Below are 132,556 nucleotides of genomic sequence, written 5' to 3' on the forward strand. Positions count from 1 at the left end.
TCCCCTGGAGCCAAAGTTAAATGTAGCTGTGAGGCAATTGGTGTAGTTTCTTGTGAATGGAACTTAGTTCCTCTTCAACAGATTCATGTATTGTTAGTCACTGAGCCATTCTCTTGGCCCCCTGATCAAGTTTTGACACAAAACATGAAAGTCTAGTACCTAATACATAGCTTGTTTAATGATTTCTAAATGTTAAGACATTTTAGCCTTGATGTAACGAAAAGAATCTCAGAAGTCATTTATTACCCCCCCCCTTTTTTTTAATAAGAAAAGCAGAAATTATCAAAAGTTGAAGTCTGTGGCTTTTCCTAGGCTCAACAGAGAACTGAGACTATGTTATACAGAAAATCTTATGCCTGTAATCTCAGCAGGAGAAACACTACAAATCCCAAGATGGTGTGGTTCCATAGTGAGTTTCAGTAGTTTGAGCTACCTAAGGAGATTCTGTCTCTGAAAAAAATAAATACAAACAAAACCATAAGAATGTAATTCTAGTGGCATTACATAACACAGATGAACAGAGAATCAAGAAATAATTACACCCTATATCTGCCAAACTGGTGCAGAAATGATAGGAATATAAGCTGGTAATAACAATTTAATGATGAATGTGATTAACTGCTAGAGTTTGAAGGTCTACTATTATGAGTACCCTGGTGGGTACAGCATTAGGAGAACCCACATTTCATGAGTCTTACCTATAAAAGACCCTAGAAAGTACTGTAATTAAAAGACAATGAAGAGTCCCTTAAAATCCTAACAATGAAAGGAAAAAGAAATAAATGTGAAATATACCAAGAACTTTCCTCTACCTATACCCACTCCCCAGAAGCACTTTATCAAAGACATGTGATCTGAGGATAGTTCTCTACTCCAGTAAGTGCTAACTTTTCTGATCAAAAGGATGCAAAAGGTATTCAGGAAGTAGAGGCAGAATGATCATTAATTTGAGAACAGTTTTGAAATATTGCAAGTTTCAGCCAAGTCTTGACTATGAGATAGTCTCAAGAAAAAATAAGTTAATATTATGATTAAAATATTAAAAATTCTAGTGGAAATAATAGCACGTAAGAACTCATAGGTACTCTAAGCAGAGAGCTGGAAACTAAGAAAAAGAAATACTGTACTTTTGTTTTTATTCTTCCCAGGTGTTCAAGATACCAGAGTGAGGGCATGGTAGTTTCTCTGGTGTGAAATTCTATTTTTCCCTGGGTTTTCCAGACTCCAAAATCTGTATATCATCTTTATGAAGGAATCAAAGAATGGCCGAACAGAATTCCTGCTATTGGTATGGGTATAATGCTGATGGTCACAGTCAAGAAAGGCAACTGAATTCATACCAAAGAAAAGACAGGTTGTTACTGTATCTTGAAGATAATTTAGGGCCACAGAAAACTTCAGATGAGATAAAACTTCCATCATCACAAATCCAGTTGCAAACAAGTGTGTAGACTTATAGCTCAGGATTATATCCAATGTTGCCTCCCAGCATATTGTTAAGTATAACACCTACTTCAAAGCTTTTGTTTCAAAGAGACATGCTATAAATTGTAATCAGTAAATTGATTTGAAGAGATGATTGATGGGAGATGTCATTTTGTAAATATGTTTCTCTTATTGGTTAATGAATAAAGCACTGTTGGCAAATAGGAAGTCAAGATAGGTGGGACTAGGAGACAAGGAGGATTCAGGGAGATGTAGTTGTTGAGGATTCAAATTGTAGAGACTTGAGAGAGAAGAGGTCTGGACCCTCTCTCCGGTAAGATAAGACCCATGTGGAAACACTTAGATTAATAGAAATGGGTTAATATTTAAGACAGAGCTATCCAATAAGAAATGCTAGTAACTGGCCAACAGCTTTATATCTAATACAGTGTCTCTGTGTGTTATTTGTGGCTGACACAGCTGTGGGACCAGGCTGGTGGGAAAACTGCTCATAACAGATGTTAGTAGAAACTTTCCTGCCTCAAATGCAAAGAGAAGAATGAAAAAGTAAGAATATTTAAATACTGTGGGGACAATTTCTAAAGATGGAACATATACCTACTAGGAATACTAGAGAAGAGGAAACAAAAGAAATAATTGATGTAATAGTAGCCAGGAATGCTCCAAAATTAATGACAAATGCCAAAACTGAAGATCCAGAAAGCTCAGACAACACTGGCAAGATAATCTACACTTAATCATATCATAATCAAGAACAGAAGAATCAAAGCTGATAATTAAAAACTATACAAAGGGAGAAAGTGGAATCAAATATTCAGATATCAACACTGTGGTAAGTGCTGAAAGAAAATTACATTATCTATAGCTAAAGAGTTAGCAAGCAGGGGAAGATGAAGAGCCAAATTTAGAAAGTAAAAACTCCTCCTACTTCCTAAGGTAGAGCTCTTTGTAGCTCATATGATTTCAAATCACTTTCTAAGCACATAAGCACTCTGGTAAAATTTTAAGCATATATTTAGTGTGCATGATAGTTGTTTTTTTTTAATAAAATTGAATCATGTGGATAGTCTCTTAACCTTTTTGTGTATATGGGTGTTTTACCTGCACATATGTCTTATCCACTGTCCGCATGCAGTGCTTGTGGAGGCCAGAAGATGGTGTCCGATCTCTTGGGATTGGAGCTACAGCAGGTTATAAGTCACCATGTGTATCATGGGAATTGAACCCAAGATCCTCTGGAGAAGCAACCAGTGCTCTTAACTGGTAAGCCATCTCTACAGCCCCTTAACGTTTTTTGTTTTGTTTGTTTGTTTGTTTTCATTCAACAGTATCACTGTCTTTAATGATTATGAAAGTAGGTGATTGTAGCCTTCTCTCTTTTCAGTGACTTAATTACATCATTCTAGTGAAGGAAGTACAGAGTATTCATAATACTATAAATGTGTTGTCTGGATAGTTGTCATTTGTAAGCATGTCCAAGATTTTTGCAAGATACTTTCCTGGAGATGGATCTGATAGATAAAAGGAGATGCCCATATAAAGCTTCCAGGCAAAAATGCTATATTATTTCACAGTCTTGTCAACAACCTGCTTGTGTGGTTTTATATTCTCTAGCTCTATATATAATGCAGACTTTCCTGGAAGCAAAAAATGCCTTTTCATTAATATTTTATTTTCAAGTTCTTGATACTATGGAGGAATAAACACTTTTTTTCAGGTGGTGATTTACTCAATATCCTTTGTAAATTATTCTCTGCTGGCCTGCCTGAAAGCATTGCCACTATAAGTGACAATATTGATATTTTTTTGGATACAAGTAGTATACATTTTGTCCCATCAAAAGCATTTTTGAGAATGGCACAGCTTGCTCAACCATTCCTATTCTTGACATTTTATTTCAAAATCCCACAATGTGGAAGGCTCCAGTCACTTCTTAGCAGCTTTCTCCTGAGATGCCAAATCTGCCTCTTCTTGAGTAGCCAGAGACCTCTTGTTTCTTTTGGTAAGCTTTCAGCTCTTCTACATTGTCTGCATTGAGATTCTTCACTATATAAACATCCAGGTAATGGCCAAAGCCAATGATAGAATAGCTGACACACTGCAGGGAAAAAGAATCATCTTTACTTAGATTTGACATAAGAAATCTCATATATGTACTTCAATGCGACCAGGCCTACATCTTTCATAGTTTCCAGGTCCCCTTCTAAATCCCAGCAGCTGTCTTTAAGAAGTAGAAAACAGTAAGTTTAATCTTAGCTCAATTGTCCTTCCAGGCTTCACAAAAACATTTATAGGTAGAGGAATTCCTTCTTGATGCCTTTTGTCTTCTCATGATCTATACAAAATTGACAAATATTTATAAAATTGTCAAAATTGGTTATAGAGACACCTTGATGACCTAAGGTGAGGCTTAGTGGGGAGAAATGCTTGGGCTATCCTGCCCTGCCTGTATAATGGTCCAGATTGGGCTTCCTGAAGGCTACATTTATGCAGTTTAGCTTAAACAGTGGTAACTAACAGTCTTAGTTCATATTCCCCATCATATGTCTTTTACCCTTGCATGTGATATATTTTACTTCATTAGAACAACTCCTATGGAATTTAACCTTTAATGTTTTCCAAAAGCAAATCCAGAGTCTTCATTCTACACATGTTCAAACCAATTTATATCAAGTCACTTGCCCAGTTTATATTCCTACCTTGTATTCTAACATCTGTTAGAATGTGGAAACATCTGTTTCCACATAATTCTCTTGAACAACAACAAAATAACAAAAATGATAAATGCAATTGATAAATTTGATATCATAGAAACACAAATGTTGTATCCATTTTCATGTCATTAAAAAAAATTAATCTGGGCAGTGGTGCATGCCTGTTGTCCCAGCACTTGAGAGGCAGAGGCAAGCAGATCTCTGTGAGTTCAAGGACAGCCTGGATCACAGAATGAGTTCCAAAATGGCCAGGACAACATGCACAGCAAAATCCCATCTCAAAAAAAAAAAAAAAAAAAAAAAAAAAAACTCCAAAATGGAGTATGGCATCCAAGGAAAAATCAAAGGGCTAACCTGTCTGGGGAGTCACCACAGGAGAGAATCTCAGCTGGGCCTTGATATATAGTTAGTATACCCGCTCCTGGGAGAAGTACAGCACAAAGCTAGAGTGGCAGAAATATTCTTGGGATAATAAGACAGCCAATCTGACTGCTCACGAAACTTGCTTTGGAAATAGAACCATTTAGAAAGTCATCTACAGAGTTATTATTGGGGCCTTGAAAGCAGTAGATTTTCTGAACAGAAATCAAGGAAATTGAGTAGTTCTGTAAAAGGTTGTCTCTTCACTTCTCTTAATCAATGAGATGGCCAGATACAAGCTAGCACTATTATGTAGGGAATACTGAAGAGTAATATAAACAAATATACTCTTTTTCTTGGTAGATATTTGGAAAATAAAATGAAGAGAAGGAAGCATGATGAAAGCAGGCAACCTAAGATCCACCAATAAAAAGTATGAAATCCTGGAGTTGAGAGTGTTGCATGGTGGTAGTTTACTGTTCTTGTTTCTATATTTATTTATGTTTTTGGTTTATCGAAACAGGGTTTCTCTGTGTAGCTTTGTAGACTAGGCTGACCTTGAGCTCACTTTTTATTAGCATATAAAAAAAGTTTGAGATTTATTGCTGCTCAGAACATCATGGACTGAGTGTCATATTTCATTATTTGTGAGGAATAAGAAAAGGAAGTGAATATTGGAATTATATAATGAGCATAAAGTAGACGGGAAACAGTAACAAAACCGAAAGGTGCCGCAAAGATAGTAGCAGCAATGACAGCAGTAAAGTCTAAGAAAGGAGCACTGGATGCAATCTATCAGATTGTAAAACAGGGGTGTAGCAATAGTGTTTGATATTTTTAGCCTCTCACCACCTTATTTTGTGAGCTGTTCTCTATTTTTCCCATCTCAAACACATAAATGTCTTTAATCCAATAGTTCTAAAACCCCAGCAAGTTAGTACTTGCACCAAGCTCAATCTTTTATTCTTTATAGGATTAGACTGCCTATAAAGAGTTGCTGGCCTTGTTTATTGCCATGTAGAGGGTAGCGATCTGTGAGGGAAGAAATGACACCAGTCATGCAGACAACAAAGAATGAGTGTCCTAGTGAGATGTGAATTACTAATTCCATTTGTCCCTGACACTCAGTTGTATGTATGTTTAACCTTTTCTTGTCTATGAGACTATTCCCAGTAGCATCTAAATGAATCCTTCTTTTCACATAAAGTACTTGAAGTTAGTTTGCTGACACAAAAACAAGTTTTGAATACCACAGAGGTTTAAATGTAAATTAGTAACATGAATTTTTACATGAGGCTGAATTTGTTTCTACTTAAAACTTATATAGACGAGTAAGAGAGATTCCTTTATGGAGATTCTTGGAGTTTTAGATCCATATTTTTCATCTCTTGAGTATCTTTCAAATCTGTCCTCTATCCCCATGGCTCAAACTTTAATTTAGGCCGAGAGAGAGACAGTGAGAAAGAGAGAACTAAATGTTATTGAAGCCCTATTTTATCTGATAACTTTGTCCCTAAAGCATCCTTTGAGTCTATATGTGTTACTCGATAAGTCAGATAAAGACCTATCAAAAAAGTCCAACTTTCACAGTTACATTTGATCATTTGATAATGAGATCTCTTGAACAAACTAACCCTAGCTAGCTATTTCATGAATTTCCATTCTGCAAACTTCTTTTGCTTTATCTCAAATGCACATCCTTTAAGAGCAGACAATACTTACTCTAAATTTAAATGAGTGGAATATATCTCCATTGGAAAACTGGACCAAGTTCATGTTATTCGAACAGACAATGATAAAATTCTACCTCAGGACATACCAAAACTTTAGACTGACAGAATGTTACATGATTTTATATGTAAACTTTTAGCGTCTATGTGGCAAACAGCAAGGAAATAGAAAGATAGCATGCCAATGCCATGGAAGTACCTTCACCATGTGGGCTAAGCACTGTGAGACTGAGAATAGAGTGTTAGCATACAGGCACTTGCACTGGCCTGCCCTTGAGGACCTAGCAGGATATACACATGTGACTGCCAGTACTCAGGCAGTACTCTGGCCTGCTCAGGGTCCTAACTATTTGGTCTCTGTGCACTTGCTCTATGCCCTTCTTTAAGAGACAAGCTCCACTCACCTCCTGCCTCTAGAGGCTGGTCCCTTCCCCTTCCCCTCTCCATTTTCTCATTCTCTTCCCCTATAAAAATCCCTCCACATGAGCCCTGTGGCATGATGGTGGCTCTCTCTCTCCCCCCTATATTTTAAATTATAACAGAGAGTAACCAGCTATAGGGGGCCCACTCCCCATAGGACTGGTTAGAGAATGAATAATCAAGCCAACTAGGAAGTATGCTGCTGGTATACTGGTTAACTGGCTCTTCAAAACACAAGCAAAGCAAACAAAAATGACACAACGTGTAGGTTTTCAATATTCTGTGACAGGAATACTTCCATGAGAATGATTTCAGGATATTAGATGATATCCCTAGTTTGGTGTAGAAGAAATACTAGCTTGGTCTGAACCAACAAATGTCATTTTGAGCCAGTCTGGGCATATAGGAGCCAGTGTGAGTTTGAAGCAAAGATTCAAAAAGAAGCAAGTAAGTTGAGTCCTTTGCTTTTCTCATTGCTGTGACAAAATGCTTGATGTAAAGAACCAAAGGGAAGCAGGATTTCTTCTGCTCATGGTTTCAAAGACTTCAATTGCTTACAGTGGGAAAGGCATACCAGAGGAGTATATATCACAAAGAGGAAGCTGATCACAGAGAGGAAGCAAAGAGGAATGTTCGCTTAGTTAGCTTTCTCTTTCTTCTCCATTCATTCTGTCTAAGCTCCTACCCTATGGAATGCTATGTCCTACATTCAAGTTCAATCATCTCCTTTAAAGTAGTCCTCCCTAGAAATAAAGACATACCCATATAGTGTAACTCACCAATACCCTTGTAATTAGTCTTTCTCTTTCCCACCATCCAGCTCCCAAGTGAAGACACAGAGACTTATGAACAATGAAAGCTTAGCCTATAGCTAAGGTTGTTTCCAACTAGTTCTTACAACTTAAAATTAACTAATTTATATTAATCTACACTCTATCATGTGGCATTACCTCTCTTCCATCTTGCACCTCCTGTTTCCTTTCCATGTCTCCTGGCATTTCCCTTTTCTTGTTCCTAGAGTCCTCTCTGTCCTAAGAAGTCCTACCTAACCTCTCCCTACCTAGCTATTTGTCATTCAGCTCTTTATCAAATCAGAAGGTGCCTTGGCAAAGACACATCTTCACAGTATAAACAAATATTCTGCAACATCCCCTCAATTATTTTAAGTCTGGACAAATTGACAATGAATATTAACTATCACAAGTCCATCACTTGCCAACCTGACACATAAATACATTAAACCATGATTTCCTACCACTGTCTCCACAAAAGGCTAATTTGTATTTCTACACAAACTTGACTAGCCCAGCCCAAAAGTCCCCATAGTTCCATCAAAAGCCCCAAGTTCAAAGTCCATACTAAAATTCAAGGCATTCTCTTACCTGTAAATCCTTGTAAAATAAAAATGGCCCATATTTCTCATATACAATGACACAAAATAAATACTCCTATTCTTAGAAAATAATTTTTAATATTTTAAACTTTATGTGTATGGATATTTTGGCTGCGTGTCTGTCTGTATGCCATATGTATGCATCATGTACAGAGGTCAGAAGAAGGCATCAGATTCCCTGTAACTGGAGTTACAGACTGTTGTGACTACCCTGTGGGTTCTGGGAATTAAACTCAGATTCTCTGAAAAAGCAATCAGTGCTCTTAATTGCTGAGTCATCTCTCCAGCCCTAATATTCCTATTCTTAAGAGAAGAATTGGGACATAGAAAGGAGGGATGAGACCAAAGCAAGATCAAATCTAGTAGGGAAAGTATTAAATCCCATAACTTTGTATCATACAGCTGGAACCCATGGTGACCTGATGTGAGCTCTACCAAGTGTGAGCAGTCCCATCCCTATGGCTTTATTGTAGGCCCATATGGCTTCTCTTATGCTGGGTTCCCTTGTTGCCTACAGCTTTTCTTGGCAGATGTTCCACATTCCTACACATCCTAGAGTCTCTATTACAGCTTAAGCTTCAACCTCAGAGCTTCATGCACTGACCTCTTCTGGGATCTTTGAATAGAAAACTGACACACTGTCTTATTTCTAGACCTACTTTAAAAAACTAGGGATGCCTCCATGACTCTCTAATTTGTATCCTACATGCCTGCAAGAGCAGTATCACATGGATTGATGCAATGGCTGGACACCCTTGGACCATGGTTGCCATGACCTTTAAGTGTATGGGTGGTTAAACCTAGGAAAATTCTTCCACTCTGCTGTTGTCTGATATTCTCATAATCTTTATTATTCACATTTCTGCCTTCATTCTAATATTCTGGCTCCCACAAGAATCATGAACTAAGCTATGCTTAGTGGCCTCTCTAGCTTAAACTTCTAAAATTCACTTTTCTTATGTGGCTTTTTTGTAACAACCTCCTAACTGGATGTTCAGCATCAAGCATTAATATTCCTGAATTCTTTGTCTATACTGATGCTAATATGATTATCCAAAATATAAATCTAGTCTTGTTCTTTGTGGATAAAATACCAACTACTTAATGTTTAGAAAATTTCTTCATAATCTGGATCCTACCAAACTTTCCAATTCTATCTCCATTGATTCTTAATTTGTATTTATATGCTCCAGTCACATGATACAATGTCACTCTTGGAATATTGTACATTTCTATTTTTGTTACTATAGCAAGGTATCAAAGTTGCACACTTATTAAGAAAATTGATTTAACTAACAATTATAGAAGATAAAGTCTAAGATCAAGTGGTCCCATCTGTTTGGCCACTGGTGAAGGCTCCCTTAGCTGTACCACAACATAGTAGGGAAATTATTATATGAAATAAAAGGTCAATAGTGAAGCGTAGCCTACTTTAATAACAATGCATTCTTATAAGAAGTGATTAATGAGGGTCCCAAGAAAACTGCATTAACCCCATTCAATGGCAATGTCCTAAATGGTCTATCAATGGTCCATATTCCATATTCCCCCTTTTTTTGGTGCTGGAAATTGAACTTGAGGCCTTGTGCATGCTAAACAAGCACTCTACCACTGAACTGCATCCCCAGTCACTGTTCCTCTTAAAAAGGACTAATTTTCAGCATATGATGCTTTGGAACACAAATTCAAATTATATACGCATCATAGCAGTAGGCACTAAGTGAACACTAATTTAAATTACTGGACATGGTGATATATGCCTATACTCCTACTCCCAGCTCCCAGAAGACTGAGACAGGATCATAAGGTCAAGACAAGCCTTGGCTATATAATAAGGTGTACGCCAGCCTTTTTGAGTCTGTCTCAGAGAAATATACAAACCATTCATTCATTCATTCATTCATTCACACATAAACACATATACATACATACATACATACATACTCTATAAATGCTCCTAGAATATTCTTCTGTTTGGAATATCATTACTTATTTTATGCCTGAAGATCCATATTTTCACAAGTAGTACTTTATTCCACATTTTGGAGATAGAGTGTCATATGACAAGTGAAGAAGTGTCATGAGATTACAGTAGAATGACAGCACTGGAGGAAATAAATCTTTCTAATATCTAGATTTATAAATAAATATATTAACATCATTCCTCAGCTATCACCACTTACGTATTGGAAATATGTCTTTTTGTTGTTCTTATAAGGTAGTGAAATGAAAAAAAAATCACATTGTGGAATGTTACTTTAAGATGTGTCACATTCATTTATGCTGAGAAATATTTGTTTAAAGATGTGTTGCATTCTTTTATGCTGCATTTGTTAACTTTGTGAAGCTGTTACTTTGCATGTCTAAAACACCTCGGTCAAATAAAGAGCTGAATGGCCAATTGATAGGCAGGAGAAATGATAGGTGGGATTGGCAGGCAGAGAGAATAAATAGAAGGAGAAATCTGGGGAGGGAAGGGAAGGAGAAAGAAAAGAAGTGCCAGCCACTCAGCCACACAGCCAGACATGGAATAAGAAGGAAAGAAAAAACATACAGAAATATGAAAAGGTAAAAGCCCAAAGGCAAAAAGGTAGATGAGACAATTTAAGAAAAGTTGGCTAGAAAGAAGTCAAGCAAAGGCTGGGCATTCATAAGAAAAAATAAGACTCCATGTAATTTATTTGGAAGGTGGATGGCGCCCCCCCCCACTTGCTAATGAGTGAAAGGGTAAAAAACAACAAACTGCAGAATAAAGTAAACATCATAGGGGGGACTTCTGTGACAGACAAATTTTTCCCTCCCTCCCTCTTTCCCTCTCCCCCCCCCCAACATGCACCCCCGACCACCCTCTCCTCACATCCCGCCCCCACTCCACATGTAGGGCAATGCCATCCAGGAAGTGTCATCTAAATCTGTCAAGTCTTTTGAAGTAGGGACTAGGACTTCTCTCCTGTATGACAGACAATTTAACCCATTTTATTTGTCACATTTTTACAGTTAAGAACAGTAAGATTCAAAAGGTTTAAGTAATATTTGCCACCAAATTTTACAGTTTGGTGGAGTAGGATTCAACCGAAGTCAATGTAATTCTAAAACATAAGACAGAGCTAGCCGATAAGAAACTAATAATGGCCAACAGCATAATATCAAATACAGAGTCTTTGTGTGTTATTTGGGGCTGGCGCGGCGGCGGGATCAGACAGGTGGAGGGTGAAAAAACAGTACTCGTTACAATTACTTGTTAATAGTATGCTGTTCTTAAAATGAGAATAAAAATAAAAACAGCATTCTAAGCTGAATTTTTTAGTTTGAATACTTATATATTGATAACCCTGGGCATTATTTCGGGGAACTGGTGATTCATACTTTATATATTCTTTGGTTAGTTTTCTTTTAAAATGAGTTACAATATTTTTAAAAAGCAGAACAATACTGGATATACTAAGATACTTATCTAATACTAAAGCTGGAAAGATGGCTCAGTGGCTCAGGCAATTGCCATCAAGCCTCATCAATCCCCAGGACCCACATGACAGAAAAAAAAAAAAACTTGTTTCCAACAAGGTGTCCTCTGACACACACCACAGACACACACACATGATCACACACATGCACAAAGACACACATGTACATACATGCAAGCACATATTATGGTATATGCATGCACAAACACATATAAATGTAAACACAAAATAAATGTAATTTTAAAATTTGGCTATTAGCTAGTATTGGTGAGGGACATAAGGAGAAAGTTTATGCACACTTACATGTAAACTGATGGTCTTTTTGAAAGGCAATTTGGAAACTGGTATCAAATGTGAAATGAACTCAACCTTTGATTAAACTTCTAGATATAGACCTTCCAAAATTTTCTGTACACAAGGATCTATAATGTATGTCACCTATAGCACTGTTTATAATAGAAAAGAAAAAAGGAGAGATGGGAACTGAGGGAAGTAGGAAGGAACAAAGGGAGGGAAGGAGGGAGGAAGAGGAAAGAAAAAGAAAAGAATGAATTTAAACTCACTGGAGAATGGTTAAGCAACTTATATGAACTCATACTATAGAACAGAATGTGATCATTAAAAAGATGATGGATATCTACACTGTCACAAATTTTATCAAGGAACATATGTGTGTAACTACTAATGTGCCAATAAATAGAAAGTATAGTTGAGTAAAGCAAATCAGAGTATATTTAATGATACTATTACATAAAAAGATAAGTATGTACTAGACACATAGAAATTACTACAGAGTATTACTATATATACACATGTATGTTTGTATATTTATGCACACACATGTAGAACACACTATACCATACCTGTATACATAATTGTATAAAGGAATACCTGGAAAAGTACATTAAAAATCTTAATAGTAATTAGTTCAAGAGAAAGGTATGGGATTGTGTGTATGCAAAGATGATTTTTCATTTTACTAGCAAGAGTTGGTCAATAGTATTTATAAACAGACTAGCAAATAAAAAGTTTAGGATTGTGAGCCATGTAGTCTTATTTATAGATGCCTTGTTGTCATATCATGAGCACAAATGAGTGTAACTGTGTTCAATAAACCTTTATTTATGAGTACTTAGATCTGAACTTTATAGGGTTTTCACATGAGATAAATTAATATTATTTGATTTAATTGCTGAGTATATTGGTGTACACTTGTAGTCCTAGCACAGAGGAGGCTGAAGCAGAATTGCCACAGTTTGAGGCTAGTCCATGCTTGTGGGTACCAGTTCAGTTAAGACTACTTAGCAAGAAACTTTTCGTTCCTAGGATATACAGAAAGAGATACTAAGACAAAACTGGGGCACAAATTTCATATCTATGTGAATTTCTGTAAAAACACATATTTATAATGACAAGGAACATACGCTTAAGATGTGGACACAGGAACTTTGAATAAAATACTATAGAATCACTGTCACTCAATACAATAACCATGAGTGACATATCAGAGCTCTTGAAGTATGGTTAGACCAAGTCAGGAGTGCAGTAAGCATAAAACTTCTGAAGTCTAGCACACAGGCTGTAAACAAAACAAAACAAAACCTCTTTAATTATTTCATATACAGTGGCTGCAGAAATGGCTCAGTTTTAAGAACACTGGCTGCTTTTCCAGAGAACGAGGAGTCAGTTCAACCACCCAAATGGTGGCCCACAATTGTCTGTAACTCCAGGTCCAGGGGATGCAACTCCATCTTCTTGCTCCCATAGGCACTGTACACACATACTGCACTTACATGCTTGTAAAACACTCACAAACATAAAAATAAACAAAATTTAAAAAATAAACTTCATGTTTAAAATAATTTGTCAGATATGGGTTAAATACAATCCACCTACTCGAGCATTTCCAATTACATATTGCCTTATATTTCTATTGACAGCAGTGGTATATATACTTTTATTACCTGAATTGATTTGAAACAAGCTTCTCTTTGTTATTTTTAATCTTAACAATGCTGAGTTGATATTAATAATCAATAACAATGGTCTATAAATTTGTAATTAACTGTAACATGAGAAATTATACTGTTAAGTTTTATAAGGGAATTATGTTTGTAGGATCTGTAAGAAAGAAACACCTTTGATCCACCAACCATTTACAGGCACTTGAAACTCATACTCTTCTATTGTTCTCATAATATAAACATGTGTATATGTGCATATACATACCCATCTGGATCCATACATATTCATATGGATACAAATATCCAGATAAATATTAACTTATAAAACTTTGAGTAGCCATCAAAGTCATCAGGCAATTGTCTCTCACAGCTGACACTCAAAGATAGAATAAATTCTGATCTATCACACTTGCAGAGTTATAAGAAAGTGACACACAATTTTCTGAGATCTCCTTCCCTTACCTACTGAGAATATTTAATTTTATGACAATGTCAGTCACACTTTTAAGTTCTATGTATCAGTAAATTAGGTAAACACATAAAACTCGTGACAACCCTGAGTATGTTACAAAACAATAAGTGTTAAAGACTTTTTGAATTTTTAACCTACCTTCCAAGTAGGACATGTCCTAAGAAGCTGCAGACTTAGGAGGCTTTACATACAGTCTGTATAGTTTTTCTTCCCATTCTTTTAATAAAATTCTTGCTTGTGAGGTATTGATAAACTGCATTTTATTTTTACAAGTCAGAGGAAAAATTAAAATGCATTTCTTTGCCACATACAATTCCTCCCGGGTGTCAAAATATCTATGTGAGAGATACAACTAGCTTGAACAGATAAAAATGATGCAATCTAAATAAGGAAAGCTAAGTACAGTTTGTGGTTAGCTTTCCTTTTCTTAAAGACAAGATCTCACTACCAAGTGTAGGCTAACTTTGAACCCACCATCTTCCTTTAATCAGCCTCTCTACTGCTGGCATTAAAGGTGTGTGCCACCATGCCTACCTTTGTAATTAGACTTTCGTGGTCATGAAAAATGTTTGACTTTTCATGACTGCTTACCCATCTTCAGTTATTATCTATAAAGATAAATTCAATCACAGGGAATACATTGAATATACACAACATCCTCCATTTCATTTTTGGTATGGGTATAGAACAGATACCCTAATTTGTTCATTAAAGAACCATGCTCAAATAATCTCTTTTTGACATTTTTTTTCATGGCAGGGCACTTAATATGACACTTGTCTCTGCTAAACCTGGTTTTATGCGAAGAGGATTTCAGAGGGCACTGGAGGCCCCGGGTTTCCCTTCCATCCTCCAGTGTCTTTAGAAAGCAATTTCTAAACCACTATTTCCACTTCCTTTTTAATCTCTGCAAATTGTTGGTAAAAGCTATGTTAAGGCAGTCTGCCAACAGCAGCTCAATCATATATGCACTATCACTGATTATTCTAAAGAAATATTGTATTTAAGAGAATCCACTCTAGAGTGTATATCTATCAGACTATAAAGACAAAGCATTAGACCTTTCAACATATATCTTCACACACTACAGTGATGAGCATATAAAACATAAAAATGCATTATACTGCCTCATAAATTATTTTATTATTCAAACCCTAGGCACACACACTCAAACTCAAACACACACACACACACACACACACACACACACCTTGTATTTCAATGTTTGTTTATATTATCTAAAAGTTAACTGTATAAAAGTATCGATTCAATTGTTAAAATTTTCATCCTTACTACATAATTTGTCTTTACCCATTGAGATTCACCATTTTATTATTGAATTAGTGTTGTGTTTAAAACTGATTCTACATATATAGGCTTTTCATTATGGAAAAGATAACCGGCTGCTTTAGCCTTTACTTGAGGTTATTATACATTCTTCATGGCATGTTGCATATCAACAATAAATTGCTTTAATTTAAACGGGTACAGAGTTATCGAGCAATTTTTATTTCTATGGAGTTACATTTTAGACTGAACTAAAATGACCTAAGCTTTGTGACACTTTCAAGTTTTGTGAAATTCCTTATATTTTCAAAAGGAAAACAGGCAAACAAGAAAAATGGTTTTAATCACCTTTCCCGTATCATTGCTATATAATTTCCTATAGGGTAAATTCATATTTACTAGTTCATTTTTTAAAATCTTAAAATAAACATTAGATTTGTTAAAGGGCCAGATCCCATCTGGCTAGGTATTTTATGGCAATAATTTTCAAGTCTATTTGACAAATGTGCTGTAGTTTGAGCCTCTTTTTTCCTGAGAGTATAGTTTATAGCACTTGGCCTTGAGGTTTATCCTCAGCACTGCAGAACTAAAACATTAAAAACTCTGCTATTTATTTGCTTATTTATTGACAGAGTCTCCTCCTGTAACCCAAGTTGGTTTCCACTCTCACTATGACACACAGACTAGTCTTGAACCCACAATTCTCGTGCCTCAAGGAGACTTGAGATTACAAATGTGTCACTGTATTCAACTTGATTTTATTTATTTTTGAGATCATATGATACAACTTTATCAATCAGGTTTTCCTGGTGGTATTCCCAATGAATAGAGTAATTATATCAGGCTTTTTAATGCAAACTATTGAGCTAATAATTAAACTGCTTGAAATTTATACAAACTGTTTTATGAGGTATATATTAGCTTATTGCTTATATGCACAATTCTCAGCCTAAAATTTAGACTGGTACACATAAACAGCTGCTAAATAACATCTCAACATTAGCAATACACAAAACCTAGAAAAATTATTCCCTAATTGTAATATTGCTCGTTATTCCTTCCAAAATGTACATGCACTTTAATAACAATGAAATAACCTAATAATCAACTTGTCAAATATCAAAATTTGGAGCTCTCCTATAAGTAAGTGATGGCAACAAATAATCCAACTACCCAGCAGATATAAAAAGGACACATTCTTTGATCAAGCAAGCTAATTTGTAAAGCTAAGGTGAGACCATGTTAACATAATTTGCATTAAAATCACTTGACTACATAGACTGGAGAAATTGACTGCATATGAAAAAAATTTATAAAGGTATTTTTTAAAAAGCTATGTGTGTGAGACATTCCTATTAATAATGCATAAAGTCAAAACATTTAAAATTTGCTCTCTGTACAAAATAATTACTTTCTCTTAAATTCAAAGTATTCTTTTTTCTATCAGACATTTAATGACATTCTAAAATATGTGAAAGAAACAATTCAAGGAAAATAACATTTTAAAGTTTCTATAGTTAGCAAGATATACAAGTAAACTTGTTTTCAGAAGTGAAAATTGTATTTCAATATTGTCATTTTTCCTATAGCAGATATAAAATAAAATCATTATTTTTAAAACTACAGAAAAATGTAGTATCTAGTTCAAGTTTATATTCCAAAGGTAAGAGAATTGCAATATAGAAGGTGTACTTTTACTTATTACATATACCATTGTATTTTCTGCTGTGAGTTAAGTTAGGAGAAGTGCACTGTCTGGTTTTGGGTTGTTTTGTATTACATGTTTGTGAAGGGGTTTTTGATTTGTTTTTGTTTTGGGGGAATCATATTTTAAATTTACTATCATGATTTAGCCAAAGATAATATTTCTGATATTTACCATTTGTTCTCATGCTGTACTAATAGTTGTACTATTAATTATTGTACAAATTTAAAACAAACTTATTGGTTAGACTTACCATTGGTCAGAAAGCAGAAAACTATTTCCAATCTAAAAATATATGAATAGAGAAAATCATCAGTCAAGAGGTCTTTTTGACAGTAGCTAAATTAGAAGGATTTTCTATTTTGTAAAAATATGAAAGGAGTACTATGTAAACATAGAAAGTCATAAATACAGGAATAAAAATAGCAAAATAAATGTAAAATAATTTAAATAATCATTTAAAACCAGAAGAATTTAGGAAGACTAAAAACAAAAATGGGACTGAGATGTCAGAAATTGATTAAAATTAGCAAAAATTTAAAATAAATTTCATTTTGTCTTCTTAGCATTTTGTTTATACTTTTACTGCACAAAACATGCTATTGACATGATTCTTTATTCCTTTCCAAGTAAAAAGATTATAATTGTAATATTACAGCTACTTCTCCAACATGAGAATTTCACTAATCAAATTAGTTTACAACTATTTAAACTAACCACAAATGCAGCAACTGTCTTCATTTCTAAAGTAGCACTTGTGTTCTTGATTAGCCAGCAGAGAGAAAGAGTAATATTTTCAAGAATGGTTCAACTTGATGTAGAAATTCAGGAGCCATTGACAATCTATGTGCCTCCATAGAAAGACAAAATCTCCCTCTTGATTCTGGCTGGAACTCTACATCAAAGGGGGTTTGTCACAAGGTTTCTCCCCTTTTCCCCAGGCCCCTCTGGCTGAGCTTCATGACAACAGTAAATCCCAATTGCAAGGAAAGCTCTTTCTTGATTTTATTTTAGTGCTTTTTGTTTGTTTGTTTCTTTTGTTTGTTGCCAAGGTTTTTTGTTTCTAAGGTTAATGAACATATCAGAGATTTTCAATAAAAAGCCATTGTTTTTTAAAAGTCCGGAGAACCTACTGAATCTTTTTGTCTTGCAAATTTTTCTTTATCTGCTATAAGCTATCTTAGCAAATGTTCTGTGTTGTATGATGTGTGAAACTACAAAAATATGAACTCTGGAAAAAAGTGGAGGTACCAAAAACCAAATACAAACTGTCCCCTGGTTGTAAAGCAGCATTGTGCTTCAATATGTGGAGCCAATCCCAGCAGCAGAATAACAATGTCAAGTGTTGTGAGGAGAGGAAATGGAAAATGAGAATAGAGAGTAGAAGAGGGGGAATCATCTCTTTTCACTATTGTATTCCCTTTGAGAGTATTTATCTCTCTTCCTTCCTTCTATTTTTCCTTTCTCTCTGTCCCTGCCTTCCTTTTTCCCTTCCTTCTTTCCTTTCTCTGTTTGTCTCTTCCTTTCTTCTTTCTTTTCTTCCTTCGTTTCTTTCATTTCATTCTTTCTGCTGAGTATCAACATGAGGTCAGGGAACAACAAGAAAACATTCCTTAGAAACACATTTTCTGTGACAATCCCCCTGTCAATAATATTTCACAATCTACTAGCTATAAATCTCCACTCACAAATTGTGCAGAAAATAATTGGAAGAAAACAGTTTGATGGAAATCTTCAACAGAATACCAAACTATTTTGTATTTAAATATACATGTATATACATTCTCCAGATTCTATTATCAAACTCATCTGCACACACACAAATAGCACTTACATTTCAAAGGTATGAAATGTCTAGGGTAAGACACAAAAACTGATACAAGAAAATGTTGAAGATTAAAATATTTTTTCATAACCTTTCATGTCCAGGAAAAGAATTCTACTTCACTTAATGATGTTCCTAAGCAGTCAGAAAGTGAATTTTGGCAGAGACTCTGTTTTGTTTTGTTTTTAATTTAAATATGGGAAACTTCCACATGTAAGTACACTGATAAACTAAGCAACAAAATACAGTATAGAAACTTATAAAATTGCCACACTGAAGTTCTACAAATAAAAGGTCATGAGATTAAAATGTATAATTTGGAAACAGAGTAGCATTCACCTGAAAAAACATAACCATTTTTTCCAGCTTGGACAACTCATCAACATGAAGTTTATAACAATGCTTTCATTTTTTAAATGTGTCTAAACTAGCAAAATATAATTGTTTGTAAGAGACCTTAATATGCAGATATTATTACAACTATACTTACCTCATCTTTGATTAAAGTTTAAGATTACTTTCTGTTGTTTTTAAGGTAATAAGTACTAAGCAATACATATTGTAAAAGAATCCTACCATTCTCTCTCTCTTTCCCACCCACCCCCAGCTCTTTGTATATCATTAGTTTAAGAAATAAAAGTAGGCAGTTCTGGTGCAAGCTCAAGTGTTTCAAGTTCAGCAAAGACCTATAAAAGTAGCATCATGTCAGACTGTAGCAATACCAATCTTGTTAAGACAACAATAACTGATGTAAACAGCTGGTAGAACCTGGCATTTTTTCCCACACTATGTGTTTTAAAATATTAGCCACTCTTCTGGTTATCACTTTCTTACCATGAATGATTATATGGTCTTTTTCTCCCTACAAAGGGCAGATTCTTTACAAAAGTATACTTAAATGAACATATTGTTAAAATAATAAGACAAAATTCCTAGAACATTCAAACCACAGGACTGAAACCAAGAAAAAAGATAATGCTGAACTGTTCAGATCTTCAAGACATGGACATGTGCTGCCAGGTTAAACTTTGGTGGTTACCCTTTTGTTTTTAGACATAATAAAATCTTGCTTAAGAAACATGTTTCTTCCTTCTATTCCAGCTTCCAGGAAAACTTTAAAAATGTGTCTTTGTTTCTTTCTCATCCTCATGTTTTCAAATTTTACCCATGCTTACACACTTCTTTGTCTTTTCTCTTGTTCAGCATTTGGTGTAAGTTCATAAGGTGCTAAGTTCTTTGTCATGCAGGAACATTTGTAAACCAAGAGATGACAATTAAAAAAAAAAAAACAGCTTACAGGTTTGCATTTTTCAAGAGCTGCCATTTTCACCTGCTTTCTGCATCCATGTCCATTTTCTTATTTCTTAAACAGGTTATTTTTTTCCACAACCAACCAAAAAGATCCATTACAAACAAGTACAAATACTTGAAATTTCTGAGTCTCTCTCTCTCTCTCTCTCTCTCTCTCTCTCTCTCTCTCTCTCTCTCTCTCTCTCTCTCTCTCTCTCTCTCCAGGGTAGTGACAGAAGAAGAAATCCTAAGTCAGCTCCTGGGGATGGGAACAAAGGAAAAACAGCAGCAATGGAGGTGCAAATAAATATGAAACATTTTTAGCAAATACACTTTCTCTTGTTCCATTTCCATCCTGAGAGTAAGAACAGCATACTTACAAGCCAGCATCTCTGTTAGCCAGTATCTCTCTGTGTGTTGGCTCTCTTCTTTGGATTTGGATACTTTGAGCTAATTTGGAAGTGTCCGTTAGGTTGCCTACAAAATGATGCTTTAAAGGATCTAACGATGCATAAATTAGGGAGCCCTACAATGGCAGAGGACGGTCATTGTACCTCTTCTCTTTATGCGCTCTTATGGTGGGACCCAAGAGCCTTTTTTTTTTTTTTTTTTAACACTTTAGATGATGGATTCAGTGAGGGGCTTGTAGCTAGAAAGGAGGTGAGCCCTATAAACCATCCCCCCTCCCAAACTTAACAGCTGGTTGCCCCCGCCACACACTCCCTCGACGTTATACTGAACTTTGCTACAAAGTCACTTTAGGAAAACTCCCAGCCCGGATGAAACAGGAGTGGGGTCTTTCACTGGCCTCCGAGTTTCCATTTCTCGAGGGCGAAGGTAGCCCAGGCAGAAGTGCGAAGGATGAAGATCGCAAAGGGGAGTGATCTTTTCAAGAAACATCCAACGGGTCCTTTACCTTTTTTGCCTCCGTTACATGGGGAAGGGGGGTGAGAGAAAAAGATGTCAATGACCATTGTTTGCTCGTTGGGGATGTTGCTCCGCCCCCCGAGTCTGTCGTAAACCTGGCGCTGGACTAAAATAAACCCGAGATTCCGCAGCTCCGGGGGGCTCGCCGCGCCGCCGACAGCTCTCCACTGGCACTGGCGCTGCCGCCGGGCCGAGGTGGCGGCTGCGACGAGCGGCCGCCGCGTCCCGCCCGCCCGCCCGCGCCCGCCCCGGGCCCCCCTACCTGGCCGCCCGCCGAGCCATGTCGTTGAGCCCCAAGCACACGACGCCCTTCTCCGTGTCTGACATCCTGAGCCCCATCGAGGAGACCTACAAGAAGTTCGGCGGCGTCATGGACGGCGCGCCGCCCGGCCTGGGGACGCCCCTGGGGGCCGCCGCCTACCGCGCGCCGCCGCCCGGCCCCTCCTCGCAGGCGGCGGCCGTGGCGGGCATGCAGCCGGCCCACGCCATGGCGGGACACAACGCGGCGGCGGCGGCGGCGGCGGCGGCTGCGGCGGCGGCGGCGGCCGCTACCTACCACATGCCGCCCGGCGTCTCGCAGTTCCCGCACAGCGCCATGGGCAGCTACTGCAACGGCGGCCTGGGCAACATGGGTGAGCTGCCCGCCTACACGGACGGCATGCGGGGCGGCGCGGCCGCCGCGGCCACCGGCTGGTACGGCGCCAACACGGACCCGCGCTACTCGTCAAGTGAGCGGGGCCAGAGGCGCGGGGCTGCGGGCGAGCGGGCGGCGCGGGCTTTTCCCGCCACGGCTGGGGCGCGAGGGCGCTGGCGTTCCCGTCAGCGGCGCCCGAGGGCCGGCGCGCGCGGGGGGTCCTGGGACGCGGCCTAGGGCTCGTGAGGGGTTGTGGGGCGCGGCTGGAGACGCGCGGGGTTTCTTGGGAGCCCCGCGGGGCGCGCGGGGGTGGCGGGGCCCGTGGGCGCGCGAAGGGAGCCGGCCGCGGGTCGCGGCGCTCGTGGGGTCCCGCGAGCCAGCCGGGGGCCCCGCGCCGTCCCGTAAAGCGAGGGGGGCGACGGCGGCCGGAAGGGGTCTCGCTGGCCCGCGGCTCACCGGCCGTCCTTCTTGGGCCCCCTCCCCAGTCTCCAGGTTCATGGGGCCGTCGGCGGGCGTGAACGTGGCCGGCATGGGTTCGCTGAGCGGCATCGCGGACGCCGCCAAGTCGCTGGCGCCGCTGCACGCGGCCGCGCCGCGAAGGAAGCGCCGGGTGCTCTTCTCGCAAGCGCAGGTCTACGAGCTGGAGCGGCGCTTCAAGCAGCAGAAGTACCTGTCGGCGCCCGAGCGCGAGCACCTGGCCAGCATGATCCACCTGACGCCCACGCAGGTCAAGATCTGGTTCCAGAACCATCGCTACAAGATGAAGCGACAGGCCAAGGACAAGGCGGCGCAGCAGCTGCAACAGGAGGGTGGCCTCGGCCCCCCGCCGCCGCCGCCGCCGCCGCCGTCGCCTCGCCGCGTGGCAGTACCCGTGCTAGTGAAGGACGGCAAGCCCTGCCAGAACGGCGCGGGCACCCCGACGCCTGGCCAGGGAGGCCAGCAGCCGCAGGCCCCGACTCCCGCGCCGGAGCTGGAGGAGCTGTCGCCCAGCCCGCCCGCGCTGCACGGTCCCGGGGGCGGCTTAGCGGCCCTGGACGCTGCCACCGGGGACTACGGCGGAGGCGTGCTCGGCGCCAACCTGCTCTATGGCAGGACGTGGTGATGAGCCCCGGGGGGTCAGCCTGCGACCCGCAGGATCTGCCAAGAAACTGCAAGAACGAATGGGGGAACTGTACAGAAGCTGAGCCTTTAGTGCATGGAGATAAGAACGAATGAGTCGCGGAGAGGGTCGGGCTGCTTTGAACCTCTTTGCTGGGGGTGGGAGAAGGCCCAGGACCGAATAATGTGGCACCACGCTTGGAGGTGGTGATTTCCCTTTTTTCAGAAGTTCCTAAGTTATGCGAAGAACTGGCGGAATCCACATTCACCACTTTCCTAACCAAAGCTCTCAGAGTTTTAGAAGTTGGAAACTTTGTTGGTGTTTGTATCTCTCTCTATAAATCAACCAGCTTTCACGATGAATCCTTGGAGTGGAATTTATTTTGGGAGATTAATTTGCAAAGCCCCTCCCCTAAGTGCAATTTCGTTAATGCTTGATTGAAAGTAAATTGAATTGTAGCGCAAAGTGGATCATATACACAGCAACATGATTGCCGAGGAATTACTGCCATTTGGGTAAAATAGAGCAATGGAATAAAAAGAAATGGAATCCTAATTATATGGATCGTTGCTGTTTTTACATTTAAATGCTGATTTAAAATATCTTGTTCATTATTAGGCAACCAAGTAATTGTATATTATCCTAGATGAGCACAACCCCCACCCCAAGATTAAGTTCATCATAAGAAAGAAGGGTTGTAAAATACTTTTTGTATAGAATCTGGCCTTTCCAAATTAGCGGATAAACATACCATTTCCTTCTAGAAACATGGTATTTATTCTCTTTAAAATATTTTTGCCTGAATTTGAATTCCTCGACAAAGTACTAAAACAAGCAAGTAAAATTGCCTATATTACAATCAATCTATTTTAAAACATGTCAAAGACAAGGTGATTATTGAGTTATAATCAAGATATGCAGAAATTAAGATAATTATACTTTTCCATCATGTTTAGAATTTAGGAGTTGCACCAATTTCTATTGTATAAGTAAATGTATTTACTCTTTAATATGCTGATTTATATTTCGAATATTTCAAATGAATATTTAAATATAACTTTTAAAAACCTTAAGTACTTTTTTCTAAAAGTTAAGAGGTCATTTCTTTTTCTTAAGTGTTGTAGTGATTTTATATTTTTCCTTTTGACAGAGTATAGCAACACTCATAATTAAGATAGTCATTTTGAAGAAAAATAAAGCCGAGTGAATAGTGTGAACTTACAGAATTAATGGAAGTTAAAGAAAAATGGGCAAAATGTACTTTCAAATAATCAAAACAGATGGTCACCAGAGTTCCCAACCCTCTTCTGAATTTGAGTTTTTAGAAGAACAAACTTGGGACTGAAACATTCAATTTCCTTTCATGGTTTGAACATTTTCCTGGAAAGTTCAAAGTAACTGTATAGAAGACACATAGAAGTCAAACTGGAACTTTCTCCAAAATGTACTTTATAAAGTAAATCCTCAAAAACCAAACAACAACAACAAAAAACCTCTAGTTCCTTTCACTGCAAGAAAAGGGAGGGGGCTATGGAGCAAAGAGATGGTCTTTTATCAAACCACCAATGTGCATTTTTGGAGGGTGAGATTTAATTTTAGAGCATCTCAATAGACAAACTAGTTTTTAAAAAAAAAAATGGTGTGGTAAACATACAAAAAAAAACCTCCCAGCTTGAGTTTTTGCATTATGAGTAGTAGATTGACTTCAAAAATCAGTGTTAATCTTGCTGGTAAAGCTATTTTACTGACGTGTTTCAATTCAAAGTGCTTTGTTTTCATCAGTTTAACTATTATCTCTAGAAAACATGTTTTAAAAATCTACACAGTTTGTAATATTTTCTTTTTAATTTTACAGACCAACACTTACAAAAACAATAGCTTTATGGTCTGTGGGCATCCAGAGACCCTTAAGGAAAATAATCCTATAACAGTTTTCCCCCCCTAGATAATTTATTCCTAGAACAAAGAATCCCTTAAATTAAATGAACTCTACTGAAAATAATCTTTTTTCATTCACCATTTTCTGAAAGTATATTTACTGTAGCCATACCTTTTTCCATTTAGCATTCCCTTAAGTAGTAAAAACCCCAAGCTTGAGGTAATTGCTGCAGAGGGCTTAACATTCTACACCCAGAGACTAACTGAGCACATCCTGACATTAGAAAAAGGTTTGATTCCTGAAGCATTAAAAGAAATGTTTTTACTATAGAATTCCACTTTCTGATTAATGCAAAGCAAGAGCCTTTTTCTTCTTTTGCAGTTGGTGCTTCACAGATCTTTTATAAAATACAAACGGCTAGACTAGGTGAAACTCATTAACTGAAGAGGAGGATAAGTGTCTCCACAACCAAGAGGGAGAACTGGAGCAGGGGCTGGGTGGAACAAAGCCCTCTCTAAGTTGAGCAGAGGCCATAGCAAAACCGGGTTTCAGAAATGCTAACTCTGCAGATGTGAATTTCACAGTACATTTTGAGGTCTAACATCTTTCTCACTAGAGGCATGGAAACCAAAATGCAGAATGAAAGTTACAGGGAGTAACAGCAGGGATTGCAGGTACTTCTGTGTAATCTTCATTAGGATGTAAATTGAAGTATGAGAGTGTGTGCAATTTTGAAGGGCACAAGAAGGATGTTTTGTATATGCAAGTGTGAGAGTGCAACCCCCTTGTCCTATTTAAGGCTTTGCTTAGGACCACAAACTAAAGGTCAGAACAAGTAGTTAATCAGCACAGATGTGTTCAACCTCCATTCGGCTAGTAGCTGTTTACTTTCAATTTAAAGCAAATCAGGACGCAATCCTGTTCCTGAATGCACACACCTTCCACAGGCTTGCTTTGTTAACCACACTGAACATATGATTCTAATAAGGAATTTGTGAACCATAATTATATAACGATATAGCTGATTTTGATATATCAATTTGTGCATATAAAAAAGTAATACACACATTATGTGGTGGCGATATAAATCCCAGTTCAGATATAATCAAAGTACAGATAATATTCTCCTGCCACTTAATGCCACAGTATCGTGGTGGACCCCTGTATGTCAATTATTTGAACTTAGTTCTTTTGAAATGCTGTTATTTGCTATTCATAAGCCCAATGAGACAGAACTAAGATATATTGATGAAACATAAGATTCCTTTTTTACTGTTACTGAGAATTCTTGAGTATCTGGGGAAATTTCAGAGATGCCAGATTGGGAAGCCACATCCACATAACCTAGAGCTCTTCCCTCCAGTGAGTATGGAGACTGCTCTGTGATCTCCAGGTTACTTTTTCCAAGTTTAATGGTGATTAAAGTTTCTTCCAGAGGGTTTTTGCTTTAGAATGTTTATCTGAAGTGGAATGAAATGGTGTTGGAAAGTCTCTGTAACTTCAGTAATTGTTTAGGTAACTTCTAATAAAACATTAACCATTAATTCTGTATATGCTTAAAGTGCACAATTTTGCAGTAGTGAATAGCTTTAGTGCCATTTCATACAATTAAAGCATGATGTGTTTTTACCCCAATTCCATAAGTAGAATATGGAAAAACAGCCACAAGAGCATCTGTTGGAATTAATGCTGAATGAAGGAAGCATTTTTTATTTATTTATTTAATTTTTTTGTTCTTTGACCTTTTTCCTGGTGAGAAATAGAGGACTCAGTCAGTCACTAGAACAGTTGATAGCACCTTGATTTTCTGAAGTCTTGAGAATAAAGGCAGGGTTGTAAAGCCACTCTGTAGGCTTTGATTGGCAACTGACAAATTAACTCTAGGGAATGTCTAGATTTTATATTTCTCGGCACAGCTAAATTTTGTTACAGCCAGGACTTTGAATTTTAAAAAGAAATCTGGCGTGGGTGGGGGTTTGTTTCTGGTTTTACAGGTTCAGCATGTGCACTTGCCTGGAGAAAGGATGAAACTGCAGGTTGAGACTGTGGTGATTGGTGCTACATCCAGGGAGTGGAGAGCTGATGCTACAATGCCTCCCAAGGTGCAAGGTCTGAGATTCCCCACACCCACCTTACTCAACACTGCCAGTTTGCCTGCTCCTGGGCAGGATTTGGGGTTCTTGAGACTATGGGGGCATTCAGAATCCTGGGGCCAATGACTGCAGTTTCCTGACTCCACAGGGAAGGCTAATCATGCCAGACACAATACAACCTTGACCATGAGGGTGAGGTAACTCTCCTTGGCCCTGCCAGTCTGCTACTCCCAGGCATTGCCAGCAGCTCAAGCTCAACTGTGAAGTCCTTGTGTGTCATAAACCTTCATTTTAGCCAAACCTCTAAGCATTTGACCTCCATCTAGAGATGGGATGATTCCCTATGCCCACCCAGCCATTATGTCTTAGGCTATTACAAGAAAATTAGCCTACTGGTCATTTACCCGATTTGCCTTTGAAAAGCTAAATGGCAATCGAATACCCATTCACAGATGGCTTTGTACTTTTACATCACCTCCTTGGCACTCTACAGCTAAGGAAGTTGCTTGCTCCTTACTAGGTTCCTTTAGCAGATGTTTCCAGGCACTGACAACACAATTTAATGAGAGGAAAAAAAGGTGCTCTAAAGGTAGCATAATGGAATGGAAGTAACAAAACCAGCCTGTTGCCTGCAACACTAAGACTTGAAAGCTTTAAACAGCACTTTCCCTGAAATGATATTTTTCTATTCTAATATGGTTCAAGTCAGTCAGAGATTGAGGAGAAGGATCCAAGGATTCAGGAGCTGGACTGATTTTCTCAGGACACACCCGTTTCACAAGAGGAAACCCAATGTCAACTAACTTCACTAGGGCTTCTGCTTAGACTTCTTCAGAACCCATCAGCCAAAAACAGAGTTCAAAAACTAAACCAAAACCAAGGAATTGGGGAAATAAAAAGCATTAGTGTGGGTTTGGGGAACCCATTGAAACTATATACAATAAGACACATGCTCCAATTGGAATATGCAGTGCTTTATTTAGAGGGCTAGACAGATTTAATACTTGGAAAAAGAGAGAAATTAGTAGTAGGATTCATTACTATAATATGGTGTGAGGGTAACATACAAAGGTTCCTAATGAAGACTCTTTGTTTCAACAACAAAAGGCTCCTGCTGTTTTCACAGCATCAGCAATGAACTCAACAGCTTCAGAATGCCTTCCTATTCAAAGGTAAGGTGGATTTTTTTCAACATAAGCAAAGATTAACAACTGTGCTTTAAACTATGTGTTAAAGCACAAATGTCCTAAATTAGAAGGTCAAAGAACTCTTACCTTACAATTTTAGGCTGGGGTGGAAAAACCGAGACAAAGTCTCAATCTTTGCAGGAAAGTGTCCCCTCTACATTTGTTTTGGTAATTAAATGAAAACGCAATGTGTGGCCTCCAAACACACATTTAGGGACTTAGCGTGCTCAACTGAAAGGAAGAGCCCAATTTGAATCTATTGCAAAGTATCATCTGAGATAGACTGAGTATAGATTCCTTAGGTATAAATTAAAAATTTCAACTTTAATGTTTTTAGATGGTCCCTAAACTTAAAGAGATTTAGAAGTCCTTATATCCAGAAAACAAATATGGGATTCGTGAAAGTGTAAATATTCATAAAGATGTATTATTAACATGCTAACAGAATAAATGCTTCTGTTGAAGTACTGACCATAGCCTCTTCAAATCTACTGACACTGACTTGCTTTTGACATCCAATTGTAGCAACTTTTCTGTAAAAGTTGACTTAGAAAAAAAAAAGGCATCCTTAGTCAAGACTTTCAACAGAAATAAAGAACACACGACACCAGAGCTTTTAAAGTTTAGCTTTATTTTTATTTTATTTTTTTACTAAAGTCCACAAATTTCTGTAAGACAAATACTTTAATGAAATGTTTCCGAAGAAATGCTGAGCAACATATGCTCTAATCTGCTGAATGTGCAGTTCAAATGTCCATACCTAATTATTCATGTGCATCAAAATCAGCATAGAGCTGGTTTGAATTTTAACCATAATGAAAAACCAGGACTCCTAATTTCATCAAATGTGTATACAAGCAATAATAAATTCAGACCCACTGTATTATGCACTACACATTTCTGGAAAGCAACATAAAACAGTGAGATCAGATCAGCAAAAATATATACACAGTTAAAAGAAATACACAAAGTACTGTAGTTTTATTAAAACCTACTACTTGAGAAAGAAATCTCCTTTCCACAAATAGCATAAAAGTATATAATGGTGAAAGGATTTGGGAAAGCTTTACAAAAGCCTAATTCCAACTGTATCTTCCCGAGGGTGGTGGCAAAGGGTATTTCCTTCCTTCTCTGGGATATCCCTGAAAGTAAACAAAGGAAGAGTTTATCTTCTGGATTAATATGCCTAATAAATTAACTCTATCTCTGTGGAAAAGCACATCATAAAGAAGTGGACTGTTTACAGTATTATCACAGCTCTAACACAGCTTCTTACAATGCTGAATACGCACACAAAGGCTGAATTACTGAACACTAACACAACAAGCATTAATAACCACATCTAAGAAATTCCCTAAATTACAAATGAGCAATGAAATGTTTCTTATAAATATATATGGAGGGTTTTTAAAAACAGTTTTATTAGTTCTTTGACAATTTTAGACAATGTATATTATCATATTGATCCCCTTCCCCTACTCTCCTCAAACCACTCAACTTTGCGTGTTCATTCATTCATTCTAACCCATCAAGTATAGTTTGTGCTGCCCATATACTCTTGGCTATGTGGCCTTCTCTGGAGAGTGGTCAATCCACCAGGATCAACGCCCTTAAAACAAACAGCAACAACAAAACTCACCACAACTTTCCTACTCTCCCAGGGGCTACCAGCTGCCAATTGCTCCTACATAAGTAAGGGTGGGACTTTTTGTGCACCCCTTTCCATGCTGGGATTTTGTCTGGTCTGAACCTGCATGCTATAGACACAGTGCTCTAAAAATTTCCCACCATTCTGAGCCCTTGGTAGGAAAGTCACCTTATTTAACCAGAGGAAGAAACTTACTGAGGTCTAATGACCAATTAATTAGGAATGTAATTTTTGTTTAATGAAAAACCAAAACATTAAATAATAAAGTTATTATAGAATTACACTTGCAAAAATATTTCTATGCATAATTCATAAGGCTGGAGATGTATCTCATGGTAAATGCATTTGCTGAGTGAATATGGTACTGGATTTGATTACAAAAGAAAAAATATTTGTATTTAGGACCATAGGATCCCATTTTGTCACTTAAGTTTACACTATATAGTATGAAAGATCCCCAAGACTGCAATGTGGGTTAAGGATTTAGACATATCAATAATAGTTGTTATTTAAGAAAAACTAAATGGAAATAAGACTGAAAAGAATGTGTGTATTTTCTTTAAAAAAAAAAAAAAAAAAAAAAGTCTTCCAACTTTTTATGTATCTTCTCAGTGAAGAACCCACCTCTTGAGGAAAAGCAGAGTCCCTCAAAACGGAAAATTCCTTGGCCTCTTACAGAGGCCAGAAGTTGAACTGGGGGGTTCAGTGTCCCCAGCTTTGCCTCCAAATAATGAGGTTACAGGATTTCAGTTCCTACCCTGCAAAATGAAGTGGTTGGACATGGCGTTCTCCAAGGTTTCTTCAGTTTTAAATGTTTTCATTTTAAAAAAATGTTATTTAATTGCCTAGTGCCATCTAAACCACAGTAGCACAGAGCAGCAATTTCCTGATGTGACTTTTCGGAGGTGTTGAATGGAAAAATTAAAACTAAAATTGTATGAAATGATTTTATGAATTATAACGAATTTTTCTCAAAAGGTATTAACTATAAGCAATTAAGGTGACTACTTTCTTATAAGGTTGAAACAGACAGGTTTTCCTTAGATGTCAGAGTTGTTAAAGGGGAGTACAAAGTAAGAACAAATTAGAAAGCCAATGTACAAAGCACTGTAAAAGGCCTGAAAGCAACACCTGGTAAACAATTTAAAACCCCTTCATATCACTGCAGGTACCAAACTCCAGGACTGAGTTGCATCATTCCAATCCTGTTCACTACCAAGTATTAGATTTAAAGTGCATATAAATTCTGTCCAGCGTGTCAAATTGCTATGAGAAATTATGTTAAATAGAACCCAGCCTTAAATGTTAAGACTGGATGGAATTAAAAAACAGAATGTATATCATCTCAATTTATCTATGAATTATAGTGATCAGTAGAATCACATGGCACTTTCCATTTAGTAGAAAAACATGTGGAAAAGTCTTCAAAAAGAAAAAATCTGCTTCTACAGAGGACTCAGTGATGAATCAGGTAAGAATTCTAGGATGAATAAAGACAACTAGTGAACAGCTAGGGTGTTTTTTTTTTTTTTTTTTTTTTTTGTTTTTTTTGTTTTTTTTTGTTTTGTTTTGTTTTTACTTTCAGCTTCCAGTCAGTCTTAATTTGTTAATGATGGATGTAGTTGAATATATTAGAGAATGATATTCTCCAAGGTAAAAAGAAGTGTTTGGTGACTGTGATTAATGTTAGTCACTACTGACTGCTATGACAAAGGGAGCTTCTAGGCTGCGATTCTTGAGGATTGTTCATGTATAAACTATTTAGGTGAAATACTTCCCTTAGGTACAATTTTAACAAAAATAAAAGTTGAGCTAAGCTACTCTATTAGTATTCCCTCCAGAAATACTGGCAAAAAAATATTAAGTCCTAAGAAGCAAGCTTAACAGTGAGCAATATGCTGCTTTTCCTCTGCAGCCCACATTGTATTTATTACCTGTCTCCCTCCGCGATCATCACGTCTGGGTGGATATCCTCCAGGCCCAGCTAGCATCTGGTACTGGTTTGGCTGAAAGGCTGCATTTTGGGTTTGGAGCATCCGGTTCCACGGCAGTAGAGGTTCAGCTCCAACTCCTCTGTAGAAAGACATATTTGTATCAGAAGTGAAGTCTGCTTTACAGCACAAACCTAAAATAAGCAGGTGTCTTCTCCAAATTTTAGAATAATCCAATTTGCCTAGATTTGTTTTATAGGCTATATACTATGTTGGCCTTTATGTCTCTTGTAACCAGTGCAGTGTACTGCATTTCATAAAGCACCACCACTTATTAAGGGATGTTTAGAGCAATAGGGATGGTTCAGATGGTCCAAGTACCTGCCTTACATGTCTCATGACCCATGTTCAATCACCAGGACCCAAATTGGAACCTCCACATGTACACTATGACACACATAAACACTCCACATTAGTGTGCACATACACAATATAATTTTTTAAAATGAGGATGCTTAAAGTAAGCTGATTAACTTTTACAAAATAATTTGTACAGTTGTAAATGTGAAGTTTCATTTTATCATCTGAAGCTCTAGATCTACAATCAGCAAGCTGGCTGGCTACATTTATGATTCTGTCCAGAAGAGTAAATATGTACTAGTAGGAGAAAGAGGCTTTATTTTAAAAAATGTCCAGACTCGTTCTTAGATTCTATTCTTCCCAGTTAATTGCAGGTTGTAAGTGAATTCTTACTGCTGAGTATTTTGAATCCAGGGTAGGGGACTTGGCTGTTTTTTCCCATCCATTATTCTGCTCAATATGTCAGAAGGTCTGATCGTGAAGAAACCTTTTCAAGTTCTATTGATGCAGCTTTCAATTGACCATGGTGACCTAGCAACATGAGCACTAATTGGCATGGGCTGACTGGCATTTGGTGTACAGTTTACATGGGAACGCAGATTCAACAGCTATTATAACCCAGTTTGCTGTCCCAGATTACTAGTTGAAAGACATGTTTTAATTGTCTTCAAGTGCCTATTTTAACTTTAGATACACAACAACAGGTAGAAGGCATTAAATCATAACTTAATTAAAACCTATCACATAAACAATGTAGCAAAGATATTTCTAAAGGCAATAATCACCAATTGAAATGGAACTTTCTCAGTATTCACTTTCAACTTTTATTTTATAGTCAGGAGAAGAAATAAACAAAAGCAAAATGTTCCTGTGTACTTTAATATTAGAAACCCTATGGGCCACATACGATGCTAGGAAGAATTCAGTAAAATTTTACATTCACTAGCCAGCACTCACTATAACAATATCAGCATATGAATTTCACTTCTTCGTGGGAGAGAAAATCTTAGAGATAAAAGCCTGAAGTTGGGCTCATTGGGTGATGGACTCATTCTTACGGCTAGCTATTCATTTGAATCCATCCTCTCTACTCTCTTCACTTACAACAAGCTTTCTTAAAAACAAAACAACAAAAATGCAAAGTAATTATTCTTGTGCAACAGTTCCAAACAAACTAGAAAGGCCAAAGCTTCTCTTTACATATAGTAGGTGAAAACATAGTTCTAATACAGCACACTGCATGTGATTCAGAGTGAGGTGCTAGTTATTATCAGTACAAACAAATTCTGGCAAGAACACCCCATAAGATTCACAAACTCCCTATCTAAATCACAAGAATAGTTCTAGGAACACATAAGAATAGTCTCTTTTGGCCTCTGCAAAAGGAGATAAGTGATTTGGTAATAGGCTATGACTAAGTTTCATCAATGTTGCGATGTATGTGCAAAGCCCACAAGTCAAAATTGCAATTCATATACTGTACTGTGATTAATTTTTCTTTTTAGTCTTATAACATAGGTTGGAAGACAAAGCCACAGTGTAAAACATATACTTTTTCTTTTGTTCAAAATAAGCAATAAAAAATAATTTCTATGATAAAAATCATCAGTAATGAAATTTAAAGAGAAAGAACACGTTAACAGTGGTATGTACTATCACTTCTGTTTGATGGCAGAAACACCTGTATTTACTACAAAGCAATTAGTTTTATGTTAATTATATTAATTTGCAAATATAAGCAAACTGAACCTTATTTGATAAAATGTTTGTCAAATGTGAGATGTAAACCTAAAGTTGGTCTACCCTAACTTTTAGTTTTATGACAGGTATGGTGGTGCACACCTTTAGTCCCAACACTCTGGGAGCAGAGGCAAGCAGATCTCTATGAATTTGAGACCTACCAGGTATACTTAGCAAGCTCTGGGATAGACAAGGCTACATAATGGGACCCTGTCTTAAAAAAGCAAAATAAATAAAAAAATAACAGTGGCTATGGCCAGGCAGTGGTAGCACACACCTTTAATACCAGTACTCAAGAAGCAAGTGGATCTCTGTGAGTTCAAAGTCAGATGGGTCTACAGAATGAATTCCAGGACAGTCAGGGCTACTCAACAAAGTTAAATTCGTCTCAGAAAAAACAAAAACAAAACCTAGTTGGTGATTATAAATTGAGGTAACTCATAAGCCAAGGCACTTCTTAGTATGTACCACAGTGGCAACAATATTCTTGTTTCCAAATTACTGCCCTGAGTTGGTAACTAAGGCCCACCAATTTAGGTAGTTTAAGTTCATACTATGGTTAATAAGTTTTTAAAGACTTCCCATCATTGAGCAAACACCCACAAATAAAATAACTAAAGTAAAAGGTGGCTCTGTATAGGTTGAAAAGAAATGAAAATTCTGGCTAATTTGGCACTATTAACATGAAGTTATTTTGTTTGGGGGAGGTAAAGGGTAGCATATTTGTTTTTGAGACAGTCTAAATAGCCCTTATAGGCCTCTAACTCAAATCCTTCTGCTTCACCCTCCTCAGTAGTAAGATTACAGATGTATGCCACCATGTTTGTCTCTCTTTTTTTTTCTTAAAAATATGACATTTATTTATTTTTGTGTATTCACAGTTGCATGTGTGTGAGAGGTCAGAAGACAACTTGCAGGAATCAGTGTTCTCCTTCCATCATGTGAGTTATGGAGATATAGATCAGGTTGTCAGGCTTGGTGACTAGGGCCTTTACCACTGAGCCCTCTCATTAGTCCTCTCATTGTGTTTTTAGGTCAAAGGAATATATAGATTTAAGTACTATCCCAAAGGGAAAAAAATAATTCAAACAACATGTCATAGTTTAGGAAACAAGACACATTCAAAAGTCTTTTGTTTTTCCTAATAGATTCTCAAAGGCACTCAGAAATAGTGCACTGGAAATGCTCTGAACTAGGGATTACAAAACCTTGGCTCTCGTAAACCTACTGCCATCTACTACCCAGAACTTCTTGGTGAAGTAAATATGGTTCCTCCTCTCTGCCACATAAGGTTTGAATAGCTGGAATGACAAATGCTATGGAAATTAATAATGGACTATACCCACTCGTTAGATATAGCTTAGGAGAAAATTCGAACTTACTTTTTATTTATGAATAAAATGGTTTAGTTCACTAGTACTCAGCAGGCTGAGCCACGAGTACAAGTTGCAGACCAATGTGACCATACAGAGAGACCCTACCTCCAAAATATTTCCTAAATAACTATGAGTTAAGGATTCTATAAATGATTACCTTTAATTTTTTTTCTTTCAGGGATGATTTTAAAATACAACAACTTGCTCCTAGCTCCTAGGTTCACAAAGTCAGTCACAGTAATAACAGTACTTGAGAAGGGAAGAATAAGAACAAGAAAATGATGAACAGAGCAATGAAGGGGACAAAGACTGTAGTCTTGGGGAAACTTTACATGTGTACAGAGAAAAGGAACACTTCTGCAACTGCAGAAAAAGCCGCAGAAGTGCAAGCCGACCCTTCATTTCCTTTGATATGCTGTCGCTGTAGATTATGCCTAGAATAAATAGTCTGGTGAGTTCTGGTCTACTAAAAAGTCTCTTGGTACACAGTAGCATAAAGAGTGACGTTGGATAAGCTACTGCACTATGTGTTTCACTTTTAGTAAAAATAATAATTAACAGTATCTACGTTAGAAGGCTACTAGGAGAAATAGTCACATTTATGAAAAGATGTTGTTAACACAGTGCTAATAATTCTTAAGCTAGAGATAGTCATTAGAAATTGTTATTAACATAGCAAAGAAGTAAGCAACAATATGAAGAAACCAAGTATAATAATTTAGAATAATTTGTCAATTTATTTCTTTTTTAAAATGATATTAAGTTGGTTGGGTTGCAAACCTGTAATCTGTATTCTCAGATTTGGGGGACTAAGGCAGAAGGATTGGAAGTTCAAGGCCAGCCTGGGCTACTTTGACGATAATTAAATAGTACATGCTGTATGCTTTGAGCACATACACTGGAAACGTCAACATATACTTACCAGTCGTATTAAATTTAAAATATGACTTGCATGAGGTAGCTGACACCATCAGTAAGCAGCTGAATTATACAAATCTTTGTAGTACTCTTGAACAGAACAACAGAAAGAATTCTGGAGGGGCTAAAGAACTACCGAGTATTTGTCCAAGAAAAGCACGATTTCTAACCCCATTTGTTAATGCACTCCATTCATTATAGATGTGAACAGACCAAAATGGCTAGCTCAGTAAAGTAAAAACAGATCATAAATATAAAGGTGACAAAGGAAGATTTACTGTGATGGGACTCCATTTGGTTTTACATTTATTGATGGTGGCAAAATAAGATCCAGCCTGGATTTAAAAGCTCCATTAAAAATATTATTCTGAGGATGTTAATATAATTATTCATAACATGCCCAGCTGACTTCCCATGGATAGTCCATCTGACTTAGGAACACAGAATTTATGAATGAAGGAACACATGTCAAACATCCCTTGTTATTAAACCATGTCACATTCTTCCTAGTCCATGGTACTTATTAGACGGCAGATCCCATAATCCTCTTCTGAGTCCCTTTTGCATTTAATTCAGTTCAGTCTTAAGTAGTTAAAGAAACTGTTTTCAGTGGCAACTAATAACTACTGACCTACAGTGACACTGCCCTACAATAGGCCTGTCAGCCCTGAAAAAGTTGTACCAAAGAAGCTGATTAGGACTTGAAGAGGTCTGTAGTAAGAATCAATAGCTGGTCTGTATTAATGCTGTGCTGCTGGCAGACATGATAAAAGTGGAACACCATTAGTTATGCCTCATTAAACTGCACAACCCTACTAAAAAGAAATTTGTTTAGCCTGAGAAAAACCTAATACAATTTTAAACTCTCTGTGTTGCATTTTTAAGAGTATCTCAAAGCTTTAATAAAGTCCAAAAGAACCAAGAAACGTAAAAAACTATATAATCACAAGCATTTTAAATTCAAAGTATTCATTTCATATTTCCTAAAAACAGGTGCAGGAAAAATTACTTGGGGTTGGGGAAAAGTGTTACTTCAAACCAGGTAGGTTTTAGTTTATAAGTAGCCAACACACCCAGATGCCGATGCAAGAAGCATTTAACGTATGTCTGCTTTACCATTACCTGTCAAATCTCTGCTGCTGGAAAAGAGGAGGAGGACCTCGCCAGGAATCTTGGGGACGCATATCTGGAAAATAAATGGGAGACGGTCACAGAAGGCTTGCTAAAGTATTCTCTATCACCTGCCCATATAGTTTATAATCCAAAGTCCTAAAAAAGAACTACTCATGAAAGACAAGCAGGCTAGAATCAGAATTAACCATGAATGTAAAAATAACCACAGAATCACTAAAGACTTTCGCTGATTATGTACTTGTTGCTAATAAGGTAGTTTTGGTAACCTTGGCCATACCTCACACTTCTTTATCACTTGTTGTATTGTGTGGTTATGTAACACATACACATACTTTTTACATGTATACTTTAAATGCGATACAAAAAAGAGAAGATCTAGGCCCTTTTCATGACTAGTACACTGAACTAGTAGTAATAAATGTCATCAACCTCTGATCTCATTGCAAATCTGAACTGGCAACTTTATATACTTAGAAGAAACCAAATAGCTGCTGCTCTACTTTGTAAACTGTACATTACAGTTAAGGAAAAACCCATCAATGTCTGGCCAGGTATGGTATTCAGATTCAAAGAACTCAGAGGCAGTATCCCCTGAGTTCCTGGCTTCAGCCTTGTTGTTATCTGCCTTTAGCAGGGTCTGCTGTAATCTAATTAAAACAGCTGGATCCAGCAATTGTGTAATGAGTTCACTGTGTGAGGACAGTACCCACTTCCAGACCCCCAAAAGCAAGAACAGCACAGCTTACCCCATGTATTCAGGCTCATATTTTAATGGAAACACAAGCCAAAATCATGTTTTTCAAAATTACTTTCTTAAAGGAAAAAAATGAAAACTTACCCCTAGTTTAGAACCAAAAAATATACCCCCGAGAGAGAGAGAGAGAGAGAGAGAGAGAGAGAGAGAGAGAGAGAGAGAGAGAGAGAGAGAGATTGTGCTTTTAAAAATTTCATAATAGGCAAAGTAAAGTACATGGCAACTAATGACTACAGCAAGGCACTGCTGGCCTCCTCTGCTCCAGGCTTTCTTCCATCTCCACAGGACTGACAAGGCCAGTCTGAGGCAATTCTCTAGATGTCAACACACTACCTAAATATTCACACCAACCTGCATGGTTCCCAACAGCCAACTCCTTTTTCAGAAGAAAGGAAAGGAAGCTCATCACCAGAAAACCAAATAGCCTCTCTAGCTGAATTGCATCCTGTTTACTGCTTAAGAATAAAATTACTAGCAGCCAAGCTGAGTCACAACACTGGGAAGGTTTCTTAATCAACTACCACAAGACTATAAATTGACCCCCCCCAAAAAAAATCTGTATTTTATCTTATTGTTTTGAGACAGGGTCTCATGTTATCTTACATTAGCTTTAAATTCCCTGTAGCCAAGGATAACCTTGAACTTCTGCTCCTGGTGCCTCTACTTTTTGAGTGCTGGGGATTAGAGGTGAACACCACTATCATGCCTGGTATACAAGGTGCTGGGAGACAGAACCCATGGCTTTGTGCTAAATAAGCACCCCAACAACTGAGCTAAACCCTAGGCCCAAAGAAAACAAGATAAAGCCTAGAAATTCCTACAAGAACAGCAATTATTTCATTTGTGTGACTTCCTTAGATGGATAACTAAACACAGTTAATTTTCAAAGAGTTGTAATTTATGAGAAAGAATTCTATTGAAAGTAAAAATCAGCATTTGTACTTTTTCTGATTACTTCTATAAACTTGAAGACCAATGACCAATTAAGACGGTATATAAAAATGAGCAAGAATCCATTAAAATGTTTAAAAACTATCATATTTTAATGCCTTTATGTATGCAGGTAACAGTCTGACAAAAGTAAATCAAACCAAACCAGCAGATTGAATCTGATTCAGACCCTGTTTAGCACTACTTTGCATGCCTCTGCACTTCACCTCTGATTATCATTAAGACTTAAGTACATATGGTTCCATGGTGTCCCCTAATAACCACAGAATACTATATCACACTTACAAAAGTTTACACACAAAATCTGATTTATTATAGATCAAATGAAGACAATGAAAAAGATACATGTACATTAAAACAAACTTTCCAGAATACTTTATTCTGAACATGAAGAGGAAAAATTGTTTATTTTCTCCTAGAAAGTACACAGTTGAAAATTAACGCCATCACCATCCATACGCACACGTTCAATTCACACCGGCTGCACATTAAGTAAGAAAACATTTTCAGGAACTGGAATTTACTACACACAAGCATCAAGGGTGAGCACTTCCTAACAGTCTACCTTAGAAAATGAGTGTTTAGAACAAACACTCATTCCTGTGTCACCATTTCCAGTATATCAAGTGCTTCTGTTTTTAATCCTCACTTTCAGGACAGCCCCCTTTTTCACATAATCTCAGCATTAGCACATATAAATATACTGTGTTTTGCTAAAACTTGGGCAAATGTAAAATTGTAAATGTTGTTGCATAATTACTAAGCATTATTTGTTTTTAATCCAAAAAGTGGGAAAAAAATAAAAAAAAAAATGTTTTCAAAGCTACCTTTACACAGTCCCCCCCCCCACATAGCTCTGAGTAATACACATAGCCCTTAAGTATTCATAAAGCAGAAATATTTCCTGGCTGATAAGTAATGAAATAGACAGTAAAACAAACTTATTACCATTCATTTGTATGGCTCTAACAGAAGATCTTTTTGAGTGGGAGGAAAAAAAAAAAAAAAAAACCTATGAGACGATGAATTACACTTCAGAAGGAACAAACCCAAGGGGGAATAAAAATACAGCTAATTTTTATCTTTGGTCTTTAAAAACATATCCCTTTCCTAGAGCTCTAAGGCCACATCAACCAAGTTTTGCCATTAGCTTCTCAAGCGACAATTTATTTAATCATCATGGCAATCACAGAAAAGATTCCATGTTTACTGACTGCAGTTATCACCAATCACTTTCCAAACGCAGCTATTGACAAATTTATTGACCAAAATGAAGAGAAGTCATACATCAGGTTCTTTGGAATGCAGAAACTGAATGCTTATTCATACTGAGTACTCAGGACTATACTTGACTCTAACAAGTTATCAATAAACAAACAATTAGAGCCCCAAACTGTCCAACAATAAGAAACACCAATGGCCAACAGTTGGTAGAAGTGGCAGTCTGAACAAATGGTTCATCTTCAGTGTATTTTATACCATATTACAGAAAATAATTATGGCATTAAAGCAGTTTTTGTAAGTGGTTTACTTTTTCAATTTTACAAAAATAAAAGTTTCTGATCAAATCTTCAAATTTAAAGTGATTTTCTTCTATAGGTTTTGTCAAGTTAAGTCAAGTAACAAAGCCAAGCAAGTACCACTGACCTAGGGCAGCATTTCCCAAAGAGGAATGTTGTCTTAGTTAGGCTTTCTATTGCTGTGAAGAGACACCATGATCATGGCAATTCTTACAAAGGAAATATTTAATTGGGGCTGGCTTACATTTTCAGAGGTTTAGTCCATCATCATCATAGTGCTACCTGGTACTAGAGCTGAGATTTCCCACAACCTGCTAAACAGGCAATAGGAACTGATCTGAGGCACTGGGCATGGCTTGAGCATATATGAGTCATCAAAGATGGCCTCCACAGTGATGCACTTCTTCTAACAATACCATTCCTACTCCAACAAAGCCACACCTCCTTATAGTGCCATTCTTTTTGAGGGCCATTTTCTTTCAAACCACCACAGATGTGTTGGATTGTGTTGTTTGGGGGAGTTCGGTGTTTTGAGACAGGGTCTCTCTCTCTGTGTCCCAGTTTGGACTCAAATTTGTGGAATCTTCCCTCCTACCTTAGCCTCCCAAATGCTGTTGGGATCAGAAATATGTGCTACTATACCCAGTGCAAATATTTTGGTAGACTTTATTTTGGCTGAGTGTGTGTATGTTTTTAAAGATTTATTTATTTTTATTTATCTGTAATAGATGTTTCCTTGCACATGTCAGCCTACCATGTGCATGTAGTGCCCTTGAAGGCCAGAAGAGACTGTCATATCCCCTGGAACTGGGATTACTGATGGCTGTGAGCTACCACTGGGGTGTGGGGACTTGAACCAGGGTCCTCTGGAAGAACAACCACTTTCTTAATCACTGAGTCAAATTTCTAGACTCTGATGTACATTTTTTTAAAAAAAAAAAATGCATCCAACCCATGTTATAATAGTGATATAACTTATGAATTTAAAATAAATTGAGAAAAAAAAGATTTAAAGGTAAGTATCTACCAGACAACCAAATAGAGTACAATGATAGTAGGCTGTTACTGGAACTTAAGAACATAATGTTTGAGTTAGTCATGGCTTAAATGTCCCTTAAGGATCATGTGTTGAAATATGAGTCTCACTGTTGAGGTATTAAGGGGGTGGAGCCCCACACTACGTGCTGAATATGATCGCTTCCACCCAAAAGTTCAAGGGAATCCTGTACAACACATTAAGATCTTGTTTGAAAAAACAAAAAGTAAAGGAGAGGCCATGAGGGAATAAAAAGGAGTGGTTAGGGTGTCATCAGGACAGATCCCTCATGACTAAATCCTGATTAGTTTACTAAACCACCAAGAAAGTATTCCTGTCTTTTGCCATGTGCTGTCCTATACTGCTCTTTCAGAATGAAGAGCCTAAATAAAATTCCTTTATTGGATCAGGCAGTGGTGGTGCAAGCCTTTAATCCCAGCTCTTGGGAGACAGAGGCAGGCAGATCTCTGTGAGATCACAGCCAGTCTAGTCTACAGAGCAGTTCTACAACAGTCAGGGCTGCATAGATAAACCTTGCCTCCAAAAAGGAAAAAAGAAAAAAAAAGAAAAAAAAAAAAAAAAAAAAGGGGGGGGACACAAAAAAATCTTTCCTTTTTAAGTTATCCTTCCTTAGGCATTTTATTAACAAGGGATGGAAGGAGCTGATTAACAGTGAGCACACATCCTTTCCCCTTTGCAGCTCAAACCTCTTTAGTCCTGTGGAAGTATATATAATGCAATTCCTTATAACTATTACCTTGAGAAGCAGTAGCTAAACTAAGATTACACCAGCTCTAGCATTCCTACATCTCAATTCTTTTCCTCATGAAGTACAATTATTGACAGGAATAAGTGGTTAAGAACCACGGGAAAAAGAGAAATGAAAAGGATGTGTCATTAAAGAACTGGTTTTGAAAATGATCTGGACCTGAACATGCTCTCATTACTTCTCAGCAAAATCTCAGAGTACAGAAATTTCTTTCAAACTGATTAGACTCCTCCATTGCACATGGTAGGCATTAATAACAAAGATAAGGAAACTTCTCATATCTACTAGATATTAGAAGCAAACTAGCTATTCAGCTATTGCACTACATAGATTCCCATGGACTCACTAAACTCTATATACCCTTCTGTACTACCAAAAAGAATTAAAAAAAAAAAAAATTTCCCCAAATGAGGGATTCCAGCTCCAGGAAATCTGATGCCTTCTCTAGCCTCAGCAGCACCTGCACACATGTGCCTTACATATACCAGTGGCATACTCACAAACACACAGAGACACATAATTAAAAACAAATCTTTTAAAAAAGTGTTGAGGTACAGAGTTTCCCTGATAGTGAGTTATGGCATTGTATTCAATTTGTAAGTCATACAACACAGCAAAGCCACAGACAGCATCAGAAAGAATGAGACCTTCAGAACTCATTTTTTCTTAGATACTATATACAGAAAATCTGTGCTTCAAGTTAGAAAATAGTTTGTAAATCAACTGGCATTAAAAGCTGGATAAGCGCAGAGCATGGATATGTCCTAACAATCACCAACTTTACCAGGCACTTCCATAACTACCTAGCATACCCGCCTAAAGCAATGCCTGGATCTGTGGCTCACAGTACTGAGATACAATTTTGATCAAGAAAGGGTGGCTTAAGTCTGGTGTGGCGATCAAGCCTGTCATCCCAGCGCTCATGTCCAACGTAGAAGAATTTCTGTAAGGCTGAGACCAACTAGGCTACATAATGGCAAATAAAACCTTATATCAAAACAACAAACAACAGCAACAACAAAACAATTGAGATGGGAGGGATGGAGGAAGGGACTGAAGGAGGGAGTAAAGATTCCTGAGGTCTCTGCACTAGAGCAGCACTCTTTTTATTCTACTTGGTATCACAGATCAAACATAGGACCCTGACAAGCAAGACAAGGATTTATTGTTGAGCCACATCTCCCTGATCTCATCTTTCTCTTGAAAGTTAATTTTTGTAAAATATTACAAACATTACAAAAATACATTTTAAGTGTTATTACACCTCCAACTTAACAAATACTAGCCTCTTGCCAAAGCCAAACTGTTGTGGCCCCCACTGATAACTTTGTCTGGTTGGATAGCAACCAAATAACCAGGAATGGAAAAGTAAAGGCTTTATGAAGACAGTTTAGAGAAGCTGGTGCCTAGTCTGCATTTTCATGGTGAATGAGCACAGTCATAGAGCTCAAAATGGGAATAAAATTAAATTCAGTGGGAAACCTAAGCACTCAATTGTTTTCTATCAACACTAAGGCCTTAGAAATACCATGTTACTTCTTCTGTAATTCTAACATTCTAACATTTCTAACATTCTAAATTGTCTCTAACCCAAGTTTTGAGACAGAAAGGACACATTTCTCTCAGATGAGAGTATTACCACCTAAAGCAATGATGGCACTTCATGTTAGGTAGAAGCAACATATAATTTGGGTCAAAACAGGAATATTTTTGTACTTTAGCATCTAAATGATCACTATTCCAACTCTTCAAATATTTGTATTAATAGATAAACACCCATCAACTACATATACCTCTTTCTGGGTAGCTAACTCAGAAATACTTTTATAAAGAAAAGAATTTCAGTTCATCTTAATTGCTAAACATAAATAAGAGAAAGTATTTGAAAGATTTTTCATAAAGTCTTCTCTTACAACTCTTCTAGCAATGCTTAATTCTATTTCTCCATCAAAGCAACCAATCTTTTTTGGCAATGAGGATGAAAACTAGTCATTGCTGTCATATTTCATTTAGAATATAAAATAACCAGTCAGTAAAAACTTACTTGACATAAGTTTTGGAATCTGAGTCTGCCCTCTCAACAGTGGCCTGTATAAGCTCCCCTGGTAAGTTGCAGGTGGTGGTGCAGTGTTGCTGTAAACACCAGTCCCTGAGCCTCTTGGCATAACATGGCTGTAAAAGAGATCCTCATATAAGAAAAAAATATCGAGTGCCATATACAAAGATATGTTAACACATTAAGCTGACAAATCAACACTAGTCATTACCTCTTTATTTTAGACCTGATTAATATAAATTAATATAATTAATGTTCAAAACTATACACAATGGTAATATTTGCCATATCAAGATGGTCAGAACCCTGTAAACATCTAATTATTTATGCAAAAGGCAACAAGTCATTTTTCTGTATATGTAAGCTTTTTTCCTCAGGGATATGTTCTGTTGCTGTCACTACTAATTACTATTCTATACTTTGCTATTTTAATTTATCAAATCAAACACTGCCCTGTGTCTTTCTGTACTCTTAACTATAGCATGCAATCTATAGACTACTTTACTATGTTATTAAAACTTTTCTCTCATTTAGTGCTAGTATTTTAGGTTTTGATGAACAATACAGATTTACATGTACAACTATTTAGCACTATTATCTCAAGGTAAGTTCCAAGTAATAAGAATTTAGATAAAATATTGTCTTTGAAACTAGAAGTACTACAATGTTGCTTTCTAAAGGACTAAGAATGATGCAAAACTGTTATTCAATCTATTATAATGTTGTTTCTTTATTATCTAGGATGAAGTGTTTCCAAACAGTGACAGTATCAGCTGACATTTACAGTGGTAGAAGTTTTACCACTTTATAAAGTAGGCACAATTAATGTCCACTTTACATGGGGTATAATTACTTTTATAAATATAGGAAGAAACTTCAAAAAAAGAGACTGAGTTTTATCCTTAACCTCTAAGCAACTATTTTTCTTTAGACATCTCACTAATATCGAAAATACCTATTAATGAGTTATAATTTTAATTCTTTAATTATGAGTTTTTAACATTTCCTCCCACAAGTTGCTTTTTCTGAGCTAGTGTCTTACTTTGTAACCCAGACTGGCTTCCAACTTGTGGTCTTGCATTAGCCTTGCAGGCATTACAAGCATATGTTACCACACCCACCCTAGACTATCTTCCTTTTTGTTTAATTTTTTTTTTTTGAGACAAGGTTTCTCTGTATAGTTCTGGGTGTCCTGGAACTCGCTTTGTAAACCAGGCTGACCTCTAATCTGACCAGGCTGATCCACCTGCATCTGCTTCCCAAAGACTAAAGGCGACCATCATCATTCTTTTTATTCCAACCTTAACTATTTTTGTTTCAAAGTTCTCTAAATATAAAGTATCTTCTGATACTAGGAAAAAGACAATCCAACAGCAAATAAGGGTGAAAGATAAAAACCATAAATTTATACAGAAAAAAAACAGATAATCAAATAATCACTATCTTAGCTGACATGGAAATGCCAATTGAAACAAGACACCACCTTTCAAGCAAAGAAAAACAAAAATTTAAGAATCTGGTGTCTTTGTGTACAAATACATTACTTAATACTTCAAAAAGATACTCTATTGTAGTAACGCATGACAAACTCAAACCTTACTGACTTTAAAGACAGTATTTCATTCCTTACTCTGTTAGAAAACTAGAAAATTTTATTAAGAGAACAGAGACTTCATTAACAAATAAACCAATACATAAAGGAAACTAGATGTAAACATCTAAAATGAAGAAAAGTTAATCTCAGCAATATGAAGGCACAGGCAGGTAGGTCTTCATGAATTTGAGGCCAGCTTGGTCTACCATAATGAGTTCCAGACCAGAAACATCCTGTCACAAAAAAAGGGGGAAGTGGGGTATAGATTATCAAAATCACTAATATGAACACAAAGTACTCATACTATATAATCTCTAAAATATCTGTGGCAGAAATACTGACTTGTTTGTAGAATAACTCAAAAAAAAAAAAAAAAAAACCAAACAAACACATAATATACAAACAGGAATCATAAAACTCACCCTAAAGTTCTAAAGGCTGCCTGGTCCAGATGAACAGGCCGCCGATCCCGATTAAAGCCAAGCTGGGGTTTCCACTGCCGCCCATTGCTGGACTTTTCCCAATCACCAGGTTTCAGAACTGCTGCTGGCTTCCTAACAGTTAAAAAATACACTACTTAGCATAGAGGATGGACGCTGTCACAAAGCACATGTCAAGGGGGGAGTTTATTGTTGTTACCTTGCTCCTGGAAGCATTACAGCTTTAAAAACATAATCTTCAGCAAATTGTGGATCTTTAAAATTAATACTGAAAAAGAACAAGGAAAACATTAATAATTTGATTGTGTCATTGGTTTTAATTATCAAGTAAACAAGGATACTTTTAATGTCTAAACAGAGAAGCTAAAATTCAAAATTATTATCTTAGACAATGAATTTGTCAAATAGTTAAATATCTTTCTTACCAAACTACCTCTGATCTCTAATACATTGTCCTCAGGTAACTCTCTCCATAGAAAGAGCCATAAATGAACTATAAATGACCACAGGGGGGAAAAATTGATATTATATATATATATATATATATATATATATATATATATATATATATCATCCCAACTCAAGAACTTTTAGTACAATACTGGAAAAGTTGAGGACATTTATAACCAAAATCAAAAAATAAAATGTGTACACAAATAGCTAAACTGTACTAGCTAGCTTTATGCCAACTTTACACAAGCTAGAGTCATCTGAGAGGAGGGAACTTCAATTAAGAAAATTCCTCTTAATTAACATGCTGTGGGCAAACATGTTAAGTCATTTTCTTAATTAGTGTTTGATGGGGGAGGATCCAGTCCATTGTGGGTGGTGTCACCATTGAGCTGGTGGTCCTGGCTTCTATAAGAATACAGGTTGAGTAAGCCATGGGCAGCAAGCCAGAAAGCAGCATCCCTCCATGACCTCTGCATCAGCTCCTGCCTCTAGGTTCCTACCCAGACTTCCTTTAATAATGAAGAATGATTTGAAAGTGTAATCTAAATAAATTCTTTCCTCTTCCAATTACTTTTATCATTTTGTTTGATCGAAGCAATAGAAACCCTAACAAACATTACAAGCTTCACTAAACATTATCACACATCCTCCTTTAATAAAGTCTGGCTCAATACTTAAGGATATTCTGAGTAGTTCAATCAAATTCCCTTTTGGGTAGTGGTAGGTACATTTATCTAGCCTCCAATTTGTTAGGTATATGTCTTCCTTCTGACTCAGCAACAGCCATTCTAGGAGTTTAGTTATGCATCAGGTTCATACTCAAGAAAGCTTATGACACCCTTATTCACCATGTTATATTATAAACTGAATGTGTGAATAATATTATAACTTATTAAAGAAACCAAAGTTCATCCAAAAATGAAACCCTCAGGAGACAGATTAAAAAAAAAAATTAGTAAAAAAAAAAAAGTGTAAAGTATATACACCGTAGACCAAACATACGTTTCAGTAATTACTTGTAATTTTCTTTGTCAATCCTATCTTCTTAATATTTTCAAAATTACTTGTAAGTATAATTGTTATAATCAGTTAAACCAGGTAGTGGTGGCACATGCCTTTTATCCCAGAACGTGAGACGTAGAGGTAGGTAGATCTCTATGAGTTTGAAGCCAGCCTAATCTACAAAGTTCCAGGACAAGTTTCTCAGTTACACAGAGAAGCTCTGTCTCAATCAATCAATCAATCAATCAATCAATCAATCAATCAATCAATCAATCAATCATAAACTGAAATTATTTGAATCAGTTGACATTTTGAGGCAGTTAATTATTTTCTTTCCTATTCAATATCACTAGGGTCCAATACAATAGGGTTCAATACACTAGGGTCCAAGAATCATACAGAAAAACTTACTATAGTGAGACTTAACTGTATATTTTAAGTACACAAATCACATTTAAAATAAAAATTACCATGAGCACAAGGAACCACTGAACAATACTTCATTTAGTCAGTTGGCTCATCAAAGATCTCACTTTTTACTTGCAACAGCTCATCCCTAGTGTTCTTTGATGGTCAAGGTGGCAGAAAGAGGGCAAAACAGAAACAGAAATGAAATGTTTCAGATATTATAATGAACACAGAAATTAGGTATTGGGGGGGTCACTGCTCTATATGCTCTCAAGCACTGTCTCATAGCAGCTATCTCGTTTCATTCAGTAGGTTTCTAATCTGCTAAGTTTCCCATTACACACAAATGGGTGGCAGTCTGCACACAGAATGATCAGGCACCAAGCCTGTCTCTCTTCTAAAATCAGAAATAAAGATGGTTCATTGTTTTTGAGATAACGGTTTCTCTATCATAGTTGTTTTATGAACAAGAGAGCAGACATGCAGTAAGACTTCATAGAAAAGATGTCAAATTAAAGCTGTGTGCACTTGCCTTCCATCAACAAAGGTAACATGCATGAATGGGGGATCAGTCTGGAAACCAAGGAAAACACCCAAGGGGTGTCTAAGGTACAGTAAGACTAGGTATAGAATGGCAGAAAAAGATACTGCTGAAATCTATAAACACCTAGAGAATTAAAATTGTCTTTCTCAAACTATTCCAAAAGACTGAAAAAAGAGACTGTGCCAAGCTCATTCTAAAAGGCTAGCATTACACCAAACCACACAAAGAGTAGAAGAACCAAAAAGAAACATAGACTAATACATACATAGACTAATACAAAGATTGCCAACAAAATCCTGTCAAACCAAATCTGATAGCACATCAAAAAGATCAAACACCAATATTATTAAGTAGGATTTATCACAGAGATGCAAGGGGATTTTCACAAGTCTGTAAAAGTAGTGTCTTCAGTATGGTTTGAATATGTAATGTCCCCTACATGTTCAATGATTTGAATATTGGTCACTAGACAGTAACATCATTTATGAAGGTTACAGAAACCAAGAGGTGGCCTATCTGGAGGAAGTAAGTCACTGGAGAGCAGGTTCTTGTGAGTATCCAGTCACATTCTGTTTCCTGGTTAGTCACAATGCAAAAACAACTCTCTTCTGCTACACATTTCCATCATCATAGTGCTCTGCCCATGTTTCTGAATCCAAACAACTATGGCCCAAACCATTTAAAGCTATACACCCAAACAGTTTATGCTCTCAAAGCTGTTTCAGGGACATTGTCACAGCAATGAGACAAGTAACCAAAGCACCATTACTTTAATGTAATGGAAGTGGATGTGTAGTGGTCTTGCAGTGAATTTGGCCTCAGGCAGGTGGAAGAGAACAAAGGGAAGCTTTGAGCTTTCTTTCTGGTAGGAAGGGCAGAGAAACCTCCGTTGGTAACTGTCCCCCAATAAACACCCATTTATCATTTATCTTGGGTCTAGTGAAATAATTACATCCTCATCTTTATGGATGTGATCTAATTAAAGTAGAAGTAATGAAATTAAAGTGAACGAAAAAACAAAACAAAACATATCATCCTCTTAAAAAAAGTACCCAATAAAATCCAACATTTTGTTTTGTTTTGCTTTTTTTTTTTTTTGGTCCGAGACAGCTTTGACTGTCCTGTAAACTCACTTTGTAGATCAGGCTGACCTTGAACTTGAACTCAAGAAATCTACCTGCCTCTGCCTCCCAAGGGCTAGGATTAAAAGTGTGCAGCACCAAAGCCTAGCAAAATTCACCATTCTTTCATGGAAAAAAAAAAAAAAAAAACCTTCAATAAGTTAGCCCCCTCCCCAAAAAAGTGTCAATATAACAAAGGCTATATATTAAGCAGCACAATCAATTTTTAAACTTTAATGGGAAAAGGTTGAAATTGTTCCCTTTGATATATGGAACAATACAAGTGTCCTATGTTCACAACTCCTATCTAACATAATTTTGCCAGGGTAATTAGGTAAGGCAAAGAGATAAAGGACATCCAAAGTGGAACAAAGACCGACCAAGCCAACTTACTCTTGTCAGATTATATGCGCTGATATACAGAACCCCTTGAAGACTATCAAAACCCAAAGAGATTGATTAATTTAGTAAAGTTACAAATACAAAAATCAGCAGACACATACACACTTCACCCCATTAAAAACAAACTGGTTGAAAAGCAAGTTTTTAAAAAGTAGTCTCGTGGGGGCTAAAGAAATGGCTCAGCAATTAAAGGCACTTGCTGCTCTTGCAGAGGACCTGTGCTCACACCAGGCAGCTTACAACCACTTGTAACTAGTTAGAGGCAGCCTCATTCCCATAATCAACATTTTAAAGGGATTAAAAAAAAAAAAACTAGGAATAAATTAAACTAAGAAGGTAAAAGATAACGTCTATGAAAATGATATGATACTGACCAAAAAAAAAAAAAACCCATGTGAGGATACACAAAAAGCTAGAAAGGTGGCTCTAGAAACCATCATTAGCCAGACGATGTGGCCCATGCCCCAGTATTTGGGAGGCAGAGGCAGGTGAACCTCTGAGTTCAAGGCCTGCCTGGTCTACAGATTGAGTTCTAGGACAGTCAAGGCTACACAGAGAAACCATGAATGAATGAATGAATGAAGTTTTATTTATTTATTTGTTTGTTTGTTTGTTTGTTTGTTTAAGTGTTTCTAGGCAGGGTTTATTTATGTAACAGCCCTGGCTGTCCTGCAATTCACTCTGTAGACCAGGTTGGCTTCAAACTCAGAGGTCCACCTGCCTCTCCCAAGTACTGGGATTAAAGGCGTGAGCCACTACCACCCAGATAGAGAGATTTTTAAAGACAACTCCCCCCCCCCAAAAAAAAAACCCACTCAATTTAATTGAAGTAGCTCTTCTCAATAGGGATTTGGGAGAACTGCAAACCCTACAAAAATGATCTGAGCACTCACTAACTTCTCTTAAGGAAGGCACCAAGCTAGTACTGTTCAACAGTTGCATACAAAAAATGCCTTAAAACTGCAAATGCCTTATTCTCATGTAGAGAAAGCACAGGCATTTTAGGCAAGAACCTTCAATGCACATGTTCAACTTCAGATGGCAGACTGAAAGGACGATCTATCAGCAAGTCATACACAGAATGATCTCAAACTAAGAAAATTAACAAGACCAGCAAAATAAGAAGCACCTAGGAAGAGGAACTAGTCCCAAGGTGCCAATGATTATCTCCTCTGGCTCTGTAGATCAGGCTGGCCTCAAACTCAAGAGATCTGCCTGCCTCTGCCTCCTGAGTGCTGGGAATAAAGTCATGCACTAATTAGCATGCTTAGGTGACAATAAAGAGATTTAATAAGAGCTGAAACTAACATTTGGGAAAACAAATTCCGTCATTTACCTACATGCGCAAATTACTTCATGTACCATTCCTTTAACTGTTTAAAATTTCCATATTCCATGCTCATGCTCTAAAAAAAAAAAAAAAAAAAAAAAAAGGGGGGGGGTTTCAAGCCAATAGGGGAAGTAACTCCCAAAGCTTCCCTCAGAACCATATCCAAACACTAATTTTTATACTTAAGAGATTATACAAATCATTTAGAGAAAGTATCTAAAAATAAATTTGAACATTCTAATTCAAGGGACAAAGATATTATGTATAATCTTAAAGATTAAACCACTTTTCTTTGGCTATCTGAGGACCTAATAAAGATACTCTTCTAAGGTTAAAAAGACTTTTAGAATATTAAATCATTTCTAAAATGTATATAAAAGGTTTTTTGTATTTTTTTTTTTTTTTAAGAAATGTACTTTCCAATGTTGTAACATCAGTCACAGCACAAACTTACTCCCTAAAGCAAAAATCTATTAGGCAAAGATCGAGGGGAGGGGATGTAGGGGTGTGAGCTTCTATAAAAGTTCAAAAGCTTTTTTAAAAAGCCTTTTCTCTCCTTACTTATTTTCTATTTGTGCAATGGGACACACATGCCATGGCACAAGTATGAATGCAGGTCAGGGACAGCTTGTAGGAGTTTCCTGGCTCTCTACATCCACTACATGCGCATCAGACATTGAACTTGGCCTACCAGGGTTGGCACAAGCACCTTTATCTGCTGAGATACCTCTGGATAAGAATGATCTCTAATATGGGTCCACACATTTCCTGTCCCTTTACTTATCGCTGGTTTATTATCTTGTAAGCGTCCAGGTAGAACACTGAAGGGAAATATATACACATGACCATCCCCAATCTCCATGACCACAAACAGGCACATGTGTTTAAGTAGAATTTATCTGGAAGAGGAAGCAGCACACTGAAAATAGGAGAAAAGCATGCTTCCCCTCCAAGAAGTATAAGGAAAAGGCAAGTCAACAACAGAATGGCTATGGCAGAAGGGCTACATAGCTCTATAGCAGAGCACTTGCCTCAAAAACCTTCAAACAAAAGCTCCTAAACCAGACCAGCCTAAGAATTCAATAGGATGCTTGGCTCAGGCCAGAGAACCATGTTCATATTTACATTATTCCATACAACTCTATGCACCTGAGAATATTTTCACCTGCTTTTCTGCAAACAGATTTAACAGTACTGACTTAATATCTTTCTGACTTGGTTCATTTTAAAGCTTATCTATCTTATTAAGGCACTGTCAAGATGGTACCAAAGGTAAAGACAATTACTGCACAAACCTGGCAGCCCAGTTTAATCTCTGGAACCCTCAAAAAGGTGGAATGAAAGAACCAACTCCACAAACTTGTTCTCTGACAGCTATATGTGCTCTATGTGTTTATATGTGTGTGTGCACTCACATGTACCTGCAGGCCTAATGACAAATTTTAAAATGATGAAGAATTATTCTGACAAATGTTATTTCAATACTATTGTTTGGGAATGGTAGCATACTTCTGAAATCAAGAAGAAAACTCCAAATAGCAAGCTTCCATTTTAGTCTACCTTTCCCTATACACTCTGAATAACACTAACCAGCATGCCAATGCAAACTGTTCTTGTAAGGGAGTTTTTATGATTCATATACTTGACATTTTAAAACACTTAAAAGAATTTATAGAATTGTGACATTCTATCAGAAGTGGTTAACCAGTTCAGTGTCCTAGAAGCCAAATCCTCCCAAGTGTTTTCCACCGTCAGATCCGCTATTGAGTGCATATATCTGACTTTGTCAGTTACCTATCTGCCAGCTGAAGCCTTATAAATACTGTGGTAATCGTTACATTTAAAAGTCCACTTACACACAATCCAATTAAAAAACAAAACCAAAACTTCCCGAGGAAATGAAACGCTCTATTCTTTGCTTCATTTATTCAAAGATGATCAGAGTAAGTTTGAAAGACACACCTCTTTTAAGAAAAAAAAGTTATGCTGAAAATGTAATATATAAAATTATACAAGTTATGTTTTAAAAGAAAACAAGCAAAATGGAGGCTAGTTCACAGACAGGCAGATAAAGGAAGAACATTGCAAATACTAAAAAGAAAGCAAAAAGGTCAAAGTGATGTTGAAAGGACCAGTCAGAATAGCAAGGAGGTAACCATACGAAAGCGGAGATTCATGTCACAGAGACAATGACTCTTTCTCAGGAGTCTCATAGCTGATAGCCACATTATGACTCATAACAGTGGCAAAGTTATGAAGAAGCAATGAAAATAATTTTATGGTTGGATGTCACCATAACATGAGGAACTGTTTTAAAGCATTAGGAAGGTTAAGAACCACTGCTCTAAATCATGACAGGTCTGGAAAGCATGAGCGGAGGGCATGTGCATGCCTCCTGCTCCAATAAGAAAAGAGACAACTGTGCTGCTACAGTGTACTTTTCTATAATTTAAATCATATACAGAATGATTTACATATTGAGAGTTTGTTGGGAGATATTCAATCACATTATGAACTCCAAGTTTGTATTTGTGTTGATTAAATAAAATTAACCATGGGTCAGGAGGCTGAGTTAGTAACTAGTTGATAGAAAGTAATCATAGAGCATCAGAGGGCATCCAGGAGAGATAGAGACACAGGAAGCAGGAGTGATGCTGCCTTTTCTTGTCTGGTGAAACAGAAGCACAGGTCTTTCAGAGATGCCAACAAGGAGAGAGGGTTAGCTAGTTGCTACTCAGCATCTCTGAGCTTGCAGATCTTCATCCCAGCCTTAGAATCTTGAGTCTTATTTATAAATAGAACAATAGAAATTTGGTTAAAGCTACCTTTAGCAGCAGAAACAGGGCTGATGCCTGCGGGAACTGAATTCCAGCTAGGCTACAGCTTGAGCGGCCTGGCTGCTGCTAGAGAAGCAAGCCAATGACCGCAGAATCACAATTGTTGGCTGACATAACAGTATATTAAGGTGCAGCCACTGTGCTGAAGATAAAACAACAAGAATTAGCAAGGATTATTAGGAAAAAAGCAAACAAACAAACAAAAAATATGTCCAAACAAATTAAAACAGTGAAAAAAACAAAAATAAAACCAAGATGAGGACAATTAAAGGAACATCAAAATTAAGCCATTAATATACTGAATGGCTTAGGAAATCAGTATAGAAAGAAAGGGAGGAAGGGAGGGAGAGAGGGAGAGAGGGAGGGAGGGAGAAAAAATCTCCCAGGCCATAGGTTATATCTGCCTAGTCTTTCTATGAACTTGAAGATGTGACAGGAACCAATCCAAAAATCAATCTGAGAAAAGAATTTCTCAAGAATGGAAAGAAATGCTGGCTGAGGGCATGTATGAGAAGAGTCAAAAGAAATGACTGGAAGGTCCTATTTTTTTAATCTTCATTTATAACATAATTATAACTGGAATATATAATTTATATTACACACATTATACACATGAAACAAATATACACTCTTGAAAAAAACTGGACAATGGCCTCAATACTATTTCTCAGAGAAAAATGCTAAAAATTACACTGTAGAATAAAAATCTTAGTAGCTAAAGTTTTCCACAAATCTTTAGAAAATTAACTCTAAAAGGTCCATGTCTGAAGTTAAAAATTTCAAGACACTGCACCCAGACTTGATTTGTTTTGTAAACTTAATAAGAACGGTAGACACATTAGCTATCAAACATTGAGGGATCCTTCAGGTTCAGAAACAGCCAGCAACATCATCATCCACCACCTAAAAATACTCCAGGACTTGTCCAATGATCTGTAACTCTCCTTTGGGCAAACTTCTTTATCATAATTAGAAACTTGAGTAGAATTAGCTATTTCTAGAGGGCTAGGTAGTAAAGCCTCTAAAAAATGCAGAAAACCCAAGGAGTACAAACAAAATGTGACAATTCAAAAAGAGAACTAGTGTAATTAACTGGCCTGAAGCACCAATGTGAGACAGAGACCCCACAGGTTAATGCAAAGTCCACACTTAATGTGGCAGAGCCAGATTGTTTGTGATGGGCTTATGAGCATGGCTTTAAAGGCTGTACTTTACCCTTAACAAAAGAACAAAAAGACAGAGTCAGGACAAACCACATATAAAGATGAACAGCAAAACAAAACAAAACAAAAAAAAAAAATCCTTCTGGCATGGCAATTAGCTACTAACTAGATCCATTTAAGCCAGGAAATAAACTGGTTATATTTGCAATGAGAAATTTAAGTAAAATCTAAAAGTTAAGTATGAGCAATTTTAACAATGGGTCAGAGAGAAAGACTTAGAATTATCAGGTATTTACCAAATTCTTAAATGTTTGTTTCAGTATTGCCTACACACTGTCAAAAGTAATAACAGCATAAACTGTCATTAAGATTAATTATATTACCCAGAGAAGCAATGTGCTTTTATATATTTTTACTTGCAACAGTTACATTCCTTTTTTTTTTTTTTAAGTCAATAGAAGATGCTGAAGTGAGGAATACATTTTCCAGCTAATCTTAAGAAAATATACTACACAATATTTTTATTTTTTTAATTCTGCAGGACCACAAATAATTACAGTAACAGTGAAGCAATGTGAGCCACTGGGGCATAAAGGTCTGCCTGCTCCTATACAGCATGCTACACACAAACCCCATTTCCACCTCCCACTTTCCTAATCCTGGAAGAATCAGAGGTTGTCAGGGGAAACCAGAAAACAGATAAGCATGCTTGTTAAATCAGTAACCTTAACAATATACATAATTTAAAGTCAAGAGGCTCTGCTCTGAGGTCTGCAACACAAGGACTCTCAATCTCAAAGGACTAGTGAATTAACACTGCCTTTCCCTTGTAAATTAGAGATGTGTTAAAATTCACTTCTAAATGTGAAGCTTTACCCTGGGCTCCAAATTCTAGAAAACTTACCTGACTGCATTGTTCTGTGTCAGGTCCCGTAACATGGGTACAGGGGAACATACTGTTCTAAAGGGAAACAGAAGAATCACCAGTGTGCATTGGACATGCTGTTTGTGAGACTTTTTAAAAAAATAAATCATTAAAATGCACTAACAAAAACAGTAAAGAAGATGACCCCATTTATTATAAATAGAAAACAATCATGGACAGTTTATATTAAAATCTGTAAAACAGAACAACAAAATACACTCTCCCTTCCCCCAATTAATCCAAAAAGGGAAGGAAGAGATCAACTCCACCCCCTATAAAAAAACGTTGAATGAGAGCTGGCAAAGGGGCTCAGCAATTAAGAGTAAGCACTGCTATTCTAAAGGACCCAAGTTTAGTTGCCTGCATCCATGTTAGGAAGGCTCACAATCTTTTATAATTCTAGCTCTAAGGGGCTCTGACACCCTCTTCCAGCCTCCACAAATATATGGACTCACATGTACATACCAAGATAAGGACAAGAACTCACATGATTAAAAATAAGATAATTTGGAAAAAAAGGCCAAATAGTCATTAACCATAAGGTATTTAATATCACTAGTAACCAGAGAATACAACTGTAAACCATAAGAGATCATTAAATAGATTAACAAAAAAAGGTGAAGTCTCAAGGGTTTGCCTGAGTATAGAGTATCAATCTCTCTTACAAACTACTACTCACTAGGATAATAATATATTGTAGTCACTTTGAAATAATCAACACACTTTAATGGTTAGTAAGTCCCTCCTGAATATGTGCCTTGAGTAGCTGTCTAAAAACTATGGTTTCAGAACTGTTTCATATTCTTGAAAATTATGCAGTCGGTAAAGTGTTATGTAAGAATGAAGACCAGCGCTCTAATCCCCAGCTCCATGTACAACCATGTCCCCAAAAAGGAAAGGAAAATAACAAGGCAGAGAGTATAAATGAGGAAGACATCCAACACAGCTGTCTATATAAGTGAATGTGTGCACACACTTGTGTGCGCGCACACACACCTCATACCCACACAAATTGAGAGGGGGAATCTCAAAGAACTTCTATGCTGGCTATAACCATTTGTGTATTAGAAAATTTTTAAATACCAAATTAGCATAAATAACATTTCAATGTAAAACAATTGTATTTTACAAAGCCAAACAAGAAGAAATAAAGAGTATTACTATTATACTTTTTTTTTTCAATTCTAAAAATCTGGCTCATTTATTTCAATTGTCTTTTCTGCTTCTTATTCCATATCTTAGCTCTAAAAACTCCATTGTGTCCTCAAGAAACAGTATAGAAAAAGCAAGTGACATTGGAAGAGTAGTAGCATGTGACAACAGCTGTGACTGTGCAGGTGCCTTAAGTTTCAGGAACCCAGAAACCTGTACAGAAGGCAGCAAAGCTACTATATGCTACAGATGGGCTTGAAATTTTAGTCCAGCAGAATTTTGTTTTAAGTATAGTTTTCATATTGGACTAAAAGAGAAGCTAAGCTTCCTTCTAGTTGTCTCAATGATATACAAATGGGTACTTACTGATCTGGAAGAATGGCTTCTTCATCCAGAGAAAACTTTCCTTGAATCCCATGACACAATTCAGGTGGCACATCTACTGGCTGTAGAAAAATGTATTCCTTTATTTTAACTGAATGATGGAACACAAGGGAGTACAAAGCAGAGACTTGTATGCCTTCTCATAAGAGAACATAAATTCAGAGGACTGTCACTCAAGGTCAAAAGGTGAAGGTGCAAACAAACCAAAAATCGATCAGCAAGTGAACTGACAAACAGATTGTGAATTTGCTTCTTATTAAACATGACACTTTGGTAATGCCTACCACATGGACGAACTTTTAACATGCCAACTTTTAACATGCCAACTTTTAACATGGCAGACAATGGGGATACACAATATTGGATTCCAATTATATGAGGTACCAAGAATAAAGACTCATAGAGACAGATAAGTACTTGACTCTGGGGGAATCACAGAATGGGAGGTGTTGTTTAATGCTTTCTAATGGGCACAGAATTTCTGAATGGGTAAATGGAGAAGTTCTACTGATGGACAGTGGCATTAGTTGTACAATATTATAAATATACTCAGTGTCACAACATATTCAGGGTAAATTAAATGCTACACATACACACACGCACACACATTCCTAATTATTAAACAAATTGTATACTGTACCTCTGTCGAGCCTGTCTGATACAGCTCTAAAATGAAGTCATGTAGTGGGTGAAGCTTCCCCACAAACAAAACATCACCTCCAAGACTGTTTCTCCTGTCTAAATAAAAAAAAGTAAGACCACAATCAAGCAATTACACCTAATAAGACCTATTTTTATAAAGCTACAACCAAGGAAAGCATCTACATTCTAAAAATAATCCCAGCACAATGTTTATGGAAAATAATTTACATATGTGTGATGTGTGGTTCTCACAATATTTAAAATGAGTTTTTGACAATGAGAAACTCTAAGAAAGAGGTTATTGCTGAGACATACTTGGATATATTACAAGATAAAGGGCAAGACTTCCCTAGTTATAAAGTACCCAATTTCCTGTGTAATTCATAAACATTCTCTAAGGAAATACAAACAACCACATCATGACAAAGATGACTGAATGGTTTCTTAGACTATATTGACACTAACTGAAATTTTCGAAACTGAGTTCACCTTTACAGTTTCCCAATCTATACTGCATTAATTATAAAATGCTACTTTTTATGCAGAAGATTTCAAGTTAGCCCTCTAGGAATAAATGCTTATTTTACCCAATTCTTTCAAGAAAAGTTAATGCTTTGATGGTAATAGGAAGAAGGCAGATGGAGATTGAGTAATGCCTTCCTAAAAGGCAAGAGTATTTTTCTGAGTGTGTGTCATTAAGAATCAAAATGTCAAAGGGTATTCTTTCTTCCTTTCTTTCTTTTTTAATTAACCTAGGAATGTTTATTTCCTTCTTAGTTCCTTCAAGGACCCAGTCATTGTTCAGTAGTGTGTTGTTTAATCTCCACAGGTTTGTGAATGCTCTAGGGTTTCTCTTACTGTTGATTTATAGTCTTACTCCAGCAAGATCAGACAGAATACAAGCAATTATTTCCATTTCCCTGCATTTGTTAAGACTTGGTTTGTGCCCTAATACATGATTTGTTTCAGTGATAGTTTCATGGTCTGAAGTTTTGATAACATGAATATCTATAAATATCTACTAAGTACATTTGATCAAGGATGTCATTTAATTCAGATATTTTCGCATGACTACCTGTCAATTGCTGGGGTTAATCTGTGACATTATCCTAGCAGCACTAAATTGGATGCACTTGTATTGAGGGTTTAGAACATTAACATCCTTTGATGTTTATTTTTTAGTCAGCATAAAGTAACCATATTCATTTGTTCTCACTAGCTTTGGTTTGAAATATATATTATCAGACACAATACCTGCTTGTTCCACTTGCTTGAAATAACTCAAAGGGATATTCTTGAAGTATGACCTTTTTTTCAGGCTCTCATAATGTAGCCAAGCTGAACTTGAACTTTCAGCAATCCTCAGCGTTATCTTACCCTTCAGAACTAGTACAAGAGGGTTGTACTACCATGACCAGTTAAACAGTCATTTTTTTACATAAAATTTAGCAAATATTTTTGAATTAAAAATTATGATAATCTAGTACTCAATTTATAGATAATAGATTAAAAAGCAAAGTTGATGTCTGTTACAAAGAAGTAAAACAATAATTTATGCCTTCTCTATAAGAAATTAGACAAATGGGGGGGGGGGGGAAGTCTAATTTCATACAGAAATATACAATCTATGTTGTACAGACTCAACATTGACCAAGTGGTAGTATGACTCTTACTCTCTTCTGGAGTGAGGTCTGGGTACACCTCTTCTAGGGCTGCTCGAAGCCTTCGTTCATCCACAAATGGCAGCAGAGCAACACCTGAGAAAACAACACATCACCTGACAATTAGAATCACCTGATTTCAGATTTTCATTGGGTCAAATGAACATTCTAGTAAAGCATCTCTGTAAACACAAAAACATTTGAAACTGAACTCTTATTCTGTCATGTAGCCAAAATTCAGACGCAAACATTTTCATATGCCATAGCAACGTTCAAAAGTGTCCCCCTATTTTTCATACTTATAATGTCACCTTACTAAGGCCCTCAGGCCAACAGCAGTTCATCTTCCTAGAGCTTGAGCTTATCCTTTTGGCCTTCCTGATTCTTTATAAAAACATACTCCGAAGTTCTATTTCCAAACTACATGAAGTCTCTTTTAACTTCCAAGCTTCCAAAGCACTATGTTTATATTTTAATCTGATTAATTTGTATGCAAAGATTCTTAAGAGCTTTGCCTAAATAACTTACTAGTGGGAAATGGAACAGAATGTCCATGTTGGGGCTAAAAATGGCCCCCCACAGTGTGCTACGTTTATCATTTTCAGGGAAGCTTGTCCTCAATTCAGTACCTATCATAATACTGAAAAAAAAAAGTTATGAAGCATATCTATGTTCTGCTAGGATATAGCAAAAATAGTATTTTGGCCAAATAAAACTTAAATAGCAACAACAAATGTTAAGCATAATTAATAGAAGCACTTGATTTTACTTCCACGTAAGAATCTAACTTAAGAGTATTCCACTGTAAAGATGTGCCACATTTTCTTTATACATTCTTCAGTTGAGGGGCATCTAGGTTTAGGTTGCTTCCATGTTCTTGCTATTCCAAATAATGCTGCTATGAACATAGTTGAGTACGTGTCTTTGTTGCATGGATGTGGATCATGTGAGTATATGCCTAAGAGGGGGACTGCTGGGTCCTGTGGTAAACTAATTCCCATTTTCCTGAGGAACTGCCATACTGATCTCCAAGGGATACTGCCTTAACCTAGAGACAGGAGAGAAGTCCTAGTCCCTACTTCAAATGACTTGACAAATTTACATGACCTCACCTGGATGGCATTGCCCTACATGTGGAAATGGAGTGGGGGGATGGGAAGGGAGGGTAGTCAGGGTGCATGTGAGGGGACAGAGAGGGTAAGAGGGAGGGAGAAAGAACTGGGAGTGACATGTAAAATAAAAAATTAATTAATTAATTTAAAAATCTAACTTAAAAACAAACTAAGTTCTGGTAGAAATTCTGTAGTGCCTATCTTAAAATCATCAGCACCTATTATCTAGGAAAGTCTAATTCAATTATTGGCAAACACAGGGAAATAAAAAGAGTTGTCTATGCTTTGTTCTATCATACATTTAGAAGAGATATAATACCAACAAATACCCAAGTCATTATTTAGCTTTTATTTTCTACCCATTTGACTTGGGATTTTTAAAAAAGCTCTACAAGACTTTCCTATAATAAAACTTTCCTACAATATTAATCCCACAAGCTGAATCCAATCAGGAAACAACTTATAGTGAGTGATACTGCAGTGATAAAAATCACCAAGGAACAAATCACTGATGTTGCCTAGAGCAGAAAGAAATGGTTAACAGCAGTACATTGGTAGTCAAAGTGAGAAGAGCTAATAGTTCATCTCTGAACCCTCTAGTCCACACGCTCACTGCCTCTTCTGATCCTCACATGCAGCTCAGGCAGTGGTTCTGTTCAGATGAAGTCACTTCAATAAAGCTCCTCTACAGTCAGACTCCTTAGGTCCAGATCTTGGCTTTTTGCTACCATGAAATTTTGACCAACTTAACTAAGCTGTCTGTTCATATATAAAACATAGAAATCAAAATTATTAAATATATAACAAATTTCATAAATTTGTAACACTTTTACATTACATATAATGTGTCAAAAGCTCATACACTCAAAAAAATAATTTTCTTTTAAAGTGACCAGCTACATTTCTCATCCTATATCATTTTAAGGTATAATCAACCTAGGGCAAGAACTTTACCAAGTAATATATTGACAATGCATCCAATCCTGTTTCTGCTCAGCTATCTCACTTCCTGTCTGTCTGTATAGACCTCCAGATCTTTACAGTTAGCTAGTGGCAGGCTCTATTTTCTGACCTTCAGACAGGCTTTCTTTGTACAACCAAGATATCACCAAATATCCCCCTCTTTTGTCTAAAAATGTAAAAAGGTTAGAACTAATATAAGAAAAACTATATAGCTTACTTATAATAAGTATAATAACTATATACAATATATGCAGGCAACAAGTACATCCATTAGCATTGGACAAATTCAGAGAAAATACTCAATTATCTATTCTTTCTTGATGAGTCCAAAGCCTTGTACCTAATTTCCCTTTATTATCAAATTATCTTTTAATGTCTTTTAAACCTATTACACTTAACACATCTTTAGTGAACTTCTTTACTAAGCCTGGTAAACAAGGAAAACTGTAAATATACTATCTAGTCTTTAAATCCTTCAGAGACCTGAGAAAAAAATAATACTGAGTAAGTAGGAAGTGTGAGCAAACGACTTCCAAAAACTATGAGAAATGACAGAAACAGCTGGCTGCCTGGGCAGTCACCCAAGGTTGCTCTGCAATGTTAGGGCACAGAAATCTGCCAGCCTCGACTTCCTGAGTGCTGGGACCAAAGGCATACATCACCACTTAAACTGTATTTCTTAATAATACTAAATTTGGCAATCAATTAAAAAAAAAAAAGACATAAAGACCAATGGACTAGAGTAATAGCCTTAAAAATAACCAAATGATTTGCAACAAAAATACCAAGACCAGTCAATAGGAAAAAGTCTTTGTAACAACTGATGCATTAAAAAAGTAGATATCCACACATGAATGAATAAGATTACATCCTTATTTCATATATAAATATTAAGTCAAAAATAAGACTTTGAAGACTGAAATAAAAAAAAAACTAACATAATAAAAGTTTTCAAAGAAAACAGGTAGATACTGGACTTAGCAAATGATTTCAGGAATATGACACCAACGACAAGCAAAATAAAGTAGACCACCAAAATTTAAATGTTTCTGACACTAACAGACATTATAACAAAGTGAAAAAATAATCCACAGAATTGGAGAAAATAAATAATAAAAATCGCATCAAATGGGAGTAATGCAAAACTTTAAGCCAATCCAACCCAATGGATTTGAAGTTATTTCTTTAAGAATATAAATGTACAAAATGTATGGGAAAACATGTTCATTATTAGTATCATTGGGGAAATGTAAACTAAAGTTATTGTGAGTTACCACTTGATAGTGATTAGGGTAGCTCTAAAAAACAAAAAACTTTTAAAAAAGCAAAAAACCAAAAACCCAAAACAAAAAACACCCAGGGAAAAATAATGGCAAGAATGTGAGGAAATTCAAACTGTTCGGCCTTATTTTAGCTTCTCCCTGGAGTTGCTATTTTGAAAAGATTCTTTGTCATTAATACAAATACTATAATAACTATAAGTTGGCAAGTAACCTATGTTTATTTATTTATTTATTTAAATGTTTATTTAGTAGCTTCAGCAAGGATTGAATTATGTATCCATTAAACACAAGTACTTGTTAATTTTTATTGCCCCTCCATTTTCCTATGCTCCCTCTCCTTAATTAAAACATGCCATCCTAGAGCCTTCATCCAGTAGCAGATAGAAACAGAAGCAGACACCCACAGCTAAACCCTAAGCTAAACTCCAGGAATCCAGTTGCAGAGAGGGAGAAGTGATGAGAAATTGGGTCAAGACCAGGCCACAGAAATACACAAAGACAGCTGACCTGAGCAAGGGGGAGCTCATAGACCTCCAGACTGATGATAGCTGGGATTCCCTAGCATTGAACCAACCCAGACTCCCTGAAAGTGGGTCTCAGTTAGAAGGCCTGGACAGTCTAAGGGACCTCTGACAGTGGAACCAGGATATATCCCTGGTGCACAAATGGACTTCAGGAGCACATTCCCCATGGAGCACATTCCCCAAGGAGGGATACTACCTTAGCCTAGAGGCAGGAGGGAGGGCCTAGGCCCCGCCCCAAATGACTTGACAGATTTTGATGACCTGTCCTGGAAGGGCTCACCCTCCCAGGAGTGGATAGGGAATAGGACAGGGGGAGGGGGATGAGTGGATGGGAGGGAGAGGGAACTGGGATCAATATGTAAATTAAAAAAAAAAAAGAAAAGAAAAAAATGTAAAAAATTAAATTAAAAAAAAGTCACACACACACAAAAAAATCCTCCACAAAGTTCCTTCAAAAACCTCGGGAGATTCTAATCCATTTATATGCGATAAAACACATTTTACATAGTCCAAATCAGTAGGATGCATTTTCCATTATCATTAAGGTAATATGAAATTATCATTATTAACTAAACTACCCCCCATCTCTTAAAATTTATAAGTAGTTTTTGGTGGGGGGGGGGGGTGAATGTTGTGAAGTTGGTAGGGACCAAAGTCACTTGTGCATGCCAGGTAAATGAACTACCACTAACTACTTCCCAACCCTTCCATCTGTTAATTGCTTCATAAGCCCCTCTGTCTTCTAATTCTGAGCTGAGGTCCTAGAAAAGTGTGCAGCACAAGAAAATGTCAAAATGATTTGCTGAAAGGAGTCTTTGGTGAAGGAGATTTTTTTTTTATTGTATTTTATATTCAGTGATCAACATTTGTTGAGTAGTGAATACTATCTTAAATTTAGTATGAATCTTAAAATTGACTTCTCTACAAAATCTACTCACACAAGGAATTTAAAAACAGACAAATGAATGTCAAGTGTTAAATTTCTAGTATATTTTTACGAGTTACTGGGTATAATCCCAAATGGGAATTACTATTTCTTTCTCAGCAGCTTCAAAAGGTGACTGAAGAAAAGTCACAAAGGACACTAAACCTGCAAATTTAACCTATTTCAACATGTTACTATTTACCAGAATATTACTATTAAAATTACTATCAGTCACTGACAATCATGGATTGAATAGATACACTCACTTTCACATGTAATTATGAAAATAAGTATAGAGTATGATTTCCAGAATCATACTTTTATCCTATAAGAAATGATTGATAAGCTTTAATAAAAACTTCAAACAAGCCAGGTGTTGGTGGCACAAACCTTTTGAGGCCAGCCTGTCTACACAGAAAAACCCTGTCTCAAAAAACAAAACAACAACAAACATAAAAGGGAATGAATATCTAGATTTTACCTTGCCATGCATATTTCTTCCCATTTAAATCAATAGCAAAATCTTCAGGATAGAAGTCAATTATACTAGAATCCTGTTTCAGGGAGAAAGCAAAACCAAAAACAATAAACCTTGTTACAAAAACATGACAGGACTCTTCTTCAACTCATCAAGCTTCAATGAGGAAATGTATATTTTCTCTATTGAAATGCTAAGGTATGATGTTACTAATACCAGGTCTAGTAAAACAAAATTAACAACTTTATTTAAACAAAGAAAATTAGTTCTAGACTAATTATGGGCTTCACAAGGCAGTAAAGAGTTGTTACTCAACATTTCCTAGTTCCTGGCTGGGTCTCACTTTTTAACTAGCACAGAAAACAAACAAATAAACAAAAATCCACAAGCTCAGAGGTAATTTTAGGTAAGTCAGAATGCTTGAAGTCATTATATAGTGATGAAACAAAAATAGTTAATACAGGGCATGGTGACTCACAACTTTACTGATACTGGGAAGTCAGAGATGGATCTCTGTGAGTTCAAGGCTAGGCCTGGTCTACAGAGCAGTTCCAGGGCTACACAGTAAGTTTCCTGTCTCAAAAAAGTTACAATAGACTGAAAACAAATTTTTTTTTTTTTTTTAACAAAGATTTTATTTAGAAAACTCATAGCCAAAGAAAGTATAAGATAACATATTATACGGTAAACTCATTCTTTCGGTACTTCAGTTTTGTAACTATGACATGCAAAAGCAACTCTGAATATTGCCAATGTAGCACAAATAATAAAAACCCAGAGAGAGACACTTAGGTTCTATCTGAAAATCAGAAAAGCCACTAGTGAGTTTTCACTTCTATCTACCAAGGGGGGTAAACCTGACCTCAGAGTGACTTGCAGACTGCAAAGCTCTCTCCACCAAAAACCTCAGACCTCTCTCCCTCTCCCTCTCTGAGTTCCTACCTTGCATTCGTTTTAATGCTGGGATAAAGGGGATTAAAAAGTGTGAGCTCTGTTTCTGGTTTAGACTTATTCAATCTCATGTAGCCCATGAACTCAACAGAGATCCATCTGCTTCTGTCTCCCAAGTGCCAGGATTAAAGATGTGGCCACCACAACTAGTGGCTTAGGTATGTAGCTAACTAGTGGCTTATCCCTACATTCTGATCTTCAGGCAAGATTTATATATGTGTAAATATACATAATAATCAATATATATTACAATATATCACTACATGCCAACACACTTTAAAACAGACTTACAGGGTCACTCATGAGCTTCCGCCATGATGGAGGGAGAAAATTACCACTTGCAGCTGGAAAAACCCCCATGAGTTGTTCCAGTGGTTTAAACTGCAAGAAAGGGAAAAGTTAAAGACTCCAAATTACTATCTAATTCAAATTCCTCCCCCCCCCCCCTTCATCAGCTTGAAGCTTACCGGTTTTGTGCCCTTCTCAAATTCTGAAGACATGTCTGCAATACCTTCAAAGTCTGAGGCAAATGGTGCATAATGGAATGGATAATACCACTTCCAGGAAGCACAGCCCTACAATCATTAATAACAAATAAAAGCAAAATGCTCTTAATGATGAACATGGTAAAAAAAATTAGACTGACTACTAGTCTGTAATATCCTATTTGTAAAATATGACTCTGGTATATACTCCACTCATTAACTTTCCTAAATATTATTTAATTGTCTGCTTCATATCAGTGGTTCCTTTACCTAAAAGATATGGAGAAACTTCTTGAATAATCAGTAGTTAACATCAAACTTTATATTCAGAAACACAAATGGGTCAAGACGTTTATCCTTAAAATATATCTGATGACATTTCTTTTCAATCTCAATCTTCTATCATCAAATAAAACCAATTTGCAAAAGGCTCAATATTATATTTCATGTAACATCGTCATATTACAGGAGAGCTGTTACAATCAAATTCCTTTCAAATTTCTATTAGTATGATTTATGCTGTATTTTTTTTTAATGTTGTATTCTTCCTTTAGTTCTTGGTGACTGTCAAATACTCAGTTATTTTTAAACTCAATATAAACAAACCAAAATCCCAGTAAATTGTAATCATCTTAAAAAACCAACTCAAACACTCTGATCCTAAAATCCTTTAACATAACAAAACCAAATTTTATTGTTATAGTAATTCCTAAGGAACTTCCAAATCTTTATGTATATTATTCATGGCAATTTTAATAGAAAGTTTAAATAACAAGTGTGGGTTTTATCTAAGATTATTCATCATTATGCACAATTGTAGAAATTACTGGCTTTCTAAAGTAATTAACCAAAAAGTTGGGAGGAAAAATTCTTTTGGTACCTGGTAATAATATCGAAGAACCCAGCACAGTCCTTCAACATAAGACTGAACCACCTTACGTCGAAATTTCTCATCAGCTGCATCTACATCAAATTTGTTCTTATAGTATCTTTGCTTCCAACCAGCTTCCCATAACCTAAGAACCAGGTGAAGTAAGTTTACATTGAGTAAGTACATCTGTGGCTATAGACTATCTACTGATTTGGGAATAAATCAATTCATATTTAATATCTAAGGGAAATTGAAGGAGCTGAACAGAGATTCATTTTACTTTCTAAAATGATAGAATCTACTTTCAGCAGTTACCAACAATAATTAAACATTAGAAACCCAAATATTGATTATGGTAAGACCATTACATAACTACATTTTTTTAAAAAAGAACAAAACTACTTACAAATACATTATACTTATTTGTGCCAATCTTAATAATGCTTCCCATATTTTCTTTAATTGTGTAATAATTCTAAAACTATGTTCTAAGATTAAAATATTGAAGATATTTTATATTTCAAAGTTTGCCACAATATGTTAAACCATATGAAGAAAGTAAATAATTTTTAAAATGGTATCCTAAATTTTTTTTTTTTTTTATAAAAAGGCCATAAAATAATCTAGGGTGCAGGTGAGCAGAGACTATGTGCATACCTGTTCTCTCTTATCTTTGCTCACCTCATGCCTCTTGCAACAAAAGAGTTCTGATGTCTTACTAGGAGGCATATTTCTGTATCCCTTCCCTTCATATCCCTATTCTCCTCATTTATGTTTTGGTATAACCTAGAGGCAGGTCAATTATTTCACTAATTATCATGAACACTGAATATACACAATCATATCTTAAACTTTATGTGTGTGTTCCTCCATGCACAACTGAGTACCACGTGCATGTCTCATGACCATGGAGTTACAGATGGTTGTTAGCCATATAAGCACTGGGAATTACACTCAGGACCTCTGCAGGAGCAGCCCATGCTCTTAACCCCTGATCTGTCTCTCCAGCTCCACAATCAATTTTTTACCCCCCAAAATGTGTTTTGTTTTATATTTTTATTCTTTAAAAGATTTAAACATTTTGTTTAAGGAACAAGAATAAACTAAACACTTTTTAAAAAATCAAGTCAGACCAAGAACATCAAGTCATTCTCCATTAGACTTTTTTGCATGTCAGACTTTAACAAAGTAACTACAGAGAACACACTATCTTCCCAAACTACCTATTAAAACCTGAAAGACTCACAGAACTAGAATAGCCTCTACTTACTGTTTACATAAAAACATAAGTGAAAAACAATGTCAAACGCCTCAACCACTTCTGTATAGAAGTCTTGAAAATCCCCAGCACTAGTTGAAACAATAAATGACTGAACAAATCAAGCTTCATGTTAAACCACTGTTTATCATGATGGCCATATGATAAACAAAAAAATAATCTAGCTAGGTCAGATGGTACATGCCTTTAATCCTAGCACTCAAAGGCAGAAACAGGTACATCTCTGTCAGTTCAAGACCACACAAACCTAGGTTACTCAGGGCCTTATGTTCAAAAAAAAAAAAAAAGGGGGGGGTGGAGTGGTGGGGAGACTGCTCAGAGTAGAGATAGATCAGAGTTTAAGAGCACTAGCTGCTCTTCCAGAAGACCAGGGTTCAAATCCCAGCACCCAACCACCACCTGTAACTCCAATTTCAGGGAATCTGACATCCTCTTGACTTTCCATGTACCAGGCACACATGGTACATAGACATAAATCCAGACTAAAACACATTTTAAAAAATTAAATATAAAAGAAAACTTCTAGGATGGAAACCCAAAGAGACAGAAAAGGAAGACTAGAGCTATATTAAATAAATGTTTATCGCATGGCTATTCATTGATCTGATATTTTCCCCACTGATCCAATGTTAAAGGATACTAGGAAAATAAACCATATAATGAAGTTCTTAATTGTAAATAAGGATTTCCACATTCTATTTCCTGTACAAGAAGTATGCCTTGCTGAACATTGAAAGATACATTTTCCTAAATTCTTAGTGAGCTACAATGTTTTTTAAATTGGTGGCCTTTTGTAAAGGACACTCAAAGTAATCTAGACTCAGGTAACAGGACAGGCTAGTAACTTCTTTATAGAATGATTCCAAGTGCAGTCTCTGAACCAATTACAGAATCAAAGTTTTCCACTATAGAATTTAAGTATGCAGTTAAAAAGAAACTCCTCTGTAATAAACAAAATTGTACATAAGTAATTCTATAGTTCTTTCTAAAAAATAAATATTTATATCTTAAAATGATTTCTGCACATTTCATTTTAAGGAGAAACCTTTTCAGTTGAGAATACTAAAGCAAACTATGTTATTGTCCAAATGTATCTGAACTTTCTAGGTTAAGCAACTTGAAAATTTAATTTCTAAACAGTAACATTCAGATCACATCATTGGAGCTAAACATCATGCCTAGCCAATCTAGCGCTTGGTCTCAGAGGGGAAAGTGGCTTGTAAGACAGAAAGCTGCCTGCATACTAATCTAGATACTTGGGTTTAACAGCAATAGCTTACACATCTCCCTGGAATTAGTGACTGTTCTAACTCTCCACATTAATTACTGCTGGATAAAAAGATCACAGGCAAGTATCTGAAGGCATTGCTGCTCTAAGCTAAATAGCATTAATTAGACCACATCTATTTCAGCAATTTGCTAACAAAGTACTACCACAAAAAAGGAAAGAAAGAAAAAAGGCTTTACCTGACATTATCCTCTGGCTCTGGCTCACTGTCACTGTCTTCTGCTTTTCTCTTAATTCCTGGAGATGGGGAGCCATCAGATGCAAAACTTGTATTAGGAGATATTGAGGGACTCTGTAGAAAATTATGACATTGCAGAAGGATTTCATTATTCATTTTACACAAGACTATATAGCCAAACTACCACTTAAGAGTTTCATGGTGATAATTTTTAAAGCTATTAGACAAAGAGCAAATGATAATTTTTAAAGCTATTAAACATACCTAGAAAGAACAGAGACTGACCTTATCCCACACCAGTCCCCTTCCCAGAAATCCAAACTGCCAGGCTTTCTATGTTCAAACTCCAAAGAAGTATTAGGGCAAAACTTGTTTAAAAGAACAATAGTTTAACAGACATAAAAAAATAAAAATTATTAACTTGAACCTTGATTTCCTTTGGTAGTTTCCTGGTATTATGAATTCCCAATCATTTTCTACTCTCAACCAGTAATTTAAAAAACAAAACAAAAAAAAAGCAAAAACAAAAACCAACAACAATAAAAAAGAAGACCTCTGAAGAACAATTCATATGTGTGTGTGTGTGTTTCACATTATCTGTAATAAATAACAATTATACACACATGCATACATCAGAGTGAGAATGTCATCAAATAGTAAGTGTTTAGCCATACCCAACCACCCTGTAAAGCAGAAACTTAATGAAATTCCATATAAAAACTGTTAAATTATTTTATATGTATTGCTTTAAAATTCAGTATATAAAATAGAAAACTGGAGATTATTTTTGTTAGTATTGCAAATCCTTGGATTCTATATTAGTTTTCCACTGTACCAAATTCAAAGGACACAATAGGACCCTAAGTATTTTAATATTTAGTTAAAAAATTAAAAATCTTTTCCAATTATAGTTAAGAAAAATTATCAAAATTGTCATGATAAAAAACACTATCATAGTTAATATTTCCTTGAGTTAATCACAGCAGATTAGCTATTTTAAGTAAGCTGAATTACTTTTAGATTGAGAGCAAACAAGGCTCTCAAGGCTTAATACTTTCCATGAAGACAGTTCACATACCAAGTTAAGCTATACTTCACAAGAGAACTTAAAAGTACTATCTTTCAAAAATATGTCAGATGTTCTGACCAATGTATATATACCCAAGGCTAGAGAGATGGCTCAGTGAGTAAGCAATTGCTGCACCTGTATGACAACCTGAATTCAACCCACACATATCTAAAAAGTAAAGGCAGGCCTTTAATCCCAAAGTCTATCAGTTTGAGACTAGCTGGTCTAGTCAGTACCAGTCAGGGCTACATAGTGAAACTTTGTTTTTAAGAAAAAATGTGGAAGGTAAAAACCAATTCTACAAATTGTCCTACGACTTCCATAAGTGCACAATGATTCACAGCACCCACCCACATATACATCATACACAAATATAATAATAATTATTAAATAACTTCTTTTAAAAACACATACTTATAGTGACTAAACAAATCAACATAAAAAGGTATCTTTGTATTTGGAAAATGAGAGACATTATCAGACAGATCAGAGGCTGACACATCAAGTTCAACCTTTACTGGCTTCATGCATGGCCTTGAACAACATAACCTCTGTGAGTTTCACCTTACACTGATGATGATATTCTCTTTAGATGAATAGTAAGTGCAAAATAAAATCTTGTGTATCAAAGATTACTGGCTAGCATTCTGCCTGCCTAGCACAGTGATTAATCAACCAGGAAATGATCACTATTATTTAAGCCTTATCTATTTGGTGACATTCAAGCCTGTAAGCATTTTCTTAGTAATAGATGGGGGAGGGCCCAGGCCATTGTGGGTGTTCTTATGCATGGACTAGTCGTCCTAGGTTCTATAAGAGAACAACCTGAGCAAGCCATATGAAGCAAGGCAGTAAGCAGCACCTCTCCATGGCCTTTGCATCAGCTCCTGCCTCCAAGACCCTGCCCTGTTTGAGTTCTGGTGCTGACTTCCTTCAATGATGAACAGTGCTAAAGATATGAAAGCCTAATAACCCCTTTCCTCCCCAAGGTGCTTTGGGTCATGGTGTTTCATCATAGTAATAGCAATCCTAACTAAGACAGATACCCTTTTCTGACCTCCAAAGGCATCAGACATAGACCTGGTACACAAATGTGCAAGCAAAACATTCATACACTTAAAATAAAAATACAGTATTTCTTAGGCTATCAAAAAAAGATACTGAATGACTAAATCCTCATGACCAATTAGGCATAGTACAGTTCTGAAAAGATATTTTAAGGTGTCCCTTACTACACAAACTCTGGTTCCTTTAATTTGTAAATGTAAGAAACAAATGGCAAAACTCATAACTGGTCCCTAAAAGAAAGAGAAAAATAAGAAAGCAAAAGTCACTGTCCTCTCTAGCCTAGGCCAGGAGACATCTAAATATCCCAGTCATATTTTTAGCGTCATCTACTCAGTTCTCTGGGGTAGAGAAAAGCAGCTGTAGTACATGTATTATGGGAACACCATAGCCACTTAGCTATTTCTTTATGTTAACATGTATTGAATATCCCATATACTTTTCTTTCATTTCACTTTGTAATTTTCATTTGATAAACATAGTTTAAAGTTAAAACTATTCTGAGACAAAAGATGTTGGAAAAAACCTGTCAAACAAAGCTTTAGAGAAAATGATAAAATTCACAGACACAACTCTTTAAAAAGAACAGAACATTTATCACACAACATCACAGAGAAGCAAGCCACTTACAGAGTTACTATGCATCCTCATTTCATAGGCTGCTTGTCTTGGACTACTGGCTACATGACAACCTGATGAATTTCTTGAACCCAAGGCATGAGGTGTTAATATTCCACTAGGAGTAAAAGCTGGTTGATCTCTCTAACATAAATAGAAGTAAAAATAAATTACAATACAGTTAGTGACAGGAAGCGAAGAGGACAATGGAATAGTCCTCATTTTAAGTGCTTTACTATTAAACTCATTGAAAACCACACAGATTTCCAAGAACATTACAAGGTTATTTACACCTTATAAGCAACAGCCTATAATACTTAATAACTTTGCCATAAAGTACACATAATATATATATTGTTTTCATACACAGGATCGTTTTAAGTCTCATATTAATGTTTGTTTACAATTTTAGGAAACACAAACTATAATTCAGGTGAAAAAATGATAATATACATTTAAAAAAACACTAAAACAACTTTTATTTAGACATAACCTGTTACAACTAAGTTTTTTTATTTACTAAGTAGATACAATTAGAGCTCTAATTAATAGTATTGAGAGAGAATAATATAGATGACAGGAATATGTCTCTCCCAATCTAAGTGCTTGTACTGGCTAGTTTTATGTCAATTTGACCCAACTTGAGTCATCTGAAAAGAGAGAACATCAATTGAGAAAATGCCCCCCATAAAAATCCAGATGTAGGAATTTTCTTAACTAGTGATTGATGGGGGAGGGCCCAGCCCATCATGGGTGATGCCACTCCTGAGCTAGTGGTCTTGGGTTCTGTAAGAAAGCAGGTTGAGCAAGCCATGAGAAGAAAGCCAATAAGAAACATTCTTCAGTGGTGGCCTCTACACCAGCTACTGCCTTCAGCTCCTTGCCCTCGTTGTTTGGTGATGAGCTGTTTATCTGGAGCTCTGAGTGAAATAAAAGCTTTCCTAGTTGTATCTGGTCATGGTGTTTCATTATAGGAATAGTAACTAACTAAGACAGTGCTCTTGAATCCAAATGCCATGGTAAACAACTTAACATTTCTCCCTTTCAGTTTCCAGATAGTGCTCAGTTCTTAAAAAACACAGTAAAGGAGAGAAAGGGAGAGGGGGAGATGACGGGAGGGAGGGAGGGAGGGAGGGAAGGAGGGAGGGAGAGAGGGAGGGAGGGAAGGAAGCAATGACACACTCAACATCACAGTAGGTGAATTTAGAAGAAAGAATGAAGGAAAATAAGCTAGATAGTCAGAATTAGACCAAAACCAAGACAGAACTGAGTTCTGAGGGTACTGAAGAATCTGAGGAGATTTCAGAGAAAGAAACAAAAGTTCAGAAGGTCACATTCTAAGTGGATTAGAATCTGACAAAGATGAGGAAGAGAAAATATATACAGTAACTTCCAAGAAGATGCAAAGGGCCAACTATTCTTAGTACAATAACTTCCTAATTGCTACAAACAATTCTAACAACCAAGTGCCACTTGCTGCCCACTTCCTATCATCAGGTAGAACCCCTGACTCCTAACCTTGGGAAAGGCTTCTTTAAAAATGAAGGAGTGACTATGTATAATGGCACTTGGGAGACTAATTTGGGAGGGATAGATGATAGATAGATAGATAGATAGACAGACAGATTCCCTATCTCAACACACACACACACACACACACACACACACACACACCAGTGTTCTTTTGCCAGCTCTAAGATAGCTAGCTGTGTATGGATGTTCTTGAATAAGGAATAGTTATTGCAATGAATAAAAACATCCTCAAAAAAAAATTAAGCTTTGACAAATCTCATGCAATTAATTAAAACTCACCTTCATCCTCTTTCTTTTTTCTTTCTGTCGTCTTCTAAAACTGTCCTAAAAGTATAAAATCCATATATTCTGTCAAATAATTACACAAAAACGTCAGAGTTAAACATTAGCAGGAGTGATTCGAAAGACCATTTAAGCTTTAAAGGAAGTTATCAATAACCTGGGCCTAACTAAACTTTGTATAGATACAAAGCCCTGTTTTTCAGAACTTTGGATAAGCAAAAAGACTGAATTTAGATAAAAATAAACTGTTCTTAAAGTTGTAGGATCTTAAGAATACATCTCAGGAAAATGAAAGAGCTATGACAAAGACCTTAGCTTTACACTAGATCGAATGAGATTTTCAATATAGAGAAAATACAAATACAAAAACAATGAATCTTAAATTGTTAAATATAATTACCATTTAAAACCTCTACAAGACAGTTGAATAAAGACACTCAGTTACATTACTAAAGGTTAATCACTTCTAATTCTAGCATGAATGGCAAGCAAGAAAGAAGTGGGATTCTACAAACACTAACCCCCAGCTTCTAAAAAGCTATCAACAGAAAACAGGGAATTCAGATTTACTGTTTATTCTGGGCCAAGTTTATGCATAGGGTAGGGTCCTTTCTCCCTATTCTCAAAGGGCAGCCATGATTTCAACTCTCCAGGATTTGGAACTGATATTACTCATTTACAATGGCCCACTCCACAGGTTTGCACACCTATGGCCTAAAACGGAAGCTAGCAGTACTGGTGACTATCCTAAGTGCACTCTGCCAAGCGTAATACAAAACTTTAATTAGATCTGAAATTGGTGCTTTCTGCCAGGAGAGGGGTTTTGTTTTTTTTTTGTTTTTTTTTTTTTTTTTTTTTCAAGACATTTTCCTTGTGTCCTGGAACTCACAGATCCATCTGCTTCTGCTGAAATTAAGTATGCACCACCACACCTGGCTCAGAAGAGGGGTTTAACAAAGCATTCCCAAAGATAAGGCTATGTAACCTCCAATGGTATGGAAATTCAGAAACTGTTGACTTCTTCCTCTTTTGTTCCTTTCTGTGGTTCTGGAAATCCAACCTAGGCTTTCTTCCATGTGATTTCTTTTCTTAATTTACATAGAGGGAGCCATACACGTGTGCACACAGATCAGAGAACAATTTCAAGGAGTCTGTTCTCTCTTAACAAGTGGGTTTCAGAAACTAAATGCAGGTCCATCAGACTTGGCAGCAAGTACCTTTACCCACTGAGCTATCTAACTGGCTCCCACACTAATCAAACTCTCTCTCTCTCTCTCTCTCTCTCTCTCTCTCTCTCTCTCTCTCTCTCTCTCTCTCTCTCTCTCTCAAGAGCTTCCATCTAGGCCATCAGTAGATTGTGAAATCTGTTATTTTCAGAACTTCCTTGAGTCACACTCTTTGCCTGGCTTTCCCCCACTCTAGCTTCCTGCCTTTGCACAATGTTACTGTTCCCTGGGCAGTACTTGGACCTCTTCACTTCTCTCTTCCCATGGGAATGAGCACCTGCTCTCCTGGCTTTAAACATGATCTAAATGCTAATAACCAGGACCTCTCCCACTTCAAAATCTCCATCTGGGCACTTTGAACTAAACATGGAATTCTCACCTCCACCTCTAAGACTTCTCTGCACCCTAATCTGTCTTAGGAGAGGTGTTCCTTTCTAACTGCTTGGAAGTATCCTGGAGTCATTCTTGACACCTCATTTCTCATTTCAACCTGCATTTAGCCTATTAGCCAGCCCCATTAGTACTACTCTCAAAACTTGTTCAGAATCCCTCCACTCTTCATGATTAATTAAAACAAGCCAGGTGAAAAACAAAACAAAACAAAACAAGCTAGGTGTAAAGTCAGATTTTTCTATCCAGAATCCTTCATTGATGCATAATACAGTTAAGTTTCTAAAGTGGCCTCTAGGGGTACTAGATCTGGCCCTCCATCACTCTGGAACCTCATACCAATACTCTGACCTGCTTTGCTTCCTTTGCTCCTGCCACACACTACTTGCTCCTTGCAGTTCAGTGTAGATACAAGGCACCTCCTGTCCACAGCCTTGGCACTACTGTTCTCTGGGTTCTAGGTGCTGCCTTTAAATATCTACATGACATACTTCTCCACATTATTCATGTCTTTATTCACACTCATCTGTCCACAAGGCCTCACTGTGATTTCTAGAACTGCAATCTTGCAGTTATCACTTTGAAAGATACTGTCTCAGCTGTTTCTTTTTTCTTTTTATATTAATGGCATTTACAATTCTACCACATTAATTGTATGGCTGAGCTGGTTACTTATGTTTTTGTTCATCTTTCCCTAAAGATGCAAGCTCCCAAAAGGCAGAATTTTTTGTCTGGCTTTATTTTAGTGTTTTGTTTTGTTCCTACTTATCACTGGCACATAGCTAGGCTCATAGAAAGGATTACCCAAGTTCATAAACTAAACATCACAATTTAGGCTTAATTGCTCAATTTTAGTAATTACTGATGCATCCATTTCTGAAACCTTCCATTCTACTGGCTCTAAGGGTTGTTAGTCACACATAAACAAAACAACACACTACTGGTTATTGGTCTTTAAATTGTATGTGCTATGAACACCTTCATTAATGTATCAAAAACCACAAGCATACTTTCTAGAAGTGTCGTACTGAAATTCTGATGTTTCCCATTTGCAACCATGGGCAAAAGACAATGACTTCAGGAACACCAAGGCTTAAAATACCTTCTCACTTGGTCACCCAGAAATCATATTAAGTCTGAAACACTGAGGTAGAAATCAAATCCCTTCCCCTTTAATGCCAAGTTATCACCGGTATTTATGGTACAGCACCTGCTAAAGCCACATAAGAAGACTGTTCTTACAGTCTTACACCAAGCCGTAACACAGTATACAATATTTTTTGTTAAGTATAAATAGCAATAAAGTAAAAACATTGTTAAGTGTTGAAAATGCACACACACACCACCCCAATTCCAAAATGGTTGCTCCAGTAGAAACTTGAAGAATAACAACTAAATACTGTAGGCAATTGGAAAGAATGTTTTCTTAGTCAACTCATCATTAGTCCTAAAACTAAGAGAACAGAATTGTGATATACAAAGATGAGGAAAACAGAAACAATATAATTATTACTTGCTATTTGCTCAATGCTCCATGTGCCTTTTTACAAAATCAGCTTACAAAAGGCTTTCTTTCCCTATAAAAATCTACTATCAGCTCATTTCCCCATTCTGGTCTCCTTTGCTATACCCTTTGCTGCTCCAGCCCACCAGCTTCCTGAGGCTTTGCACCCCTGGTCAAGGACTAGAGTGACTAAGACACTGTAACCTGAAGCTTGTTTTCTATTTAGGGTTCCTCTACCACTCTAGAACTGGTTCCTCTTTTATTAATGGTCAATGTTTCCCAAGCTCTCATAGAGCACTTTCATTTCACACAAGCTCCCATAGATTTCACGTTCCTATTCAAGGTTTGAAGTACCTCCTCCCATCAACCAAGGTTCTAAAATTGTCTTCAGGACTTTCCCCATATCAGGCATCCTGTAGTCCCCTCATACTCATCTCCAAAATGAACTTCAATTTGTATCTGGTCTCTCACTCCACTCTCCTATAACCATAGTATATGCTATCTCAGTGAATGGACTCAACAAACAATGAACTGGCTAGGATAGAAACTTGGACTTCTCTATATAATCATATAATCAACTTCCAAGTGCCCTGTTACTTCAGTTCCTTCCTCTACGTTTCAATTTACTTAAGAATTACCACCCTCCACAAAGCCTACATTCTTCCATCATTCTGCCCTAGCTGATGCCATCCAACTCAGATCCTATACCTGAACTCCTAGAATACAAATTCCTAGACCTTACCCTGTTTTCTAGAGTATAAATGGTCCCTATAAAACATGGCAGTCATGTTTTGGCTAGTTTTAGATTTATATCCAAAATAAGCTGTAGTGAGATATCCACCCCGCCTGCACCTGTTGCACTGACCATGCCCATTGGCCCATGGGGACAAGTGCAGGCGCGACCTGGGGGGAGACTAGATCTGGGGTCCCAACCCAGCTCACACTCTTACTTCCTGGTCAGAGACAGAGAGCATCCAGAGGCATCCTTGGGATAGGAACCTGCAGCGGTCATATGTTTCTGGTGTAAGTGATTTCTCCCCCAAATAAACATCCATCAGCCTATCATTTCCCAGATTCTTAATTACCATGCTTTAATAAGATTAGGAAGAGAAAACCTGTAGTACAACTCAAGTAACATACAGATCTATACAGCAAGCATCACAGCCTTTATAAAACAGCCAAGTACCAATCCTGGGATTATATAAATGACAACCAACACATTACAGCAGTATTACACACAGACAGGTTAAAAAGTACATCACAGTCTATGAGAGACAGGAGCAATTTTAGCTACTGCAATGTATTTACCTCATCATCTTTTCTCTTTTTAAAAATGCTATCCTCAACTTCACCAACTGCTAACATGATCATCTGTACTCTTTGCAGATTGACATAACCACTTTCTGTAAGGTAACCCTGTAAGTGATAAAATACATGTAAAATGATGTTCTTCGAAAATCAAATACTTCTGCTTTTAAATTATTCAAGAATAAACTTACCCCAGTTTTGTGTACCACGTTTTTGTATATGTTAACCAAACGATCAATTGCACCTTCCCTGCCACCAGGAGATAAACATTATTCATTAGGACCAGTGGGCTCTGTAAAGTCAAGAAGGCTGAGACAGTCATTGGAACATCCCACAAATATACATACCTAATCTCTAAGGACGGCAAGTGAGGAAGGAAATCATTCCCTACAAAGAAGCACATGAACACCCAGTCATCAATGCTCCTCTCCACATCAAATGGGAATGGTAAGCTGGCCATGGTGAGTTCTCTTTCCAGATACTACAACCAAAACAGAATGCTGGCATCAAAGCAATGAAAAGAACATGTTTGAGGAGTGCAGTTCCAATAACCAATGAAACATACCTCTCGAAGGACATTCAGCCGAAGAAAGATAAACTCCCCTTCTGCACAAGGAAGACTATCTGCAAGTTCATCGTGCTGTAAGAAAGACAGTGGAGATTACGCCCTGCCTAAACCCTGCAAGTTTTTCTACCCACCCATATTTTAGGGATTTAATATTAATTTTAAGTATTAAATTTAAAAAGTTCACCAAACCATTTTAAAATAATCACACCTAGACCAGAGCTATGCAATTATTTGGTATGAAGGGCCAGGAGTGCATATTTTACTTTTGGGGAAACACATACAGGTGAATATTCTTTCATGTTCTAGAATATTTTTATAACCCTTAAAAATGTCAAAGGAACTGGAGAGATGGCTCAGTGATTTAAGAATATTTGATGTTGTTTCAGTGAACCCACAATCAGTTTACAATACCCACATCAAGAAGCTCCCAACAGCCTGTAACTCCAGTTCCAGAGTACCACAACCCCATCACCACCCGCCACACACACACAGTTTCAAATAAAGCCTTTTAAAGAAAAATAAAAACAATTTTAATTCATAGGTCAATATGAACTATTTGCCTTTCATCATCTATGTCCAATCAATATTAGTATTTTGTTGCATTATTCCTCTGGTCCCTTCTTGGATACAGATATACTTCATTTATTCTATCTTCTATCTGAAATATCTGTTTTTTCACTTTTTCTCCAACCAAGTGAGCTCAAATAAGTGGAAAAATGGGAAAAAAACATAACAATGCCATGGTGTTTAATGTATTTGAATTGTTGTTCCTTTAAATAAATAGTAATCACTTAAAATGCCTTCCATAAACAATTCACATTCAATGGGCATCATCATCTACAAGAACTTACCTTCACAGAAATAAAAATTACATTGGAGAAATATAAAATAGAAAAAAAAATAAGTATATGTAAACTTTCAAATACAGATTTATTTCACATTACTTTAAAAGGTGCATTTCTGTGAAATACTTTTATGAGGCAGCCTGAACAGACTTGATGATTAACAGTACATTTTAAAAAAGTTAAACAGTATATTTTGTGGCAGTGCGCATATTTTCAATTGCAGTACTGTCCATTTTAAAGTTCTTACCTTTCCCTTCTTTTCTCTTGGCAAACCTTCACAATCCTTAACCTCATGTCCAAACTGATTACAAAGAGCACATGGTTTGGGTTTGTTTGGTTTGAATTCTTCTCTGATTATAGTGAAGTTAGGTTCATGTGTAGCAAGACCAAGCATAATGAGATCAGCTATCAGTCAATAAGAAAGGAAAAAAAAAAAAAACAAGTAAATGGTACTTTGGAAGGATCCTTTACCATAATCAAAATACTACTAAACAATGACAGGAGAAAAAGCCCCACTAAACACAAAGCAAGGCAACAAAACTTAAAAAGTCATCCGAGTCATAGTTCTATTTACAGTCATTCAGAGCCATGGACCTATAATAAACCACCACTCAAGATTATATATGGGAAACAGCCCACTGTAAAGTCAGCAACATGCTACCTAAAGTTTGAAAAAAAAAAAAAAAGAACAAAATTCATGTGCTCACTGATCACAGTATAACAGCAAATTAATAGTGGTTCCTACAAAAATTAGGCAAGACATCTAAGAACTGTCAACCAACCCTGAAATACCCACCACACAACACCCACCAATATACTCTGGTTTAATCCAAGAACAGTAAATCCTCAAGAAGAAACATACATACCATCAGCTCCACATAAACAATGATGAGTATTTGGGTCATGGTTAGGCTGGGCTAAAAAAGGAGGGAAACAAATTATTTATAGAAACATATCATATACACAGAAGTAGCAAAACTTGCCAAGCATTTTCTAATTAATGACCTTTTTGTTTTTGGAAGTGCTTGGGATAGAATACAAGGTACTCCATGTGCAGGTAAATCATCTACCATTAAGCTATATCCCCAGACTGACTTATGTTTGTTAGAACATACAATCATATACTTTTGAATTTTACCTCTTTGTCTTCTAATATAATCCATGATTTTGTGTTCTCCTTCACCAGGTGCACTAGCATCAGATAATATAACCTATTAAAAAAGGTTTTATATATTTAGTTCTCCTCCCCAATTTCTACCAGAACCAAGAGGGAAGAACTGACTGACTTAAGAAAAACTGAGTTGATATTATTAATGTGGTGTCACTAGTTGGAAAAATCACTAAAGATGTATGCTAAACACTCACACTATACCACTGATTAACTGACTTATCACATAGAATTGAAAAGAATAAAATGACTAGGGTCAGATACCATTTGTACTACTGATCAGGTCACAGATTCTGACTACTTACTGTCAAGGATATAGTACCAAATCTAAGAGCAACCAATAAAACAGTTTACCAAGTCTAATTAAAGGGAAACACACCTTAAGCTACAATTACAGAAAAGTTCACTCAAGTTTTATTTAAATGTTTATGAGAAATATCCATTTGTAAATGCAATCCCTTTCATCCGCTACATTTTGATGGCTAATGACAAATATACTTTCTAGTTGAAAATTACAGTCTTATACATATATTTTTAAACATTGTGAATTCCATTTTATAGCTTCATACTGAGATAAAACAACAAAATTGACATTAAGAGGAAATTCAGCCATAGAAAACCTGACCATGCAAGGCAACCCATTTCCAGTAACCCGGAAAGGTTCTCTTTTCTCTGACAGCCAACAAGCATTTTATGGGGAGAAGGGATAAATAATATCAGCCATGTCAAAGTATAACCTCAAATGATCACTCTAATCTTTCTGAAGTACCAAAGTGTGAAACTTACTGTCAAATTTTTCCACCCAGGGTCATTATTTAAACGATCAGCTATGTAATAGCGAAGGCATTTAGCAAGATTGTCCATGAACTCAGTCCCCTAAAATGATAGAAAGAAAGAAATTAACCTATCATTTAAGAGTTAGAAGCAGCTAGCAAAGCCTAAGACTACTTACTGGTGTAATACAGTTGCTGTCAAATCTTTCTTTTATTTCTTCTGGAGGAAGAAAGCCACCTAGACAAAAGAGGCAATGTTTTGTTTTCCCCATAAACAGTTAAGTAAATTAATCAACATTAATAACAGAAACAAAAACATTCAAATATGAAAGATGTTATCACTTAGAAAAAGATAACCCCCTTTCCAAGTAGAAAATAGCATTTTCCTCCTTCAATTTAAATAAAGCTGAATTACAGTGGTTCTCAACCTTTCTAATGCTATAAGACCCTTTAAAACAGTTCCTCATGTTGTGGTGACACCCAACCATAAAGTTATTTTCATTTATACTTCAAAACTGTAATTTTGCTACTGCTATTAATCATTATGTAAACATCTGACATGTAGGATATCTGACATACAACCCCTATTAAAGGGTTGTTTGACCCTCAAAGGGGTTACAACACACAGATTAAGAACTACTTCTTTAACAAGATTGTCAAACAATACATAGAATACAAAAGATGCTAAAACACAGTAAAATAAAAATCATGAAGTCTTTCCACTGTAAGAAAACAAATGGTTTTAATTTTGACAGTGGTTCTTAATAAATCATTAAGATATTCTATCATAAACAAGCTTTAAGAATCTTAATTACAAGCATTGGCTAAGATAACTATACACTTCCAAACAAATTACTATAGCATAGTAAAATTTATAAATGCAGACCCATGACATCTTTTTCTCCAGCTGAAAAATCCAATTACAGTGTCAAACATAATTGTGGCTTTCTTGTCTATTATAGTACTATAGGTAGCACATGCCAACAAATAAATCTGAAAAAAAAAAAAAACAATCATACCACATACACTGGGTTTGGGAAGAACCAGTTCTAGTTGGCCTCAGTATCCCTTTCCCACTTACCTTTCCTCTAACACTTAGCTCTACCCTAGGTACCCACCAGGAATTTTAAAGCATTGGGAACTACAGAAAAAGGGGAAAAGTCCAAATTAAAGATACATTCTCCCTACCTTTTGCAAGTATTTCTTCTCTGACTCGCTGCTTCTCAACTGCTGCTTCCATTCCTTCCTTTGATGCTCTAAACCTCCTTGACCGCTGTTGGTTCATTTTGGCACGCGGTGCCTAAAAACATATCTCATGCTTACATAATACTATTCAAAATAGTCACAAGCAAATCTATACAATGTATTCAACCATAGTAAATCCAAACTGCCTCTTCCCTCAACACCTTTGTATATGTCTCCTAGTACTTTCAAGTAACTAAATTCACTCATCAGTCTACGTCACTTCAAAAGGGCAATCATCACTAAGACATTAGCATTGCATAGTAAATGACAGAAAATAAGCACTAAAAGAAAGTATTAATGAACTATTGAAGTATCAATCAGGCTTTTCTTTCTAAAATTAACCACAATCAATATTTTTCACTATTCAACTTACTTTCATTAAGACAGTCAGAAAACAGTAAGAATAAAGAGAGACTTCTAAGTTATTTTAGCACTTACCACTCCATCTATTGCCATGTAGAGAAGTCTTCTTGGTCTTACGATATTGAAAAGTCTGTCAATGTACTCAAAAATTGCAACCATCATTTCATCTTCATTTTTTGGTGCTGGTCTATAATAATAAGCAGACGATGTAATAGAATATAGTACTTCTGTGGCCTGTGCTATCAATGGCAAAAATGGATTACATACTTGTCTTCAGGGTGAGTACAAGGATGAATGATTCCATTCATATCCAAATACAGATTATCAAACTCCACATCATTTGGATTAGGTTTACTGGCATCAACTGGAATCTTTACACCATTGCATTCTTTTGGCTATGAAAAAGTGATAAATAGTTTGATAGTTAAGATCTAAATATGACAGGTACTAAGCTCAATATGAACCAATTTAATTTCAGAACTGAAAATAAAAACTTCAAGTACAAACAGAATCAAATTAACCCATTAAAATGTAAACGGCTTCTAATTCAAGTTAACTATTTCAGATCGCTGAGGTATCCAAGCAGGTTGAAGGAGTCTCTTAGTGACTTTCCTCATCATTCACATCAAGTTCTGTCAATTTAATATAAAATGCTTTTCCATCCCCTTCCATGCCATGAGCATATCATGCTATTATACCTAGAAAGTCACAATTACCTTCCAACGCACTGCCTCACCAGTACACAATCTCATTTCCAGATCAGAATTTAATCAGCAAAACACAAAAAGCATCTTTGCCTAACCTTGCCTACTTTCCTAGTGCTTTCCATACCAAACAGAGAAACATTAAGCCTGCCCTACAACAATATTATGTAGCTTATTCATTTCTCAAAAGCTCCTATAAACCCTATGTAGTGCCTAACACCTGTACCCAGCACTCAGGAGGCTGAGAAAGGAGTAAGGAATAGCCTAAGTTAAAGGCTAATGGACTACATAGTAAGTTCCATGGTTATATAGTAAGACTCCATCTCAAAAGAAAACCTACAAGCAAAACAAAGCAGAAAAACAAAAGTTCCATCTCACACTGCTGTCATTTCACACTACCTTTCTATTGCACCTCTTGGTAGAATGCTGCCTTCTTCTCTACCAATACTCAGTTCCTAAAGAATTAAGAAGTTTTCAGAGCCTAGACACAAATCAAAAGTCACTCACTTCATGGTATCTGTAACCTACCACCTTCTTGCCTTTCCTTAGAACTTTGCCTATATTCTTGTAGTAACCACCAGTTTTATATTGAATTGTCACTTTCACTGCTTTGAAGGACTGCTAAGTCCTTCAAAAAGTAGGGTTGTATCTCAAAGGTATCACAGTACTTTTGCTTTTTTCTTCCAGAATTTCAACGAAAAATTAAGACCTAATTTTTGTTTTAATAATAGTATGAGTCCTCAAACTAATACAAAGCAATAGGACCAAAACCAAAAACTGTACATAATTTAAAAGCCCACTGTGTACATGCTAAGTCATAGTTAAACATAAAACATTATGCTAAATGATAGCAGTCACCAAAGTCCACATCCTTTGTGATTCTATAATAAAGTCTCAAATAGACAAAACTATATAAACAGGAAATTGATAACGGCTGTGTCAACCTGAGGGTGGGGAAAGGGTGGGAGAAATGAAAGTAACTTTTAATGAGTATGCGATGTTTTAGATAGTGAAAAAAAATCTAATTTATATACTAGCAATGAGCACACAACAATGCAAATACTAAAATTACTGACACTGCAAGGCAAGATGGTGTACACTGTTGATTCCAGCATGTGGGAGGCAAAGACAGTCAGATCTCTATTAGTTTGAAGTCAGACTGGTCTATATAATGAGTTTCAGGACAGTCAAGACTGCACAATGAAATTCTGTCTCAAAAAGCAAATAACCAAAAACAAAACAATTTTAAGCAAGTTAGTTTCATGACATAGAATTTATATCTCAAGGGTAATAAAGAATGAACGTGATCAAAATAATTTTATGTGTATGAAGATATCACAGTGAAACCCATTATATACATATTTAGCATAATAATAATAAAGGTATACCTAAATAAAGCTGTTTAAAAAGTAAAAATCTGGAGCTAACTTAGGTAGGGAAAAATCTCATGAAGACAAGGACTAATAAATGGCAGTATACCCATGTACTGGATTGCCAAACTAAGTAAGATCTAAAAAGCAAGCTGGATGGTCAGAAACATACCAATGAACAAAAATCCCAGAGGAAGAAAAATACATTAAGTTACTAGATACTGTCAGGGCTGAATACACATGCAGTGGAAGCACAGAAAAAAGCAAGGCAATGATGGCAAACACCATTTCAGAAAAGTGGTTACTCAGAGGAAGGGAAGGCATGAAAGCAAGCTTCAGTGTGTATTGTAACTGAGGGTGAGGGAACTTTAGACAGTTCTGTAGAGTCAGGCAAGAGGGTCTCGATCAGAGTTCCAGGAAAGCCAGAGCAACGTATAAAGACACAAACAAACAATAAACACATGTGTCTATCCCAAGTCTTTGGAAAATGTTCTAAGGACAAACAGTAACTTTACCAAGAAAACCCATGAAAATGTATGAAAGAAAAAAGAAAAAAAAATGTACATACAATGGCAAGGAAAGAAAAGGATGGGACAAAGAAAAATATTCAAAGAACACTGAAATATTCCAAATTTTAAAAAATATACCTAGAAACTCTATGAACTCTAAAATACAGACAACATCACAGTAGAAATGCTGTAATATACAAAAAGGAAAAAAAAATATATATGGGCATATACTAGGAGAACCAAGGAGTTGGGATAAAGCTCAAAAAGGCTAGAAAGTTGGCTCAAGCAATTAAGAGTATTTATTGCTCTTGCAGGGGACCCAGGGTTGGTTCCCAGCACCCACATGGCAACTTACAACCATCTGTAATCCCAGTCCCTGTGAAGTGGATGTCCTCTTCTGGACTCCAAAAGGCACCACACACACAAAGTACACACACATTCATGCAGGTAAAACGCTCAAACATATCAAATAATAAATCTAGAGCATTTAAATAAACAAATACATAGTAAATGGTTAATAACTTTCAAGAGAACCTCAGTAAGAACAACATCTTCCTTCTCTGGAAGCAGTAGGATGGCATAAAAACACTAAGTGTTAACCAAGGAAAACTTTTATCTAGGAAATAAGAAAGTTATCTTTAAACAATGAAGATGAAAGCAAGCAAGATGCTCAAAGGGTAAAGGCCCTTGCTGCCAAGCCTGATGACTATGAGTTCAACTCCTGGAACCCACATGGTAGAAGATCTGACCTCCATATGCACACCATATCATATACCCAAGGTCCCCAAATAAATAAAATAAATATAATTTTAAAGCATGTAGTCCAGTGAGATGTCTCACGGGGTGAAGGCAATCCTTTATTGAGCAATCCTGGTCACCTGAACTCAATCCCTAGAAGCAACATAAGGTAGACAAAGAACCAACTCTGAAAAATTGTCCTCTGACCCCCATGTACATGCCATGGCACACAGTCTCCATATTGTGTTATACATACATAATAATAAATGTTTTTAAAAATAAAGGTGAAATAAAGACTTCTCTGTGAAGAGAAACAGAATTTGTACATAGCAGGTTTAACATCCTAGAAATATGAATGTTCTTTGGACTGAAAAGAAGTGACTCTGCAAGATAATTCATACTCTATAGCGATAATGTCAGAAAAACAATCTTTAAAAAGCAAAACAAGACAATGAGTAAAATAAAATCACTAATGGAAGTTTTAGAAAACAACATTAGAAAATGCTCACTCAATGCAAAAGGAAAGAACACAGGAGGTAAAACTACATGAAACATAGGAAAGAAAAGGTCAAATGGGAAATACAAATCCAAATACAGTGGCAATTATGCCGCAACTACACCACAGAATGCTAGTGGATCAAAATGTATCTAATCTACAAGAAACAGCGTTGAGACTCAATACAGAATAGAAGTTTACAGGTAGGGAGAAGAAATCAGGCAAATCACCAATATAAGAAAGCTAAAGTAGCTCCACTGTGTATGTATGTGTGCCTGCTTGTTTATATGCATACCACGTGAATACAGGTAACACTGGGGACCATGGAACTGGAGTTTACTGCCAGGTGTGAGCTACCCAAAGTAGGTACTGGGACATAGGTCCTCTTCAAGAGCAGTAAATATTCTTAACTACTTTTAATTTTTAATTACATTTTATTTCATTTTTAAATGTGGAGGCAAGGAGCATGCACAGGACAACCTGGTAGAATCCTCTCCATGTGAGTTACAGAGCTCAAACTTAAGTCTTGAAAGCATATGCCTTTACCTACTGAGCCATTTTACCAGCCCTCAAAATAAGACTCTAAAACAAAAAATATTAATAAAAGAACATCCTCTAGCAGGGTGATGGTGGTGCATGCCTTTAATCCCAACACTCGGAAGGCAGGCAGAGCCAGAGGGATATGAGTTTGAGGGTAGCCTGGTCTACAGAACGATTTCCAGAACAGGCAAGGCTACACAGAGAAACTTGAAAAGCCAAAAACAGAGGAGGAAGAAGAGGAAAAAGAGGAAGAATAAGAAGAGGAGAAGAAAGGAGAAAAAAAATTCTTTTCTAGCTTCTGTGAGCACCAAGTATGAACATGGTGCACATACACAGATGCAGGCAAATATTGATAAACATAAAATAAAAACAGACCTTTAACAAAAAATCTCAATCAAACCAGGCAAGATGGCAAACATCTGTATTTGTTTGCATTCAGTCAGCTGAAACAACAGGATCCTGAATCTGAGGTTAGCTTTGTTTACACAATGGACTATGCCTCAATAATAATAATAATAATAATAATAATAATAATAATAATAATAATAATAAATATTTCAATAACCTAACCCTTTCTCCATTTCAAAACCCCCACAAAAAGGGATAAACCAAGCCTAACGTAAAACAAAAAGAATGGAAATTATCGTAGAAAATAACTAGAAAATGGAGGTGGGGGTTGAAGGTGGAATGTCTTCTGTGTATATATGCTTGTCTTATTGGTTGATGAATAAAGCACTGTTGGCCAATAGGGAAGCAAGATAGGCAGGACTAGGAGAGGAGGAAGAGGATTCTGGGAAACATAGGCAGAGTCAGTCACCATGCAGGACACTTACATTACTGAGTAAGTCATGTAAGTCACAGCCTCGTGGCAATACAAAGATTGACAGAAATGGGTTAATATTTAAGACAGAACTAGCCAATAAAAAGCCCAAGCCAATAGCCAACAATATTATAATTAATATAAGTCCGCATGTTCATTTGGGGCTGATGAGGCTCTGGGACCAGGCTGGCAGAAAAGAATGCTCATTGGGGGGGGGGGGGGAGAGTCGGGAGAGAACAACACACCAGTGAAACTAAGCCAATCTTTCAAAAAAGATCAATGAAACTGACAGCCCTTTATTTAACCCGAGCAAGAAAAAGACTGAAATTACTAAACTGAGACATAAAAACTTATTTTACTGCAAACTTTATAAAACAAAAATAATTATTAAAATACTACAAATAAACATATTAACAAATTAGCCAGCACAGACAAACATATTACTAGAAAGACATAACTACCAAAATCATTCAAGAAGAGATGATCAAAACAAACCAATAATAAGTGAAGAAACTGAATAATTCAAAAACTGACCAGTAAGAAAACCTCAGGCCAACAGTGGTGAATTCTACCAAGTATGCAAAAAGAATTCATACCAGCTATTCATCAACCCTTTCCAACGTTCCTTAATTCATTTTATAAAGCCGGTATCATCTTAACACCAAATTCAGACAAAGCACAACAGATGAGTATCTCATGAGACTATTAATGCAAAAATTCTCAACAAAACACTAGCAAATAAAAGTCAGCCCCCCCCCCCAAACACTAGCAAATAAACGTCAGCCACTATCCCTAGAAACACACACACAGAACCAAGTGAAATTTGGCCCAAGAATACAAACTCAATTTAACATTCAAAACTTAACTCAATATATCATACTAATACCAAAGCCAACCTGGACTACATAGTGAGATTCCCCATCTCAAAAATATAAAACACAAATCACCAACTAAAAGACATTGCAAGAATGCTACAAGCATTTTTTGTAAATATGCCTGCAAAAAGAAAACTACTGAACTGAACCCAACAATAATAATAATAATGATAATAATAAACAATATAACATGACCTCCGAAATCTTTCCAGGGAACACAAAATAGGTTTAACACATTTAAAAAACGAAAATCAATGTAATGCACCATATGAACTAAAACTTCTTAAGAAAACAGGAGAACTCAAATGATCTTGACAAATACTTAAGTTTTAGCAACAATGCAAAAATTTAAAAGGAAAAGCTTACTAATCATTATAATTCTAATTTTTAAGGGGCTGGAGAGATAGCTTAGTGGATAAAACCACTGCTACCCTTCCAGAGGACCTGGGTTCAATTCCCAGCACTGACATGATGGCTCAAAACTCCTCCACGGGTTCCAACTCCCTATCTCAGGCACTGTACATCCATGCTACATAGACCTACATACACCCAAGCAAAACAATCATAAACACAAAAATTTTAATTTAAGGTATTTTTTAAGTAAGAGTGTAATCAGAAGATTAACAGAAAATGTGTGTAAAATATTTATCAACCTAAAGACCTCTATCTAGAATATCTAAATAAAACTGAACATAATCTTAATTCACATAAGGTCACAAAAATTAGAACAGACCTCTTGTCTAAGAAAATTACATAAAGTACTTGATAAAATGCTTTATTATCATTTGTTACTAAGAAAACGCAAGTTTAAAACCACAATATGATGACATTATGCTAGAATATCTAAACCTATAAAGACTAATCATTGGCGATGAAGTGAAGTAACTGAGAACTCTCATGTGCTGCTGAAATCAAAAGACGGCATACCTAACATACAGACTGGAGGACTGATCTTTCTAGTTAAAACATAGGCCTACCACGTAATCTCATCATTTCACTCCTAGATTTCCACACATAAATGGAAGTGTATGTGTCCATGACGTAAAGAAGTACACAGGTGCTCATGGGTTTTTCTCTAACAGTCCCAAACAAGAAACAATGTTCCTCTCTGAGAGGAATGAAAACAAACAAACAAAAACCAAATATAACACAGCCACAAAACAATATGCTAGCAATCTTGCAAAGATTAGCTAGATTGACTGATACTGTGCTTACTTCAGCAGCATGTACTCAGAACTGTAACAAACAGGGAGGATTAGCAGTAGATCAGCATAAGACTGACTACTATTCCTAATCAAATTAGCCAAGAGAGGAGATTCAAATTGATAAAGCCATAAATGAAAAAGGAGATAGATATCACAATAGATAACAAAAAAAAAAAAAAAATTCAAAGACCCATTAGAGACGACTTTGAAAACTACTCCAATAAACTGGAAAATCTGCAAGTGGATAAATTCCTAGACACATATGACTCACCAAATTTAAAATTTATGTTTAAACACACCTACAATGTACACTGAAAGTGAAGCTGTAATAGACTCTCCCAACAAAGAAAAACCCAGGCCAGGGCAGATTCATTGCTGAATTCTACCAGATCTTTAAATAAGAAGTCGCCATGTTCCTCAAATAGTTCCATGAAATAGAAAGAAAGCTGCTAACCTCATTCTCAAAAAAGAGTACCACTCTGACAGCAGAAGGAAATATGGACACAACAAAACTACAGATAGATCATTCTTCCCTGTGAACACAGACACAAAATTCACAGTAAAACACTTTCAAACTGAATTCAAGGACACTCTAAAAAGACCTTATAATGAAGTTTGTTTCATTCCAGGTACACAGGAATCCCTTCAACATACACAGATCTAATACACCACATAAATAGAGCAAAGGTGAGAAAATGATATGATCTCAGATGCAGAAAAGGCCCCCAACAAGGTTCAACACTCCTTTATGATAAAACCCTGAAGAAATCAGGAATAGAAGGAACATACTTCAACATAACAAATGTCAAATACAACCAACTCAGCCAATAATAAATGGGGGGGGGGAGGAGAAAAGCATTTTCTCTAAAAAGAGGAATAAGGCAAAGATGCCCACTCTATCCACTCCTATTTGCAATACAGTACTAAAATTCTTAGCTGGATTAATAAAGCAAGAGAAAGAGAAACCTGATATAAATAGGAAAGAAGAAAGTAAATTATTCCCATTTGCAGACTGAATGTTCTATACCCAAAAAGCCCTAAGGATGGCACAGAGGGTAAAGCTATTGCCACGGCATTCTCACACACACATAATTTTTTAAAGACTACTCTAAAGATTCTACCAGAAAACTCTTAGAACTGATAAACATCTTCAGTGAAGTAGCATGATATAAAGTCAGCATTAGAATAAAAGAAGCAAAAGGGCCAGCAAGGAACTACCAACAAGTCTGATGAACTGAGCTTGAACACCAGGATCCACATAGTAGATAAAACCAAATTTGTTCTCTTATCTCCACAGACATACCAAGGCACACTCACACATACACATGTGGTTATTTTGTTTTGCTTTAATGGGTAGCAGCTCAGAATAAGTGACAATTTATTAAGAAGTTTGAATCCCAGGATCATTGTGTAATAAGCAGGCTGTGCATACCTGTAACCCTAGAGTTGGGAGAGTGAGACCTGGAGATCTTGGAAGTTTGCTAGTGTCAGTTAGATTCACCTAAAAAGTGAGCTCCCAGTTCAATGAGAAACCCTGTCTTAAATGAATAAGGTGGGAAGTAAACAAGGAAGATACCCAATGTCTTCTTTCCGCCTCTTCACAAAAAAGCACAGCACAAACAACCTGTGTGCATGCACCACACATAAAACCCCAAAATAAAACATTAAAGAATGCAGACACTAGAAGACAAAAACCTTCCATGCCTTGGACAGGCTCAAGAGCAATGTACAGACTCAATATAACTCATATAAAAGTTCCAAAGACATTCTCCACAGAAAGAAAAGAAAAAAAAAATCAAAAGCACAAAAAAGCCAAAGCAATCCTGAACAAAAAGAACAACACTAGAGGTGTCACCCACTCTCAAATTATACAACACAGCCATAGTAACAAAAATAGCGTTGTTACCAACCTTAGCAACCACAAAAAGAGCCATGTAAAAAAAGAAACAGAGGCCCCAGAAGTTTAAAAAAAAAAAAAAAAAAAAGCGTAATAGCCACCATGCATTTGGCAAAAGTGCCAAAAACCATGCCAGAGAAAGTCTCTTCAACATGCCATGCTACAGAACTGAGTATTTACATACAAAAGAACAAACCAGAACCCTGTCTCTTATTCAGTACAAAAGAAATTCAAAATAGATCAAAAATCTTAAATACTAGACCTGAAACTCTACAACTACCAAAAGAAAATACAAGGAAAACATTTTAAGATTAAAAAAAAAAAAAAGATCAGACAAATGAGAAGGTGAAGAGACAGCTCAGTGGCTGCAGACACTTGTTGCTCTTATAGAGGACCAGTTTGGTTCCCAGCACCAACATGAAGTGCTTCATGACTGCCTGTAACACCAGCTCTAGAGGAAATCTAGTGCCCTCTTGTGGCCTCAGAGGGCACTCATACAAACACAAACAAAAACCAAAAAATAAAGTGGCCAATACTACCACCCCCCCAAAAAAAAAGAAAAAGAAAAAAGAAAAACCTTAATCATCAAGAAATACAAATCAAAACTACAATGAGATTTCACCCTAGTGAAAATGGCTATCATAAAGAAATCAAACATCATGTACTAGCAAGGATACTGGGGAGTGGTGATAACACATTGCTAGATGGAAAAGTATGTCTGCAGCCTTTATGGAAGTGAATATGGAGATTCCTAAAGAAAATATGAAAGAGAAAAAGGTAGAACTACTATATGATGTGATTTAACTACTGTTAATATTCCTGAATATATACTAGAAAGAATACAAGTCAGCATACAACAGAAATATTTGTACATCCATATTTATTGAGACACTATGCTGAACAGCCAGTACCCAGTTTATTAAAAAAACAGCCTAAGAAAGAATTCTATGTATACAGAAAGATGTGTACATACACACACTGAAGTATTATTAAGCCACAAAGACAACTGAAAAATATACTTAACAACTAGGCTAGGACAAATAACCCATGCATTCTCTCAAGAGGATTCTAGACTTCTGCTGGAAGAAGATAATGGGAAGGAGTAAAGAAAAGCAAAGTGCATAACATATACACATGAGAGTGTGATAATAAAATTCATTAATATAACAAATACATAGCAGCTGGGCACAGTAATGCATGCCTATAATCTCAGCACCGAAGGATCATGAGTTCCTGGAAAGCCTGTACTATATAAAGAGACTTTGTTTCAAAAATAAGGAGATGTAACAATATCATTAATCTCAAAATCTAACTATGTAACATGAATGTTATCTAGTCAATGAGCAATGAAGACTATATATACAGCATAAGGGCCAAGGTGTTTGCTTAGAAGGAAAGAACTGACTTCACAAAGTTGTCCTCTGACCTACACATGCCAAGGCAAACATGTACCCCTCCACTCCTGTCCTTGGTGCACATACACACACTCAAAGCAATTTCACCAGGCAGTGGTGGTGCTTGCCTTTAATCTCAGAATTTGGGAGGCAGAAGCAGGTAGATCTGAGTTCCAGGTCAGCCTGGTCTTCAGAGTGAGTTCTAGGACAACCAGAGCTACACAGAAAAAGTCTTGAAACAAAGGAGAAAAAAACACTCATCCACATTCTTCTAAACAATACTAATTAAACTGACCAGTTCTGTAACACAATAAATGATCCAGAGACAGATACTGGGGTTCAAGCTGAAGATCAGAGAATCAAAGCAGCCAAACTACCAGAGAGCTCTTACCTCTGATAGGGCTGGGGTGTTCCTATTCTCAAAGTGGCTGGAGAATGAATGCCCAATCCTAAAAACCTTGCTCTGTCTTATATACCTCTCCAACGCTGGGATTAAAGGTGTGTGATCCCAGGTTTTAAGATCATCTTTGTGTAAGCTGTTTCTCGTTAGGACTGGATCAATCTTGTGTAGATCTGGGTGACTTTGGACCTCTTAATCCTGAGTCCTAAATTAAAGGTATATACCACCACCTCCTAGCTTTTGGCTTCTGGTATTAAAAGTGTGTGCCTGGCTTTGCTTTCTGAATCCTCAAATAAGCTTTAATAAATCATAAATAATGTATCACCACACAGCTCATACAAAGTCAATGTAGAAGGGGAGCTAGTTGGGAGGAATGATTAGCAGGAGGGAAACAAGATATTGTAAAGAAAGGGTGAATGGGACCTAAATATATTATGCAAATATGTGCAAATGGCATTATGAAAAGAAAAAAACCAAAACAAAACCAAAAACAAACAAACAAAAAAAATCAATTCCAAAGAATGAGAAGGGAAGTCATAAGTTAGGAGGATGACCTTCCTAGTTTCCACACAGGTACTGATATTTATTAGCTAGAAGTTACCTTGAATCTTCCTTTTCAATTTTCCTCTCTGTAATAAGCAGCTGTTATAAGCACCTAACAACCTAGTATCAATAAAGTGCTCTGAACAGTGACTGATACACAGTAAATACTACCAAAATCTTGCTTAAATAAGCAGATATCACCTAAATAGCCAGGCCTGGTGACCAGTACCTTTAATCCTGGCACTTGGGAGGCAGAAACAGGCATATCTCTTTGAGTTCAACCAGGGCTAAATAGTGAGATAGTGTCTTAAAAGAAAATTAACATTGAACTTTTCATCAACAATAATAGCTGAAAAGAATGCTTCTGGTGTCTTCATGGGAACTGGTTTTTCAACTTGAACTTTATTCTTATAAAGGTATTTTGGGACCTAAAATGACAGAAAACTCAGATCACACAGTGACATTTTCTAAGAATTCAATTCTTAGGCCACCTTTAAGCCAAGAAAGAAAATTCAGGAAACAGTCCCAAGAAGCATACTGAAAAAGTTCGGTGAAGAAAACATACAGACAACTCCAAGCTGGGAGTGGAAGTGTCTGTAGTTTGAAGCTAAACAGCAAGATCCTTTCTCCAAAGGAAAACTTAATACTTAAAAGAGGCGAAATGAAAAAAGGACTTGACAGAACACATGAAAAAAAAATTTAGATGGAGAAAGGTATAAAGTGCACCGGGTGAAAGGTTGGGAGGACGGGAGGGACCCGCTCTAGTAAAAGATAAGCAACCTACACTGCAATCACAGTATCTAACAGTCAACAAGACCACTTCTCTCAAAACTTATTTGGCCAAAGCTTTGACAATCTTGAATGAGAACTAAAAAGTACAGCGGACCAGAGTTGAGACAGCTTGAGGGGAAAAAAGCTAACATCAAATTTAGCAACTAGAAAAGGGATACTTTGTATAGAAACTAGTAAAAGGATACTTTGTACTGGAGATAGAATTTTTGTTTGTTTTGAAAGAGGGTCTCACTTGTAAGCCTTTGCTTGCTTTGAACTCAATATGTAGACTAGGCTGACCTGGAACTCAGGATCAGCCTGCCTCTGCTTCCCAAGTGCTGGGATAAAGGCATACACCACAACTTGGCTTGATAAAAATGTAAAGGTGTTCTCTGTTAACTTACAAAAGTTTACCAACGTCAGATATATGGATTAGCATTAGGGAGACAGAGTAATGGTGAATAAATGTCTAATTCCTCTTCCACCTAAAATTAGATAGACCTCGGGCAGATAAATCTAATATAAACATATTTAAAGATAGAACCAAGGCCAGGCATTGGTGGTGCACTGGGAGTTCAAGACCAGCGTGGTCTACAAGAGCTAGTTCCAGGACAGGCTCCAAAGTTACACAGAGAAACCCTGTCTCAAAAACCTTAAAAAAAAAAAAAAAAAAAAAAAAAACCCAAAGCAGTTCAAAGTGCCTGTCTCTAAGACCGGACAGGACAGGAAAGAACATAACAAGGAACTGTTGCTTTCCTTTGGCCCAGGGGAACACAGAAATATTAGGAATGGCACCAAAATAAAGCTTTTGGTTTCTTCTAAGATAGGAGATGAGAAAGTAAATAACCGAAAGCAGGAGAAATAGGTTCTCAGAGACAGGCGGGTAACTCGGTTCTAAAGCCAAAAGTGGGAGGGGACACATGTGTTCCGAACTTTTCCAATCCAGAAATTCTAATTGAGAGTAACAAGTCGAACTCGGACAGAATCACGGGAAAGATGAAAGCAAAACTCACGAATCGGAACAGCTAAAAGTCTATCTCCAAACAAGCAAACTAACACCAACTGAGAAACCGGAAAGTGAAACAGCAAGCTCCCCCGTCCCAGTCCTTCGGAACTAGCTGCCCTAAGCGAACGGTTAACTGCAACAAATCGACAGGCTCGGGAGGGAAACATGCGATCCGGCCACCGGGAACGCCGAGTGCAACACGCGTGTGGACTAGCAAGCGGCCCCTACCCTGCCGACCCTGCAGCCCGCGTCAGGGGCCACCCAGTCAGGGCGCCCTCCGGAGCCCTGAGCTGCGCGGGCAGCCAAGGAAACAAAGCCGTGGGCGGAGCCCCGGGGTGCCCCGCTTAGCGGGCGGGGGAGGAGCCGCCCAGACCCCCACAGACCCCCGACTCTCGCTCGCTCCTCCCAGACCGCCTCCGGAACCGCGAACCCGCGGAGCGGCCCGCGAGGCTGCCTGGGGCAGGCGTCCGGCCCCTAGGGCCTCGGCCTAGACGTGCCGCGTCGGGTCCCCGCAACCGCGCACTGACCGCCTCCTCACCTTCTCCTCCACGCAGTTGACAATGATGGACGGATACTTGCGGCTGAGCCAGCGGAAGAACGCCGGGACTCCCATGACCAGCGGGCGGCACGGGCACGGGGCAGCGGCCGGGCCAGCGGGCTAGTGTAACCAACGAGACAGGCAGGAGCAGCAGCCGCGGGCACTGGCACTTCCTCCCACGTGCGTTCAGAGACCGGAAGTGGCGTCACGCCCCACCGCGCGGGAAGCCGGGAAAGTATCCAGGCTGAGTGAGGGAGCGACTAGATCGCGCTAGTTGTGGCCGGTCTGGGCAGGCTGTGGGGTGGGGTCGTTAAGACCTGGCTCGCTGCTTTTTCCAATCCAGCTTTGGAGAGCTGGGCTCCGGGTTTACGCCTCCCCCCGCGGTGGTCCCCCGAGTAGTGGCGTAGGTAGCAGGCCCTTGCCCCTGCGGTCAGGACTTTAGAAAGGCGTGGCCTGCCTTGCTTCCTTTCTCACAAATAAGTCTGAGTAGAAGCGTCCGCACTCCAGTTTCTATTTCCTGGTTTCTCTCAATTTTATGCTACTGTACCTGGCAGCACTATGAAAAAGCATCATAAAGTATTTTTACATTTTTTTTTAAAAAAAGATCTGCTTTACATAAGCAACTTCTAGAAACATGTTTAAAATGCCGGGCACTTTTAATCCCAGCACTTGGGAGGCAGAGGCAGGCTGATCTCTGTGAGTTCAAGCCCAGCCTAGTGTACTAGAGCTAGTTTCAGGACAGGGTCCAAAGCTACACAGAGAAACCCTGTCTCCAAAAACTGAGAGAGAGAGAGAGAGAGAGAGAGAGAGAGAGAGAGAGAGAGAGAGAGAGAGAGAGAGTGTGTGTGTGTTTATTTTTGATTGTGCTTATGTGTGTACCTCCTCATGTGGGTAGGTGTAAGAGTGCTGATACTTGTTACAGCCATAATCTGCCTGATAAGGGTGCCAGGAGACAAACTGCTCCTTTGGAAGAGAAATGTGAAATCTTTGCTGCTGATCCATCTCTCAGCCCAACAAGTCATTTTTTTCTTTTTCTTTCTTATTTTACATATCAATCCCAGTTCCCTCTCCCTCCCATCCTCCCATGTCCCCCACCAGCTCCCCCCATCCACTCCCCAGGGAGGGTGAGGCCTTCCAGGAGGGATCATCAAAATCTGTCAAGTCCTTTGGGGTAAGGCCTAGGCCCTCCCTCCTGCCTCTAGTATCCCTCTATGGGGAATGTGCTCCAGAAGTCCTTTTGTGCACCAGGGATATATCCTGGTTCCGCTGTCAGAGGTCCTTCTAACAGCCTTCTAACAGACCCAAGTTCAGGGGTTCTGGGTCAGTCCTATGCTGGTTTCCAAGATATCAGTCTGGGGTCCATGAGCTCCCCCTTGTTCAGGTCAGCTGTTTCTGTGGGTTTCCCCAGTCTGGACTTGACCCCTTTGTTCATCACTCCTCCCTCTATGCAACTGGATTCCAGGAGTTATGCTCAGTGTTTAGCTGTGGGTGTCTGCTTCTGCTTCCATCAGCTACTGGATGAGGGCTCTATGATGGCATATAAAGTAGTCATCAATCTCATTATCAAGAAAGGGCATTTAATTTAAGGTAGCCTCTCCACATTGTTACTTGGGGTTGTCCTTGTAGGTCTTTGAACATATAAACCTATAATGGCTCCCTCTATTATGGTATCTCTTTTCTTGCTCTCCTCTATTCTTCCCCAGACTCAATCTGTCTACTCCCTCATGTTCTCCTCTCCTTTCTCCTTCTCCCCTTTCCTCCTAACTCCCTCTCCCCTCACCACCCCCACCCACCAACCAACACCCACTCTGCTCCCAGTTTGCTCAGGAGATCTTGTCCCTTTCCCCTCTTGTGGGGGGACCATGTATGTCTCTCTTCCAACAAGTCACTTTAATTAGTTCCAGGATGTAGCCAGAATTCGGTGAATCTTGCCCCTAGACTCACTAGCATTTACTGAGACCCTACAATGTGCTGTGACAAGGAACTAAAGAATTGTCTTATTTAATAGCCATTTGAGCCTTCTGTACTGGCTGGCTGTGTCAGGCCAGTGACTCCAGTGCAAAAAGAATTCTACAAACAGGAAAAAAAAAAAAAAAAAAAAAAACAAGTTTATTAGAGTCAGTGCATGCAGCAGGCAAGAAAGTAAGCAGAAAGGGACTGCTTTTGTGAGTGTGTGTTTGTATAAGGGCAGTAACAGCATGGCCTTGAGGCAATAATTGTTTGCCTGAGGCAGGAACAGTGTAACAAACTATTCCATCCATCCTAGGGTCTTGCTGTACCATTTAGGGTTTTTGTTTTGTTTTGTCTTTTGTAACACATAACAGATAAAGTCAGGTTGTCAAAGGGTTAACTCCATTGCTTATTCATATAGCTTGCATTTCACTCCAAGGATCATTTAATACTGTGTTCTCAAACCAACATGATATTTTTATCCCTTGTTTTCTGGTGACTTCAGATATTTTCCTCCAGCATATGAAAGAGGTCTGAAAGAAGGTATTTGTATCCATTTGTTCAAGCTTGAAAGTCTCTCTTCCCTGAATCCCCTCTTGGTCTGACAAATCACACTCAATCCTAAAGGCTCACCTCAAGAGGCTTCTGTGTTTCTCTGCTATATGGCAGCCAGTAAATGTCACCCCTTCCTGGGTGGTTCAATGATTTAGTTTAAATGTTAGTGTGGAACTTAGGTAGTTAACCCTTGTTTAACTTAAGGATAGTAAAACAAATATTCCAGAATATTATGTCTATAATGAAATTTCTTATTTTAATTGGAAATAGCCCCTTATCAAGAGTTTGATTCCCCTGGGATGTGCTGTATTCTTATAAGAACACAAATTTATAGGCAGTTGAGTAGGAGCAGGCAGTTTGCTATGTTGAGTGTGGGAGAAGTCTATCACAGACAGTTTTGAATTTTGAAATGTAGAGAGAGTCAAAGCTGTATAAAATAATAAGCATTGAAATGTCTTGGTCTGGCCAGGAGTCACACACCTGTAATCCTATCACTGAAGAGGTTGAAGAGGCAGGAGGCTAGCCTGAGTCAAACCCTGCCTCAAAAAAGCAAATGAAAAATCAAGAAACTTCTGCTAGTCTATGATAGGAGAAACACTCCTAAGCCTGGCTCCCAGGTTTTTTTGAGACCCAGCTAAAAAACCTCTCTTATAATGTGGTTGATAAATTTGTATGAGATACCCTCCATAGTCTCAGGCATTTGAATGTTTGGTCCCCAGTTGGTGGAAATGTTTGGAGAGGCTTAGGAGGTACGGCCATGTTGAAACAAGTATGTTACTGGAAGTGAGCTTTGAGAGTTTCAGAAGCCAGGCACCATTCCCAGTTTGCTCTCTCTGCTTCTTGCTTGAAGTTGAAAATGGGAGCTCTCCGCTTTCTATACCAGCTGCTGTGCCTGCCTGCTGCCACCCTCCCCAACCTTGATGGTGATTGACTCTTATCCCTCTGGAGCTGTAAGCACAAGTAAACCCTTATTAAGCTGCCTCGGTTATGGCATCTTATCACAGCAATAGAAAAGTAACTAATACAGTGTTTGTCTATTGATCTTGAGCCTCTACCTCACCCCACACATACCCCTAAAAAAAAGCACTTGTACATAAGGTATTTGGGGCTAAGTTCCTATCTATTGTAAAGACTTGTCCTAACAAACCAGTTATAGAATTTAGGGAAATACAAAGCCCATTCACTTACATAGTGAAATAACCATTTTATTTGTGGCGTGCCTGCGTAGCCAGTGTGCCAAGCTTGGCGGAGGGTGTCGGGATTGAAACACTTAACAGACCACCATGAGAAGTTACGAAGAAGCTGCTACCCTTTATTACAGAGAGTAATGGGCTTATGTCCCAAGCCAGGGGATGGGCTAAGCATAGGAGGAAGCCATGCATCACCTGGGGTCAAAGCACAGGCACTACACACCAGAAAGTTCTGAAAACAACCTTGTTTGCTCAACCTTGTTTGCAGGGAAGTTCTACAGCTGTGTGGGAAGGAAGAGAGCTGTAAGGGACAAGTACTTAAATTTCCTAACAATTTATATAGAAGACATAGAAAAAAATGGACATTTGGGGGCTGGAGCAATGGCTCAGCAGTTAAGAGAACTTAACTGCTCTTGTAGAGGACCCAGGTTCAGTTCTCAACACCCACACAGTGGCTCACAGCCATCTGTAACTCTAGTTTTAGTGATCCAGTGCCCTCTTGACTTTCTCAGACATAAGGCGTGTACATGATGCACAGACACATAGTGGGCAAAACACAGATCAGCATAATACAGTAAAAGTAAATAAATCTCTTTTAAAATATGGATATTTGGCACTAGGGAAAAAGTGAAGGAAATGAAGACATGGAGCCCAGGTGGTTGCAGGAGGGTATGGACTAAGTGTTGTGATACTTTCCACAGCCCAGTGTGTCCTCGGAAGTCTTGTAATACTCAAGCTTGAATTTGTCTTCTATAAATTGAGGAAGAGACCCAGTCTCATGTTGTGTCAGTGTGGTCTGGAATCACAAGTGTGGACAATGTGACAGTTCACAAACAGAAGAGGTGATGGGAGTTTGAGTGTTGGAAATACATATTTAACAGTCAAACATTTTGAAACATGTTCACCTAGATTTCATGGGCCAGAGGAAAGATTTCAGCTTACATGAAAGTAAAGGATAATATGTAAAACCGAATATTCAGTTTTTATTATACCACATAAATCTAGATTTTTCAGGAACTAAGTTTTACTAAACTGCCATAAGAATATACTTTTCATAATATGACTCAATAAAGGCAACTCTTTTATTATACTTATTTGTTTTATTTATTTATTTGAGGAGGGGTATATGCCATAATGAGTGTGTGGAGGTCAAAGGACAAGTCCCTGGATTCAAACATGGGTCTTCAGGCTTTGCAACAACCACATTTACTGGATGAGTAATCTCATTGGCCTAGTTAGGGCAACTCTTAAAAACAGTTATACTGGCCAGGCAGAGGAGGTGCACACATTTAATCACAGCATTTGGGAGGCAGAGGCAGGTGGGTCTCTGAGCTCATGGCCATTGTGGTCTACAAAGTAAGTTCCAAGACAGCTAATGATACACAGATAAACCCTGACTTGGGTGGGGGGGATTAAAAACAAAACAAAAAACAGTTATACTAAAGAATGAAAAGCTACTATAGTACTTGTCAGAATATAAGGAACACTCCTGCTTTTCTGGGGACTTTGTCAGTGAAGCTGGGGCGAAGCCAAATCTGGAAAGGATAGTCAGTGAGCTCTCTGGAGGTAGGGTGGGAAAATTGAGGGTAAAATAGACCCCAAAATGTTCATGAACATTTGAAAAACCATTCTAATCTCCATTAACATTGTTAATAGGGAATATTTTATCTGTTTTTGCCTACTGTTGTTTTCTAGATTATGGAATGCTTTCTTTCTCTCTTGATCCTTATCAGTTTTGCCCAGTTTACATCTCCACAATTCACTCATCTTTGTCTTATTTGTCAGTCTCACGTAGCCCAGGCTGGCCATATACTCTCTTTGTAACCAAGAGTGACTTGAACTGCTGAGCCTCTCCCTCCACCTCTTAAGCCCTGGGATTGTGGGCATACATCGCTAGGCCCAGCTGCAATGTACTCGGTTTTTTGTTGTTGTTGTTTTTTTCTTAAGATTTTAAAAAGAATCTTAATTATGTGTATGTGGGGAGAGATGAGATGTGTGTGTGTGACTAACCTCAGACACCCTGGAGCTACACTTACCAGTGGTTGTGAGTGAGCCTGCAGCGGGGGTGGGAACCAAACTTTAATCTTCTGTGCTCGTATGTTTCTCATACTGGTTAATAATAAAGCACTGTTGGCCAATAGGAAAGGAAGATAGGAGGGACTAGGAGACAAGGAGGAAATAGGAAGGAGTAAGGAGGAGTCAAGATGGAGAGTCAGGAGAGAGCTGGATGCCAGCCGCCTCCCCGGTAAGAGAAGGCCATGTGAAAATACATAGATCAGCAGAAATGGGTTAATAATTAAAGGCAGAGCTAGCCGATAAGAAACAAGTAACCGGGCCAACAGTATTGTATCAAATACAGAGTCTCTGTGCATTATTTGGGGCTGGCGTGGCGGTGGAACAAGAGCAGGACAAGACTGGCGGCGGGAGGAAAAACCCGTACTCGTTACACTGCAGACCCTAACTGTAATAAACTCTTGGAGTTAAGCAGTCACTTTTTTTGTTTTTGTTTTTGTTTTTTAACCTTCACAGTTCAAAAGTCCAGGACCAAAGTTCTAGTAGATATCACCTCTGTAGTCTCTTCCAGTCTCTTTTCTTCCTATGACTTCATGTCATCCTTCTCATGTGTCTGAGTCCAGTTCAGGGGCTTCTTAAAGATACAAGGTATGGTGAAAGACCCATGGAGGGCATGGACCCTCACGCCCCAACTCAGGTAAGGCGGCCCCCCAAATCACTCACGAGAAGCGATCTTGATGCAAAAGCATGAGGTCTTTTATATTCCGGTGCACTGGGGTCCACAGCATACTCCACGTGGGGTAGAGGACTGGGAACCCCTTGGTACAGGGTTCAGACAGCTTTTATAGGGTTACAACAAAGCCCGTGCATTACAAACCAATCATCTCAATAGCATCCAGTGTGGACAAATCAATTTGAACTATCCAAGCCCGCGCTTTGCCCAGGAAGTCTGCTTTCGCTAGGGCTTCTGGATAGTGTGGCACAGCTCATTTCCTGTTCTCATTCACTCACAGGTGCTGTCAGTAACCCACCCTGTTGTAAACAGTCAAGAATGACCTTTTGCCTACTCACTGCTAGGGGGCAGAGTCTAGGGAGAATTAGGCTAAATTTTTCCATCCTTACAGTTGTATTATAATGATTATTTAAATTATTCTATTATTAATAAAAACTCGGGAGGCAAATATGGGGTTCATACCCAACTGATCACAGAAACAATGCAGAAGTAACCAATGTCCTCCACTGTCGTTCCTTTCTCAATCCAAAAGTCCACACACATTTCTAAGTCCCTCCCTACTACTTCCCATATCTCTGTATATGTCCCCCCTCAACTTCAATGGCTAATTTTAGTCCACTAGTAGATAGCCCTGCCCTCTGATTAAAGATAAACTTTGTTGGCACAGTGGAGTGGCAGAGCAAACAGTTCTCCCTCAATACTCTATAGCCCCAGCAAACCTCAAACTCGAAAATCTCTTGAATCAGCTAGTATTACACGTACACTCTAACTCAGCTGGCATCAAACTCCTCTTTTATTAAGGAGGCCAAGCATAATGGCTTAAGACCTAATGACCTCATTTAATTAGCTCATTAAAGATCCTATCTTCAAATACATTGACATTCTGATGTGCTAGAGGTTCCAGCATTGGTAAACTGTTTTTCTCTTCTTTAGGCTTTTGTTGTTGTTTTTGAGAGAGTACCTTTTTATGCAGCCCTCATTGCCTTTGAACTTGAAATCCTAGGTGTTGGGATTAAAGGCCTGCCTGTGCCAACAGGCCAGCCTTCATTTTTCAATTTTTCTTTTTAACAATAAATATTTTATCTTTTTTGTTTGGTTGGTTTTGGTTTTGGTTTTTTGAGACAGGGTTTCTCTGTGTAGCTCTGACTATCCTGGAACTCACTCTGCAAACTCATAGAGATACAGCTGCCTCTGCCTCCTGAGGGTTGGGATTAAAGACATGCACCATCACCACCTGGTTCATAGTTTACCTTTGTAAACTATATATTTCAGAAAAAAATCCTTGCCTCGTTGGTCTTAGGGTAGGAAACAGTACTCTGTTCCTGATGCTACTGCCTTCTTTCTGGCGGAGTTGGGGACTATGAACCGTGGCTCAGTTTTAAGTCTGAAATGAGATTTGTTAGGCAGCATCATTATCTTGGGATCAGAGACATTCAGGGTCTAGCTTGGTGTCTCACTTTTTTAGCCAAGTTGTGGCTAGAAACTTTCCACCATCACATCTGCTTCCTTCCTCCCCCTTGCGTTTCTTCCTCACTCCCGCCTCGTTGGGTATAAAGTGCTAGTGTCCCCACCACTTTTTGCCAACTCAAATATTACTCTTTGCCCCTTTCTCCCGGCAAAGAAGCCCAGCCTAGCTTCCACACATTCTCATCTGCCATATGAATTCAGCTCATCCATATAATCTTAAATTATTTCCTATTTCATTTGTAAATGTTCTTTCCTTCTAATATATGAGGATGAAGGTATGATTTGTTGCAATGACAAATAATTCTGGTTTGCATTTGTCATGTATGAGATCAGGCTCCAGAGTGGGTTTTCTTATGGTGATGTAAATCCCAACCAGGCAAGAATAAGAACACTGCCACAATTTTTGAGCCTTATTTGAAGCAAGCTTTAAATTAAATACTGGCCAGGACAATGGCCACTGGCCAGATCCACACCAGGATCCCCATAGTATGGCAGCAAATTACATTAGTTAGAACCTTATGAACGCAAAGCCCACAAGGCCTGTACTTCTTGCCTTTATCCAATCAGGTCCAAGCATACATCTTGATATACTTCCTGCCTTTGTGCCTCCCACCTATGTGTGATCAAGCACATCCTATGCATTTGGTGTAAACAAGCTTGTTTACAGAAGCAAAAATACATGGCTTGTTATATGAACAACAAGCTCCAGCATTCCAGAAGTTATTTGTCCTTGGGCAGGAGGATTTTTGTTCCATAATTTTTTATTTTAATTTTAATAACATTTAATTTAAAAAAAAATCTTGCTCAGTTTTAAAGGGAAGACCCCCCCCCAAGGCTTAAAGAAATCTTGAAATAATGGTAGTCTAAGAGTAGAGACTTATGTCAAAGCAGAGGTGGAAGTGGAGAGAGATTAATGCTGTCATTCATTGGGCTTTCACCTTCCCTCCCCCTCTTCATTCAGGCTGGAGCCTCAGCCTTCAACATGGTGCTCTCCACATGTAAGGAGAATCTTCCCTCCTTAGTTAAACCACTCAGGAGTCAGTCTCACAGATGGCCCTGGAGGTATATCTTCTAGAGGATTCTAAATCTCATCAAGGTAGCAGTCAAGATTAACCATCATAATCAACAAGTATATTTCAAAGACAAAAGTAAAGATGACCTTGATGAGCAAATATCAGAACGTTTTTATTTATTCTAATTGATGTAGGGTCTGGCCAGCTTGTCCATATGTTCCTGAGAAGGAAAGTGAGAATTGAGGAACGAAATAGACAAGAGGCAGAAGATAGGGCTTCCAGTGAATACTGTGAAAAGTTCCAAATTTATTACTCATAGTTCTTATATACCACAATCAAAAGGGAGATCAAACTACTTCCTTAACACAATACAAGGGACAACAAATGTAATTACCTTCCCAATACCCAAAATGTCTGGTCATCAAGCCCTAAGTCAAACATCCTATAATTTGGTATTGAGGGTCAAGACATCCAGTAGCCACACCTTTGTCCAAACATCTTTTTGTTTTTAACCTTGGAGGAGCAAGAACAGGTTGAAGTGTGTGTGTGTGTGTGTGTGTGTGTGTGTGTGTGTGTGTGTGTGTGTATGTATGTATGTACCTGCTGCTACTGACACATTTGGCAAGTTTGGCTATGTGTACTAGGTTTTAGAGAGAAAGAAATGATAAAAACTACAGACCAAAATCCATACTTGGTATTACATAGATTTAGATGACAAATCCTACGCTTGAGTCTAAACTATAACCTAAGTGATCAGAGCCATGATTTTCTTGTAAAGTAGGTACACGATGTCCTACATCCAGTACAGTGAAGCAGTGAAGAAAGCCTACTCCGTTTCCTTCTGTAATATGACATTTGAGGGAATTCTGGCAGATTTCCATATTGTCTCTTAAAGGAAGACAGGAAGTTGACAGAAGTCACATATTCCTAAGAGTGAATAGTGTAATTCCCTCTGTGGTACAAATGGAAGAGACTCTGTGGAAAAGACCCTGGCTAAAGGATAATAAAGTGTAAAGCACTCTGAGAAGTGTCGAAGGTAAGACCTCAACCCTACAAGCTGATAAGCCAGCCTTGACTTTTATTTAGTGACATGAGTGACATTTATCTGCCTTTCACTAAAATATCTAATCCACTTGTCAAGGTGTGACTTTAACTAGAGACCTGATTTCTGGTCAGAGTTGGCAGGCTTTGAATACAAATGTGACTGCCCTGGCTGGAATTTCTTATTGGAAAAAGATTGTGAAGACATGAAATCCTCCTGTAGCTTACTACACCAGCACCAGTTTGCCTTTAAAAGACATTCCCTGAAGTGATGCTTGGTCCTTGACTGAAATTCTGTTGCCAATGTAAGCAATGAATTACTAAAGGGCTTACAAACCCTCCTTGGTCCCTGAATAGAATCAGAATTGTAGTTATCTTCTTATTACTTTCACTTGTTTACCCAGATGAGTTTTGGAAACTGAAATGACTGAAGAACATCTACATCCTCCTAGCTCTCCATGAAGGAGATCCAAGGTCCAATTTCACCATAAAGAGCTTATGTTCCAAGTGAGTAAGCATGAATACATTTAAAATTAAGTAACATTAAGCAGTTTGTGAAGGGGGAGGCCATAAATATTTAGAGAAACAGAACTTAGTATATGAGTTCAAAAGAGAGAAGGAAAGGAAGTGAAGCAAGAAGTGGGGTATGAAACAAGTCTTCATGGAGTAGTGGGATAAATCAGACTTCCATTAAAATGATGCGTCATCAACTCTGAGAAACAGCATTCTCTCTCTCTCTCTCTCTCTCTCTCTCTCTCTCTCTCTCTCTCTCTCTCTCTCTCTCTCTCTCTCTCCCATCTTCCTCTGCCCACTCTGCCCCTTTCTCTTTCTCTCCTCTGCTTCTTGTCCATATTTTTAGTTGGTCACTTAATTCATTCTGTCCTACATTGTAGCACCTCATGTCATGAGTTTGTCAAGCCTCATCCTAAGTCAGAAATACCTCAACAAAGTCTCCTTTGTTTTATATCGTAACAGCCCAAGCTGGCTTAAAACTCACAGCCATCTTTCTACCTCAGCCTTCCAAGTGCTTGGATTGTGGACTTGAAAAGTCTCCTCTGTTTCCTCTTTTGTTGTTTTGTTTAAATGTTTTATTTTAAGTGTGTGTGCATGTGTGTACAGATACTGGTGCCCAAGGAGGCCAGAGGTACCAGATCCTACAGGAGCTGGATTTACAACTGCCTGTATGGGTACTAGGAACTGAACTTGGGTCCTCTGGAAGGCCAGTATGTGTCTTAAGTGCTCAGTGATCTTCCAGCCTGTTTTGTTTTGTTGTTATGATAGGGTCTCACTATGTAACTCCCACCAGCCTGGAACTTGCTATGTACACCTGACTGGCCTCAAATTCACAGGCCTCTCTCTGCCTGCCTCTGTCTTCTGAGTGCTGCAATTAAAAGTTGTACCACCATGCCTGAGCTCAGTTATGGTTTTGTTTTGTTTTGTTTTTCATTACAATTTTTAGTTACTTATTTATTGTTGTTTTTGAGACAGAGTTTCTCTGTATAACTATCCTGGCAGTCCTAGAACTCTGTAGACAAGGCTGGCCTCAAACTCAAGAGACGTGCCTGCCTCTGGCTTCCTACTGCTGGGATTAAAGGTATGTGCCATCACCACCCAGCCATGGTTCTTTTTCTTTTTTAATTAACTTTAAGGGCTAGACAGATGGCTCAGCAGTTAAGAGTATGGGCTGCTCTTCCAAAGGCCATGGATGGGACTTGATTACCAGCACTCACATGGAGGCTAACAACTGTATCTCCAGCTTCAGGGAATCTAGTGCCCTCTTGTGGCCTCTATGGGCATTGCATGTACATAGTGCACAGACAAACTTGCCCCCACACATAAATTAAAATTAAATAAATCTTTAAAAAGCGATAAACCAACTTATTGGGGTACATGCACCACTTAGGTACAGTAACACACATTAAAATGTGTTTTCACTGCTAGGTCTGGCAGATTCCAGAAGACAACTACAAACACAGCACAAAGCAAGCACAAGAATTTCACCCATGAGCCCGCGCAGGCAGTCAGGCACCATTATGGTGAGTGAGTACAGGGTGGCAACATGGTAGAGAGAGAAAAAGGCAGAATGAGTCATGCATTGGAGGAGAGGCAGATCTGAAGAGGAGAGGGTGGTGAGGAACAAGTTGGGATAGATGCACTGCTTGCCACCCAGGGCCATGGTGATGTCATGGCAATGGTGGGCTGCTGCCAAGGGCCATGACTAGGTCCTTGGCTCTGATGCAGCTGGGGGAGGGGTGTGTTGATGTCTGTGGCTCCTGTTACCACTGTGGGCCCTGTGGATGCACAGCCTGTAACCAAGTTGATGCCCAAGGGATGTGTCCCCACTGGGGCCATACTGATCCAGGATCCCTGTGCCCCCACCCTGGACCATGGGCGTCTGGCCCAGATGGATGCCAGAGGCCATATCTGGGTTCACTGCAGCCTGACTCTGTGCTGATGTCTGTGGCCCATGTGGCCACCAAAGGCCACACTGATGCCGAAGATCTGGGCCTCCACCTGTGGTCTTCTTGGTACCCAAGAGCTGTGCTGCTTCCAGGCATGTATACACCTGGGTAACATGCACGGTCACCAGGGCCAGGATATCCTATGAGTCTGAGCTGAAGCCGGGATCATGTCTGAGTCTGTGGCCCTGCTGTAGATAGGACCTGTGCTGATGTCCAAGGCTCATGTCACCATCAAAGGCAGTGTGGATACACGGTATCTGCATCCATATCTGGAGCTATGTGGAGGTTCAAGGGCTACTCTGCCATTGGGTCCATGACGATCTAAGTGAACTACACTGCCAACTAGGACCATGGTAACATCCGAGCCTGGGCTGCTGTATCTGGATCCACGGTCCAGTCATAGCTATATTAATGCTCATGGCCTGTAGCACCACTAAGGGCCACACTGATGTCAGGGGCCTGGGCCACCACCTAGGGTTAGGTTAGTGTCTGAGGGTTGAACCTCTGCTGGGGTCATGCAGATCCAAGTAGCTTGCACTTCCACCCAGGGTCATGGTGTGTCATCCAGGCCTGAGCTGCTGCCAGAGGACATGTCTGGTCCTTAGCCCTGCTTTAGCCAGAGTCTGTGTTGAGGTCCCTGGCTCCTGTTACTTCCAAAGCAGTGAGGATAGGGTGCACAGGGTTGGCCCTGTCCCTCACTGGCTGCAGCACGTGGGAGAGTGGGCCCTGCACCTAGCCCATAATAGAGTTGACCCTGTGGACAGTGGGAAATCTGGCCCCACCCTTCATCTGCCATGGAAGGGATTGGGCAAGAAAGAGATGACCTCCCCTTCCCCCACCTCCTGCAGCCTGTAGCAAGTGAGAGAGCTGGTTCTGAGGTCAATGCAGGTGGGAGAATTAACACTGCCCTCCCCACACACCCCGCTGGCAACAGCTCTTGGGGAGCAGGCCCTGCAAGCTCACCTGGCAACACAACAGAGCCAACCCTGTTGGGGGGGGCAGGGGTGAGCACCTGAGGCCATGAGAGCAGGACTGACCACCCTCACCTGCCACGTGATTGGCATAGGTGAGGGGAAGAAAATAGCCCTCCCTTCCCCTCAACCCTTGCCACCTATGGCAGGTGAGAGAGCAGACCCCAGGGCCAGGGGAGTGGGAGAACTGGCCCTGCTTCTCACTAGCTGCAGCACACAGGAAAGTGGAAATAGCACCTCACTTAGGCAGCACACTAGAACTGACCCTGTTGGCACAGGTGAGCCAATCCTGCAGCTGTGAGAGCAGGAGAGCTGCCCCACCCCCTCCTTTGTATGCCATGGGATGGCAAGGGAAGGGAAATGTGGCCTCCCCACCCCTTGCCACCTGCAAAAGGCAGGAGAGCCAACCTCAGGGGCATGAGAACAGAAGAGCTGGTCCTGCCCCTCACCAAGTGCAGCAATCCAGAGAGTGGGCTCTGCATCTTCCCTGGGTAAAACAGTAGAGCTGGCCCTGCTGGTAAGAGTGAGGGTGAACTAACCAGGGCAGGGCTGGAGAGCTCACCTGGGTGGTGAGGAGGAGGAAAGGCTGGCAGGCTGACCAAGCCAGCTACCACCCAGGTCCAGAAGCAAGACTATGAAGTAGCCCACCCTAACACCCACCTCATCTATGAACTGCTGGATTATGTGAAGGGGCCAGACCTGCATATTCAAAGCTACAGAATCTCCATGACACAAGGCAACAATAGATAGCCAAGAGCAGTACCAGAGAGGGCCCAGTGATGTCAAACTTCCTTTGAGCTGCCAGCTCACAAATAATCACAGAGAGACATGTTATTAATTATGAAAACTTGGCCTTTAGCTTAGGCTTGTTTGCAGCTAGCTCTTATAACATAAATCTACATTCTGCCACATGGCTCATTACCTCATTTCTGTACTGCATATCCTGCTTCCTCCGAGTCTTGCTGGCAAATCTGCCTTTCTTCTTCTCAGAGTCCTCTCCCTGCACAGAAGTCCCACTTACTCTCTCCTGCCTAGCTACTGCCCATTCAGCTCTTTATTACACCAATCACAGCAATACATCTTCACATAGTGTACAAATATCCCACAACATTTCTGTAAGGAGTAGGTTTCTCCTCCCGTGCTGGTCTTGTCCCGCCACCATGCCAGCCCCAAATAACACACAGAGACTCTGTATTTGATATAATGCTGTTGGCCCATTACTTGTTTCTTATCTGCTAGCTCTGTCGTAAGTATTAACCCATTTTTGTTAATCCACATATTTCCATGTGCTTTCATCTTACCGGGGAATGGGCTGACATTGTGCTCTCCCCGGTCTCTCCATCTTGACTCCTCCTTACTACTTCCTCTTTCCTCCTTGTCTCCTAGCCCCTCCTCTCTTCCTTTCCTATTGGCCAACAGTGCTTTATTCATTAACCAGTATGAGAAACATATATACAGAATGGCATCTCCCATCATCTCCTCTTTTCTGTGTAAATAAAAAGAAGGGTTTTAACCTTAACATAGCAAAATATATAACACAACAGTTATCAAGTAAGAATCACAGTTAATAATATTTAGTCCATTAACATTTAGCAAGATTAAAAGAAACTATTAGAGCATCCAGTGGAACTTGCTGGTGTTCATCTGTCTAGGTTGTAAGTTATTTCTCCCTGAATAAACATCTATTCGGCCTATTTGTTTATCCTGATCCTTATTTAACTGCAATACATTTCCTCCCCAGATTTTGTGTCAATAAAAAGGAAAGGTTTTAACTTTAACACAGTAAAATTATATAGAGTAAGAACAATTATCAAGCACTGTCTAAAGAAAAAATAAAGGTTTTTAAACTTAACAATATAAAACTATGTACAATAAGAATAATTATCAGATAAGAATTATATTCACAATGTCCAAACCATTTGTATTTGGAGGAACTATTATTTATCCTATCTTGTTAAGTCCAAAGTTTTATACCTAAACCTCTGTCTATGATAACTTGTATTACCATTCTAAAAATATCTTTTTAGACTTTAAAACATTTTCTTAGCTAAACAACTTAAGCTCTATGTCTCTTAGCTTTATCTTTTCTGAATTTGGTAACAAGGAAAACTTTAAAACTATAACTATTTTTCAGCCCTATCAAAGGCCTGAGAAGAACATAATATTATCTGAGTAAATAATAAATGCAGATCAAGCAACTTCCAAAACTATAGAAACGACAGAAACAGCTGGCTGCCTGGATAGTCACCCAAGGTTCATCTACAACACTGGGACATCTATATTCAGCCTACAGGCCTAGAATATCTGACAGACTTTTCTGTGGAGCAGGAATTTTGAAGGACTGTTCTATATTATCTTGGCAAAGTTTAGCAGTTGCTTTCTTTTGAGTCCTGCTTATCCAATTTGGACAGCATACTGTCACCAGTCAAGGCAAGGGCAGTTTTTGCCCAGTGGCTAATTTGCCACTTTGAAAGCAAATTCCATATTGATGTTCTACTATGTCCACTCTCCCCTCCCCTTTTTTGAAGTAAATTGGTTCCACCAGGAGCATATCTATCTCACTACCATGAAAAACCTTACATTATTAAAACATCTTAAATGCCATATTTTATAGGTCTCTCAAGTGGTTTAAGACCACCCATTTATCTAAAATATATCTGTTTAATCTTGAAAACACCTCTAACATGACTACAAGTTTGATTATCTGGATAACTAACAACTAACCTGCATTCCTTACTTATTCTAAACAGTTTGTAATAATAGCTTTCAAGGACTAGAACATCACATTACATTTTTAAAATGAGCTTCTTAGGTACAATACCTTAAACAAGTGTAGCAACAAATGTACACTATCTCATAACAAAAATAATCTCAAATTTGAATCAACATACAAAAATCCACACCAAGGTAAAATATTAATAATTGCTTTTTAGTTTAAAGGTAGATTAAATAATCTACCCTTTTATCCTATCGTTCCTATATCACCCATTTTTTTTCTTTTCAGAAAGAGATCCCTAAATCTAATCTCCTTTGCTTAGTTTCTTTCCTGACCATGACCAGTAACAACTTGTTTTTGTTGTTGTTTTGGTTTGGTTTTTGGTTTTTGGGTTTTTGTTTTGTTTTGTTTTGTTTTTTGACCAGACAGGGTTTCTCTGTATTGCTTTGGAGACTGTCCTGAAACTAGCTCTGTAAACCAGGATGGCCTCAAACTCACAGAGATCCACCTGCCTCTCCCTCCTGAGTGCTGGGATTACAGGCATGCACCACCAACACCTGGCTGTGAGCAGTGACAACTTTTAACCAACTCCCCTAAATGGTGATAAACATCCAAAACCCACCAGATGACCAAAAAACATCCATCCAACCTTGGGAATGTGGATATTGTGTTCTTTAGACTGCTTCCTGTTGTCTAGGGACAATGGCATCTTTAGGAGACCCTAAGAAAGTTGAGATAATGGCCAAGTCCTAGAAGAGTTAGCTGTATCGTTTGTTGTCCAATCTTGTGTAGTGGGAAAGTGTGGGAGCCTTAGTGACTCCATCTTGGCAGATGAGTTAAAAGTGCATAGTTGTTTTGCTCAGCTTTGCTGAGGACAAACAAGATATTTTGCCAAGAAAAACAGCATACATGTTGCCTCCTTGAGAATAGGGAAGTGTTTTGACTGTTTCTTGAACCCTGGGTATTTTCAGAAGTCTGTAACAATCTTGTATTCTTTGCTGATGCTTCTTTGCCTGTTCCTAAGCTGTATATAAGCACTGTTCAAAATAAACTCAGGGCTTCAGTATTCACTGACAGTCTTCCTGTGTGCAACTCTCTGTCTTGTCTCTTTATTTTTCCTTTAATCCTTATACCCCATTTCAGGTACTGTTTGACAGATCAGCAGGTTCTGACAGAAAAGTGTAGTGTTTCTCTGAAGTCCTGGCTAGAGTAGTCTGTGAGGCTGGACCATCCCAGCTAGCCATTTGAGGAAACTGTAGCAGAAGCATTTTGAGAGGCTGGATCACCTGGGCTACTTGTCTTCATTGGCATCTGGTCCTTTTGTTCTGAAAACACACAAACTTTTAAAGGTAACACAAGTATGGAATGTGCAGTATGTACAAATCAGCTAAAGATGGTTATTTGTTCTGTGTTTGAGGAGATAAAAGACAACTGTCAACTTTATAAGTTTGTTTGGACTGCATAACCAAACTGTAACATATATCTTCATCCATGCCATATGAAAGGATGGCATATAATAATAACTCATGAGCACTCTGTAGCCAACTAGATTTATCATGTCTCACCCAGTCTAAGAGCTGTTCTCATGTAGAGGGATTAGCTTATATGTCACCTGCCTTGTACTTTTTTAAATTTCTTCTTTCATGTATGCAGCCAAGATTTTTAGAAGGTCCCCTCTAATCAAATCTGGTCCTATTTAATTTTGATGGAATCCATAGCTTTTTGTTTCCCATAGAAACAAAAGCATAACCTCTCTCCCAATGCAATGTATTGTCTGACTTCCATTCTGAAGTTAAAACATCCTTAAAATATAGACTGTTTTAATTCAGTAGTTTTTCTCACAAACCACTCTCAGCAGCTGTTCTTTTTTTTTTGTCCATTAGCATTAAAAAAAAATTCAAAGTAAACAAAGCACCATGCATGATTCAGATACCCAGAGTGTTTCCCATTCTTATATGGTTTATTTTTCTTACACTACTCTTTCTTTAAAGACTTTTATTTTTAAACTATTTTTTATGAGTATCTATACTCGTTTTTCTTTTCTTTCTTTAACACCTAAGTACCTGTTTAAGCATACTGTATTTTTTAAAGAGGTTTTCTTGGTCTGGGCCTGACTTTTTGTGTGTCTGAATCCTCTGACTGTAAGCCAGTCTTAAAAGACGAGGCTACATGTTGCTACCAACCAGGCAAGAAGGAACGACTGTACACAGAGAGACTGGTCTATGCACAGTAGCTCTGGAAAAATGTTGCAAACACCTTGTGTGTGTCTGCAGGCTCCGTTGGCTGCTCTGCTTAGCACATGATGCTGGTGGCTGGCTCCACCCCTTTTAGTTCTGTAGGCACCAGCAGTAGCTACATCTAAGCATCCCAGCTCAGGGAAGTTGTAGAGCAGAGTCCTAGTGAGTGACAGCCCACTGTTGTGAGTGCTCACAGAGAGGCCCCGGCTATTACTTCTGTGGTGGAGCTGACATGACTTTTTCTTCCATGTGATCATGTTACTTGTTGGAGTGCCACATGAAGTCAGACTTATGTTTGGACCACCAACTCACAAATAAGGACATGTAGAGTTACTATTAACTATGAAAGCCTGACCTTTAGCTTAGGCTTGTTTCCAACTAGCTCTTATAACTTAAATTAAACTATATGTTTTAATCTACATTCTGCCACATGGCTTATTACCTCATTTCCATACTGCATATCCTGCTTCCCCTGAATCTTGCTGGCAAATCTGCCTTTCTTCATCCCAGAGTCATCTCTGTCCAGGAGTCCCACATAGTCTCTCCTGCCTAACTATTGGCCATTCGGCTCTTTATTACATCAATCACAGAAATGCATCTTCACACAGTGTACAAATATTTCACAACAGCCTAGTAATGAGGGTGTTATAGAATCCAGAGGCATCAAAGAAGACCAATAACTCATTGCAATGAACACTTACAAGTAAAGATGAATGAACTAAAGAGTATATTATGTCCATGGCCCTACTACAGCCAGGGTCTGTGTTGAGTCCAAGGCTCCTGTTACCATTGAAGGCCCTATGGATGCCTGAGGTCTGGGACCATGTTGGTGTTCCAGAGCCACACTGCTGTTGGGGCTTTGCCAATCTGAGTGACATGCACTGGTGACATTGAGACCTGGCTACTGCTGAGGACCATGTCTGGCCATTGTTCTACCATGATTGGGGTCTGTGCTGAAGTCGATATCCCATAGTGCCACCAAAGTTCACACAGAATTCAGGTTGAGGCCTCATCCTGAGGCCTTGGTGGTGTCTGGGGGCCATGCCACCACCAGAACCATCCCAATCTGAGTGGCCAGACCTTCCACCTGGAGCCCGGACGTTGCTGAGCACAAGCTGCTGCCAAGGGCCATGTCTGGGGCCATGGTCCAGCTGCAGTTGAGGTCTGTATTGATGTCTGTGGTCTGTGTCACCTCAGAAAGCCATAGGAGTCACACATGATGAAATCAGAGGTTTATATTGAGCTGTCCCCACCCTTCACTGGCCCAGAGTAAGCTGCCCCTGCCTTTCACTGGACACTGCAACAAGAGAGCTGACCCTGACCCTGATGGGAGAGCTGACTTGCACACTGGAGAGATGGCCCACACCTCACAATAGGAAAGGGAGAACTGACCCTGATGATGGGCATAAGGGAGTTGACTCTGCTCTTGTCTGAGGCAGATGGCCCCAGTGCCCTGGAGTAACCAGTTCAGCAACCACCCAGGCCCACAGCCAGGCCTTGGGTTGGCTCACCCTAACACCTACCCCATCTAGGACCTGCTGGAGCTGGTGAAGAGACTGCTCCTTGGAACAATACCATCAGGATCTCCATGACTTGAGGTGGCCACGGGCTATCCCAGAGGAATAATGATGGTGTACCAGAAACCAGAGGCCTTGACCAATGACTCATTGCAATGAACATTTGCTAGTAAAGTTGATTGAACAAAATGGTATACTGTGTTACACCCTGATCCTAATGCCACTAGGACTAATGACAGGGTGTTGGGCACGTGGAAAAGAAGGAGAAATAAGTGTTTTTGTTTTGTTCTTGTTTTTTGTTTGTTTGGTTTGATTTTTTAAAATTTTTTTTTGGAGGGCACTTTAGGGGTGAGGGGATGATATGCGGGGCCTGGGAGGTGAGCAGAATTAGGGTGCATGATGTGGAATTATCAAAGGATCAATAAAGAAATTGTGTTGTTTTTGTTTGTTTGTTTGCTTTGTTTTTTTTTTTTTTTTAAGGGTATACTCTGTGACTCAGTGGGTCACACTACAGCTTCTATGCCAAGATTTTTTTTTTTTTTTTTTTGTCTTTTTTGTTGTTTGTCTGTTTTTGGCTTTACTTTTTTTATTTTAAATTTTTTATTCATTTTATGTACCAACCACAGTTCCCCTTCCCTCCCCTCCTCCTACTTCCTCCTTCCCCCACTCCACCTCCCATTCACTCCTCAGAAAGGGTAAGGCCTCCCATGGGGAGTCAACAAAGCCTGGAATGTCAAATTGTTGCAGGACCAAGCCCCTCCCCCCTGCATCAAAGATGAGCAAGGCATCCATCATTGGGAATGGGCTCATGCACCAGGGACAGATCCTGTTCCCACTGCCAGGGGCCCCACAAACAGACTAAGTCACACAACTGTCACCCACATGCAGAGGGCCTAGTTCTGTCCCGTGCAGGCTCCCAGCTGGCTGTACAGAGTTCATGAGCTCTCATGAGCTTGGGTCAGCTGTCTCTGTGGGTTTCCCTGCCATGATCTTGACATAGCCCCACCTTGTTTATATGAGCCACACACCCCCCATCTTTAACTGGACTCCCAGAGCTCACCCAGTGCTTAGCTGTGGACCTCTGCATCTACTTCCACCAGTTACTAGATGAAAGTTCTATGATGACAATTAGGGTTGTCAATCACCAATCTGATTACAGGGGAAGGCCAGTTCCTCTCCACTATTGCTAGTCTTAGCTGGGGTCATTCTTGTCAATTCTTGAGAATTTCTCTAGCACTAGGTTTCTCTCTACCCCCATAACGGCTCCCTCTATCAAGATATCTCTTTCATTGCTCTCCCTCTCCATCCCTCCCCCAACTCAACCATCCCATTCCCTCATGTTCTCATCCCCATCCCCTTTCCTCTTAACCCTCCCCCATTGCCCCAGTTTACCCAGGAGATCTCATCTATTTCCCCTTCCTAGGGTGATCCATGTGTCCCTCTTAGGGTCCTCCTTGTTACTTCTCTGAAGCTGTGGATTGTAGCCTGATTATCCTTTGCTTTTCATCTAGTATCATTTATGAGTGAGTACAGACTATGTTTGTCTTTCTGGGCCTGGGTTACCTCACTCAATTTTTGTTTTTTGGGGGAGGTTACAAGGGTAGAGGATGGAAGCAAGGTCATGGGGACATGGGTGGGATCTGGATGAATGATGTGAAATCCACAAAGAATCAATAAAAGGAGTTTTGTTTTGTTGTAATGTTTTTTAACCATTGGGCTCAGTAAGTTTGACACATGCATACTTGGACATCATCACTAATCAAGATCTAAGATAATCTCATCTCTCCACAAAGGAGCTCTCTGCCCACTGCTGGGTGGACCAATCATTGACCTGAATCTTGTGAAATAGATTTAATTTTTGTCTAGATTTTAATTGAAAGGAAATCATCCACTTATAGTCTTTTGTTTGTTTGTTTTTTGTTTTTTTTTTTTGAGGCAGGGTTTCTCTGTATTGTTTTGGAACCTGTCCTGGAACTAGCTCTGTAGATCAAGCTGGCCCACTTATAGTCTTTTGTCTGGCTTATTTTAACTGTGTGGTGTTTTTTTAAATCCACAATCCATAATGCCCAGATGGTTAGTTACAGTGGCACTGAAGAATTTTTTTAGTCTTTTAGTGTTTTATTAAACAAATATGAGTGACAAATCTTCACAGTGTACAAGAACATTATCCCACAGCCGCATAGGGATAAGTCATTAAAAAACAAACAAACAAAAAAAAATTTTTTTTAGATTCCAAGAATAGCAGAGCCTTAAAGTTTATCCCACAGATGAAGACCATTGTCCATGAAGGTGAAGTTATACCTGAAGCAAAAGCCCCCATGTCCTGAGAGCCAGTCTGTTTTTCCAAGTAATAGGAACATCTGTTGGCCACTGTGTATATCAGTGTGTGAGTCTTTGTGACTGTGTACCATGTCTTTCGGTCAAGCACCTGGGCATAATGGTTGTATGATAGGAATATACTGAACCTTATAAGAACTAGGACTCTGGTTTCAAAAGAACTTGTCCCCCTTTCTCTACATATGATGCATTATATTTCTAGGAGCATCACTAAGCCACGTTCAGGAACAGTGGAAGCCTCTGATTTCTCTGGGGTTGAATTCATACTGCTATGTTCAGCTCTTGGCTGTCCTGCATCTGCCCTATTTCCCTTTTCAGCTTTTATGTTCTACTGTGCTTACTCCATTCACTCATACATTGTTTGTGGTAGAAAATTATTTGCAGGTGTGTGACTTTAGTTTGTGCTGCATTTGTTTAACTCTGTGAAGCTGTGATTCTTTGCCTGTCCAAAACAACTGATGCTTTAATAAAGCTCTGAATGGTCAATATCCAGGCAGGAGCAAGGACAGGTGGGGCTGGCAGGCAGGGAGGATAAATAGTAGGAGAACTGAGGAGTAGGAGGAGCAGCAAGAGAACAAGGAGAGGAGGCCATCAGGGGCCAGCCACCCAGCCAGCCACGGAGTAAGAAGGAAAGTGAGATATACAGAAATAAGAAAGATCAAAGCCCAGAGGGAAAAGGTAGATGAGATAACTTAAGTAAAGCTGGCAAGAAACAAGTCAAGCTAAGGCTAGACATTCATAAATAAAAGTAAGCCTCTGTGTGGGATTTACTTGGGAGCTTGGTGGCAGGCTCCTTAAAAAGGACGGAAAAACAATAAGAGCAAAGTAGTGGTTGGCCACTTGCTGGCCCACAGTTGAGCCATCCCTCAATGACAGTGCTTCCACTAGTTATACAGCTACCCATGTGGTCATGACACAATTACTAGCCATAGGGGTCAGAGTTCAACAGGGCTAGTGTTGGATATCATGGTGAAAGTATGACCCCCCCCCCACCATGTTCTTATGCCACATTTCACAGATAGGATGGCCATACCAAACCTGTCTTGGATTTTAGGATCTTATTTTCCAAGGGAGAAGGGTACAGTGAGTATTTAGTCTTTAGAGATTCAATGGATAAACACTCTACTATAAGCATCTACTATTTGGGGAGGGGAAGCAGGGCTTTCAGATATGCAGCATCTCTGCCTGATGGGACTCTGCAGTGCTTGAGAACAGGAGGTCCTAGCAGATTACTATTAGAGAGCTGGAGGTCACTAAGTACGTTGATGCAATTGTAGCTGAAATGTGAGTTAGAAAATTGGAATGTATGGCTCATGACAATTACAGAGTGAAAGGAGATAGGCAACTGCAACAACAATTTCTCATGTTATTCATTTGCTGCTTAAGCAACTAATTACAAATCACCCTTTAGGTGATTTGTATGCATGAAATCTGGACCTATTACCAAGGTTGTACCTTCATCACACAGGAGATTTGGACCAATGGAATCTCTTGGCTCAGTTTGAGATGTCTTTAAGGTAATACTGAGGAGGAAGTGGAAAACAAGAATGGGTGAGAAAAACAAATATATTTTTAAAAATCACCAGTAGCCAATTTTGCTTAGTAATATGATGATAACAGCTTGAAAGCCAAAGCTCCTTAAAAATTTAAGGCATTTGTCATTTTTGCTGTTGCTCAAAACTGATGTCACCGTCCTGCAAATCTCTATACTTTTCTGAAATTAATCTTCCATGCAAACAGGTGTGTTTCTTTGTCCCAGTGTAGGTTTCTTAAATAGAGTCATTCAAGAAATTTGAATAAGAGCTGGAACACGGGATTGAACACTAGTGTTATGCAAAAGCAAGCCATTATCTGGCTTGTGCTGCACAATGTAGGAGTGCCTCTCACTCCAGAGTTTAGAGGAACACAATAGGAGAATGCCTGCAATTAATTAGTGTTCTCAGCATGCAACAAAGATAAGACCCAGAAGCTTTTCTTGCAGTGAGTGGCAGGGATGTGTTCATATCTCCCTATCATGGGATCAGGTGTAGAGGGAGAGCTAGCTTAAAGATCTTTACCTTCTACAGAGAGCACATTGGTTAGGGGGATGCGATGACACTGAATGACCAAGAATACTTTTTACATGGCTGATCTCACCACCAAGGGCAAATCAAGTTGTAGTGTGAAGTTCTACTCTTTTGGCTTTTTGAGGGGCCCACCACGCAGCTCCCAAAGAAATCACACAGGGGGGCTTATTCTTAGTTATGAATAAGTTAACTTGTCTTGTTTCTTGCCAGCTTTCCCTCCCTCCCTCCTTCTTTCCTTCCTTCCTTTCTTCCAATATTTATTTATATTTATTTATTATGTATACAGTGTTCTGTCTGCATGTATCCCTTGCAGGCCAGAAGAGGGCACCAGCTCTCATTACAGATGGTTGTGAGCCACTCAATGGTTGCTGGGAATTGAACTCAGTATTGAACTCTGGAAGAACAGGCATGGCTCCTAACCTCTGAGCCACGTCTCCAGCCCACCAGCTTCTCTTCATGTAAATAATCCCATCTATCTTTGGCTACAGGGGCTTTTACCTTTCTCTATTCCTATATACCTTTTCTCTCCTTCTTACTCCATGCCTGGCCATGTAGCTGGGTGGCTGGGTGGCTGGGTGGCTGGGTGGCTGGGTGGCTGGGTGGCTGGGTGGCTGGGTGGCTGGGTGGCTGGGTGGCTGGGTGGCTGGGTGGCTGGGTGGCTGGGTGGCTGGGTGGCTGGGTGGCTGGGTGGCTGGGTGGCTGGGTGGCTGGGTGGCTGGGTGGCTGGGTGGCTGGGTGGCTGGGTGGCTGGGTGGCTGGGTGGCTGGGTGGCTGGGTGGCTGGGTGGCTGGGTGGGGCTGGGTGGCTGGGTGGCTGGGTGGCTGGGTGGCTGGGTGGCTGGGTGGCTGGGTGGCTGGGTGGCTGGGTGGCTGGGTGGCTGGGTGGCTGGGTGGCTGGGTGGCTGGGTGGCTGGCCCCTGAAGTCCTCCTTCTTCCTCTCCCATTTCCCAATCCTCAGATCCTTTTCTCCAAGATTTCTCTGAATATTTATCCTATCTGTCTGCCAGCCCCACCTGTTCCTCCCTTCTGCCTCACTATTGGCCATTTGGCTCTTTATTAGACCATCAAGTGTTTTAGAAAGGAATAGTAGCACAGCTTCACAGAGTTAAACAAATGCAACATAAACAAAAGTAACACACCTTAAAATAATATTCTCCAACATTAAATCATCCAAAACTAAAAATAACGATAATAAACATAAAAATAAATCATGTCCTTTCCATTTAGTACAAAGTGTGAACCTCACATTGATGGTGCAGTGCAGTCTCACAGCAGCAGGGGCAGACTAGATAGATACACGCCAACTTCCTGATGCTGGATGGGGATAGGGGCAGAGCCCTGTCTCAGGAACCAGATCACATGGTCTGACTTTCAAAGCTGCTGCTGTGTGTCCTATAACAAGCTCCTCATCAGTGTTAGATTCTCACAGCCCTCAAAAACGGAGGAGCCAGGCCCAGTGGTGGTAGAGCATGCCTTTAATCCCAGTACTAGGGAGACAGAGGTAGTTGGATCTCTGTGAATTTGAGTTCAACCTGTTCTACAAAGAATGGTCCAGGACAGCCAGAGCTACACAGAGAAATGCTGTCTTGAAAAACCAAAACCAATAAATAGACAAATAATGGAGGAACCAAAGCAACTTGCCTCCAAGGACCCTTCTAGATAGATCTGGAGGTCCAAGGAAGATGCTCTCTCACTTGTTTCATCTGAATGTGACATCTGAGACCTGCATTCAGTACTGCTAGGGAGGAGGCTAGTTCCAGGAAATACAGAACAACAGAAACCCCACAAACAGGAGGTAAGGGACAATGAGTGGACCAACTCAACACCTGCCAAAGGGTTGTAAAAATAATTATGGTGGCCAACTCCAACTGGGCCAGCTCAGAGCCTAAAAAGCAAGATATGAGGAACAATGGCTGATAGTGGCCCATGACAGCTAGGTCAGCTTAAAGCAACTTCAAGACAATGTCTTCAGGGAAGCATGAGGCAAAGTGTTGCCCCTTGCCCTACTGGAGTTAGAGTCCACTGTGAGCTGTGGTTACCGGGCATTTAACTCCTCCTCTGCACGGGCAGTACACGCTCTTCACCACTGACTCATCTCTGCAGCCAGAAATTTTTCTTTTCAAGACAGGGTTTCTCTGTGTAGCCCTAATTGTCCTGGAGCTCACTCTGTAGACAAGACTGGTCTCAAACTCAGCCTGCCTCTGCCTCCCCGGTACTGGCTCTGAAGTCATTTTAAAAGTCACTTGGAACCATAATAAACGTCAGATAGAAAAAGTAATCCTCGGGGAACTGGGGAAACCTGGAGGCATCATCAAACCTATTTTCAAGGTATATTACAGAGCCACAGTAACAAAACAACCAAACAAACATGGTAATGGTACACACACACACACACACACACACACACACACACACACACACACACGCAGAGAAAAAACCTCCCGAACATACACATAAAATGAATAATAAAAACCCAGAGACAGATATTGGGGTTCAAGCTGAAGATCAGAGAAGCAAAGCAGCCAGCCACTAGAGAGTTCTCACCTCTATCAATGCTCAGACCAAAGGGGTGATCCACTGAACCTCAGCTTGCATCTCCGGACTGCACTGCTCTCCATCAAGCCTCAGAATCCTAGACTGCTGCCTCTCCTCAACATGGTTGCAGACTAATTGCCACATGAGACCTTTTGCTTCTTCCTTATACACCTCTCTAGTGCTGGGGTTAAAGATGTGAGCTCTGTTACTCTTTTGGCTCTCATGTAGCCCTGGATGGCCTTGAACTCAGAGAGCTCCATCTACCTCTGTCTCCTGAGTCCTGGGATTAAAGGTGTGTGCCACCACTGCCAAGCTTCTATGCTGACTAGTAGTGTGGTTGGCTTTGCATTCTGATCCCCAGGAAAGCTTTGTTAAATCATAAACAATATATCATCACACAGACACATCAATCAATGAAACAGAATAGAAAATACATAAATTCATGCAGCTATAGCCATATGTTTTTTTTCTCTTGTTTTTTTCTTTTTCTTTTCTTTTATTTTTTTTTACCAGAAAGTACTCATTGGAGGGAAGAGAGCCTCTTATGTTGGGAAAATTGGTTATCTATATGTAGAAGACTGAGAATAGATACTTATCTCTCACACTACACAAAAAAATCAACTTCACGTGTATTAAAGATCTTAATGCAACATCTGAAACTGCTAGAAGAAAAAGAAAGGAAAATACTTCAAGATACAGGCATAGGTAAGGACTTTCTGAATGAGATGTCAGTTGCTCAGGAAATATTGCTAACAATTGACAAATGGGACCCAATGAAATTAAAAGGCTTTACAGCAAAGGAAAAGGTTAATGAAGTGAAGAGGAAGTGTGAGAAAACCTTTAGCAAACATACACATGACAGGGGATTAATACCCATACTACGCAAAACAAACCTAAACATCATGAAAATAATCCAATCAAAAGATAGGCTGTGTAGCTGAACACAGAGTTCCTGAAAGAAGAAATACAAATGGCCAGTAAATAGCATTCAATATCCCCCACCATCACGGAAGTGCAAATTAAAATTGCTTTTAGATTCCAATTCACCCAAGTTAGACTGGTTATTACCAAGAAAACAAAGGACAATAAATGCTGGCATAGATGTGTAGGAAGGGAAATCACCATTCATTGTTGGTGGGAGGACAAACAAGTGAAGCCATGACAGAAATCAGGGTGGAGGTTTCTCAGAAATCTAAAAGAGAAATACCACACGGCCCAGGAATACCACACCAAAGACAATAGCACACAATGGACTCTATATCCTACCACAGAGATACTTGCTCATCCCAGTTTGTTACAGCTCTTCACAGTAGCTAGAAAATGGGATTAGCTGAGATGTCCAGGAACAGACGAATGGAAAAATGAAAATGTGATACACATATGCACAGAATTTCATTCTGCTATAATGAAAAATGAAATTATGAACATTGCAGAAGAATTAATGGAACTGGGAAATATACTGAGGATCCAGGCTCAGAGAGACTGTGATTACTTCTCTTTCATATGTGGGTCACAGGTTTGGAATTTCAGATTTTGTGTTTAAGTTGGACTGACTGTAGAGGCAAGGAGCCTAGACAGGGGTGAGGAAAGGGAGAAGGTACTAAGGATGGGTATAGCATAGAGAGAAAGAATACTAGGGTGGGGATGTTTAAGTAAGGATGGGGGAGGGGTGGGGGAGAAGGGGAGGAGGAAATGAGAGTTAACCCAAACAAGGATGCATGAAAGTGTCCTATGAAAACCTACTACTGTGTAAACTGTTAAGAATGGATTTAGGAACAAAGTTAGAATGGAAGGGTAAAGGACCATAACCTTTGGTTTAGATAGCAACTCTCCTTAATCCAATGCTAGGGGCCCCACTGGCTGGTAAATAGGACCTAAGGAGTTAGTATTTATCTTTTTCTTCCCAAAGAAACAATTTTGCCAGAAACTGGGGGAAGGCTTTGGTGAGCAAGAAGACAGAACAGCTCACTGCTTAGTCTTCATGGCCTGTGGAAAAACCATTGATTAAAAGCCACAAGGACAGTATTGTCCATGTTGAGCAGACTTGGGATCCTTGAAGAACCTCTCAGGCTGGGAGAACTATCAAACCCAGATCTGGAGTGAACTCAAATAACTGGGTCTACATCTTTGAGTTTTTTGTGTGATCTAGAGGTCTGTTTTGGCTGTTTTCCTAGTTACCACCTTGGACTGTCATCTCCACTTCCGTTTCATAAAGAGACAGCCCACTAGCTGGTGGTATGAGAAAATTCTAATCACTTATTGGAAAAACTGATGCACTAGTTATGCACATCCTGTGTCTCACCCATGCACAAAATGACTCAACTCCCAGATGTCCTCTTGTTGAACTGCTGGCCTTTTGAGATTCAGCCCTAAGGCTATGTTCCTATCTAACCTGGATAATGTCTATTCACAGGCTGTCTAGGCAATCTGTTAACTATCTTCAGACGCTAGATAACATGCCTAGTAGTCTAGGATTCCAGTGTGTGTTTGTCTGGCTGTGAACCTGAACATTTAACCACTACATGGCTCAGCCTCCCTGGGAAATGCTCCTCTTGCAGTCCTGAGCACATGGCATGGTATAGCAAACTATCAGTAGTCCAGCAAAGTTCCTTCCTCTTCTCAGCAGCATGTGTCAAGATGGAGATGGTTTCCAACATATTTTAAGCACGCTATTGCCACATAACAAAATATGAGAAGGAACTCTTCTTTCTAAAACTTCTACTTTTACTGCCTCTAGCCCCAGCTTGTCCACACTGACCAGTATGGCACCCTGGCAATAGGGAGAAGAGCAAAATGGAAAGAACTCCAGCTTCTGAGTTCTGAAGTCTGTCTAAATCAAGTGAACAGAGCCACCTGCTAACCCTGGGACTAATCTGTGATTAGAGAACAAACTTCCATTCCTTGTGTTTGGCTGTCCATTTGTTCTAACAGTTAAAACATCACTCTGAACACTGAACAATTCACATTCAGGTGATCTTTTTTTTTTTTTTTTTTTTCCCCTATGAGATAGACAAGTCTGTGAGGGCAGAGACCAAATCCATCTTTCTGTATCTGGCCTGGAGTAGACTCTGGCCCACAACAAGTGCTCCTTGATGAATGTGCCTATGGAATGAGTTGTTGAATAAATGATTACTATACTGTTGCAGGAATGCCAATTAGAAGTGTTTGTGCGTTAACACTTGATGCAGGCATATCTAAACTGGGAGAAAGTCTGGTCCTCAGCCAGAGCCCAGACCACATGCGGAACTGGCAGCATCCTTGTGGGACTGGAGGGAGGGATGCAGTCAGATTTTGGTTGATTCTGTAAGGTGGTCATGTGTGGACTTGCCAGTACTAGGAAGACTTGCCAGCAGGACCCCATGAGTGTTGTTTAGTGACCATTGTGATGATTAAAAGCAGCACACTGCACAGTGATTCCTTAGCTCTTTTTCCAACATGTTCTCCTGGTTGAGTAGCTTTGAATTTGGGAAAGTAAGAGATGGCAGAGGTTCTGTCCGTCAGTATCATCTGTCGCCATCTTTGAGCTGCCAGCATGACAGCTGGGGAAGAGTAGGATCAAGTTGACTGGCAGAATGCTTTAATCTAATGAGTTTGTGCACAATAATAGTATAATAAATAAGGCTCTAGAGGAACTTGGTTATCACTTGCATTCCAAAAGTGAGATATGGCCTTACCAGAAGCTCACAGAGCCATCTGTCATCAAATATTAGTCTTTGTATCAATGGCTGGCCTGGTCCGAGGAAATGGAAATCATCAGCAGAGGGAGGTACGTGATGACACCATGTCTTTCAAAAAGACTTAAAGGGAGCTACCTCAGGGAGCCAGAGATTTCCGGACGATTTTGAGGTAAATATCTACAACCACTACCTAAAGCAGTTGGACTTGAAATTTTAGCTGCTGAATGCCAATGAGCCATTCCACTGGACAAGTTCTACCTGTCAGTTTGGCTAAGTTATTGAGTAATACTGTTCTTATCTGCCTGGATTTGGGGCTGGAATTATTGTGATCATTTTTAATGTATTTTTTGCTAGCTTTATCCAACTGATCCAATGAAATCTGACTGTCACCAGAACACTTTGCTAAGTACACAACCATTGGTAACATGGATATTAAAAGCGGACATAAGCTTGAGAATTAAATAAAAGCTGTTAGGATTTTCAGTTGCTTGGTTTTGTCTTTGTTGTTGTTGTTTGGGGAAAAAACGAAGAAAGAGAACTGGGGCCGAAATGCATCTTTTCAGTCAATAACACAACTAAATGCTGAGCACAACAAATCCCACGGTAATGGAGAAAGTCAGGGAGGAAAGGGCAGTGCACTTTGGAAATGGAATAACAATTTATTAAAATGAAGAACACCCGAGGGGATGGGGAGATAGTGGGGGGAGTAAGAGAATGGGAGGGAAAGGGAACTGGGATTGGTATGTAAGATAAGATTGTTTATTAAAATAAAAAATGTTTAAAATATAAAATGAAGAAATTTCAAGAGTAACCAAGATCTAGTGGCAGCAAATACAGATAACTGTGTGGGGTTTAAGGTCTTTCAGCCAAGACTTACTTTCTTAGGCTTTATGCCTTTACAAAGTGTGGACAGTTACAGGGATGAGTTTCTAGGGACAAAGCTGGATGAACTTAATTTTAGTGATTTACAGAATTCATTTTGGAATTGGGTTTCTCTGTTGAGAACAACTACTGTATGACACTATGCCTAAGAAGATGTAAATAAATGTCTATTCACTCAGACAGGAAATTAATGACAGACAAAAGTCAGGATTGGTGGACCAGTGTTTTATTATAGAAAGTTTCTTTTAAAAGTATGGGTGAAGGGTTGCTTCCAGGAGGAACAAGTATGACTCAAAGACAGTTGCATCACCAGAGGCCCACCCTTCATCATGCTCACAGAAGCTCACAGAAGCTGGAAACCTGGAGGCCACTGTACCACCTGAAGGCAGCATGGCAGGTTAGAGAGTGACTCTTCAGATAGTTTAGCTGGTCTGAGCCACTGTCAGAAAGCTCAGCAGGATTAGAGTTCTAACTTGCTAATATAACCTTGGGGGTGGAGGAGCCTAGTGAATCTGCTGAGTTTCAGGAACTTTATGAAGCTTTTGAGTTATTGTTCACATTCTGGAGTGTTTGTTTGTTGGTTGGTGTTTTGTTTTTTGAGACAGGGTTTCTCTGTATTGCTTTGGAACTCGCTCTATAGACCAGGCTGACTTCAAACTCACAGGGATCTGCCTGCCTCTGCCTCCCAAATGCTGGGATTAAAGGTGTGCATCACCAAAACTCAGCTCACTTCCTGAGTTTTAAGGAGCTACGATGTAGGATGGAATGTTTCATCTCCCTTTAACATTATTATAGTATTTATCCTTTTCTTCCCTCCAAACACTCCCAGATACCCCTCCCCACTCTTCTTCAGCTTTTTGGCCTTTTTTTTTTTTTCACTAATTGTTATCGCACATGCATGTGCGCGTGCGCGCATGCACGCATGCACGCACACACACACACACACACTCCTAAATTTAACTTGAGTTCATATGTTATTTACATGTGTATTTTCAGGGCTGACTGTCTGACACTGGGCACCAGTTGGTGTACTCTTCCTTGGAGACCAGTTCTGCTCTCAGCTTTCCTCAGTTTCCTATAGTTCTTTGTGTAGGGTTGAGACTTTGTGAGCTTTCCCACATCCACTTTGGGTGTCATCCCCATTCGGGAAGTCACTTAGGTGAGGCTTTATGGGTGTAGTTTCTCATGTACTATGTGATAACTATTAAAGCCACTTTTAGGAAGGGAGATAGGAAGAGGCAGATGCAAGTGAGGCAGGAGATGGTGGATAATGTACAGAAACTGCATTCATGGTTTTGATCAATTTTTTCACAACATGATTATTTCTCATAAATTTTTACCAACTAGGCATATGATAAAAGAAATTGCCAATCCAGTTCCATTAATACTGTGTGTGGTAGTGTGGATGTAATTATCCCCCACAACCTCATAGGGACTGGCCTTATTGAAGTAGGTGTGGCCTTGTTGGAGGAAGTGTGTGATTGTGGAGGTGGGCTTTGAGATCTTTATGCTCAAGCTTTGCTCAGTGTGATACCCAGTCCGCTTCCTATTGACTTCTGATCAAGATGTAGCCAGCAAAGCACCATGTCTGCCTGCTCCCTGCCATGATGATAATGGGCATAATGTAATGAAAAAAAAAAACTTTAAAAAATCAACTCATAGCCAGGTGTTGGTGGCGCATACCTTTATCCCAGCAGAGGCAGGTGGATATCTGTGAGTTTGAGGCCAGCCTGGCCTACAGAGCTAGTTCCAGGACAGGCCCCAAAGCAATACAGAGAACCCTATCTCAAAATACTCCCCCCCCCAAATCAACTTATAATCAAATTGTTATATGATCCAGCAATCTTACTTACTTCTGGATATGACCATTCTCTAGAATAAAAAAAAAAAAAAAATCAGGAACACCAAAGAGATATTTGTTCATTTATGCCATAGCATCATTCTTTACAAGTCAGAATGCAGAAGGAGCTTGGCTATTTATCCATGGACAAATGGCTACATGACATGTTGTGTGTATATGGGAGAGAATTGTTCTTCAGCCTCAGAAAGGAAAGAGATTCTGCTTTAACATGGCAGGGGCAAGAGGGAGAGAGCATCTTCCCCTTGCCCTCACAACCACACAGCAGATGTGGGGCATGTGGCCAGCTCTCCCAAGCTCTCAACTTCAGGGCTGGCTCACCCACACTTCTACAAACAGGGTTGGCTCTAGTATGCTGCCCAGGTGAGGGTCCTCTCTCCTGAGTGCTTTAGCCAGTGAGGGGCAGGGCCAGTTCTCCCTAGAGTTGCAGCCAGTGAGGGATGGTGCCAACTCTGTATGGCCCTATGCCCTCTGCCTTTGGTGGTATGAGGGGCCCCAGATATCGACACAGACCATGGCTGCATCAGGACCATGAACTCAGATATGTGCCCTGGCAGCAGCCCAGGCCCAGATATCACCACGGTCCTGGATGGATGCCACCCACCTCAGCCTACTCCTCACCACTTTTAGCTCTTAATAAATGCATCTACCCACAGGAAATGAACCATTCTGTCTCTCTCCCATATCACACCATACATTTCCTCACCATAATAGTGCCCGTCTTCCTGGTGCCACAAGGTGCCAGGCAGGCTGTGTTTTCTCCTCATAGCCCTGGACAGTCCACTCCAGGACTGCGTGTGGGTCTCTCTGCCCCATTCAATCTGCCATGGTGCTGAGCAGAAGCATCTATAGTGAGTGGCTTTGGCCAGCAGAATAATAAAAGAACCACAAGAACAAGTCACACATGCCATTTAACACCTTCCAGGAATTACCTTAGGAAATATAACAAGAAACTGGCAGAAAAAAGAAAGCAATGAGTTTAAAATACTGTGTGTGTGTGTGTGTGTGTGTGTGTGTGTGTGTGTGTGTATTATTTTGTGTGGTGGGAAATCACTGCACATGCTCCATGGCACACATGTAGAAGTCAGAGGACAACT

At 38.6% G+C, this 132,556-nt stretch overlaps 2 protein-coding genes across 2 annotated transcripts; one reads left to right on the forward strand and one right to left on the reverse strand.

The window, feature by feature from the left end:
• The first annotated feature begins 20,877 nt into the window (after positions 1-20,877).
• Positions 20,878-22,839, forward strand: Nkx2-4 (NK2 homeobox 4). The gene is made up of 2 exons (XM_051183226.1): positions 20,878-21,725; positions 22,117-22,839. The coding sequence occupies exons 1-2, from the start codon at positions 21,278-21,280 to the stop codon at positions 22,731-22,733; spliced, it is 1,065 nt and encodes a 354-aa protein (XP_051039183.1). The 5' UTR covers positions 20,878-21,277; the 3' UTR covers positions 22,734-22,839.
• Positions 22,840-28,499: 5,660 nt separating this feature from the next.
• Positions 28,500-98,419, reverse strand: Xrn2 (5'-3' exoribonuclease 2). The gene is made up of 30 exons (XM_051183227.1): positions 98,241-98,419; positions 84,702-84,829; positions 84,510-84,621; positions 84,015-84,126; positions 83,006-83,064; positions 82,840-82,929; positions 82,024-82,096; positions 81,752-81,802; positions 81,133-81,290; positions 80,038-80,112; positions 79,820-79,953; positions 79,664-79,721; positions 79,473-79,580; positions 75,042-75,086; positions 73,242-73,373; positions 70,479-70,591; positions 67,742-67,877; positions 66,844-66,951; positions 66,668-66,757; positions 65,429-65,501; positions 60,153-60,236; positions 58,478-58,575; positions 57,820-57,899; positions 56,281-56,337; positions 46,316-46,384; positions 46,099-46,230; positions 44,071-44,198; positions 36,985-37,048; positions 31,472-31,610; positions 28,500-29,031 (listed from the first exon to the last, which is right to left on the reverse strand). The coding sequence occupies exons 1-30, from the start codon at positions 98,313-98,315 to the stop codon at positions 28,966-28,968; spliced, it is 2,847 nt and encodes a 948-aa protein (XP_051039184.1). The 5' UTR covers positions 98,316-98,419; the 3' UTR covers positions 28,500-28,965.
• Between the last annotated feature and the right edge of the window lie 34,137 nt (positions 98,420-132,556).

The sequence above is a fragment of the Phodopus roborovskii genome, unplaced genomic scaffold (genome assembly GCF_943737965.1).
Source record: "Phodopus roborovskii unplaced genomic scaffold, PHOROB, whole genome shotgun sequence".
Lineage (NCBI taxonomy): Eukaryota > Metazoa > Chordata > Mammalia > Rodentia > Cricetidae > Phodopus > Phodopus roborovskii.

Coding starts and splice junctions, on each gene's coding strand:
- Nkx2-4 (XM_051183226.1), top strand. CDS start 21,278: ATGTCGTTGAGCCCCAAGCACACGACGCCCTTCTCCGTGTCTGACATC. Junction 21,726..22,116: donor GGACCCGCGCTACTCGTCAA/GTGAGCGGGGCC, acceptor CCCCCTCCCCAG/TCTCCAGGTTCATGGGGCCG.
- Xrn2 (XM_051183227.1), bottom strand. CDS start 98,315: ATGGGAGTCCCGGCGTTCTTCCGCTGGCTCAGCCGCAAGTATCCGTCC. Junction 44,199..46,098: donor GCAGCCTTTAGAACTTTAGG/GTGAGTTTTATG, acceptor TCTCTTTTACAG/CCATGTTATGCCAAGAGGCT. Junction 37,049..44,070: donor GATTCCAAAACTTATGTCAA/GTAAGTTTTTAC, acceptor TTTATTTTCCAG/ATATGCGTCCCCAAGATTCC.